General features: G+C 41.1%; 2 protein-coding genes across 4 annotated transcripts; both read left to right on the top strand.

Annotated features, from left to right (window-relative positions):
* The first annotated feature begins 28,885 nt into the window (after positions 1–28,885).
* Positions 28,886–132,532, top strand: LOC130596229 (chromodomain-helicase-DNA-binding protein 9-like). 3 transcript variants are annotated; one of them, XM_057403596.1, is made up of 39 exons: positions 28,886–28,945; positions 29,674–31,180; positions 59,637–59,974; positions 70,946–71,051; positions 75,009–75,152; positions 76,569–76,637; positions 76,726–76,781; positions 84,431–84,548; positions 85,093–85,179; positions 86,377–86,514; positions 88,662–88,783; positions 89,955–90,198; positions 91,286–91,462; positions 92,131–92,274; positions 96,825–97,080; positions 98,038–98,248; positions 100,623–100,818; positions 102,809–102,973; positions 103,494–103,673; positions 105,055–105,165; positions 110,274–110,470; positions 111,580–111,779; positions 112,260–112,419; positions 113,340–113,429; positions 114,221–114,324; positions 114,451–114,568; positions 115,257–115,314; positions 115,637–115,679; positions 115,828–116,047; positions 116,184–116,386; positions 116,639–117,544; positions 119,592–119,755; positions 120,555–120,827; positions 121,713–121,872; positions 122,947–123,086; positions 123,592–123,813; positions 124,641–124,769; positions 128,755–128,859; positions 130,626–132,532. In XM_057403596.1, exons 2-39 carry the CDS (start codon positions 29,771–29,773, stop codon positions 131,469–131,471), a joined length of 8,610 nt encoding a protein of 2,869 aa, XP_057259579.1. In that variant the 5' UTR covers positions 28,886–28,945; positions 29,674–29,770; the 3' UTR covers positions 131,472–132,532. The 3 variants fall into 3 exon arrangements, with proteins under 3 accessions (XP_057259579.1, XP_057259581.1, XP_057259580.1); XM_057403598.1 differs by lacking the exons at positions 28,886–28,945; positions 29,674–31,180 and adding an exon at positions 58,428–58,463 and having other exon boundaries at positions 120,555–120,779; XM_057403597.1 differs by lacking the exons at positions 28,886–28,945; positions 29,674–31,180 and adding an exon at positions 58,428–58,463.
* A 2,866-nt stretch (positions 132,533–135,398) lies between these two features.
* Positions 135,399–135,956, top strand: LOC130596227 (coiled-coil domain-containing protein 96-like; the record flags this gene model as incomplete). Its single annotated transcript, XM_057403594.1, has 1 exon — positions 135,399–135,956. A coding segment is annotated over exon 1 (558 nt), but the record flags the coding sequence as incomplete, so codon positions are not given.
* Positions 135,957–144,179: the final 8,223 nt, after the last annotated feature.

The raw sequence follows: 144,179 nt of genomic DNA, 5'->3' as shown, positions 1-144,179 counted from the left end.
AGGGGCTCGTGATTGAGGGGTGCATTTAACAATGGACACTATTGTCCAGGTTATTCACAACTGTGAAATGCACTGCAATTAAGAAAGCCAAGTGGTTAAAGCTTCTGTGGTATGAAGGATGATGGCTGAAGTACAAATACGGGCAGGCCTGGTAGATTGACTATATCACACTCCCACCAACCTGCCAAGGCAAGTGCCGTGTGCTTACCATGGTGGAAGCAATCACCGGACGGCTGGAAACATAAGCTGTGCCCCATGCCACTTCCCGGAATACTATCCTTGGCCTTAAGAAACAAATCTTGTGATGACATGAAACCCCTAAAAGAACTGAGACAGACAATGGGACTAATTTCAGGAACAACCTTATAGACACTTGGGCCAAAGAGCATGGCAATGAGTGGGTATATCACATCCTCTCCCATGCCCCAACCTCTAGGAAAATAAAATGGTATAAATGATGACCCAGGGAACTACAGACCAGTCAGTCTCAAATCTGTGCCTGGAAAAATCTTGGACCAGATTTTCCTTGAAAAAATGCTAAGACACATGAAAAACAACAAGGTGCTTGGTGAAACCCAGCATGGCTTCACTAAGGGGAAATCCTGCCTGACAAATTTGGTAGCCTTCTATGATGAGGATACGGAACTGATGGACAGGGGCAGAGCAGTTGACGTCATCTACCTAGACTTGTGCAAAGCGTTCAACACTGTCCCACACGACATCCTTGTCTCTAAATTGGAGAAACATCAATTTGACAGATGGAGCACTTGGTGGATAAAGAATTGGCTGGATGGCCACACGCAAGAGTTATGGTCAATGGCTCAATGTCCAGTTGGAAAACAGTAATGAGCGGTGTCCCTCAGGGATCAGTGTTCGGACTGGTCTTGTTCAACATCTTTGTTGGTGACATGGACAGTGGGATTGAGTGCACTCTCAGCAAGTTTGCCGATGACACCAAGCTGTGTGGTTCAGCTGATATGCTGGAGAGAAGGGATGCCATGCAGAGGGACCTTGACATGCTTGAGAGGTGGGCCAATGCCAGCCTCATGAAGTTCAACCAAACCAAGTGAGAGGTTCTAAACCTGGGTCAGAGCAATCTCAGGCACCGGTACAGCTTGGGCAGAGAAGAGATTCAGAGCAGCCTTGTGAAGAAGGAAATGGGGGTGTTGGTCAATGAGAAACTTAACATGAGCCGGCAGTGTGCGCTCGCAGCCCAGATAGCCAACCAAATCCTGGGCTGCATCAAAAGGAGCATGAACAGCAGGTCAAAGAAGGTGATCCTGCCCCTCTAATTTGCTCTCGTGAGACCTGACTTGGAGTACTGTGTACAATTCTGGTGTCCTTAACATAAAAAGGATATGGAACTGTTGGAACAAGACCAAAGGAGGGCCACCAGGATGATCAGGGGGCTGGAGCACCTCCCATATGAAGACAGGCTGAGAATGTTGGGGCTGTTCAGCCTGGGGAAGAGAAGGCTGCATGGAGACCTCATAGCAGCCTTCCAGTACCTGAGGGGGAGCTATAGGGATGCTGGGGAGGGACTCTTCATTAGGGACTGTATTGATAGGACAAGAGGTAACAGGTTAAAACATATATCTAACCTAAAATTACCCTGTTTAAGGAAGTTCTGTACTGCAAGGGTGGTGAGGAACTGGAATGGGTTGCCTAAGGAAGTTGCGAATGCTCCATCCTTGGCAGTGTTCAAGGCCAGGTTGGACAGAGCCTTGGGTTACATGGTTTAATGCGAGGTATCCCTGCCCATGGCAGGGGGTTTGAACTTTATGATCTTAAGGTCCTCTACAACCCTAACTATTCTATGATTCTAATGGGCTGTTAAAAACTACACTGAGAGCAGTGGGTTGTGGGAATTTCAAACATTGGGATACACGTTCACCAAAAGCCACCTGGATGGTCAACACTAGGGGATCTGCCAACAGGGCTGCCTTAGCCCAATGAGAACTTTTATGTACTATAGAGGGTTATAAAGTTAATGTGGTGCACATAGAGAATTTGCTGGGGAAGACAGTCGGGGTTATTTCTGCCTCAGTTAAACAGTTGTGGGATTACTTTTGCTCTGGGTCCCAGATATACTTTTTGAGTAATGTGTGAAGATGGGGAATTCTGATGTGTACCTCAAGGGGGTTTAACTGTGGGGGAAAGCAGCCAGTGAACTCAGTTATATGATGTTGCCTGCTATATAACACTTCTACAACCCGTCAGGTAGATGCCCATCTTCAACACTCTGGGCTTTGAAAAGAAGATATTTGCTATCATGATCATCAGCGGAGAATAAAGTCATGGGAAAATCTGGCAGCAGCAGAACTGTCGTTATGTCACCATCGACTCATTACTTCTCTCCAGTCATCACCCTAACAAAGAATGATTAAACAAGATGAGCTCAGCAGTGACCAGATGAGGTTGGCAGTGTTGTCAGCAGGCAACAATCCAACACTGCACACTGTCTCTCCTGCCCTGAAAGACTGTTGCAAGAGATGGAACCTGACTGGATGAATTCAGCAACTTTATAGGGATCGGTCCATGGACTAAGGAATGATATCTCTCTCTCTTTGGGTGTTTGTGTGCATATATATACATGAGACAAAAAACAATGGTACATTTTAAAAAAAATGGGATCTGAGCATGACATGAATGGTATGGAATAAGGGGTGGATACTGTCCTGGGTTCAGCTGTAGCATTCATTTTTCTCCTTCTTAGTAACTGGTACAGTGCTGTGTTTTTGACTTTTAGCCTTAGAACAGTGCTGAGAACACATTGATGTTTTGAGTTTTTGCTAAATATTGCTTACTCTGATCAAGGACTTTCTCACTCTCATGCTTTGCCTTTGAGGAGGGGCATAAGAAGCTGGGAGGAAGCAGAGACAGGACACCTGACCAAAACTAGCCAAAGGGGTATTCCATACAACAGCATGTCATGCCCAGTATATAAACTGGAGAGAGTTATCCAGAAGACCTAGATCGCTGCTCAGGTTGGGTTGGGTATCAGTCAGCGGGTGGTGAGGAATTGTATTCTGTCCCCTTGTTAGTTTCCTTATCATTATTATTATTGGTGGAAGTAGTAGTGGTTTTGTAGTAGACCTTAGTTACTGGACTGTTCTTATGCTGTGGGAGTTACATTATTTCAATCCTCCTCCCCATCCCTCCAGGAGTGGGGGGAGGAAAAAGGAGGGGCGTGAGCGAGTGGCTGCGTGGTTCTGAAGTACTGGCTGGGCTTAAACCACACAGGCTGAATTATTTTTAGCCCAGTGGGCCCATGACACCTCAGGCCATCAAGGCAGAGACTGAATATATAGATGGCCTTGTGATCGAGGGGTGGACTCAACTATAAGATAATAGTTTTATATTCTCTCCCCTTGTTATTTCCCTTATAATGATTATTATTGGTGGTAGTAGTGGTAGGTTTGTGTGGTGTCTTAGTTACTGGACTGTTCTTATGTCAACCTGTAGGATTTACATTGTTTTGATTCTCCTTCCCATCCCTCTGGGAGCAGGGGGAAGAAGTGGGGGGAGTGAGTGAGTTGCTGTGTGGTTCTGAGTTACCGGCTGGGCTTAAACCACAACAGGAGGTTGGGGAACATATATCAATGTGGTCTCTTTTGAAAACCACTAGGATGGGAGAGAAGAAAAAAAGAACCCAAACAAAACAACCAAACAGGCAAACAGGTATTTTCATTTTCTGATGTTGTTCTGAATTATTAGATAGAGATAGGGAAATTAGAAAAGAAGCAAGGTCCTTAGGGATGGCTAAAAGTAGCAAGTACAGAAACTTTACCATAAGTCTTCACAGTGGACTTTCTAAAGAACCTGAAACACGATTAAACTTCTAGCCATGAAGAAAAAGAGGAAGGTGCTGCAAATCTAAAACATTCAAATAGCTCACTTTAAGGTTTGTCTTCAGAAGTAATATATATTTAGAAATCCTGAAATCAATTAATGTACTACAATATATGACTAAGCCTATAAGATACTGTCCTGGGTTCAGAAGTAGCAGTCATTTTTCTGTCTTAGTAGCTGGTGCAGTGCTGTGTTTTTGACTTTCGGCCTGGGAACAGCACTGATAACACTGATGTTTTTAGTTACTGCTCAAATGTTTAATCTGACCAAGGACTTTGTGAGTCTCATGCTCTGCCAGGGAGGAGGGGAAGCCAGGAGGAAGCAGAGACAGGACACCTGACCCAAACTAGCCAAAGAGGTATTCCATGCCACAGCACATCATGCCCAGGATGTGAACTGAGAGTTACCCAGAAGGGCGAGATCACTGGGGGGTCAGGCTAGGTATCGGTCGGTGGGTGGTATTGTATTCTCTTCCCTTGTTATTTCCTTTATCATTATTATTATTGCTGGTAGCAGTAGTGGTTTGTGTTATACCTTAGTTACTAAACTGTTCTTATTTCAACCTTTGGGAGTTACATTCTTTCGATTCTCCTCCCTATCCCTCGGGGGGGGGGGGGGGAGTGAGCAAGTGAGACTGCATGTCTGACTGAGTTTAAACCACAACATATACCCAGGAAATTTAATACTGGTTAAAATGACAAACTCTTATGTTAATTAGTATCCTAAATATGAAAGCAACAGGTTGGAGGGAACTGAAATATATCCTTAGTTCCCTGTTAGCAAACTACAGTAGGAAGACTTAGGATGGGATTTCTCATTACCTCTGTGCATACAGTCTTCCCAGGCACAGTATCAAAGTGTAGGTAACTTGGACTGGGAGTTCTCTTGTACTCCTGATTTAGTCCTTAAGTCAACTCATCAAGAGTTATGTAACTTCCCACCTAAAGAGTTTTTTCTATTTATATGCCACTACAGATAGAACTGCATGCAAGCCCCTTCAGTAATGCTCATTGCAAACATGCCTCCTCCCGCTTTCTGCTGTGCTCTTCTGCTACAGAGAACTTTGTAGATCAAGAAGTTTAATAAACATTACCTTAGAGCACGATATAAACATGAAGTGTCTTGTAAATTGCTACTTCTAAATTTTGGTCTTGAAATCAATACTTGGCATTTAATGCACTTTGTACGATTTTAGAAGCAAAGGGAAAGACTTATAGCTAACTTCATAGGAATCCATTTCCCCTGTTAACATATTAAAGTGCTCTACTTGAAAATGGCTTCATGTGGTGTGCCTGAGATTGTGCTCGCCCTGTCTGGTGTCCACCTTTATTTACCTTGGAAAGGCAGGCTTTTTGCTCTCCCTGCTAATACTTGGGCTTCAATGTAACATCTGGCAACGCCATCCATAGGTCAACTCAGTAATCGAGATGCTGACCATAGAGGCTCTCTCTGGAGAGAGACTTTGCTCACAAGCTGCATCTTGGAAGCCTTACATGAACCCCAAGTTTTATTGTAATAAAGGTAACGTCCGCAACGGGACCCCTCTTTTTCCTCCTCCCGTGAGGCGAGCTCTACCCCGCTATGCCCCGCAGCGTTGGGTCGAGCACCGCGCTGCTCCTGAAGAGACCGCCGATAGCGACTGCGCCAGCGCAAGGCAAAAACGTGCCGGAGCTCCCACCTTCCTTTCTCCAGGGAGAATCCCGGCTCCCCCTGCTGCTCCAGCCAGTGGCACCGCGGCGGCCTCTCCTCAGCGGCGGCCTGCTCAGCATCCTGGGCCAGAGCCTCCAGAGTAAACGCGACCGGGATTGGTTTCTGTCGGCGTAGGGGACCATATTGGATAGGCTCGGCTGGCCCCGCAGTGTGCACACATTACTTCATCAGCTTCACTTAGGGTTGCCCCCTCCCGTGGGGGATGTGGTGGAAGGTGAAAGTGTCTCGGGAAGTAAATCTGCACACTCCCGTTTCCCCTGCCCGACTACTGTACACATTTTTCGCTGCGCACGCCCCTTTTCCTGCTTGTGTCTTTATTCCGTCCTCCCCTTCCTCCCACCACTTGCGGCCCCATTCAGCCGCTGCTGCTCCTTCCCTGGCCGAGGCGCCGTGTTAGTGTGTGGCGGCGACTAATCACCGTGGGAGGTAAATGCACCCTTGCCTGCGGGTGTTCTGGGGTTGCGGTGTGATGTGAGTGAAACTTCGCCCGGGGCTTGCCCTGTCTCGCTGCGCAGTGGGCGGTGGGGGAGGAGAGCTCGGCACGGCACATCGCACCGCCTACCTCTCCTGGCCTGCGCCAGCCACTCGGTAAGTGCCGTCCTCGGCTAGCGGCTCCCTAGGCGCCGGGGGGGAGGGGGGGGTGTGGGGGTTGGAAAGCCGTCGCCGTCGTTGACCTCAGAGTCGCCACGTCAGGCGGGGGAGCTGTCAGGCGCGGGGTATCTCATCCTCCTCACCGCTCCGTCTCCCCGCCGCGCGCGTGCCTCCTGCTGGGCAGCGGCGGCGGTTCCTGGCGTTGCTGTTGCTGCCGCTGCGTAATGGCGAACACGGCGGTGAGTACGTGCGGAGGGATGGGCTGCTACCCACCACCCCCGGAACAGGCCGCGCTTCAGGTGCCGGAGACGGTAGTTGGCCTTGGCGCCCTGTCAGCCGTCCCCCGCCCCTCCTCCCGCCGGGGCACGGCGCGGCCTGCTCGCCGCACGGGTTCTCTCCCACCTGCTTCCGCCCTTTGCCGACACCGGCGGTGGAGTCGGCGGGTGCGAGGCTGCTCGCCGGCCCCTCGCACCTCTCCAGTGAAGGGGGGAGGAGGAAGAGTGAGGGGGAGGCGGCGGTGAGGCGAATTTTTCTGGCCCGGCGGGGGTGCAGTGGGGCGGGTGGGGGCTCTCTGCGATGCGGTCCCCGGCCCCGCAGTGGGGCTGAGGCGGAAGGGCGAGTGGGGCAAAGTTTGGAGGGGAAGAATTGTGCTTTCCCCAGGTAGTGGGAAGGGGGAGAGGCTGGATATCGTGCCCCGGGACACCTTCAGGTAAGAAGATGGTAAGGAGAAGGGAAGAGGGCTGGTTTCCTTCTCAGGGAAGTCGGAAGACAGAGATCCCTCTGTCTTCCAGCGAGGAGGTGGCAGTGGGAGGAAAGGTTTGGGTGGAGGAGGTAGAGCAAGAATATCCCCAGCTGCCTTGTGCCCTTTAGGAAGGGGGCTGCGTGGCAGGGAGGGGAAGGTGACACCCTCACAGGCAGGAAAGTGGGAATGTTAGACCTGGTTTCTTATTATGCAAGATAGTGGAGGTGGGCAGAGAGAGGAATTTTTTAATTTCCCAGGTCAAGTGAAGCAGAAGGAAGAAGAGGAGCTGAGTTTGACAGCCCACTGGCTTGAATCCATGACAAAAGAAAACGTGGGAGCTGGGTAAAGGAATATAGAAGGGAAGGATTGACATTGCGTGAGGTGTGTCCAGGAGAGATGGATGGGCATGCAGTCTGCTGTCCTTCTGGGCTGGAAGATTTTTGGGTTGAGGAGAACTGATGGCACATGGCTGCAGATTGCTGCTGCATGTGTGGAGGCTTAAAAAGAGACTTGGCTGTGAAAGTGCAAGGTGGGAATTTATAGACTGGCCTTTTCCAGATAAGGGGCAACAAGCTGACTTCCTGTGGGGATGACGAGATGATTTTGAAGCTAGCTTGGTACTGTATGTGTCTACCACTGGGTGGATAGGTGCCATGCATCTTTATTTTAGTGAAGTGGAGAAATTATGCTTTTTCCTGCTGAGGCTTAAAACCTCTTCATTCCCTCTTCACATGCAAATTTTTGTGAACAGGTGTAGAAACCAGGCTAAGAGAGTCCAGAATTCTCTTGTGTGGCTTCATAGCTTTGACATCTGGGTTGATGCATACACTTTCAGTTCATAAGAGATGGTTTGCACTCCTTGCTGTCTTTGTAACATAAGTGCCTTGAATCTTTAGCAACTATAAATTTCCTTCAGTTTATGAAAGTTGTTTAACTTCTTCAATGTGAGAAAATACAGCTCAGTCTCTGTCACTTATGTAGAAGAGATCTGAACCCTTTAGTGTTATTTAGTGTCCTGCTTGTGCAGGACAAAATAAGAGTCCGTGTAAAGGAATAAGGTTCATAGCTCTCCTCTTGTGTGTCTTCTGAGGCTTTGTAAGAAGTACCACTAAAAAGTAATCCGCTTTTCTCAGGAAACCTAGGCCCATCAGTCCTAAGAGCAGTCTGTATCTGTTTTTAAACTTATGTCGTTTGACACCATGGAGTGAGTTCCCAGTTGGCAGGTGTGATGTAAAATAATTATTTCACCTTGTTTTACATGTAACCATTTATATGCAAATGTAAATGATTAGCATTCAAGACAGAATATGAACATTCAGTCATCTTTGAGCAATATCTTGATTTTTAGCCTGGCTCCAAGTTTAAATTTATTGGTGCATAAATCAACTTTTTGCTAGTTTATTTCACAAGGTGAATATTTTAAAATTAATGTATTGTTATTCCCATCTAACACTTTGTTAGCTGTTAAAGAAAAGGTAGCAATTGATTCTTTTGGTTTTACCTATTAAAAAAATTTTCTTATGCACCCCCAACCCCTCACCAACAACTGATAACTGAACTTTTTCATTGTTCCTGAATCTGGTAGATGAGGCTTCCAGAGCGCCATAGGCTTCAATGTCCAGCTTTTGTAAACCAAAGAGCAAAAAATTAATACAGATGTTCTCAAAAGAGGCCCTGTGCCAGGCCCTATGTATAAATCAAGGGCACACAGAGAAGTTAGTGGGATGTGAATCGGTAGGATGCAAACTTTAGGTATCAACAACTCTGTGATTACTGTCCTTTAACTCTTTAACCTTAAAGTAAATATGAAGTAGCTTTCTCTTTTTATTCCTCCATTGGTGAGTAAGCTACTTCAATTTACTTTGCATTTATAAGATGATAAGGGCAGGCACATAAGTAGTTACAAGGCCTCTGCGCTGGTTTACATTGTGGTAACTTACCTGTTTCTGTTTAATCAAGTAGTTTCAATTGTAAGAATTTATGTTGCTCTTCATGATGATGGATGATGTATTAACTTATTTCAATCTGAGTAAAGCTGTCATTTTTACTGTAAAAAGAAGTGGAATTTTAAGTCTTGCAATTTTTCAAGAATTTTGAGGAATCTCGGCACCTATTCATTTCATATGAGCTGCTGGTGCTAAATGCTTCTAAAAATTAGTCCAGTAATTCAGTCATGGAGAAAAGTTGATGAAAGCAGTGTGCTTTTAAAAAGTATTTTCAGTGATTTTATTTAAAAGATATATGACGTGAACCACTAAGAGACTATAGAGGCCCTAAACCAGGCATTCTCTCTCATAAAAGGAAGCAAATGAACAAATTAGTGATGCAGGCAGATTAAAACAAAAAGATTGTCATGCTTCTTGAAAATTGCTTTGCTTGTGCAACCCATAAAGTAAATGGATATGCTTTCATTCTTCCTTGCTTTATAGGGCTAGTTGTTAGAATATATATTTTTTGGTGTATGTTAGAATTTTACAATACAAATTTTCTCTATAATTAGAGTATATGTATCCTTCAGACACTTCAAAAATACAGGTAAGCTGGACAATTATATATTTTATGGGTCAAGATTCCTTAAAGTGCATTTTTATTTTTCTTTTATATCAGCCCTGTAGAAATAGGCTTCCAAACACTGCATTGTTGTCTGTCTTTGATACTTTTCATGCAGTTTGGGATGAGGGTAAGTTGGAGCTGATGGGTTGAGGTAATAACAGTTCAGTAACTAAGGTACAATACAAAACTACTACTGATAATAATGGTAAGGGAAATAACAAGGGGAGATAATATAAAACTAAAAAGGGAAGGAAAAAAAACCAAACAAACCAATAAGCACAAGTGATGCACAATACAATTGCTCAGCACCCACTGACCGATACCCAGCCCGACCCAAGCGGCCATCTGCCCTTCCAGATGATTCCCCCCAGTTTATATACTGGGCATGAGGTGCTGTGGTATGGAATACCCCTTTGGCTAGTTTGGGTCAGGTGTCCTGTCTCTGTTTCCTCCCAGCTTCCTGTGCCCTTCCTCCCTGGCAGAGCACGAGACTGAAAAGTCCTTGATCGGAGTAAACGTTACTTGGCAACAACTAAAACATCGTTGTGTTATCAGCATTATTCTCAGACTAAAGCCGAAACAGCACTGCACCAGCTACTAAGAAGGAGAAAAATAACCATTACAGCTGAACCCAGGACACTGGCCAAAAGTCAGACAGGCTGAACATGTGACCTCTTTTTACTCAGTGCAGGGAGGAGAGATCTTTCTTTAAGCAGTATATTTATTTTTTTTCTCCCCTTAAAGTATTACATGAAAAAAATATGAAGTGGTTTGCAATGACCATGTTTTTGAGCAACTGCAGTGTTGGAAACTTGCAGAAGACCAACTCTAAATCAATCACTTTAACGATGTGGTTAGTGAAGCTATAGATTGACTTCAGAAACAGCATCTTAGTAATACTTCCAAAACATATATCTAGTAGTATTTAGGTGGATATACAGCTACTTCTTAGAATGAACTTTAGTGATCTGCTTTTGGCAGCTCCTTTGAACCACGTTCCTCTTTCAGTGCTGCCTTTACACTTACTAAGCTGTAACAAACAAGTTATAAGGCAGGAATATTATATATATATATATATATATAAAAATATATATATATTTGTTTAACTTGGAATTCAGCAGGAATATATTGGTATGATATGGCATCTGTCAGGGAGCAAATGTGTTAAGATCTTCATACAGCTTACCAAAGAGATACCAAATATCAAAATATCCATGTCTTTAGGCTGCTAGTATACATGCATCTTTCTTTAAGATACATGTTTTTGTTTCAATCTTAAATCAACAGTTCAAATCTGCAGGAAGGTGGAAAAATGTTACAATGTTCCTTTTTTTTTCTTTCTTCCCTAAAGACATAGTAATTTTGATTTTGTTCTTTATCTGAGTCATATTAGAAAATGTAGTAACTCTGGTTACCAAATTATTTCCTTCTGCAGTGCATTCTTGGGTGCTTTTCCTTGTGTTGCATGAGCAGTATTCAAAGGTTGGTTCACTCCTTTATGTTGGTCACTAAAATTATAGAATCATAGAATAGTGATTCGGGAAATTCAGTAATTCCTTCAAAATTTATTGTGCAAAGGGCTTTTGAAAAGTAAATGATTCTACTACATTTGATACTTAACACTCTAATGAAGAAATTTCAGATATGAAGTTTCAGAAAGGTTATATCTGTATAACAGCATGAAAATCTACCCATCTGATAATCCATTTGTTAGAAGAAATCAGAATTAAGTAGGGTATATTTTTGTTTTCAGTTACCCTTTAGTAAAGCCATTGTAGTTAGAGGCTTCCATTGACAGTGAGAACAAGTGTTAGGTAAGACAAGGGCCTGATTGCATATAGTATGACATTGCTCATTTCAGCATGTAGTTTTTGAGTGTGTTTTTTGCTGTTTGCTTGGTTTTGCTCATTTTTCAGAAGCTAAGCTAAAATTTAGCTTCAGAGCCAGTTTTTTAGGTAAGTTTCAAGGTACCTAATTCATAGATACCTTGAGGGACAGATGAGTATTGTCTGTTTGGCTGGGCAAGTTTTTTAAAAACCTACTTGATTAACATCTTGTAGCAGAGTATTGATGTTACAGTAGAAGTCATCTGGAGTCTCTGCCTGTTACAGGTGAATGCTGGAGCAATGCCCTGAGTGTGCTGGAAACCATGAAATGAGACTGGAAATGTCTTTTGCTTGTTTTATCAATTTTAATTAATTTCCTGATTTAAGAAGAGTATATTAAATCAGACTCTGAGCATCTTGCTTAATGTGCTTGGTAGGAGAATTTTGGAGGAACTTTGTCAAATCTCCTTACAGTAGATTTTTCTTTTTTTTTTTTTTAAACCAACCTGTAGCTGTGCCTGGGATTGTCCAGACCCAGGTGTAGGACCTTGCCCTTGGCTTGGTTGAGCTTCATGAGGTTGGCATCAGCCCATCTCTCAAGCATGTCAAGGTCCCTCTGGATGGCATTCCTTCCCTCCAGCATATCAACTGAACCACACAACTTGGTGTTGTTGGCAAACTTACTGAGGGCGCACTCAATCCCACTGTCCATGTAACTGATAAAAATGTTTAACAAGGTCAGTCCCGACATTGATCCCTGAGGGACACCACTTGTGGTCTCCAACGGGGCATTGAGACACTGAACACCACAACTCTGTGTGCAGCCATCCAGCCAGTTCTTTATCCACTGAGTGGTCCATCTATCAAATTGATGTCTCTCCAGTTTAGAGACAAGGGTGTCATGTGGGACAGTGTCGAAGACTTTGCACAAGTCCAGGTAGATGACATGAACTGCTCTACCTCTGTCCATCGGTTCTGTAGCCCCATCATAGAAAGCCACCAAATTGGTCAGGCAGGGTTTCCCCTTAGTGAAGCCATGCTGGCTGTCACCCAGCACCTTGTTGTTTTTCATGTGCCTTAGCATGTTTTCAAGGAGAATCTGCTCCAAGATTTTGCCAGGCACAGAGGTGAGACTGACTGGTCTGTAGTTCCCCGGGTCATCGATTTTTCCCCTTTTTGAAAATAGGGGTTATATTTTCCTTTATCCAGTTGTTGGAAACTGCTATGATTTTTCAAAATATGGCGGACAGTGGCTTAGCAACTTCATTTGCCAGATCCTTCAGGACCCATGGATGGATTTCGTCAGTACCATGGAATTGTGCATGTTCAGGTTCTTAGGATGGTCTCGAACCTGAACCTCTCCTACAGTGGGCCTAGGGTCTTCATTCTCAGTCCCTGCGTCTGTCTTCCAAGACTTGGGTGGTGTGGTCAGAGCATTTGCCAGTGAAGACTGAAGCAAAGAAATCATTCAGAATCTCAGCCTTCTCCAAATCCAGGGTAGCCAATTTTGCTGATGGCTTCTGGAGAGGGCTTATGTTATCCCTAGTCTGTCTTTTATTTGCAGTGTAACTATAGAATCCCTTCCTGTTATCTTTCACATCCCTAGCATAGTTTAATTCTAACAGCCTTAGCTTTCCTAATGTGGTCCCTAGCTTCTTGGGCAACATCCCTGTATTCCTCCCAGACTGCCTGTCATTGCTTCCACCTTTTATAAGCCTCTTTTTTTTCCAATCAAAGTTTCCTCAGCAGGTCCTTATCCAACCATGGAGGTCTCCTGGCCCTCCTGCTGCACTTCCTTCTAGTTGGGACGCAACACTCCTGAGCTTATAGCAAGTGATCCTTGAATATCAACCAACAGTCTTGGGCCCCCCTGTCCTCTAGGGTTTTATCAAATGGAACCTTACTAAGCAGGTTCCTGAAGAGGCCAAAGTCTGCTCTCTTGAAGTCCAGGGCAGTGAGCTTGCTGCATGCTCTTCTCAGTGTCCTTTGGATCTTGAATTCGACCGTCTCATGATCACTACAACCAAGGCTGCCCTGGAGCATCACATTTCCAACCAGCCCCTCCCTGTTGGTGAGCATGAGGTCAAGCATGGCACCTCTCCTTGTCAGCTCCTCTATCACTTGCAGAAGTATCCTGGGTTCAGCAGTAGCAGTCATTTTTCTCCTTAGTAGCTGGTGCAGTGCTGTGTTGTTTACTTTCAGCCTGGAAACAATGCTGATAACACAGAGGTTTTAATTGTTGCTCAGTAATGTTTGGTCTGGCCAAGGACTTTGTGAGCCTCATGCTCTGCCAGGGAGGAGGGGAAGCCAGGAGGAAGCAGAGACAGGACACCTGAACCAAACTAACCAAAGAGGTATCCCATGCCACAGCACGTCGTGCCCTGGATATAAACTGGGGGCAGTTACCCGGAAGGGCTAGATCACTGCTTGGGTCACACTGGGTATTGGTCGGTTGGTTGTGAGCGGTTGTATTCTCTTCCCTTGTTATTTCCCTTATCATTATTATTATTGGCAGCAGTATTGGTTTTGTGTTGTTCCTTAGTTACTGTACTGTTCTTATGTCAACTGGTGGGAGTTACATTCTTTCGATTCTACTCCCCGTCCCTCCGGGAGTGGGGGGAGAAATGGGGGGGAGTGAGAGAGGGCATTGTGAGGTTCTGGGTTGCTGGCTGGGCTTAAACCATGACAAGAAGGAAGTTGTCTTCCACACAGTCAAGGAACCTCCTGGATTGCTTGTGCTGGGCTGTACTGTCCCTCCAACAGATATCAGGGTGGTTGAAGTCTCCCATGAAGACAAGAGCCTGCGAGTGTGAGGCTTTATGCTCTTCTCAGTGTCCTTTGGATCTTGAACTCAACCATCTCATGATCACTACAGCCAAGGCTGCCCTGGAGCATCACATTTCCAACCAGCCCCTCCCTGGTGGTGAGCATGAGGTCAAGCATGGCACCTCTTCTTGTCAGCTCCTCTGATACTCACAGGAGGAAGTTGTCTTTCACACAGTCAAGGAACCTCCTGGATTGCTTGTGCTGGGCTGTACCGTCCCTCCAACAGATATCAGGATGGTTGAAATCTCCCATGAGGACAAAGGCCTGTGAGTGTGAGGCTGTTCATGTCTGCCTAAAGAGCGCTTCATCCACAGAGTCCTCTTGATCAGGCGGTCTGTAACAGATCCCCACAGTGATGTACTCCCTTTAACCCTTACCCACAAACTCTCTCTTGACTGATCACCTGTCCCCAGACAGAGTTCCATACTCTCCATCCTATCCCTAACAAAAATAACATCTCCCCCTCCCCATCTGCTGGGCCTATCTTTTCTAAAGAGCCTGTAAACTTCCATTCCAGCACTGCAGTCATAGGAGCCATCCCACCATGTTTCTGTAATACCAATTATATCATATCCTGGTAGATGTGCACACATCTCTAATTCCTCGTTTGTTCCCTATACTATGGGCATTTGTATTGAGGTATCTGAGCTGAGCTCCAAATAAAGCCAGCTCATTGGCTGGAGCTGCTGGAATATCTCTACATTGCTCCGAGCATTTATTATAGGTGTTGGCAAATGACTGGGTGTGTTGGGATGGAATGATGCCCCCTCCCCCAGTATATCTAATTTAAAGCTTTCTTGACCAGCCTGTCAAGCCTCCTAACAAAACAGCTCTTCCCCTTCTTTGTCAGACCAGCTCCACCAGCCTCCAGTATACCTGGTCTCCCAAATTGAGTCCCATGTTCTAAATACCCAACCCCCTGAATATGGCACCACCATTCTAACCATTTATTAACCTGCCAAATCCCCCTAGCCTTTTTAAGGTCCTTCTCTTTCTCTGGGAGATCTGATGAAAAGACTGTCTGAGCTTCAGAGCCTCTAACCACCTCTCCCAGGGCTCTGTAGTCCTTCTTAATATTCTCTGGGCTACTGCTATCTATATCGCTAGCACCCACATGAGCTAAGTGGGTAATAGTCAGTGGGACTTATTAGTCTCGGCAGCTTCTCTGCAACATAGAATCATAGAATACTTAGGGTTGGAAAGGACCTTAAGACCATCATGTTCCAACTCCCCTGCCATGGGCAGGGACACCTCACACTAAACCATGTCACCCAAGACTCCATACAACCTGGCCTTGAACACTGCCAGGGATGGAGCATTCACAACTTCCCTGGGCAACCCGTTCCAGTGACTCACCACCCTCACAGTAAAAAACTTCCTCCTTATATCCAATGTAAACTTTCCCTGTTTAAATTTGAACTCGTTACCCTTGTCCTGTCACTACAGTCCCTAATGAAGAGTCCCTCCCCAGCATCCTTATAGGCCCACTTCAGATGCTGGAAGGCTGCTATGAGGTCTCCATACAGCCTTCTCTTCTCTAGGCTGAACAGCCCCAATTTTCTCAGCCTATTTTCATATGGGAGGTGCACCAGCCCCCTGATCATTCTTATGGCCCTCCTCTGGACTTGTTCCAACAGTTCCATGTACCTTTTATGTTGAGGGCACCAGAACTGCACACACTACTCCAAGTGAGGTCTCACAAGAGCAGAGTAGAGGGGCAGGATCACCTCCTTCGACCTGCTGGTCACGCTGCTTTTGTTGCACCCCTCTTCTGAGCCCCTGGTAGGTAACACACTGCCCTTGAGACTTTTTGAGACCTATAGATGGATGCCTCTGTTCCTTTCAAAGTTTAATCACCTACCACTGTGATTTGGAGAAAACTCCAGGAACAAACTTGCCAACAAAGTTTTCAAGCTGACAAGCAGGTATTCTTTATTGCGGTGCCGGGAGACACGGGGGATAGCTCCTCCCAATGTGTGTCCCCCAGTTGCCACACAAGCTGTCCTTTTATAGCCACTGGGCATACATACGTATTCAGGAGGCTATGTATGGATTACATCATTTTCCAGAAAGTTCCCCACATACGTACAGAATTGTGGTGGTGGTCTCTGAGGGTCGTTTACTTCTTCCAACAATCTTCATCACTTCTGGCAGCCTTCGAAGCATGCGCAGTAGATGCTCACACCAGTTTAATTGGTTTGTTAGCACCAGAGACATAATAATCCTCCTATCCTCCTACTTATCAGTTAGTTTAACTGTAGCCCATCCTGGACACCTGCCATTCCCTGTGTCCTGTTCTTCTAGACTGCTTTTCCTAAACTATGTCACAACTACAACTATTTATCTTGTGAGATTTCTCAGTATGTTCTCTAGCTGTACTCTATTTTTTTTTCTCTATGTATCATGCACCTCAGTAATTTTCCATTGCTACTGCTACAAAGCCATCAAACTTAACATTACTTAAAACTAATTCTAAAGGTTTCTATATTCCATTTTGTGATTTTGTGCCCACTTGTCTCAAATTCCCCCCTTTTTCTGTCCTTTTGCAAATTCTTTTGCAAGATTTTGTATATTACCATTACCATCACCATCAAAATTCTTTTTGAAATAACTTCCCATTTCTACTTGGTGCTTAATTTCATTACTTTTCCAATCATAGGCCGTTTACAACACCAGAGGGAACATTTTATCATACCATAAGTAATCAATATTAAAATAAGTAACATCAATATTCCTGCAGCCATTTGCCTCAACCAGGAGAGATTGGGTAACCATGAAGTTAACTTTTTCCATATTTCTTCAGAACCCCAGGAAGTATCATCCATGGCCATTTCATGAAATATTTTAGTTTGTTTCCAAATTCCCTCCAGATCTGTTTCAATTCTGCCACTTTGGTATATGTAGGAACAACAGCTTTCATTGATTATGGAGCAAACCCCTCCTTGTGATGCCAGTAACATGTCTAGAGCCATTCGGTTTTGTAATACCGCTTTAGACAGGCTGCTTAAAATTGGGTATTACAGCACCTAAGGTACATGCCCGATTCCAGTTGGGGGGTAGAGTCTTATAAGCATTTTCTCCACATAATCAATATCATCCTTTCCCTTTAGGAACGGGCCATCACTGAACTACAATATCATCTATACTAATAGTATGATTGCAATTTGAATGGTGACCTACATCTGTGGCATTTAAGCAAGATTTCCTACCCTGGTTCCTGGTGTAATACATCTTTGTGCACAGGTGTAATATTTATTACCTGGATTAGGATTAGCTATCCCAAATTTTAACCTTTCCCTCAGATGTAGATTGCTAGTGTTCACCCACAAATATGTCCATGAGACAGTGTTAGGAATTGGAACTTCAATTAATGGGAGATCCAGGCTTTCTCCTGATTTAGGACACTGTGCACACACCCAACAGTCACTACAATTAAAAACATTAGTAACATTCTTCACTAATTTCAGTTATAAGTTATGGTCCCAAGCTTGTGCGCCAGTTATCATATAAGTCCAAATTATGACTGATGCAATTTCATACCTAAGGGTCCTGAAGGTTCGATCCGCCATGTCTTCTCTGGCTCTGGTGCTTTCTTTATTCTTGAATAATGTATCCAAGCAGGTTGTTCCTTTATCTTCACTGCTGTAAAGGTGGTCAGTAATATCTGGTACGGTCTGCTCTACTTCTGTAGAGGATCTCCTGACAAATTCTTAACATAAACCCAGTCTCCAGATCTGAAAGGGTGAATCGAATAATCCAAACTTCTTGCTCTTGTCCCTACTATTCTCTTATTTATCTTTGCCAATTGTTTTCCCAGATTGATCAGAAACTGTCAGAGATAGCCTTCTCCCACTTCCTGAAGACTTTCTCCTTTAAACTGGGACTGATATGGTATTCCATACAAAATCTCAAATGGACTTACCTCTTCTTTCAACCGAGGTTTAGTTCAAATTCTTAATAGAGCCAGTGGTAACGCCTGGTACCAATATAAATTCATTTCCTGACATATTTTACTGATCTGTTGTTCAATCAGATGGTTCATCTTTTCTACTTGCCCACTGGCCTGAGGCCTGTAAGGAACATGTAGTTGCCAATCAATTTCTAATTTTTTGCTAATTTCTTGTAACAATTTTGCACTAAAGTGTGAACCCCGGTCAGAAGAAATTGCCGCTGGTACTCCAAAACAAGGTATTATTTCATTTAATACTGTTTAATCACTTGTCTTGCATTATTTATCGTACAAGGGAATGCTTCTGGCCAGCCTGAAAAAGTATCTATTAACCCCAACAAATATTGATAACCCGCTTTTCTTGGTAATTCAGAAAAATCTGTTTGCCACTGCTGTCCCAGATAACTTCCTCTCCCAATTGTCCCAATTTGATTTCTATTTTCAGTCTTAGGATTATTCTTAAGACATAACTGACATTGTTTTGTCACTAATTGAACTGGGGTGTATAGATTCCTTCCTACAATTTGTTTGTCTAAATATTTATACAAAGAGTTGCTACCCCAATGAGTTTTATTATGTTCTTCCGGAACTAACTTCCAGAGTTGCTTATAGGGGATTACAATTCGCCCCTCAGGTATTTGAGCCCAACCCTCTTTATTTTCCTGTCCCTTTAGATCCTCAATCATTTTTCTATCCTCTTTTGAATACCTAGGTTTAGATTTCTCAGTTGTTAGTTTGCCATCAGGGATTAAGGACATGATTTGAGATTGTTCAGCTACTCATTTGGCTTCAAAATCAGCCAAATTATTTCCAATTTCCTGATCAGAGTCACCTTGTTGATGTCCTTTACAGTACATAATAGCTACTCCTTCAGGTAGCTGAACAGCTTCCAGTAATTGTAGAATTTCTGTAGCATGTTTAATCTGTTTCCCTTGTGTGTTCAGAAGTCCTCGTTCTTTCCAGATAGCACCATGTGCATGGACCACACCAAATGCATATTTAGAATCAGTCCAACTATTTATCCTTTTATCTTTAGCCAATTCTAGGTCTCTTATTAATGCTATTATTTCTGACTTCTGGGCAGAGGTGTTCGCAGGTAAAGGTTTAGCTTCTATTACCTGTGAAGTGATGGTAATGGCATATCCTGCCTTTCATTTACCATTTTTCATGAAGCTAGTACCATCAGTAAACCAAGAATCAGCATCTTCCAGAGGTTTTTCTTTCAAATCTGGTTGGCTCAAATATACAGTCTCTATGGTGGTCAAGCAGTCATGTGTTAGTGGTTCTGTCAATTGTTCCTGCAAAAAAGATGCTGGATTCACAATGTTATTGACCACAATTTCCATATCATCCTGTTCTACAATGGTGGCCTGGTATTTTAAAAAACGTGAAGGAGATAACCAGTGGGCTCCTTTCTGTTCCAGGACTGCTGATACCACATGGGACACTAGCACAGAAATCTTTTGTCCCAAGGTGAATTTGCGAGCCTCTTCAATATTCATGACAGCTGCTGCCACAGCTCTTAGGCATCCAGGCCATCCTTTGCTCTCTTCATCCAGCTGTTTTGAAAAATACCCCACTGCCCTTCTGTATGGTCCTAGTTTCTGATCAGGGACCCCCAAGGCTATTCCTTGTTTTTCATAGGAATATAGCCAAAACGGTTTGGTCGCATCTGGAAGTCCCAGAGCTGGAGTTCTCATTAACTCTATCTTTAAATTTCTAAAAGCCTCCTCTGCTTTATCAGTCCAGTCCAAAGAGGGAGGGTTTCCCTTCAACAGCTCATGTAGAGGTCTTACCAGAACACCATAATCATGGATCCAAACTCTGCACCATCCTGTCATTCCCAGGAATGTCCAGAGCTCCTTGACGGTCGACAGTCGTGGAGTCTCGCAAATGGCTTCTTTTCTGGCAGTTCCAAGTTCTCTCTGTCCTCCTGTTATTTTATATCCTAGGTAGGAAGCTCGGGTTTGGATTAGTTGTGCCTTTTGTCTGGATACCCGATAACCGTTCAGTCCCAGAAAATTTAAGAATTCCACTGTCCACTGGACACATTCTTCCTTTGTTTCTGTGGCAATTAATAGGTCATCCACATATTGTAACAGAGTCCCCATCTGAGTAGGTGGCTTTTATGATTCTAATTCTCATGCTAACTGATTTCCAAAAATTGCTGGACTGTTTTTAAACCCCTATGGTAATACTGTCCAAGTTAATTGAGTTTTTCTTCCTGTGTCAGGATTTTCCCATTCAAAAGCAAATAATTTTGGCTTTCTTTGGCCAATGGTAAGCAAAAGAAAATGTCCTTTAAATCCAGGAAGGCAAACCGTTTCTGATTATTATTCAATTTAGTCAATAAATCATATGAATTAGCTACTACTGGACAAATATCCTCTGCAGTTTTGTTGATTACCCTGAGATCATGAACCAATCTGCAACTTTTTCCATCATATTTCTTTACTGTCCAGATAGGAGTATTATATTCCAATTCACATTCAATTAATAATCTATACTTTAAAATTTATCAATGATTTCTTTTTTCATTCCCTTTGATCTTCTAATTTTAAGGGATATTGTTTTATTGTAATTGGGCAGGCCCCCCTTTTTTATTTCCACTTTAACAGGCAAAGTATTTTTTGCCTTACCTGGAACTTCAGGTTCCCATACTCCCACATATACCTGATTAAGGATTTCTTCTATTTCAGGGAGGTCCTCCTTATTGCTTTTCTGTTGAATTAAAGATAAACTCAAAACTGCAATTAATTGACTTTTTAACTTTTTTTTTTTTTCCCCGCTTTTTCTTGGTGGCCAGTAGCTCCCACATGTGTAACAAATTCTTTTCTCTCTAACACCAAATAAGTTGCTCCTGTATCCAGTAAAATTCCTCTTTATTTCCTCTAGTCCCTAGTTTTAATTTAACCAGTGGATCTGCTAGGGTAGATTCCCCTGGTCCCTGTCAGTCTAGTTCCAATTCAGTCACCGGAGCCACCCCATGGCACTGCCCCCCACCCAGGGCAGTCTCACTTCCAACGTCCAAACTCCCCATAGCACGCACACCAATCCAGTTCCAAGGAAGAGCCCACTCCCCCACCTCTGCACGTCGTCCCTCCTCCCATGCTCAAACACAGGAGCTGCCTGAGCTCCCCTCCTTTCCCCCTTGGTTTTCCCTTTTTTTTTTCCTCACAGTTGTTCACCCTGCTCTGCAGGGGCTGCAGATGCCTGCCGATGCAACAGCACTTCTGGTTTAACCCTTTCTTAACTCTGAATGCGAATGTGCTGCTTGTTGCCAGTGACAGCAATCTCTTCCTCCTTATCAATATCAGATAGAACAGATGCAGAGGATGCTTCTCCGGGAGGTACCTGTGATACATAATTTTCAACCTATCTTCCTGATTAATGTTTTTTTTAACTTTAAACATCTTTCCCCAATATCACAGGCTGAACAACATCTCTTCAGCTTAACTTTCAGTTTTTCCCTGTCCTTTTCCAAAGCCAAAAAAAAAGGAATCTGGCAGAGCTATATTAATTTTGCGTTCAGTCTGTCACTCCACGTGATTTGTTAAAGTGAAAAACATCTGCATACATTACTTCATCCCATTTTCCTTGCCCCCTCAAAACAACATTAATTGTAACAACGTATTATAGTTCAGAGTTCCATTTTTAGGCCGTTTTCCCTGATCTTCCAAAGGCCACCATTGGTTACAATATTTTGCCAATGTTTTCTTATTTACCGAGCCCCCAGGAGACCCTCCAAGTTCTTTCCAGTGTGCCAAAATGCACCCAAAAGACTCTTTTTTAAGATCTCTTCACTCTGCTGATTTTGCATTATCAATCTCACATTCACACACACATATACACAAATGGGATCCCACAGACACACTCCACACAGTTACAACACTTGAGACAGAGACTAAAATTCAACCAAACAAACAACAGTTAATAACACAGTTATAACATCCTGTCAGCAGTACCAAAATCACAAGATCAAAATCATTACTGTAACAAGCCACAAAATAAGACGAATACCAGTAGAATCAAAAGCAATACTTCCCAACCCCTATGGCTCAGACCATATTGTAACATTAATAGGGGGGTTTCCTTGAACCCTTTATAGTTGACCAGCCTGTCAGTGTCCCAAGAAGGACGAGACCCTTGTGCCCAAACAGCCTGCCTGTGTCCCACTGTGGGACGTACTGGACAGCCCACTGTATTGGAGGGTGATTCGACTAATCTATTCTGAGACCCACGCTGACAGCATCACTGAATCAAATCCCTTATGGGCTGTTGATAGCACACTGGACCCAAAACCATTTCCACAAGACACCTCCTGTGTCTTGTAGGACCCAAACCACAAGATGCCCCCTGCTTAGTTATAACAGTCTGTCACTGATACCAAAATCACAAGACCAAAATCCTTAATGTAACAAGCCACAGAATAAATACCAACAAGATCCAAAACCATTTCCACAAGACACCCCCTGCATCTTTCAGGACCCAAACCACAAGATGCCCCCTGCTTCTTGTGGGTGTATACCAAATGGACACTAGCAGCCAGGTATACGCTTTTACCTATGAGATTTCCTATTTTGATTTACGGAAGGCTTCCGATCCATGCATACACTTACCAAACAAACCCAATTACCAATTTAGTTTTTATGCAAGATGACCCCTGCACCTTACAGACTATATAAAAGAAAAGAATACCTTTTATGAGATGGTCCTTGTCTACTCCCGCAGTGATCCGAATGAGTCGAGGGGTCCCTCTGGGAAAAATTTCTGAGGGCCCTAGGGAGCCCTGTCCTCAGGGGGTCCCATCTGGGGTGCCAAATTGATTCGGAGAAAACTCCAGGAACAAACTTGCCAACAAAGTTTTCAAGCTGACAAGCAGGTATTCTTTATTGCGGCGCCAGGAGACACGGGGGATAGCTCCTCCTAACGTGTGTCCCCCAGTTGCCACACAAGCTGTCCTTTTATAGCCACTGGGCATACATACGTGTTCAGGAGGCTACGTATGGATTACATCATTTTCCAGAAAGTTCCCCCCCATGTACAGAATTGTGGTGGTGGTCTCTGAGGATCGTTTGCTTCTTCCAACAATCTTCATCACTTCTGGCAGCCTTTGAAGCATGCGCAGTAGATGCTCATACCAGTTTAAGTGGTTTGTTAGCACCAGAGACATAATAATCCTCCTATCCTCCTACTTTTCAGTTAGTTTAACTGTAGCCCATCCTGGACACCTGCCATTCCCAGATACTCCTTATCCTGTGTCCTGTTCTTCTAGACTGCTTTTCTTAAACTATGTCACAACTACAACTATTTATCTTGTGAGATTTCTCAGTATGTTCTCTAGCTGTACTCTATTTTTTTTCTCTATGTATCATGCACCTTGGTTATTTTCCATTGCTGCTGCTACAAAGCCATCAAACTTAACATTACTTAAAAATTCTAAAGGTTTCTATATTCCATTTTGTGATTTTGTGCCCCCTTGTCTCAACTGTCACCCACCACTTTTTACTGGTGATGCCAGTAGTTATCCTTTTTACTGGTGCATCAGCAGGTTGTTCATGTGGTGGGGTGTGTTTCGTCCTTATTTCCCTGCAGAACTGTGAAGTGGTTCTGGGTGGGGACATCAGATTTAGGAGGAAGCCCCTTGCTTTTTATTGTCCTCTTCCTCTTTTTTTTTTTTTTTGTTTTGTTTTGTTACCAGTTCCCAGTTTTCTGGGTTAATGCCCTCTGTCTTTCCTGTATGAGCTACAATGAATGCTTGAGGCCCCTGCACAGTTTGGGCCTGTGGCAAGCAGTCCAGTTTTCTCTCAGCTTCCCTGACATCTTTTAGCCTATTGACTTTGTCCCGCAGTTCAGCCATCTGCTGCAGGAGGACTTCCACCAGAGGAAATCGAGTGCAGCCCTGCCCATTGTGCACCCTCGCCTCAGGAGACCAATCGAGGCACTTTCTACACTCCGAGGTCTGTGCTGCAACCTTCTCTCTCATCTGCTCTGTCTGGGTGCTGCGCTGGCTACCGCCGGGCAGGCTAAGCAGAGCTCCGAGACCGGGCTCCGGTCATGTGCTCACCATACCACTCGCTACTCGCTACTCGCTACTCGCTACTCGCTACTCGCTACTCGCTACTCGCTACTCGCTACTCGCTACCCGCTACCCGCTCGCCCTGCCTGCGCTAACTGTCGCGTTCCTAGTCGCTCGCGCTCCTTGGGGCGGGTTTTTACCCAGTCAGCACTGCCGCCGTCCTTCCTGGCACCGCCCACTTTCAGTTAGCTGCTTGCGTCTGTTGAGCTGCCGGTTCCTGGGCAAGTCCTCTCGAGGATTTGGGACTCCCTCGGTGGTTCTTGCAGCTCTGAGTTGAGGTTCCTGGGCGCTGAGCTTCCCCCTACTCCGGTGTTGAAGGCGTCCTTTCTGTACCTACTCACCTCAGCAATTCATATAATCTTTTGCATGTTTAGCATGGTGTCTGTGAACTCTGTAGCAGAATTCTAAACAAAAATGGTATGTGGAGGGTATGATTTTACTAAAGGGATGGCTCATTTACTCAAAAATAATCAGAAATGCATACTAATAAAAAGCAACTTTAAAATATCAATGCATATTTGCATATTTTTTATATATGTGGGTTTTTTTATTTGATGAAACAGGTTATCCAAACAAGTTTTCTCCCAATTTTAATGATACCATAAGAGCAAACTCATCTTTTCAATCCATATTTAGTTACAGATACCATGGCGACATGGTCTAGTGTGAGGTGTCCCTGCCCATGTCAAGGGGGTTGGAACTAGATGATCTTAAGGTCCTTTCCAACCCTAATTATTCTGTGATTCTATGGCACTCTTGTACGTAGATTTACTCCTTTCTAATAGGGAATAAAAATTAATCTCTTCTGAATGTTTCAATGGTCTTTTTTTAATCTTCTGCTTTTCTTGGACTTTGAGGAAATTGTGCTGTCCCTCTGTGCCTTTTAAATTTAACATGTGCATTGATCTTTATAATAGCATATCATTTATATTGGCACATCAGTGTGAAGTAACTTCTGAATTATTTAATTTACTGCATTTTTTTGAACTGTGCCAAAGATTTAGTTGTAATTAAATCTGGCAAATAATTTTAGCATAATTGTCTTTCATTTTTAATATCGGGGAAGGAATGTCTCTATTGTTTCTGAATATTATGCAGAAGTGATCAGTTTTTTGAGTATTTTTTTTTAACGTGCTGTATTGAGTGTTACCTCTAGAGTATTCTGTCTGCTAGTAGATGGGAAAATCATACAAAGCCACAAACCTGTCATGCTGTTGTATGCTACATAGAACTTAGCAAGTGTAATGATTCTTTTCAGTCTCTTTGGGAGATCTCTTGTTCAGAAGCATGTCTGTTATGCCTGGGTGCATTGCTTTCCTAACAAAACAAAAAATAAAACGCCAGAAGACCCAAATATTTTTCATTCAATGCAAAACTCTTCCCTAGCTATGAGTATCTGTGTTTACCCCTTCTGTGTCCTTTACCTGTGGTCTCATTTTCTGTTATGTCATGCTTTTATGTCTTCACTTTTAATTCCTTCTGTCTACTGACTTGTCCCTAGCTTCCTTCTAGTTTCTATTATTTGTTTGCCATTGTTTCAACTTCTTTTGTGTAAAATGGCCATCAAAGTCACTGACTTCCTCTTATCTACAGTACTGTCACACATCAGTCATGCGAAGCAGTAATACTCAGTCTATCAAAGTGTGGGTATCGTGGTAGTGTGCTGAATCCTTACCTGTTTTACTTGCTTATAACTAGAGTACCTTGTTTTTTGTTGTCACTTCATCAAAAGTAATAATGCAATTAATGAAATAAAGCACATCAGTAGTTTTCATTATATTCTATTTTACTGCTACTCCCACTTAATTTATTTTTTTTTTAAAGCAAAATTTGATGATTTTGTTCCATTCTATTTTCTTGTGTTCATTCTTTTTTTGGTGTATTCTGTAAAATAAATCTTTCCTTTTCTCTGGTCTTTAAATCTTGTACCATTCTCTTCATTTCTGCTCTTGCTTGTGTCTGTAACTATAGCTTGTCTTTTTTTTACAACTTAGATTTACTGCATGCTAATGTAGGGGATCATCTCTTTGAGATTTTCAGGCTATTTCTTCTAGGTATTTCTTAATAAAGGGTTATTAAGCTCCCATAAACAACAAAAATGCAGAAAGTTTCTTTATTGTGGTGTTTTTTGTTTGGTTTTGTGGTTTTGTTTGTTTTGGATTTTGTTGTTTGTTTTTTTTTTTTTTTCTTTCCTTGAACTGTAACTTGAAAGCTCAGTTTCCTAACCTAGCTCAGGTGTTGATTTATTTTTCTTGCCACGCTTAAGGAAAAGAATCTAACTGGGATGAGTGTAGCCAATTTAATTTCTAAGTTGTTTTGAATATAATAAGTAAAATTTCAAAAATATCTTAATTTGAAAACTTAAAATTACAGCAGTAGTACATACAAGCTGCTTTTGCAGATTAAGAGGAACAAGAATAATGCATTGTTTTATATGCTGTTTGTAATTGAAAATATAGTTTTAGACCATAGAATGTACAACATTGTTTTTAAATTAAAAACATGGGTTGAGCAGAAATTAGTATTTTTTCATTCACTTGGACTTGTAAGGTCTATTTTAATACCATTTCTCTTGTTCTAACACTTTGGTTTAATTTTTTTAGTTTAAAATAGATGTCTTAAGGTTAAAAACTAGTAGATTAAAGAAAGTAGAGGTGTTCAGTTGAACAGATGAAAAAAACCCAAGAGCTGGAAGATGTTTCTGTTCTGATTCAAGTTCTGATTCTGTTCTGATTCTGTTTGCAGAGTAACTTAATACTTGGAGGAAATGCTGTGTTTTGTGCAACCAGGTTCCCCATTCTGATTAAGATGCTGCTCTAGTGGGAGCTTATCTTCCATGAGAAGTATTTTGGAACTGGTACTGAAAAAAACACTGGCTGCCATTGCATTGTTAAACTTGTAGCTGTCAAGTGATATAGATGAAAATCTTCCAAATGTTTACTTCCTTGAATGGTTTTCTGCCATCTGAAGGTAAAAGCATGTCCAAAGTTCAAATTGGTGTGACACATCTGTTTGGAGAACAAGGCTGGATAAAAGCGTGTTAAAATATAATTGTAGCTGCCATAATTTTCTATATAAGTGGGAGTAAAGACATGGAAAAGAGAATCACTTGCAGAAAGCATGTAAAGGTTCCAAGTCAGAACTGTTTCCTTTTGTTTCATTAAGTTTGCTTTGAGATGGTAGGTTTTGTGTTTGTTTTGTTGTTGGTTGGTTGTGTGTGTATTGGTTTTGGTTTTGTTTTGTTGGTTTTTTTTGTTTTTTTAAGGAAGGGACAGGAAAATATTAAGTGTGTGCCAATTAAGTTCAGAAATGCATCACAGTTTGCCTTCATAAACCTTCACAATTTGCAAGCTGAGGATCTAATGTCTTCATATACAAGTATAGAAGCAAAATAAAAAAGCACAATTGCTTAATAAATTTAGAAAATGGCTTTGTGTGAAAGGCTAGTTTCTCCAAATCAAATATCCTGAAAAGATGTGATGGATTTTGTAGATGCTGGAGTAAAAGGCTAGGGGTAAAAGTACTTCTCTGGTCAAAAAAACAAGGTGTCTTTGCAGCAATTGTGTTCAGGCTATCTTTAGCTGTATCCTTTCCAGAAGAAGTTTGGGTTGTTTAAGCTTTCTTCTTAACAAATTTATGTTGGTCTAATTGCAAGGTTTCTCATGTATCTAGCCTTCTTGCTTGGATTCTTGAAGTGAAGCTGAGATCTTCAGGTCATATTTCCTTTTTATACCTACCAAGTTTTGTTTGTTTTCATAGAATCATAGAATAGTTAGGGTTAGGAAGGACCTTAACATCATAGAGTTCCAACCCCCCTGCCATGGGGCAGGGACACCTCACACTAAACCATGTCACCCAAAGCTCTGTCCAACTTTTTTATAAAGCCTTTGCATTTTAAAGCAAGTTTGTATTTCCTTCCTTTTTTTTTTTCTTTTTTCTTCTCCTTATGCTGAAAACAACTACAAAAAAATAAAGATGAAAAGTGTTTCTTGGGTTTTGAGCAAAGCAGCAAATTCCTGTGAGGCAAGTTCAGAGTTACAGTGCCACGACTGCAGTGATGCCAGCTATTTAATGTGCTTTTTCCCGTTTTTTATTTTTTTTCCCTCATTTTTTTACTGTAGAGGTACACAGTCAATCAGATATAAAGTGTGATACAGGATCCATCTGTCCTTTTTCTGTGTAGCCCAGAAGTTTTATATACCCAAACCTCAACAAGGTTTATTAGTTTAGTTTAGGCTTTATTCTGACTATGGTCACAACACCTTCAGTGGACTAGGAGTATGAGCAGAACAGGTTTTCATCGCCTTGTTAAAGACTACTTTGTATTTAATAGGTTCAACATGAAAAGAACCTATCTTTCTGGAAAGATCCCATATTCATTCTTAGGAGAATTCATTAATAAAGAATTGCAATTGAAATGGGGGGGGGGGGGGGGGAGTGCATGAACATGAGATTTAGTAATAGGGTCAGTATTTAAGTACTGTGGCCATTTACTTCTTATAGAAATTGGATATATGTATTGACAGGATAAAGGAATGATTATTCCATGAAGATGCTTATTTAAAGTGATTGCTGCTCTATTTGAGAGGTTTACTAGTTACTTGGAGAGGTAAATTATCATGGAGACACATTTTCATTAATTTCTCATTCTGTTTGATTACACTATGAATGTGCAAGTTCTTAAGCTCAAGTTAAACTAACCATCCTTTTCAGCTCCTCTTGCCTGAAATCCCTGAATGCAAACTAATTCATTGGTGATTGCTCAGTGATGCTGTGATTAAATAAAAAAAGGAAAACAACTTGTTTTTCAAAAATAGGTAAGTGTGTAAACTGTGGTGTTGAAACAAAGGTAGTTCTTTTCTTGTGTTTTTCTTTGACTTTATCACTGTATTCATCCTCTTGTCTTGACTTTAGTTCTGTTTTGCCTCTGAGGTAAAATATAGTTTTTCAGCATCTTACTTAATTGAACTTAAATAGAAGAAATTGAGTATCTCAGCATTTCCTATTGAACTCAAGGCAGTTTTTTTTCTAAATATAGTTTGTAACCTTGTTAAGTTTCTTGTTTAAACATACAGAATTGTGTACATTTTGTGTACACAATGTATGGTATGTATGGTTTCTTCCTACAAACACTTTTTAATTCTGGTTTGCTGAAACCACAATTCTGTTACAATTTGGTAGTTTTAATGAAAATGGCAAAGGAAACTCTAAAACTTGGGTAACAGCAAACTGAATGAAAAACAGGAAACCATTACATTTAGAATATTAACTATCACTTTAGCTATGTAAGGCACAAAAAGGATACATGCTGCACAGGGCATCAAGTATAAGCAAAAATAACTTGATTTGTGGTTTAACTAAACTAATGTTATGAACAAAATATCCAACATCTGGAAAAGTATTGGAAGGAGCAATGAAGCGCAAGCCATGAAAGTAATTTTTCTCTTTTATCTTTCTCTTCCCCCCCCTCCCCCTCCCCCCCAATGCTTTAATACTTCGACATGAACATTTCATCACTAATGGATGTTGGCATTCCTTGGATAAGGTGGTGACCACTGGATATCATTTGTTTCTGTTCACTGCAAAGTACCAAAATTGACTCCATTTGGAGCTGAGAGAAAAAGCAGTACAGATTTATCAAGATGACTGATCCTATGATGGATTTTTTTGATGATGCCAGTCTTTTTAGTGAGACCTTAGAAGGTTTGTCAGATGATGCCTTTGTTCAACCTGGGCCTGTTTCGCTTGTTGATGAACTGAATTTGGGTGCAGAATTTGAACCTTTGCACATAGACTCATTGAACAATGTGCAAGATGCTCAAAATCAACAAAAGATGAGTGAGTTTGATCAGCTGAATCGGTATGATTCACTGAAACTTCACTCAGTAAATCAGTCTTTCAATAGCCCAGCTGATGGTGTCTTATCACCACACTCTCAATTCAATTGTTCACCAGTTCATCACCAAAACCAGTCTAATGGGATGTTTCCAAATGTGGCTGATGGTAGTCCTATGTGGGGTCATCAAACTGCCACAACTCTTTCAAATCAGAATGGGTCCCCTTTTCACCAAAAAAGCTTTGTAGCACACCATGACTTTGCCTTATTTCAGGCTAATGATCCACAGCATCAGCGTGCCTCTCTACGGTTGCAGCAAAGCAGAAACAACACAGGACAAGATACTCTGAGTCGGACAAAAGACTTCATGGAAGTTAATGCATCTACTTCTCTCGGAGTCAGTGTTAACTGCCCATCTCCAGTTTCTAATGCATCAACTTCACAGCAGCCTCTGTCTGTTCAACAGTTTTCTCGAACTGCAAGTAATTCAGTACATTTTTATGGAAATCAAGAAGGAAATTTTGGTGGACAGTCCCCAACTATTTCTCCATGTTCTATTGATAATAGCCAACAATTTTCATCTCCTTTTTCTTACTCTAATAACCACATTTCTCCTACCAGCCTTCTTCAGTCTACAACAGCTCTTTCTACTAGCCAGAAGACGCATTCTATCTCTGACTTCACTGGAAGCAATGCCTTTACATCTCAAACAGAGACCAAGCAAGAAGCAACCGATCACATGCTGAATCCTAATATACCTCTGAACTCAAATGCTTATCAAATGTTGCATTCTGTGCGTCCTCAGGGCAGCTTTAGTAGTTCAAAACTCTCTCCTGTGAATATTAGTTTTTCAGCTTGTACTTATTCTGTGTCTCAGATAAGCCATTTCACTGACCCAATTGAAAGCAACGGTTTTACATCTTTAGATGAGAACTTACTTCATCAAGTCGATACTCATAATGAACCATTTACAGGACTTGACCCAGATGACCTCCTTCAGGAAGACCTTCTGCCACAGTTTGATGAGTCTGCATTTGTTCAGGATAGCACAAGCCATGTTTTGGAGCATGACCTAGAACACCATATAAGACCACAACAAATAACACAGTCATCTGATCATGTTCAGGCACAGTCTCACAGTCAGATCCATCCCTGGCATTCTTCAGTTTCTAATCAGCATCTACAAGACAGAAGTCATGTAACCTCAGAAGGACAGGTATGTAAGGATTTGAAGGTGGGGGTTGAGCTCTTTGTTTTGGTTGATCTGGTGAAATGAATAATAGTGACTGGTGCTTGTGCCAAACCGTGGTAACTGAAGTCTCCGAGATTATGTTTTTTTTGATCCTAAAGAAGTTCAAGTAACAGCTACTTCAGGGGAACAAAACCCAACCTGTTGATGCAGACCTTGTGTTCTCTTGTTCTTTTCTTACCATTGCAGAAAACAAGATTTATATGATGTGAAATATTTGTTTAGAGAAGATGGTGCCAGTCCTTCTGCTGCTTATATTTCCTAAGTACAGTAGAGAAAATTGTTTGTTTTATGATTTTGATGTAAATACAGTGCCTTATTGTCTTTTAAAGTACTTATAGCAGCATATTTTTAAGAGCTTTGATAAGGCTTGTGTAGCTGATTTCCTGCAAGAATGGCACTGGTTCTGTTGTTACTCAGTCCTTTGCTTGGTATCTTTGTGCTTATGCTCATTGGCTAAAAATGCAGACTTATTGTTGTTGGTTTTGATGTGATTAGCAATAATAGAAAACATAAAAGGCTATGCCTATGTTTGATTTTTGTTACTTATGGCTAAACAAAACACCCCTCTGCAGTTGTTTGTGTAATTTGCACATCTACTGCAAGTATTAAGCCTTCCATGTGGAGGACAAGATAGCATAAAAATTATATAGTACTTTTTTAATAGTATGCAAGAGAAACCAACTTTGCAGACAGTGCTTTTCAGATTATCTGGGAGAAATGACAATGGTGTGAACATTGAAGAGTTTGAAAGACAGTCCTTCAGCCTGTTTCTTAGGAGTGTTTTCTCATAACATTTCAACTTCTGCTTATGGTTATGGAGTGTGTAAGTGTTGATTCCTACTAGTGAAACTTTTCCTGTAAAACTGTGGTGTGACATTAATAGAAGATGTATACAGCTGTGTATTTGAAATCAGTGTGATTAACTGAATGATGCAGTAGATGCAATCTGTTGGTTTTGATAAACATTTCTTATTTTTTAGGTTGAGGAGGGAAGAACAGAGCACAGCCCAAGTAGCTACTCGTCAGTTATCTATCTCTGTAACCTAAAGACACATGGTATAGTAGCTACTAGTGAAATGTGATGTTGTTTATTACTGTGTGTACAGTAATGCAGAGGGGGCAGTGCCTGAGTTCCCTGCCAGGAAGTGGAACAGCAGAACTCCAAGCTGTGAACAGTAGTGTTGAGGCTGTTAGTCTCCCATGAGAATACTTGGGGTGAAGGATGAAGAGGAAGTAGATTCCGGGAAAGGTGGGGGATGGGATTGGTTGCGAGGAGCATGTGAGATACAAGACAGATGGTAAAAAGTAGGTCTAATAAAATTCTCCAGTGCTGTGACTTCCCTGTTGTATTCATCAAAACTATTTAAGACTTATTTCCATCTTGCTTACATCAGTTGTAGTGCTTTGTTCTGTAAATAGGAATAGAGGGGAAGTTCTGAGACCTGTGGAGAGTGTTTAAGGTTCTTGGGATTTGGTTTTCATTGTGGTGTGAAAACAAAGCGACTTTGCGGTATTTAAACTTCTTTTTACATTTTTTTTTTTTTCCCCTGGAACTTTGAAATGAAACAGACATTATCGTGGTTCAAGCCCAGCCGGCAGCCCAGAACCACGCAGCCGTTCGCTCACTCCCCCCGCTTCCTCCCCCCACTCCCAGAGGGATGGGGAGGAGAATCGAAAGAACATAACTCCCACCAGCTGAGATAAAAACAGTCCGGTAACTAAGGTATAACACAAACCACTGCTGCTACAACTAATAATAATAATGATAAGGGAAATAACAAGGGAAGAGAATACAACCGCTCACCACCCGCCAACCAATACCCACCCTGACCCGAGCAGTGATCTAGCCCTTCCGGTTAACTGCCCCCAGTTTATATACTGGGCATGATGTGCTGTGGTATGGAATACCTCTTTGGTTAGTTTGGGTCAGGTGTCCTGTCTCTGCTTCCTCCCAGCTTCCCCTCCTCCCTGGCAGAGCATGAGTCTCAGAAAGTCCTTGGTCAGGGTAAACATTACTTAGCAACAATTAAAACCTCCGTGTTATCAGCAATGTTCCCAGGCTGAAAGTCAAAACCACAGCACTGCACCAGCTACTAAGAAGGAGAAAAATGACTGCTACTGTTGAACCCAGGACATTATCCACCCCTTATTCCATGCCATTCACGTCATGCTCAGATCCCACATTTTCAATACACCATCACTCTCCCACGTATATACATCCATATACATACAGACCAAGAGAAAAAGATCAATTCCTTAGTGCATGGACCAATCCCTATAAAGCTGCTGAGTCCATCCGGTCCACGATGTCAGGCTCCATCTCTTGTAACAGTCTTTCAAAGCAGGAGAGGCTGTGTGCAGTATTGGATCATTGAAGGAGGATGATACGGCAGAACTTGTCTGGTTTCCTCAAAGTTCATTCTTTGTTGTGGTGATGGTCAGAGGGAAGTCAGGGCCAGTCGCTGGTGACCTGGAGACATCTAGCAGGTGGGCTATAAAAGTGCTACATAGCAGGCAACAGCCTACAATTGAGTTCATTGACTGTTTTCCCTAAAATCAAATCTCCTTGAGGTACACATTGGACTTCCCCATCTTCCCGCATTACCCACCAAGTATATTCAGGTCCCTGAGCAAAAGCAATCCCACGAGTGGGTTTGCCTTTACCTGAAGCAGAAATAACCCAGACTGTCTACCCCAGCAAATTCTTCATGTGCACCACAGGAACTTTATCCCCTTTTACAGTATGGAAAAGGTCTGACTGGGCTGGGGCAGTCCTTTTGGCAGATCCTCTGGTGTTGGCCAACCAGGTGGCTTTTGGTAAATGTGTATCCCAATGTTTGAAAGTCCCGCCACCCATTGCTTTCAGTGCAGTTTTTAACAGCCCATTGTACTGTTCGATTTTCCTAGAGGCTGGTGCCTGGTAGGGGATGTGATATATCCACACAGTGACATGCTCTTTGTCCCAATTGTCTATAAGATTGTTCCGGAAATGAGTCCCATTGTCTGACTCAATTCACTCTGGGGTGCCGTGTCACCACAAAATCTGTTTCTCAAGGCCCAGGACAAAGAAGCTTTAACCACTTGGCTTGTTTAATTGCAGCACGTTTCTCATTCATGAATAACCTGGGCTATATTGTCCATTGTTAAGTCCACCACTCTATCATGAGCCCTTCTGTTTATTGCATCTCTGCCCTGATGGCCTGAAGTGTCATGGGCCCACTGGGCCAAATATAATTCACCGTTATGTTGCCAGTCTTAAGTCCATCTGAGCCACTTCAATCTTAGCCGCTTTATCCACTTGTTGGTTGTTCTGGTGTTCCTCAGTGGCCCGACTCTTGGGTACATGGGCATCTACATGACGTACCTTCACCACCAGGTTCTGCACCTGGGCAGCGATATCTTTCCACAGTGCAGCAGCCCAGATGGGTTTACCTCTGTGTTGGCAGTTGCTCTTCTTCCATTGCTGCAACCACCCCCACAGGGCATTTGCCACCATCCATGAGTCAGTATAGAGGTAAAGTACTGGCCACTTTTCTTGTTCAGCAATGTCCAGGGCCAGCTGGATGGCTTTCACCTCAGCAAACTGACTTGATTCACCCTCTCCGTCAGCAGTTTCTGCAACTTGTCGTCCAGGACTCCATACAGCTGCCTTCCATCTCCGATGCTTTCCTACAGTACGGCAAGACCCATCAGTAAACAAGGCATACCGCTTTTCACTTCCTGACGGTTTATTATATGGTGGGGCCTCTTCAGTGCGCACCACCTCCTCCTCTGGTGGCATTCCAAAATCCTTGCCCTCTGGCCTGTCCATGATGTCTTCTAGAATGCCTGGACCACTGGGATTTCCTATTCGAGTTCGTTGTGTAATTAGTGCAGCCCATTTACTCCATGTAGCATCAGTTGCATGATGTGTAGAGGAGACCCTGCCTTTGAACATCCAGCCCAGCATAGTCAACCGGGGTGCCAGGAGGAGCTGTGCTTCAGTGCCAATCACTTCCGAAGCAGCTCGAACCCCTTCATAGGCTGCCGGTATCTCTTTCTCAGCTGGGGTATAGTTGGCCTCAGATCCTTTGTATCACCAACTCCAAAAGCCGAGGGGTCGACCTCGAATCTCCCCTGGAGCTTTCTGCCAGAGGCTCCAGGTAGGACCGTTCTCCCCAGCTGCAGTGTACAATACATTTTTTACATCTGGCCTGGTGGGGACAGGTCCAAGGGCTACTGCATGAACTATCTCGCGTTTAATTTGCTCAAAGGCTTGTTGTTGCTCAAGGCCCCATTTAAAATCATTCTTCTTTCAGGTCACATGATAGAGAGGGCTTACAATCGAACTGTAATTTGGGTTGTGCCTTCTCCAGAACCCCACTGCACCCAAGAAAGCTTGCGTTTCTTTCTTATTAGTGGGTGGAGACATTGCTGTTATCTTGTTGATCACATCTGTGGGGATCTGTCTACGTCCATCTTGCCATTTTATTCCCAAAATTGAATCTTCTGTGCAGGTCCCTTGACCTTACTCTGTTTATGGCAAAACCGGCTTTCAGCAAGATTTGGATTATTTTCCTCCCTTTCTCAAAGACTTCTTCCGCTGTATCGCCCCACACAGTAATGTCATCAATGTATTGCAGGTGTTCTGGAGCTTGCCCCTGTTCCAGTGCAGTCTGGATCAGTCCATGGCAAATGGTAGGGCTGTGTTTCCACCCCTGGGGCAGTCGGTTCCAAGTGAACTGGACCCCCCTCCAAGTAAAAGCAAACTGTGGCCTGCACTCTGCTGCCAAAGGAATGGAGAAAAATGCATTGGCAATATCAATCGTGGCATACCACTTGGATGTGCTGTGGTATGGAATACCCCTTTGGTTAGTTTGGGTCAGGTGTCCTTTCTCTGCTTCCTCCCAGCTTCCCCTCCTCCCTAGCAGAGCATGAGACTCAGAAAGTCCTTGGTCAGGGTAAACATTACTTAGCAACAATTAAAACCTCTGTGTTCCCAGGCTGAAAGTCAAAACCACAGCACTGCACCAGCTACTAAGAAGGAGAAAAATGACTGCTTCTTCTGAAACCAGGACAGACATAAAACAGTTAAACTGCTGGGTTTGGATTTTATTTTCTGGGGCATGCAAGAAATTGTATTAATTGGATTCTCACCTTTAGTTTATCTAATCAGACAGATGTTTAATGATTCCTTCAGAAGCTGGTTGCAAAGCAGTAACTGTCAAACTGTTGTGAGGAATGTATTCATGGGGGAGTGCAGAAACAGATGTTATAGAAACTTCTTTAAGTCAGTGGTGTATGTAATGTGAATGCTAACAAATGTATGGCAATTACTGAAGTTAAGTTTTTCAGATCTGTCTGTTGTCTGAGTAAGGTGGGAAGGGATTTTGATAAGTTTCACTTGTAATAGTTAAGGTGAAATGTTTATTGTTTAAGAAGGTAATATTTCATACTGGCTTTTGTACACACTGAGGAATCAGTTATTAGTGGATTTAGTTATTTTCATCAGGTTTAGTTTGATCATGATTGAGATTTTTTTTCAGGGAGGAAATAGTTAATGAACTGTAGCTATTTGAATGGACCCAACATTAGACGACCAAAGATCTTCAACTACAGTTATGCTGAGGTTATTAGAATTAAGGAAGAACATTAAACAATTGTTTCATTATTTGAAAGCAGGCATACTCATCAAATTTTTACTCGTATAGCTATTATTTTGATATAAATGAATTTTAAAATTCATGCATTCTGTTCAGTGTAATACTGCAGAATTAAACAGTCTAGAATGTCTTATGATGCTATCACACTTTCTATACCTGCTGTAATTAGGTTATAGTTGTAAATAAATTGTCTCTTAATTTTACATTATGCATTTTTCATTATAGTTAGAGAACAGAGTAAAGTGGAGAAACGCACTGAAGATTCATGTAGCCTCAGGTTTGACTAATATAACACTTCTGATCTTTAACTCCACTTAAAACTCCTTTAAGTTTGCTAAAGCTAAATAATCTATTCACTTTATAAAAAAAGTTGAAGAAAGGTGGCAATAATACAGGCTTCAACATTCAGTTCTGTATGTTTAGAAGAAAAAGGAAGTTGGAAAGATAATCTGAAATATAAACTAAAGTTTACAACCCTGTCACTGTGTATGTTATTTTGTAATAAGTGTTTTCATCTCTTCTGGCTTCATGCATGAAAGCAGAATTACTGGGATTAAACTGGAAAAATAATATTCCATTAATGATCTTAAATGCAATAGGCCAAGGTGGTAGTCTTAGTTCTTAAATCAGGTGAATCTTATTTTCCCTTTTGTGACTACATGCTGTGCACCTACCTTGATACTTAAGTATATCAATGAATTCCAGTATCTCATATCTGACTTATTTTGTAAAAACTAACTTGAAACCTATGCCCACCACTTGTGTTATAGCAACAGATGTTATTTTATTTTTGGAGAGAATTTAGAATCATAGAATCATAGAATAGTTAGGGTTGGAAAGGGCCTTCAAATGTTCTAGTTCCAACCTCCCTGCCATGAGCAGGGACACCTCCCGCTAAGCCATGCCACCCAAGGCTCTGTCCAACCTGGCCTTGAACACAGCCAGGGATGGAGCATTCACAACTTCCCTGGGCAACCCATTCCAGTGCCTCACCACCCTCACAGTAAAGAACTTCTTCCTTATATCCAATCTAAACTTCCCCTGCTTAAGTTTTAACTCGTTACACCTTGTCCTATCACTACAGTCCTATTGAAGAGTCCCTCTCCAGCATCTTTGTCTTGGTCATGTTGAAAGCTTAGCAAAGAATGTCTGAACATTGTAGATAGTTGCTTGGTCGTGGTGTACCCTGGGACATCTGTATAGGTCAGAATAGCATAGCCTCATATATGAGTGTATCATCAGAGATGGAACTAAGTTTCACCTCATCAAAGTCCAGGCATCTGTGCTGCTGAGATCCTTGTCCTGAATTGTCACGCGTCTTTCACCTCTGAGTGTGTTAGCAGATGCCTCTCTTTATCAACTCTAAATTCATTGTAGACAAGTATCCCTTGGATTAGTTCTCTCATTAAACCTTTACTCTGCACTTGTCGGCTGTTCTACTTGTAGATGAAATCTTGAAATGTAAAAGTAAAGTTTTTATGAGAAATACACACTGAGTAGCGATGTGTTTTCTTGGCTAGTTATGGGAGGTACAACAAGCCTATTACTTGGTCTAAGAAGTTATGGAAGGTGTATAAAAGTCAAGGATATAGTATTTGTTAGAGTGTATTTCTTAACATCTTAACATTTTCTTAACATTCTGTGTAGTTTAATTTTAAGTGAGCCTGAAATGAGAAATATTTTGAAGTACTGAACTGATCACAGTACATACAAATTCTTTGTAGAAAAGACTGGCTTTTACATACTGCCTATTGAGGAGCTAGTCTGTGTTTGAAAGCAATTTCAATGTTAGCATATCGCATCTATGCACATAATGATATTTAATAGCATATTGAATTGCAAACCAGATCTAGTTTCATAGATTGATAGGAAGGCCTCTTTAAAGAGATATTCATGACTCGATTCAATTTGATAGGTAGACCACTCAGTGGATAAAGAACTGGCTGGATGGCCGCACACAAAAAGTTGTGGTCAATGGCTCAATGTCCAGCTGGAGACCAGTAACGAGTGGTGTCCCTCAGGGATCGGTGTTGGGACCGGTCTTGTTCAAAATCTTCACCAGTGACATGGACAGTGGGAGTGAGTGCACCCTCAGCAAGTCTGCCGATGACATCAAGCTGTGTGGTTTGGTTGATACACTGGAGGGAAGGAATGCCATCCAGAGGGACCTCGATATGCTTGTGAGGTGGGCAGATGCCAACCTTATAAAGTTTAACCATGCCAAATGTGAGGTCCTACACCAGGGTCGGAGCAATCCCAGGCACAGCTACAGGCTGGGCAGAGAAGAGATTCAGAGCGGCCCTGCGGAGAAGGACTTGGGGGTGTTGGTTGATGAGAAAATGAACATGATCCAGCAGTGTGTGCTTGCAGCCCAGGAAGCCAACCGAATCCTGGGCTGCATCAAAAGGAGGGTGACCAGCAGGTCGAAGGAGGTGATCCTGCCCCTCTACTCTGCTCTTGTGAGACCTCACTTGGAGTATTGTGTGCAGTTCTGGTGTCCTCAACATAAAAAGGACATGAAACTGTTGGAACAAGTCCAGAGAAGGGCCATGAGGATGATCAGGGGACTGGAGCACCTCCTGTATGAAGATAGGCTGAGAATGTTGGGGCTGTTCAGCCTGGAGAAGAGAAGGCTGCGTGGAGACCCCATAGCAGCCTTCCAGTACCTGAAGGGGAGCTATAGGGATGCTGGGGAGGGACTCTTCATTAGGGACTGTAGTGATAGAACAAGGGGTAATGGGTTAAAAGTTAAACAGGGGAAGTTTAGATTGGATATAAGGAAGAAGTTCTTTACTGTAAGGGTTGTGAGGCCCTGGAATGGGTTGCGCAAGGAAGCGGTGAGTGCTCCATCCCTGTCAGTGTTCAAGGCCAGGTTGGACAGAGCCTTGTGTGACATGGTTTAGTGTGAGGTGTCCCTGCCCATGGCAGGGGGGTTGGAACCTGATGATCTTAAGGTCCTTTCCAACCCTAACTATTCTATGATTCTATGACTTCACAACTTAGTTTTATTTTACATTTTGGCCTTAGTGTTAAAGACATTGCAAATAGTTTGGTTCTCAGCATTTTGGTTTTCATACAGTCTGAAACATTGCTTCAGAAAGAGTTCTGATAGGTTTTTAATCTTAAGAGTAATCCTAAAACCAATGCTTTGACTACCTTTTTTACTGAGTGCCACACACATAGGAGATTTCTTCAATAGTATTTTAAGCAAACTTGCTAGAAAAACATAGCTATTGTGCTTTTTGTGACTTGTAGTATGCTATGGCTTGCAAGTACCTATTTTTATACTTGATGCCTGTTTTCATACCTCAGGAGTATAAGAAATAGTGCTAAAAGGTACAGTACATTTGTGGTGGTTTTCTTTGCTAAATCTTTGTAGCAACTGCCCATGTGGCCCAGGTATGGCTTAGCTTGATGTGTAAATTTTGTTGTACCAGGAACTTTGGTTCTTGCAAGTCTTGAAATCAGTGACCAGCTGTTTACAGGGCACAAGTTGTCATGGGGAAGGCAGGTAAAGTAATGAACATATGAGTGACTAAATCAGATGTGTCTTATTGTCTTTGAGTTTAGGAAGAACAATTTTTTAAAAGATCAGGAAAATTTATTTTGATGTGTCTGTGTTGTAGCTCCTATTTTTATCATCCTCTGGAAGATTATTTGACCTGCAGTCACGTGGTATTATGAAATCTCATCAACTCCAGATACCACACACAAGGCATGTCTTACAGTGCCAGTTCAGTGTGCTTTCTGGCTTAATACAGTTCAATTGCAAATGTGTAATCAGGCTTTGGCTGATTCCATGTGATGTTCAGAAATGGTGACCTGGCCTTGCATGGTGGGGACAGAGGTATGAAGGTGCCCTGCTGCTGGCTGTGCCTGAGGATGTCTTTGGCAGCACGCTGCAGTCTCTAACCCAGCTGTCATTGTGCTGCATGTTGATAGCAGTTTCTGTTGACTAACTCCAATAAAGGTTGTAATAATTTCTCATCTTGAGCTTTATACTGGGTCTAGTCCTGACTTTGCTGCTAGTATCCAGACTTAGTTGAGGTTAAAAATTACTGCTGTGCTTATGTTTCTAGAGACCTGTCTTGCAACTTTTTCTGTTTGATCCCTACCAAAAGGTCATGCTCCCTACTGTTTTGTTTTAGGGTTTCTTTTAAGGTTATCCCAGTGAAGTGATGTTCTGTCTCTAAAAATTTTTTAGGAGACTTCTGGGGAAAAAGCAGTTTGGGGTATCTTTTGGTTTTTGTTTGGTTTCTCCCCCTCCCCTCCTTTGCCTGAAATTGAATCCTCTTGGTCCCCAGTAGCAGCTATCCTCCAGCTTGTGACCTCTATTTTCAGACCATCACCTTTTCGTTGATAAATTCTTTTACTGCAGGCATCTAGTTTTCCTCAATTGTGGGGGAGGATTTTGTTCAGGAATATTTAATTGAGAAAACTAGATTCAGCAGGAGTGGTTTCATTAGGCTTGCATGTATGCTAAAGTACTCTTTTGTATTGGAGGTTCTGGCATGGAATGACAATGATTGGTTGTAGCATGTTGTTCCAGGAGCCTTCATACTCTGAATAAGCTGGTTCAGTTAAGTGAGTTTTATGTTATGATGGCACTCAATGTACTACAAACTTTGAGTAGAATTTGTTAAATTGTACTGTTAAAACATGTTGTGGAAGAGAATCTGCGTTTTGTTTAATCTGTGGTTTTCTCTGACCTAGCCCTGCTCTCCTTTCTGAAGGCAATTACAAAAGCAAGGTGTTGAGACAAAAGGTGGGCAGGTTCCTGCTAGTTCTGCATAGTTCTTGCCTACTTGCCCTTCATTTTCATCACTTCAGTAGGTTAAGTGACTGCTTTAAGCAGCAGAAGAGTACAAAAAAAAAAGACCATGGATAGTTCTGCAGTTTGCAACCTTTCACAACTGTAATGTTGTTTGAATGTGGGGCAAAAACCAGAGGTTTCCAGGGGGAGGGAGTGAGGAAGTAGTGACAGTAGTAAACTTCATAAGGATGAAAGGGGGATTGTTTTTAATTATACAAATGTTTCCATACAATGCCACTCCCATGAGAGTTGTAGAAGGAACACTTGAACTAAAATTAAGTTTTGCCAAGAACCAGCTACCACTAAGGTCACATTGCTTTTTCTTGCTCAGTAAGAGATATGTGCTGTGCTGGTTTTAGTGTGCTTGGGATAGCCATGCTGAAGCTGATCTTGGGTGTTTGGATTAAGGTGAATAAAAAGCTCCTTGTGTGGTGTTCTTTTTGGTGGTGGTTTGAGTAGGGTTTTGTCTCCTGGTCTTCCTCTCTAGTTGGTCATAAAAACCATGAGAAAATCACTCTCTCAATGGCACATGAAAGTGGTGGCCATTTAGAACACGAGCAGGCAGCAAACTGGGAAAATGGAAGGAGGAAAGCTCTTTTTCAGTTTAATGAAGAGTGTTTTTTAATTTTAGGGTTTTTTTTGGTTTTGCACACTTTTGCAGACAATTTGTTGTTGTTTTACATTAAAATCAGCATTTTTAAGGATTTTGTCATCTTGTATAAATCATAATTTCTGTCTAAAGATAAACGAAGTCACTTGATTTAAGACTACCTGAAAGCAGTAGATAAAACCTGAAGGCTTTTTTAAAAATATGGAAATTTACTGAAGACTGTATGTCTGAATAGTACATATGTTATTTAAATTGTTGAGTGTGTAGTGAAGAGGTTGGATAAAAGCTTGTCGTGCTTTAAGCCCAGCCGGTAACTCAGAACCACACAGCTGCTCACTCACTCCCCCCCCATCCCCCTTCTCCCATTCCCAGAGGGATGGGGAGGAGAATAAAAAAAAATTAATTCCCATGGGCTGGGATAAGAACAGTCCAGTAACTAAGGTATAACACAAAACCACTACTGCTACCATCCAGGCACAGCTCCAGGTTGGGAAAAGAAGAGATTCAGAGCAGCCCTGTGGAGAAGGACTTGGGGGTGTTGGTTGATGAGAAAATGAACATGAGCCGGCTTCAGTGTGCGCTTGCAGCCCAGAAAGCCAACCGTATCCTGGGCTGCATTCCACAGTCCAGGAGGTTCCTCCAGTGTATGGATGATAACTTCCTCATGCAAATGGTGGAGGAGCCAACCAGGAGAGGAGTGCTGCTGGATCTCATCCTCACTAACAAGGAGGGTCTGGTCGAAGCAGTAAAGGTTGAGGGCTGCCCTGGTTGCAGCGACCACGAGATGGTGGAGTTCAGGATCTTGTGTGGTAGGACCAGTAGAATAGCAAGTAGAATTGTAACTCTGGACTTTAGCAGGGCAAACTTTGGCCTTTTCAAGCAATTGCTAGGGGAAATCCCATGGGCAAGGCTGCTTGAAGGTAAAGGGGCCCAAGATAGTTGGTTGGCATTCAAGGATTGCTTTTTCCGAGCTCAAGATCAGAGCATCCCGACACATAGGAAGTCAAGGAAGAGGGCCAGGAGACCTGCGTGGCTAAATAGGGATTTGCTGGGTATGCTCAAGTGGAAGAGGAGAGCTTACAGGTCTTGGAAGGAGGGGCTGGCCACTTGGGAGGAATATAAGGCTGCTGCTAGAGGATGTAGGAAGGCAGCTAGGATGACTAAGGCCTCCTTAGAATTAAACCTGGTGAGAAGGGTCAAGGACAGCAAAAAGAGCTTTTTCAAATACATGGCAGATAAAACTAACACCAGAGGCAATGTAGGCCCACTGATGAACGGGATGGGTGCCCTGGTGACAGAAGATACAGAGATGGCAGAGTTACTGAATGCCTTCTTTGCCTCTGTCTACTCTGCCTCAGGCAGTCCTGAAGAGCCCTGTACCCCTGAGACCTCAGATGAAGTCAGGTCAACGGAGCGGTCTGCCTTAGTCGATGAGGAATGGGTTAGAGACCAGTTGAGCAATCTGGACATCCATAAATCCATGGGTCCAGATGGGATGCACCCGCGGGTGCTGAGGGACCTGGCGGAAGTCATTGGTAGACCACTCTCCATCATCTTTACCAAGTCTTGGGAAACGGGAGAGGTGCCTGAGGACTGGAGGAAAGCAAATGTCATTCCAGTCTTCAAAAAGGGCAAGAAGGAGGACCCGGGTAGCTATAGACTGGTCAGCCTCACCTCCATCCCTGGGAAAGTGATGGAACACCTTATCCTTGGTGCTATCTTAAGGCATATCAAGGATAAGAGGGTTATGAGGGGCAGTCAACATGGCTTCACCAAGGGGAAATCATGCTTGACCAATCTCTTAGCCTTTTATGAGGAAATAACACGGTGGATGGATGATGGCAGAGCGGTGAATGTGGTCTACCTTGACTTCAGCAAAGCATTTGACACAGTCTCCCACAGCATCCTCACAGCTAAATTGAGGCAGTGTGGTCTGGATGATCAGGTAGTGAGGTGGACTGTGAACTGGCTGAAGGAGAGAAGCCAGAGAGTTGTAGTCTATGGGGCGGAGTCTAGTTGGAGGCCTGTAACTAGTGGAGCGCCTCAAGGGTCAGTACTGGGACCAGTATTATTTAATATATTCATCAACGATTTAGATGAGGGAATTGAGTGTACTATCAGCAAGTTTGCTGATGACACTAAGCTGGGAGGAGTGGCTGACACGCCAGAAGGCTGTGCTGCCATCCAGCGAGACCTGGACAGGCTGGAGAGTTGGGCAGGGTATAACTTGATGAAATATAACAAGGGAAAGTGTAGAGTCCTGCATCTGGGCAGGAACAACCCCAGGTTCCAGTATAGGTTGGGGAACGACCTGTTAGAGAGCAGTGTAGGGGAGAGGGACCTGGGGGTCCTAGTGGAGGACAGGATGACCATGAGCCAACACTGTGCCCTTGTGGCCAAGAAGGCCAATGGCATCCTGGGGTGTATTAGAAGGGGGGTGGTTAGTAGGTCGAGAGAGGTCCTCCTTCCCTTCTACTCTGCCCTGGTGAGACCGCATCTGGAATATTGTGTCCAGTTCTGGGCCCCTCAGTTCAAGAAGGACAGGGACCTGCTGGAGAGAGTCCAGCGTGGGCAACTAAGATGATCAAGGGAGTGGAGCATCTCCCTTATGAGGAAAGACTTAGGGAGCTGAGTCTCTATAGAAGAGGAGACTGAGGGGTGACCTTATTAGCGTATATAAATATATAAAGGGGGAGTGTCACGAGGATGGAGCCAGGCTCTACTCAGTGGCAAACAATGATAGGACAAGGGGGAATGGGTACAAACTGGAACACAAGAGGTTCCACTTAAACTTGAGAAGAAACTTCTTCTCAGTGAGGGTGACAGAACACTGGAACAGGCTGCCCAGGGAGGTTGTGGAGTCTCCTTCTCTGGAGGCATTCAAAACCCGCCTGAACACATTCCTGTGTAACCTTATCTAGGTGTTCCTGCTCCGGCAGGGGGATTGGACTAGATGATCTTTTGAGGTCCCTTCCAATCTCTAGCATACTGTGATACTGTGAAAAGGAGCATGACCAGCAGGTCGAAGGAGATGATCCTGCCCCTCTACTCTGCTCTCGTGAGACCTCACTTGGAGTGTTGTGTGCAGTTCTGGTGTCCTCAACATAAAAAGGACATGGAACTGTTGGAACAAGTCCAGAGGAGGGCCATGAGGATGATCAGGGGAATGGAGCACCTCCTGTATGAAGATAGGCTGAGAATGTTGGGGCTGTTCAGCCTGGAGAAGAGAAGGCTGCGTGGAGACCCCATAGCAGCCTTCCAGTACCTGAAGGGGAGCTATAGGGATGCTGGGGAGGGACTCTTCATTAGGGACTGTAGTGATAGGACACGGGGTAATGGGTTAAAACTTAAACAGGGGAAGTTTAAATTGGATATAAGTAAGAAATTCTTTCCTGTTAGGGTGGTGAGGCACTGGAATGGGTTGCCCAGGGAGGTTGTGAATGCTCCATCCCTGTCAGTGTTCAAGGCCAGGTTGTATGGAGTCTTGGGTGGCATGGTTTAGTGTGAGGTGTCCCTGCCCGTAGCAGGGGGGTTGGAACTTTATGATCTTAAGGTCCTTTCCAACCCTAACTATTCTATGATTCTATAATAATAATGATAAGAGAAGTTACAAGGGGAGAGAATAGAAAACAAAAAAAAACAAAAAAGCACTCCAAACAAAAAGTCAATAAATACAATTGATGCACAATACAGTTGCTCACCACCTGCTGACCAATACCCAGCCCCACCTGAGCAGTGATCTGGGCCTTCTGGGTAATTGCCCCCAGTTTATATACTGGGCATGATGTGCTGTTGTATGGAATACTCCTTTGGCTAGTTTGGGTCGGGTGTCCTGACTCTGCTTCCTCCCAGCTTCCCATGCTCCTCCTCACTGGCCGAGCACGAGACTGAAAAATCCTTGATTGGAGTAAACATTACTTAGCAGCAACTAAATCTTCGGTGGGTTATCAGCACTGTTCTCAATCTAAAGTCAAAAACACAGCACTGCACCAGCTACTAAGAAGGAGAAAAATGACTGCTACAGCTGAACACCGGACAGTATCTGCCCCTTATTCCATACCATTCATGTCATGCTCAGATCCCACATTTTTCAATACGCTATTGCTTTTTGTCTCATAAAAAATGGAATCCATGTCTCTCCACGTTGCCCAGGCTGTGCTGTAGTGGCTATTCACAGGCGCGATCCTGCTACTGAGTGGCACAGGGGCTTTGACCTGCTCTGTCTCTGACCTTGGCCAGTTCACCCCTCATTAGTAAACGTTCTGTGCCCTGGGGAGCTGGGGCACCCCTGGTTGACTAAGAAGGAGAAAAGTAACTGTTGCAGTGATGCGCGGATTGACTCCACAACTCGTTGAAGTTGTAAAGTAGGTATGCTTTTTATTTAGCGCTGAGGCGCATGGGGGATAACTCCTCCAAAAGCATGCGCACCTCAGCGTTGTTTCCCCTTTACATTTATCTTCTAAAGTTATACATATGCATGAGGTTGCACAGCGCGCCTATACATATTCATGTCCTATTCCCGCCTTGTATTATAATGAGCTAAGAAGTCCTTTGCGCATGTGCGGTGCCTCCTAGTGGTCGTGAGCGAGGGTCTCGTGATGAAGTAAATGAGTCTTCCTCGAGCCTGAACTTTTCACCTCTGGTCCTTACGCATGCTCCCTGGAGGCTTGGTCTTTGTCCAAAGCACAGAGCCAATTTCAGCCAGCTTAGGCGTCCAAAGGACGGGAATCAAGTCACGGTCTCTACCTCTTAACAATAGCTATGTCCTTATATCTAGTTCTAGCATACATGGAGGCGTCCAAAGGATGGGAATCAAGACACAGTCCCTACTTCTTGACAATAACTATGTCCTTATATCTTGTCCTAGTATAATCATGAGTGAGCAATGACATTGTTAAGCAAGCATCCTGATCTATCCCCTTGTACATTGCAAGTACGATAAGCATGAGCAAGCAGTAACATTATTAAGTGGTTTGACCTATCCCCTTGTCTATTGCAAATACCATGTACGATAAGCATAAGCAAGCAGTAACATTGTTAAGCAAGTGGCTCAACCTTAACCCCCCTGTACATTTGTTAACCCTTTTCATCAGTCCCCCTGTTCTATAAAGTCAGTAAATTCTTTTTCTAGTGAGCTTCTACAAAAGGTATTTTTTAAGTTAGAGCTGCTATTCGTTGCAACATTCTTCAATTCCAAACAAATAGTACAATAGAGAATATAAAATTTATTCTTACTAATATTAAAAGAACAACTATAGGGTGAAGAAACGTATTTAGAACACCAGTTGTAGTAGGTGACCACCCAAAAAGTACATCCCACCTGTGATGACTTGTATCTTGTCTTACTTTTTGTAAGACCCTGTTTATTTCTTAGTGATGGGATACAACTGGTGTTAAGTATGTAAAGTCACACCCGATAATTTTATAAATAATTTCATCTGAAACAAATATAGTCTTGGTCAATATATATGAGTATTGTCTGGATGGACTTCAAAATGACAGGCGCTTTGTTCTGTATTGAGGCATATGTCTTTAGCATCTATTGTGGTTTTGTGTTGTTTTTTTTTTTTTCTTGAGCTTTTACAGTTTTAGTTGTAAAGGGTTTTGGCCAACCTGAAAAGGTATCCATTAATATCAACAAATATCTATACCCCCCTTTTCTTGGCAGTTTCGTGAAGTCAATTTGTCATTGTTGTCCTGGCCTGTTGGCCCTCTCAACTTGGCCTATCTTTGACCTAGGTTTGTTTTTGGAATTTGTTTGGAGGCAGAGATTGTATTATTGAGTTATACAGGTTTCTAGTCATAATTTTGCTTATTAAATGTCTATGCAAGGCATTCACTCTCCAGTGTGTTTTTGATGTTCACTCCTTATTAGGGATCATAACAGGGAAGAGGGGACTATTATTTTTCCCTGTGCTGTGCTAGCCCACCCTTCCTCATTGAAGGTTCCTCCTTGGTCTGTAATTAATTTCTGATCTTCCTTATCATAATTTGGTTTATCTTTTAGGGAAATCTTCCTTTCAGGAATTAGGGTCCCTTCAGTTGTTATCTCACCTTTTGCCACTTCTTTTGCCTTTCTGTCCGCCAGCTCATTTTCCTCCTCCAATTCTGAGCTCACCTTCTAGTGTGCCTTGATGTGCATAATTGCTACCTTCTCAGGTAGTTGGACTGCTTCCAACAGTCGCATTATTTCTTGTTCATGTTTGATGGTTTTTCCTTGTGAGTTTAACAGTCCTCTTTCTTTTCAAATGGCTCCATGTGCATGTACAATCCTGAATGCATATCTTGAGTCTGTATAGATGTTTATATTTTTTTTCCTCTTGCTGTTTCTAAGGCTCTAGTTAGAGCAATTAGTTCTGCTTTTTGTGCAGAGGTGTTTATTGGTGAAGGTCCAGATTCTATTACCTCTCTGCAGGTGGTAACTGCATATCCAGCATGTCATTTTCCACTGATGACGTAGCTGCTCCCATCAGTGAACCAGGTTTCTGCGTAGTCCAAAGGGGTGTCCTTCAGGTCTGCACAGCTGGAGTATGTGGCTTCAATGGTTTCTAGGCAATCGTGGTGTACCGGTTCTCCTTTGTTTCCACTGAGGAAAGAAGCTGGGTTGACAATGTTAGTTATCACAATCTCTGCATCATCTTGTTCCACTACAACAGCTTGATATTTCAGGAACCTCTGAGGGGAAAGTCAATGTCTGCCTTTCATTTCCAGCACTGCAGACACTGTATGGGACACTAGCACAGTTATTTTCTGGCCTAAGGTGAATTTGCATGCTTCTTGGATATTTAGCATGACTGCTGCGACGGCTCTAAGGCATGCGGGCCACCGTTTGGCTGCTGCATCTAACTGCTTGGACAGATAAGCAACTGCTCATCGGTATGGACCCAAGTTATGTGCCAGTATTCTCAAAGCAATCCCTTGTTTCTCATGGGAGAATAGAAAGAATGGTTTACTCTCATCTGGAAGTCCTATAACTGGAGCTGACATGAGAGCATTCTTCAGCTGGTCAAAGGCCCGTGTGGCCTCTTTTGTCCACTGAAGATTCTTACTGGTTTTTTTATGATTAGTGCATATAGAGGCTTAACAATTAGTTTAGAATTGTAGATTCACAATCTACATTATCCATAATTCTTTCACCGTCTGGGGTTTTGGCGTTTGATCTATTGTCTCTTTTTGGTCTTGTCCCAGTGTTCACTGTTCAGCATTAATTTTATATTCTAGGTAAATTATTTTTCTTTTACTATTTGGGCTTTTTCTTGGATACCCTATATCCCTGGAGTTCCAGAGAATTTAAGAGGCTTACCATCCAGGCAACACAGGCCTCTTCTGTCTGGATGGCTATTAAGATGTCGTCTACGTACTGCAATAACTTCCCTTCTTCCAGTGGGGCTTCTCAGGACTCTAAGTCTTTTGAAAGTTGTTCTTAAATCCCTGAGGCAGCACTGTCCATGTGAGCTGGGTTTTGCGCCCACTCTTAGGGCTTTCCCATTAAAATGCAAAGATTTATTTTTTTTTGTTGGCTTCGTGGAGAGGGAGGCAAAAGAAGGCATCTTTCATATCTAAAACAGTAAACCAAGTTAGCTCTGGTGTCAAGCATGTTAATAGGGTATATGGATTTGCTACCACAGGGTAAAGATCCTCAGTTATTTTGTTAACAGATCGCAAGTCCTGTACCACTCGGTATGGCCTGTCAGGTTTACGAACAGGTAAAATAAGGGTGTTAAAATCAGACTGGCACTCCTTTAGCAGTCTTAATTGTAGGCAATTGCTGTGTGACTTCTTTCCCTATTTTCCTTGTTCAGGGGGTATTGTTTAATTCTGACTGTTTGTTTTCCCTCCTTGAGCTTAATCTATATCAGGGGTGCATTTTTGGCCCTTCCAGGTATGTTCGTATCCCATACCCCTGGGAATATCTGATCCAGTATATTTTCCCTGACTTCTTCCTTGACACAGTTAGTAACCAAAACTAAATTTAACATTTTTATATATTGTTGGTCATTTACTTTTAAAGTGATCTTGCCTCCTTTGAAAGTAATGGTCACTTCCAAGTGTTCCAATAAATCTCTCCCTAGAAGAGCTTTTGGGAGTTTGGCATATATAAGTTATGAATGGCCCATTGTTTTTCCAATTGATATTTCAATGGTTTATAAAAATAAGCCTTTTCACTTTGGCCAGTCATCCCTTTTATCCCAGGAAAAGTGTATATGGATAACTGTAACCTGAGAGCTGAAAAACAAGCTAGCTGAATATTTTAAAGCTAAATCTTTCTCCTAAGACTTTAGTCAAAGAATTTATGATTATCTGTTTTGTTTTAGATCAGGCAACTTGGTAAAGAGGCCAGTCAGGTGAAGGTATTAATAATATGTTTCCTTAGCACAGCCAGTGAGGTTTAATGAAGTTGTAGTGAACAAACTTAGCTACATGTCATGTTATACTTAGGTTAATATCAAATACAGTAACTGCATGATGTCTGCGTGTCCAGTGAAGAAGCATCCTATTGGGAGGGGAAATAGGCTATGGCTTTGCATTACTCTCTTAAATTTAAAAATGTGTGGCATTTTGTAGACTGGCATGGATTTTAGTTGACATAGGCATGGCTTAGATTGAGGAGCATTAGGAAGAAGTCCACTGGTGCCTTTGGAGCTTTTTGCTACTTTACTATTTGGAGCTTTTTGCTACTTTACTATTTGGAGCTCTGTAGATAGCTGAAAAGCAATAACATGGTGCACAATACTGATAGACATTTGTCTGCCCTTTTTATTCATATCACTGCTACATCTGTGTGAAATACGAACTCACTCCTCTAAACAAGATAACAAGGTTTTATTGAGGGACAAAGTCAATAAAGCAAAAGCAACAGTGCTGGGCGCATGACCATAGCCAGAGGCGCAAGTGATTAGCATTTGTTACAGGTTTATATACTTTCACTATTACATTAGTTACATGCATATTCATAATTCCCCCATATAGGCAGGGAATATTATAACTAACTCCTGGAACTTATTATCATAAGTCCCCTCCTCTTGGCATCTGCGCACTGCTCTCCGGTGTTTGTGGGCAGGGGTCTTGAGGATGAAGTAAGCAGTCTTCCTCTTGTGAGTAGGGGTCTTCAAGATGAAGTATGCAGTCTTCCTCACAGTGTACTTTTCACCTTTGGCACAGTTGGACCCCCCAGTAATCACAAAACTAGCTGAAACCAGCCATATCTGTAATTCTTCTGATAACTAGCAAAGATTTAAAACAGTGTGACCTTCCTGCAAAATTTATTGCAGGATGGGCAGACAAGGAGTATCCCAAGCTAGCAGATGTTTGGGAGGCTCTGTCTCTAAACTAACTGATAAGTAGGAGGATGGTGTGAAATAACTCATTCATGTTTAGTGGGGCCACTAAATCCTGTTATCTCACCACAGACTTACAACACAAACATTGTTCTTCAAAACCAAAGATACTTTCGAAGACTAGTGTGAAACAATTAACTCATGTTTAGTGCGGCCACTACATTCCACAGTCTTACAACATAAGCATTGTTCTCTTTCTACAACCTAAGTTAAGCTAAAAAGTACTTTAACTCTATGTTTTCCAGGCACTAGCTTTTCTTATATCAAGCCCCCCCCCCTTTCTTTTACCTTTACAAATGGTAGTACTTAGATGAGAAACAAAACCCCACATATAGTGTGTTGATGTGCAAAGCAGGTACTGGTTTCATCTTAGAAATGTGACTAGTTTAATGTTGCTGACCTTTACATTAATGTTTCCATTTCCATGTAAATTTGAAATTTAGTCACAAACTTGGTGTTAAATGCCTTGTGAGTACAAATCACAGTAACCAAATTTACATTCTGAACTGACTATTAAACATATAAAAACTGTTGCCTGGACATGCTGCTGTAGTTGTTAGCCATTCATTTATCAACATTGCAGATAAAAAATTGTCCTGGGTTCAGCAGTAGCAGTCATTTTTCTCCTTCTTGGTAGCTGGTGCAGTGCAGTGTTTTGACTTTCAGCTCGGGAACAGAGCTGATAACAATGATGTTTTGGTTTGGTCAAGGACTTTGTGAGCCTCATGCTCTGCCAGGGAGGAGGGGAAGCTGGGAGGAAGCAGAGACAGGACGCCTGACCCAAGCTAGCCAAAGAGGTATTCCATACCACAGCACGTCATGCCCAGGATGTAACTGGGAGTTACCTGGAAGGGCTGGGGGACTGTGGGGTTGGAGGAGGCATCGGTCAGAGCTTGGTCGGGCTGGGGGGGTGAGTTATCGGTTGGCTGGTAGTGAGATGTTGTATTCTCTTCCCTTGTTATTTCCTTTATCATTGTTATTATTGGTGGTAGCAGTAGCGGTTTGTGTTATACCTTAGTTACTAAACCGTTCTTATCTCAACCCATGGGAGTTGAATTCTTTTCGATTCTCCTCTCCGTCCCTCCGGGAGTAGGGGGAGGGAAAGAAGGAGGGGAGCGAGTGAACGAGTTACCTGACTGGGTTTAAACCACGACAGAAGATGGAAAAGATATTCCCCCTCTCCCTGTATCTTTTTTGTTTTTAATTTGTCTGTAACACATCTTTTTTAATTTGGGTTAAGTCTCACATATGTATGTCTTGAGATTCTCTATCCTTTAAACACTGAAACATTCATTAGTAATGATGATAAGCAATAAAAAGAAGGAAAAGTATTAGTAGCATATTGAAAGAACCACAGTTTGGAATGCTTCATTGGCTTTCCTAATAGTTCCATATATGCAACAAAGAGAACAGAGAAATGATGTAACCTGCTGGATCTTCATTTGCTAGTGCTAGTGGCTTTGTAGAGCAATCAACACAGATGGTGTGGGGCAACTGTTGAACAAGGAAGTAAAAAGCAATTCAGAAGGCACTCCGGGGGGGGGGAAATAGGCACTTTTCTGGAGAATAGAAACCCTTTTGCATGTTTAAGTGATCTTCCCATCAGTTGTGCAGAAACAGCTTGATTAACCATGGAGATCTTATTTCAGTATATAGTCCAAAGAAAGCCACTTCTTTTGCTGGGGTTGCCCTTCAGCAAAGGACACCCCTTTCTGCATGCATGGGGGGGTGTGTATGACACATTCATACTGTAAGGGGTTTTCTACAGGTTGTCTCTTGTCAAGGGTGTGAGCTTGCCTTTTTATTTTTAATAGGTACAGTTTTTGATTATTAAACTGCCATTAAAAAAAAAATCACTGGAAGAGTTATTTATGCAGACTATTCTAGAGGAAAAAAGTTCAGAGTACTAGAATGGAATTCAGAAGTCACAAAGTTCATAAATTTTTTTGTTGCATTCCTAAATACAATTTTATAACTCAGATGATGAATGGTTATTCCTTTAACATTTCTCACTGCAGCAGCTTCAAAGCAACTGCAGTTTTCAAATTCTGATGTGATTATAATGTGAAAAAATGAGAAGCTAATTTGGACAAAACCCCAAAGTATCAATTATCATTAGTTATGTGATTAATTTATTTTTATTATGGTTGTAATATTGATAATGTTTTGGTGACTTGACTTGCACAAAGGGATTTCTTGTTTTAGTAATTAACATGGACAAAGATGATGTGGTATTGCATGAAGATCAGGTTTCCAGGTGCTAATTTTAGCTGCTTTCAATGGAGTTGATGTCAAGGTCATCTTGATTTTTCCTAAGGACCTGGTAGACTTCTTATACTCTCAAGGCATATGGTGCTTAGTATGTTCATCTTCCTGCAGGGGTGTGCTACTACCAGTAGAAGTAACGAATCATTCAAGGCATTGCAAATGTGAACCTTAGCTTTCTATTGTTGTACTACTTAGGGTCAGAATATAGTTCTTAGTGATAGCTAGTGTTTGGATGAGAAGATTCACAAGTGAAAAATCATTATTTAAAAAAAATGCTTTATATAATTAAATCACAAATGTGTGACTCATTAAAATTATAGGGAAAGGCATTGCCAGTCCTTAGAGTATATTAAGAATGGATGCAACTTGGGATAGATAGTCTTAAAGATTCCATGCATACACAGAATTGAAAGTAAAATTTCTCTAAGAAAGGTGTTCTTAAAGTAGAAGCAATATTTTACTTATGGAACAGGTAAGGCAAGATTTGGGAAGATTTTCAAGGATGTAGAAGCTTTTTCTATGTGAAACTTTACTTCTTGGGACTTCCTTTGTAGGGAAATGCAGAGGACATGAAGAAACTACTAGTTGTTGTGGAGCAAATTAAAATGGGTTTGGGCCTTCAAGGGGAAAAATCCCAGCTGCTGTAAATGCTGAGGACAGTGATTTGTCCTTGCTGTGGGAAATACTGTGAAGGTCTTCAAATGCATGTCCTACACAACCCACAACAAAATGTTGAAGAAATGCCTTTCTATGAAAAGCCTACTCAGGAGAGTACTGGAGCTATTGGGAAGACTGCTATCATGATTTTGTCTCTTGGCATTATCTGGTAACTTTATTGCTTTTTAATTAAGATGTCATGCAGACGTGTAGTGCACCTTTGCCCCCTGTAAGACAGCATGTCAAATTTTTGAAAACTGCTGAGAAGATGCTTCCCTGGCTGCAGTGAATCAGGGCATATGTGAGGAAACCTACAGCTGTTGACTTATCTGTTCCACCCTTAGTAATTTTTAGAGCTAGCTCTTCCATGTGAACAGCAGTATGGTCTATACCTGCTGCTGTTAATGGCTTTTGCAGGCAGCAACAGCAGTGTGAATTGGATGTGATTCCTGACAATTTCCTTGCTACTAGCAGAATTACAGAGAGCAGTGGGGAACTGATGGGAGGCTTGTTCAGTGCACTCGGCTGCTGCTTGGCAAAGCTATTAGCAGCAGCAGATACCCTGGAGAGCTCTCTGTGCAGATTCAAGACAACATTGCATTGGTTTATGTTCAGCTATATTTGGATGGTTATCCCTGCAACCATGAAAAGTGTGTCATGGTTTAAGCCCAGCCAGCCACCCAGAACCACACAGCTGCTCGCTCACTCCCCCCCTTCCTCCCTCCAATCCCAGAGGGATGGGGAGGAGAATCAAAAGAATGCAACTCCCATGGGTTGAGATAAGAACAGTCCAGTAACTAAGGTATAACACAAAACCACTCCTACCACCACCAATAATAATAACGATAAGGGAAATAACAAGGGATGAGAATGCGACTGCTCAACACCTGCCAAACCGATACCCAGCCCGACCCGAGCAGCGAACTAGCCCTTCCGGGTAACTGCCTCCAGTTTATATACTGGGCATGATGTGCTGTGGTATGGAATACCCCTTTGGCTAGTTTGAGTCAGGTGTCCTGTCTCTGCTTCCTCCTGGCTTCCCCTCCTCCCTGGCAGAGCATGAGACTCAGAAAGTCCTTGTTCAGACTAAACATTACTTAGCAACAACTAAAAAACTCTGTTATCAGCGTTGTTTCCAGGCTGAAAGTCAAGAACACAGCACTGCACCAGCTACTAAGAAGGAGAAGTGAAAATATATTTTTCCAAATCTTTAGTTTTTAAATACGTGGCTGCCTCACTCTTTTCTTCGTACCTTCTCCTATGTATTTGGCAGTTAAGTATTACTTTCCTACTTCTGGTAGTGGAATAAGTTTGTAAGCAGTTGATGAAAGGATATGCTCCTTCAAAATGTTTGATCTTTGTTCCCTCTCAGTAAGGGGGAGGGGTATTTTTGGCTTGGCAAAAAATTTTGTCATTTTTGTTATAGATGCTATTTAGCCTCTCATGTTGGTTTTGGTGTGCATAACTAACTTTTTTTTATAGCCACACATTTTTTGGAAGCATAAAATGATTATCAGAATGAAAGATCTTTGCTGAATTATGTGATTTTTGTTGCTTTGGTTGCTAAATACATGCAGATATTGTCTTCTGTAGTGTTTCTTCTGATCTCAGACATTTGTGTTGTTTTCCAGTTTTGTTTTTTGTTGCAATGGTGACTTCCTTGAAGGTTTCATTACAGCTTTATTTAGCTTAGAATGGCTGGCTGGTGGCTTCCTGCACCATTTCCATATTCTTAGAAATGTGAGAGCAAAATTAAGAAAAAAAAATTCTTGTTTTTCTAACATAGCTTATTGTTTGTACAGTGGAGGAGACAACTTAAAAATTGAACCATTAGTGCCGAGTAAGAAGCAGAGGGTCAGCCTCAGAAATATACTTGCAGTTCCACATTAAGGAAGTAATAATTGTCGAGGAATAACTTGAGAGGCAGCTTTGAGCTCTGTAGTGTAAGAAACTTTGCTTTAAAGAAATAAAATACCTAGGTAGATTATTCCAAAAGACTTATGAAAAAGCCATGATTACTGTATTGCCCACTTAATTATTAGGTGGAGGCTTTTTTTTTGTTTCTGGATCAGGAATGTTCAAGGACATACTAATTTCTTTTAAAAATCCCCAAGCCATGCTGGCATTTGTAGTGTTTGCCTTAGAGCTGACATTATACCAAGAGTACATTAGGAATATTTTTTTGGTTAGCTGATCTCAAAATGCAAATTAGTATGTGATTTAGCACTTTTACTAAATTATGAAATAATAACCTTAAAAGATAAATCACTGCAATGATTTATAGATGCTATGATGTAGCAGTATCTTGGCTAGAGTTCTCTAAAGTAAAATTAAAATTTAATAATTGTCCTTATGATTAAGATGCATGTTTACAGAAAGATCTTTGAGTTTAAATGGTATTGATAAGAAAATCCATTTAATGTATTGGTACCACTAGTGTTTTCAATGGACAATGAACTTCATTTTGAAATTAATCTTAAATAGAAGTTCTGATTAAGCCTAATCTTAATCTTAAAATCCTTGCTGTAATTTAAAATTTCTATGGAAAAACATATATTTATCACAAAAGTATAAGTATGTATTAAGCAAAACAAATCAAATCCTGATCTTCATATCTTCATTCTTCTTTAATGGGTTTCAGAGACTAAAGGGTGTTGCTAGGATGGAGTGATGTTGTCAAAACCTTCTTGTTTATTAATAAACTTTCAAGAAACCTGGTCATATCTTTTTTGTTTTATTTAATATGTTGACAATACATATTTAAAGACTTGTCTGATCTTTGAAAATAACAGTTGAAACCAGCCTTGGGATGGAGAGGAGTTTATTATTGAGACATGTCCGAGGTCTTCACCACAAAGCTTCCATGGGCCTTAGGCAGAGGGGTAAAGCCAAGCTAGATTATAGTAATGAGATTCTTCTTAGTAGCTGGTGCAGTGCTGTGTTTTGGCTTTAGTCTGAGAACAATGTTGATAACACACCGAATTTTTAGTTGTTGCTAAGTAATGCTTACTCCCATCAAGGACTTTTCAGTCTCATGCTCTGCCAGTGAGAAGGGGCACAGGAAGCTGGGAGGAAGCAGAGACAGGACACTTGACCCAAACTAGCTAAAGGGGTATTCCATACAACAGCACATCATGCCCAGTATAGAAACTGGGGGGAGTCACCCAGAAGGGCAGATAGGTGTTTGGGTCGGACTGGGTATTGGTCGGCAGGTGGTGAGCATCACTTGAGTTATTGTGCATCACTTGTGGGTTTTTTTTGCTTTTTTTTTTCCCCTTCCCTTTTCTGTTTTATATTCTCTCCCCTTGTTATTTCCCTTATTATTAGTAGTTGTAGTAGTGGTTTTGTATTATTCCTTAGTTACTGGAGTATTCTTATCTCAATCTGTGGGAGTGCTCCCCATCCCACCGGGGGGGTGGGGGAGTGAGTGAGTGGCTGAGTGGTTCTGAGTTACCGGCTGGGCTTAAACCCACGACAGGGTTAAACTGCAGAGCCTAATGGAATAATAACGGGTAGCACCATCTGCTGGCCTTCTTCTGCAGGAGTCAGTATTTTTAACGACATCTCTAATATTCGTGCTGATGCATTTTGATGCATTCATTTCTTCCCTTGCTTTGTTGGAACCTGGCTCCGTGGTTACCGTGGGTGCCGAGCCCAGCTGTGGCAGCAGGTAGCCCTCCCCTCCTGAGGCAGGCGGCTCTGGCACCCGTGGACCTGTGTTCACCCAGGGAGGAATATGTTGGTAAATCACAATATGTATTTGTGGAGGGTTGTGCATTTCATGGCTGCAGCTCGCTAAATAGGCCGTTTAGCAATCTTCTCTCAATACTTTTCTCTTGAGCACTGCCTGGGGTGCTGAAAAGCAGAGGGCAAGCCCTTGATGCCAAACATGTCTTCAATGAAGAGGCCAAGAGGAAGGGTAAGTGGAAGCCAATATGTGTGGGAGGAGGAGGGGTTCTTTGGGCTAAAAGGCTAATGGGATTGAATAACCTTCCTTATTACTGGCTGCTGCTGTGGGAGCTATGCCGCATCGCCATTTTGAGCTGGCTGCTGTGCTGCGGGTCCAGTGGTGGCAGCACCCGCAGACCGTGCGCTGCTGTCAACCCGGGGGGATTCGCTGCCGCCACCAGGCCCCATTGCGGGGGAAACGCACCCGCCGAGGGTCTCTGAACTTGGCCACAAAATGGCTTTGGAAATCTCCGGTAGCTTTTCTTCATGCTGTAGGCAGAGGCGTGTGTACGGGTGAGAACATAACGTGTTACTTGCTGGATTTTGTCTGTGTAAGAAATTGTTCCCATTCCTCTAAGAGGGAGGGTAGGGAAGCAAAAACATCTCTCCTAGCAGGGTTAGAGAGAGGCTGATAATCCGAATGTTGCATTTGTGGTGTTTAACAATGCTACATTGATGAAATGCATGGTGATTAAAAACCAGCTAGTAAAGACAAGTTATATCTTCTAACTAAGTCACTGACCATATGTTGATCTAAATGAAAGAAATATTGCTTTCTGATCTTCTTATGAGTATGGAGGCATGTAATTTTAGTTTTGATTTTGTCTTGTTTGCTTTTTAATTTTGATTCTGTTCAAGCATCTGTTCAATGCTAAGTCTTGTAGCTGTTCCATCTGCTTTAAGGTAACTGTGGTCCTGATATCTTGCCACCAAAGGCAAAATACTGATGCTGTTACCTTTGGGAGTTCTTTGCTTTGTCAGATTTTCGAGAAGAACATTTACTGGAGCTGTGTGTCAAATATATGGAAATGCTGGGAAGGTTAAGGATGGGTTTCTCTAACTACAGAAATAAAGCTGAGAGAATTTTAGAATGATATTTTGTATTGATTTTCAGTATGTGGCTTGGTTGTTGAATACCCACAGTTGATTTAGTTATTCTGAAACCTATGCCATTCAACAGAATTCCTTCTTTTTTGTGTCTGTGAGCCCCTGCCAGTTTAATGTGGTTGGGTTTGGGGTTGGTTTGTTTGTTTGTATTTTTTTTAATGCATATCTAGACTGAAAACATTTGCGCTTTTTATTTCAGGAAATGTTTATATTCTTATAATAAGGTGATTTTATTTCCTTTTGTCTCCTGCTACAGCCTCCTTTGTCCAAGAAGACTGATGGTTTGGGAGCATATACTAAGTTGCAGAATACCCAGGTGAAGGCAATGTCAGAAAAGCAGCAGAAGAAAAAAATAGATTTGGAAAGTAAACAAGAGAAGGCAAATCGCATAATATCTGAAGCGATTGCAAAAGCAAAAGAGAGAGGAGAGAGAAATATTCCACGAGTAATGAGTCCTGAAAACTTCCCCAGTGTTTCAGCTGAAGGAAAAGAGGAAAAGAAGGGTAGAAAAGTAAAATCCAAACCAAAGGACAAGGAGAGCAAAGAAACAAAATCTGGTTCCTTATCCAGAATTAAAGAGAAAGCAAAAATTGGGTAAGTAGTTTAAAATGTCATCTTGCTTCCTTTCAGATTGTAAATCCTTGATTAAAATGAAAACTATTTACTGATAAAATGTTCTTTCTCCTCCACTGTCTACACAAAATTCTTCCTGATTAAGTCCATGTGTGGACTCTCTCATTCAGGAACATTAAGAATGCTCTGTTTTCTCTTTAGATAAAATTATTTTAGGATGGTCCTTCTGAAAGGAATTATTTTAAATTAATATCCTAAAATATTCTGTACTTTCTTTGAAGCATAGACAAGACCAAAGTATCTTTCATCTAGTGTTGTTATTGGTTCTGACTCCAAATTAACTTATCTATACAATATGTGCTGTCTTTATCAATTTTGCCGTGTATCTTCAGTACGGTGTGCATGATAAACTGCATACGGAGGAACTGGAAGCTAAATGAGCTTGTTAGCAAGTGAATATTCTTACAGGTATCGCATGTATCAAAAGTAAAGTGCATATTGGAAAATAAGCACTTTGTCTTTGCTCATATCAATTTAATCTGCCCTCTTAAAAATTTTGCAGACTCATCTGGGTCAAGCTGGGTGGATACTGTGGGGTAAGAAGCTTTGGAAAGGCATTTGGCACTAGAATGCTCCAAGGGATTGAGTAGGTGGCACGTATTCAGTTTCTAGAGCTAACCTAATTTTCTTGTGTCCTTTTAAAGGAGTGTCTAATTTCCATTGTTAAGTATCTCAGAACTTGAAATGGAAATCTTAGCTACAGTCTGATTTTTTTACTTTTTACAATCCTTTTGTGGTAACAGGAATATTAACTGGCATAGCTCTCCAAATTTAAATCTCATATACATATGCATATTCTCAACAGAAATGAATGATCTTTTAATCAGCCCATTTCTGTGTGAGGTGTTTTTTAATTATTTTTTTCTCCCCCCCCCCCCGCTTTTCTTACATGTTTGAAGTAAACAACTTCCTTGAAGTTATCCTATAGAATTAAGGTTACTGCTTGTCACAATGCTGATTTATTGGCTCTCAAAGTTGTTGCTCTTGATCTCACAGTTTCAGCATGTCGTACCTTCCTTACAGCTGGTATTTGCTGTTTTAGTGTTTATTGGCTGGGGTTCTGGGCCTAAGGTTCTTGTTTTGCTGTACTTTATGGTGTCAGAGTGTTTGGACAGCATCGCAGCGTGGAGCGGTGAAACACTGCCAGCAGAATGCCTGGAACAAAACGGAGGAGATTGTACATGAAATGCAGGTGGCTTCTGTGATATCTGCAAGATGGTGGTAGCTTATGCAGACAAAGAACTAGAGAGGATCTGCCAACGGGGCTGGCCCAGCCCAGTCAGAACTTTTCCATAATATAAAAGGGGATAAGGTTCCTGTGGTGCACATAAAGAATTTCCTGGGGAAGACAGTCTGGGTGTCGTGGTTTAAACCCAGTCAGGTAATTTGTTCGCTCACTTCCCCCCCCTTTCTTGCCCTCCCCCTGCTCTCGGAGGGATGGAGAGGAGAATCGAAAAGAATGCAACTCCCACGGGTTGAGATAAGAACAGTTTAGTAACTTAGATCACTACTGCTACCACCAATGATAATAATGATAAAGGAAATAACAAGGGAAGAGAATACAACACCTCGGCACCAGCCGACCGATCACTCACCCCCCAAGCCCCACCAAGCTCCAACCGATACCTCCTCCAACCCTGCAGTCTCCCCGCCCTTCCGGCTAACTCCCAGTTACATCCTGGGCATGACGTGCTGTGGTATGGAATACCTCTTTGGTCAGTTTGGGTCAGGTGTCCTGTCTCTGCTTCCTCCTGGCTTCCCCTCCCCCCTGGCAGAGCATGAGGCTCACAAAGTCCTTGGCCAAACCAAAACATCGCTATCAGCTCTGTTCCCGAGCTGAAAGTCAAAACACTGCACTACACCAGCTACCAAGGAGAAAAATGACTGCTACTGCTGAACCCAGGACACTGGGTTATTCCTGCTTCAGGTAAAGGCAAACCCACTTGTGGGCTTTCTTTTGCTCAGGGACCTGGACATACTCCAGGAACAAACTTGCCAACAAAGTTTTCAAGCTGACAAGCAGGTGTTCTTTATTGCAGCACCGGGAGACATGGGGGGATAGCTCCTCCTGACATATGTCTCTGTCTTGCTACACAAGCTGTCCTCATATAGTCCCTGGGCATGCATACATATTCATGAGGCTACATATGGATTACATCATTTTCCAGAAAGTTCCCCACATGCATACAGAATTGTGGTGGTGGTCTCTGAGGGTCGTTTACTTCTTCCAACAGTCTTCATCACTTCTGACAGGCTTTGAAGCATGCGCAGTAGATGCTTATACCAGTTTAATTGGTTCGTTAGCACCAGAGACATAATAATCCTCCTGTCCTCCTACTTATCAGTTTAACTGTAGCCCATCCTGGACACCTGCCATTCCCAGATACTCCTTATCCTTGCATCCTGTTCTTCTAGACTGTTTTTCTTAAAACTATGTCAACTATAATGATTTATCTTGTACAAGAATTCTCAGTATGTTCTCTAGCTGTACTCTATTTTTTTTCTCTATGTATCATGCACCTCAGTAATTTTCCATTGCTACTGTTACCAAGCCATCAAACTTAACATTACTTAAAACTAATTCTAAAGGTTTCTATATTCCATTTTGTAATTTTGTGCTCCCCCTTGTTTCATTGTGCACTTCCAAAGTTGATTTCACTTTCATGTTTCTGAGTTTGTTTACATTCTGTAACTGAGTGGGTCTGTCTAATCAGAAAACTTACCCACAGTTGCTTAGCTAGGGTCAGTTTCTTGAAGCTGCATGTGAATTGCCCTCAATGTGCTTCCTATGCCTTCTTTTGGATAATGGACAAAACCTGCCAAAACACCATCCTTACAATATAAGACATGGTTCCCATAATATTTTTACGTGTTTTAATCAGAAAAAAATACATAAACTGTGACCTTTGCTTTATACTTAAGCATTTTTTTTCTCTCTCATAAAATGCTTAGCTGTGCACATGGGTTAGGATCAGTTTCCAAGCTTTCATGACACAGCATCAAGAGATATTTCTCAAACTATGATTTAAACTATTATATTTGTGCTTGATCCAAAGTACAATGAAGCTGGTATGGAGACTCCCATTTAATTATGGCTAACATGTCATAATCTTGCGTTTAGCTGTGAAGGTTTGCCTCCCCTTTATTTATTGGTTTAATCAGTTAATGGCCCAGTAGCACTTTTCATAGAATCATAGAATCAACTAGGTTGGAAAAGACCTTTAAAATCATCAAGTCCAACCACTACCCTAGCCCTGCTAAAACCACCACTAAACTATCTCACTGAGGACTTCATCTCCACAGTTTTTGAATGCTTCCAGAGATGGTGATTCTACCACTTTCTTGGGAAGCCTGTTCCAATACCTGATCACCCTCTCTGTGAAGGAATTTTTCCTAATATCCAAGCTTTTTTTTCGTTAATTATGCTGCCAGGTATTGCTTTAACTATATGGGACACATACCTAAAGATTTGGCAGTCAGATCTTGTTAAAAGAGCTGTGGAGGGAGTATTCTAGAGCCACATATTACAGATTTTACAGAATTTCTGTGTTTTGATGGGCAAAAGTAAATCAAATACTTTGAGGTATCCACATACTTCATTTTTGTATCCAAACAGCTTCATGGTGTTATGTTGTTAGGACTACTTTATTTTATTTCACAAATACATAAAATATTACCTGCCTAGCAAAAAAAATACGCTAGTGGTTTTGAAGAGCAATAATCGCAAGAAGGCCTTGATGTTTTAAAAAAGAATAATCTTACCAGGCTGTTTTCTATGCAAATGTAACTATTGATCTTCTACAAGACGAATATTTACTAGAAAATGGCTATACTTGTATTCTTAAAGGTGGTTTAAAAAAATTGTGTGATTAATAAAATCTATATTATTTAGAGAAGAACAAAATAAAATCCAGTAACTAATAAGGAGGTTGAAGGCTAAACAAATCTTCTAAAGGTTTTTTCCCTATTTAAATGCCTAAGAAAATATTTCTGAACGAATCTTAGCATATCCTGGAAATTATGATGTTAAAATAGGACTGGGGCTTTAAATGTGTGGATTGCTAGATTGGTTTTCTATTTATATTAAAACAAGTCCTGACTCAATCTTGGGGAAAAAAATGCTACCATGCTAAAATAATACATTTAAGGGCTTTTATTGGGCAAGAAGTGGAAGAGAGGACCTCAATTCTATAAAAAGTCTTCATTTATCTTGGAAATAAATTTCCCCTGTTTAAGTTTTAACCCATTACCCCTTGTCCTATCACTGCAGTCCCTAATGAAGAGTTCCCCCCCCATCATCCTTATAGGCCCCCTTCAGACGCAGGAAGGCTGCTATGAGGTCTCCACGCAGCCTTCTCTTCTCCAGGCTGAACAGCCCCAACTTTCTCAGCCTGTCTTCATACAGGAGGTGCTCCAGTCCCCTGATCATCCTCATGGCCCTCCTCTGGACTTGTTCCAACAGTTCCATGTCCTTTTAATGTTGAGGACACCAGAACTGCCCACAATACTCCAAGTCAGGTCTCACAAGAGCAGAGTAGAGGGGCAGGATCATCTCCTTCGACCTGCTGGTCACACTCCTTTTGATGCAGCCCTGGATATGGTTAGCTTTCTGTGTTGTGAGCACACGCTGCTGGCTCATGTTCAGTTTCTCACTGACCAACACCCCCAAGTCCTTCTCTGCAGGGCTGCTCTGAATCTCTTCTCTGCCCAACCTGTAGCTGTGCCTGGGATTGCTCTGACCCAGGTGTAGGACCTTGCACTTGGCATGGTTAAACTTCATGAGGTTGGCATCAGCCCACCTCACGAGTGTGTTAAGGTTCCTCTGGATGGCATCCCTTCCTTCCATTGTACCAACTGAACCACACAGCTTGGTGTCTGAGGGTGCACTCACTCCCACTGTCCATGTCACCGGTGAAGATTTTGAACAAGATTGGTCCCAACACCAGTCCCTGAGGGACACCACTCATTACTAGTCTCCAACTAGATGTTGAGCCATTGACCACAACTCTTTGCGTGCGGCCGTCCAGCCAGTTCTTTATCCACTGTGTGGTCCATCCATCAAGTTGATGTCTCTCCAGTTTAGAGATAAGGATGTCATGCGGGACAATGTCAAACGCTTTACACAAGTCCAGGTAGATGACATCAACTGCTGTGCCCCTGTCCATCAGTTCTGTAGCCCCATCATAGAAGGCCACCAAATTGGTCAGGCAGGATTTCCCCTTAGTGAAGCCGTGCTGGGTGTCACCAAGCACCTTGTTGTTTTTCATGCGCCTTAGCCTGCCTTCCAGGAGAATCTGTTCCAAGTTTTTTCCAGGCACATTGGTGAGACTGACTAAACTAAACTAAAAAGTCTACTTCTTTATGCTTGATGTGAAGGAGAGAAGAATTATGAATTTGTGAACGTTCTGTTTATCAAAAAAGTAGATTGGCATTTAGGTTTTATAGCTCTCAATGTTTTCCCACCTACTCAAACATAAGGTTAAATACCGTGGTCCTGATGAAAAGCAGTAGCTCTGCACTGGTGATGTTAAGGACAATATTATTTGCCTACATTTAGGTTTTGGTTGGGTTTTGTTGTTTGTTTTTTTTAATCACCATGTAGTTTAAATAAATAAATCCCACACATCCTAAGAATTTGATATTCAGGAGTTCAGGGTAGTCCTTAAGTTCCAAATTTTTTCCTGTTATCAGAAATGGCTGTATTGTTTCATGTGCCAGAATAACAATGGTGGATTTTTTAATTTTTATTTTTTAATTTTTTTAACAGCCCTTAAATTATGTAGTAATAAATACAGCAAGTCGTGTGTGATCCTGTTTACTACTCGAATGTGTAAATGTTCTTGTTGCCTTGGAGTAGGTCTCATATTTACTGTTTACAAGAGCATTTTCAGGACCCAAGACCCTGACAGAAAGGTCAGGGGGAAGGAAGTGATTAGCCTGTTCTACTGATCCTGTATCATTTAAGTTTAAATGCCTAGAACTTGAAGTGAATTTCGTGTAAGGCAAGACAATGTGTATTGTCTTTTGTGTTTCATGTAAGTTGAGCAAATGATGGCTATGCTGAAAGGGAAGAGATGCTCATTGAATCTTTTTGATCTGTTATATCGTAAATTTCTTCTGTCATGATTGGAAATGGCACACAAATTCCAAATTTTATCATCCTTCTGGGAAAGAAGTTGTTCCCTGTGAGGGTGGTGAGGCCCTGGCACAGGGTGCCCAGAGAAGCTGTGTCTACCCCATCCCTGGCAGTGTTCAAGGCCAGGATGGATGGGGCTTGGAGTAACCTGGTCTAGTGGAAGGTGTCCCTGCTCATGGCAAGGGGTTGGAATTGGATGAGCTTTAAGGTCCTTTCTTGGTGATGTTTCCTCTGCTCCCAGATTCTAGTTTTGATGCATAAGTTAGGTCTTAAGTGACATAATTTTAAGCTACTACTGCAAAATATATGTATGCAAAATAATGCGGTCTAATCAAATAAATAATTGTTTGTTCTCTTGCATTATTATTCCGGTGTTATATGAGCTTGAAATGGCTCTTGGTTCCATTAAGACTCAAAGAGTGTTTTAAAAATCTGTGCACAATCCCAACAGTTACCAATTCTAAGTATAACTGGAGGAGACAGTGGCTAATATTAGCGTTAGTATTATTTATTAAACATACGCTAAAAGGGTAAGAGCAACTGTTTTTATACCACTAGTTTAACTCATTCCAAGAGGATACACTGTCTTGTCAAGGAAATATCTGCTTTGTATAGTGCTAGTAGATAAGATTTTTAGCTAAGTTTTTAGTGATAAAGAAATACTAATACTGTTGATAACAGGAGTTTTATTGCTGGTAATATAACAAAGTGCTTTGACTACAAAATAAAATATCTGGGAGATGGCTTTGGTCGCAAATAGTTACTTGGTGATCCCCTGTTTTGGAAAAATTAAAGTAAAATGTTGTATTAAAGGCATGTATTGAAGGCCAGCAATACTTATTATTTCTTACACACCTGATACATATTTGCTGGTTTTCTCTTCCCCCCCTCCCCCATGTTGACTAACTGGAAGGCTTTGGAAAAAAATCTGGTTTTCATAATTTTCAAGGTGTTTAAAGTGCTGACAGTTCTTCTGTTGCATTCTCTATCTGCTGTTACTGATTCTTAATTTATAAGAGAGAAGTTGTGTTCCTCACATAGAGATTCCTAGTGTCATTGCTCATACTTTTAAGTCTTTCAGTTTTGTGATCTAAACCATGTTAGGAGCCTTGTGCTAAGGATCAAAAGCACTAATGGCTCATAAGATGACCCATTGATAGGAGTCTCTCAGCGTCTTTAGTTTGTGGTTACAGAAGAAGGAAATACATGTTGAAGAAATCTACACTAATTAATTGTTAAAGTACTTCTAGGTAATATGGGGTATAATACATTTTAGATTTAAAAAGGCAAGAGAGTGAAATTGGAATGGAGTCTGATTATTTATTCTGTGTCTACAGTATGGTGTTTCCTTTTCATAGAAGCAGAATAGATAATTTCTGTTCAGAACAGTTTGTTTTGGAGAGTAAGAAGGGATTTTAGCCAAGGATCTTTATGCTTTCATGTAGAAATTATAAATTGGCAAGAGAACTTGCTGTCTTGGTGAAAAATTTTCACAGGATTGGTACAGTTTACAAGCTTTTTCTGAAAAACATTTTCACGTAGCAGATTTTTAGAGGTTTTTTTTTCCAAAATATGGGCAGATTGTGTTTTTAATAATTGAAATGCATGACTTTAGCACCATACTGCTATTCAGCAACTTTTGATAGCAAGGAGCATTGTGGTTCTGAGCACTGGATCAGAAAGAACTGAAACTGTGTTTATTCCTCTCAATGGCACCATATATGTATAGAGGAGGAAGTATTCTTATCTGCATCATCTAGACAAGATGTTTAAGAAATTTCAGGGAGATGCTTGTGAAGAGAAGTATGGGGGATAGGGAATACAAGATGAAGATAAGGCACAAAAGCCAACAGAAGTGGAATATTATGTGTAAGACTTCTGGGGCAGATCGAGAGGTGAACAGAAGGGGGAATTACAACTATGGGGGGGGGGGAATGTGCAAAGCAAAATGTCTAATCACAAAATAAGACCATGTTCTAAAACAGAGAGTCCTTAAAATGCTCTGCTATTCAATGAATGCCACCGCAACTCATAGTAAAATAGTTATGGCCTTCCATAATACTGTGCTTCTTGAATCCAAAAGGAACCTGAGCCTAAAATATTAGGCAGTAGCACATGAAATGAGGATGAACTATGGTTGCACAGATACAAATGCTTAACATAGCACCATGCATTTATGAAGCATTTTAATCTACCATTACACAAAAGCGGATCAAAATTTGGAATAGGTTGCATTAGGGAGGTGTAAGCCTTGGTGATAAGCAGAGCTTGTCTGAACTGAGCACCATAAAAGAACTCTGAAGTTGGCATTGAGTAGGAACCAGATGTCCTCCAGCGATCCCTTCCAGCTTGGCTTATATCTCAACACCTATTTAATGAAAGAATACTTTTTCTTTGTTGTTAGTGGTCTTGTTCATTTAAAAATCAAAATGTGTATCCCGTTCACAGTCATCTCTACATGCCGTATATTTATCAGGCCTTTAACGCCTTTGCTCCAAATCAAAGAGAAGACTTGGATTCTCATTTATTGGTCAAAAAATAATAATTTAAAAATTAAATCATGCGAGTTCACTGGACTGAATATGCTTCTATGTCCAGTTATTTAAATTTAAAGATTAACAAGGAACAAGTACAGATCAGCCCAGCTTGTTGCCCTTAACATACGGACAAAGTTTAGAGTGCCTACTCAGTTGAGACCAGAGTTTTATCTGGCCTAGTGTCTTCTCTCCAGCATGGTCAGAAGCAATGGGAAGAATTTAAGAACAGGGAAATCATACATGATACCTCTTAATATTTTCCCAAAGATACAAACCAGGAACTTTGTGGGATAGGTACCATCTCATGAACAGTCTTACAAGAAATTCTCACTTGTAAGTTTATCAGGTTTACCTTTAAATCCATGTTAAATTTTAGCATCCACAGTTCCATTTAACAGCAAGCTCAGAAGTTCAATCATAGTTTGCGTTGTCTGCATCGCTTGGGAATATGTTAGCTGACAAATGCTAATGTAACACTTTAATTCCTTGAAACAAAGTGAGATAAAAATTGGAAAAGTGATTTATCCAAGTTTGTCACCAGAAAGAGTCATATTGGGAAAATACCTGAGAATCCAATAGTCTAAAAAATAAAACCCCAAAACAAAACAACTAATCAGAGATTGAAAAGTGAGGGGGGAGAAAAAACCCAAACTACTCTTGAAGACAATAAGAAAACTAGTGTGTTAATTGTTGAAATTATTTCCTGCAGTTATGAAACATGTTTTCTAAGGAATAATTAAGCTGAGAACACTTAATGAAAAGCAAAGACTTGAGGATCAGAATTTACTTCTGAACAAGCAGCTCTGTGATTAAGCAGATCTGTGATTATGCTTACTGCAGCTTCATTTCAGTGTGCAGTTGCTAGTGTCATTCAGTTTGTACTAGAAGTAAAAAATATGGCAGTGGAAACTTTTTTGTTTTGGTTGTGGTTTTTTTTGTGTGTGTGTGGTTTTGGTGGTTTGTTTTTGTTTTTGTTTTTTTTTAAACCTTTCCCCTGAACATACCTAGTGGTTAAATATTAAAAACCAATGAAAGTGTTAATTGCTTCTGAAAATATGCATGTAATCTTCTGTAAGCCATGTTACTTAAAGTATCCATAGTTTTTTTGTAATTTAAGATTTTCCTTTTCTGTTTGAGCTGTTAGTTTGGGCCTAGTAAATATGTGATAGTTCTTTTATTTGGACACTTGCAAAGAGAAGCAAATGAAATAAAAGTGTTTTAACCACTACCTTCTCATCAGTGACTTTTTAGGTGACCAATATATTTGATGCTAATTTGGTGTAAAATAACTTGTATTGTCTGTATAAAGACTAAAGACTTGTCTTTAATTTGTTCCATAAAATGGCAGAAGAGGCTTGATTGCTGCACAGATATGATGATTAGATACTGTATAAAATATATATTTATGGACAACACTAGCTGTGATTTTATTGGGCAGTTTGTAATCATTCTGCAATTAGGCCACTGAAAACATATTTCAAGAGGAGCATTTGGCACATCTCAAATATGAAAAAAAATATACCCTTTAGTTAAAAACAAATCATTGGTATCATGATTTACAGCATAGCCTTTAAATCTTAACAAAGTGATAATTGGTGCTTTTTCATTAGAATTTAACTATTCAGCACAATGTTGCTGCTTAATGTTTTCTGAGAGGTTCTAAGGTTTCTTAGGGATAAAACTATGGCGTTTTGTATACAGCCTCTTTTATTTTTTAATATCTTAAAGGATTTGTGCGGTTCCCTCATTTTTACTATTGAATGAATGACTTAAATATGCAAGTTTTGCATGTCAGACAGCTTTGAATAATGTTTGCTTGTTGTCCATAGCTAATTGTTTTGAATAAAAATAAGGTATATTTTGCAATGGCAAATTATTTATGATAAATCATTTACTGTCCTCATCTGCAGATGATGTTCATGTTAACTTTGTAAAGCTTACCATTGTCAGTTAAATACTGGATTTGGCATCTCTTTTATGCATTTATAGATTCTGAATGTGTATGATACAGAAGAGTTTGCAAGGGTAAGGTAACTGCTTGCCTGTAGAGAAATTCAGTAAGAATAGTAGAAAATACTGTCTACTGTAAACTTGTGTCTTTTTCTTTTGAAATACATTTTTCAGCCAGTGGTGCTTCCTGAATTTTATATTAAGAATAACAGAATTGCTAGTGGTTGCGGTGTTACTTTTTAATCTTGAAGTTAAGTAGACTAGTATATGGCATTCACTTAGATTTTTTATTTTTTTTTTTCCTAACAGAAAGCTAATCATCACACTGGGTAAGAAAAGAAAAAATGAATCTTCAGATGAATTGTCTGATGCTAAGCAGACTCCACAGCGGCCATTAAAAGATGAAGATTCACAGGTAAGTACTCAGAATTTTTCACTTTTAAATTTGTATGTGGTGTTATTTCTACAGGTCTTTCCCCCCCAAAAGAAAAAGTTATGTTCTTTTTGACACAGTGGCAGTTCCTCTCTTACTGCTCTCTCTCTCATAGGTAGAACCTTATGTTATAAGCAATAAGGTGAAAGTCAGAAAATCTTACAGGTTAGAGTCCCCTGTCTGTAATGGGACATTGGGGCTCTGCTTGTATCTGTTTCATTTCAGTACAGAAGTCCATAGATTTGAGACTGTAAATACTCATCTGTTAAGCTAGCAGTTAGACCTGACCTTTGCTTTGGCTGACTTTCTGGGGAGAATGCATAGATTGCCTAATAGAAGGAACATTTTTCAGTGAAACTGGCTCTTGAGAACATTTAAAAGTCTGGTTTCAAACTTTACTATTTTTTATGAGCTCTGCTTCTGTCAAAACATAAAGAATTGGTTTCTTGCAGTGTTGTATCACTTCAGTATCTTCAGTATCTGAAGGGAACAAAGATCAATATGCTGATAAGCTCTAGTTGCTTGTGGAATACTTCTAAAGCAAGTGTTAGATCAAGAATCAAAGTGGTGGAGTCATTCCCTTGAGGAGTATCTCCCTTGTAACTTTCTTTCTGCATTTATTTCATACATTGCCCTGATATAATAGTAGCATAACTGTGCACAATATGAGCTGTTTGTAAGAGATTATATCCTGTTCATGTGTATGTAACAGAACTATAATTTTCTTCCTTTAGGGCAAACTCCATTAAAAGTAAGGTTATATGCTGGAAATGCATAGGTTTTTATCCTGTGCCAATTTCATCCACAGAGATTAAATCAATATTCAAAACAAGGCAGTGTTGAGTAAAAACTGATCGCATTATTTGATGATAATGAGATACCGAGTTACCTTTAGTATTTCATAGATGACAATGTGTGGAGGAAAAGGATCAGAAGCCGTTTCCCAGATAGCTTGTCTTAGGTAAAGGTTAACTGGGAGGGTATGTGAATTTATTTATTTCTCAGGGAATTTGTCTTGGTATAGAAAGTCTGTTTAGTACACTGAAATTGGTGAAAGCAGGTTGTTTTTTTTTCTCAAGTGCTGTAACTTATCAGTAGTGCTCTGCAATCAGGTATAAATTTGTAAACCAACAAATACAATACAAAAGACTGAAGTATTTTTTTGTTCCTGCCCCCCCCCCCCCCCATCACTTGTGGTGCTTGGGATATTTGATTTTTAGCATGACAAGGGTCGTCTCTAATTCTACTGTGGATAGACAGGGAGTATGATCAAATTGCATAATTCTGGTGTGAAGGGAACAGAAGGTAGAGATAATAAGGGGTGGCATGGGATAGAAAAAGAATTATACTGCAGAATGTCACACCACTGCCCCATCTATCTTTGAAGGAGCTTGAGAGAAGCATAACAGGAAAATTTTAAGTTGTTGTGTTTTATTAATTCATTCCCTCTAGTTTTCTAACATTTTCATTATTTTCTTTTCCTATGGGAAATAGCTGTCGATTTCTATGCTCTGGGGAGCAATTTTAGGTCTCTTTCTCCCCAATTCATTTTGTATGCTTAGTTTTGCATTAAGCATCTTCTTTAAATACATTGATTTATTTCTTGTGTGCTTTAGAGCATTTGTTTATGACCATGCTTCTCAGCTCAGGGAAATACAAAGGGCTGTTTTTTCAAACTCAGGTTATACAATCATAGAATCATAAAATAGTTAGGGTTGGAAAGGACCTTAAGATCATCTAATTCCACCCCCTCTGCCATGGGCAGGGACACCTCACACTAAACCATGTCACCCAAGGCTCTGTCCAACCTGACCTTGAACACCGCCAAGGATGGAGCATTCACAACTTCCCTAGGAAGCCCATTCCAGTGCCTCACCGCCCTCACACTAAAGAATTTCTTCCTTATATTCAATCTAAACTTCCCCTGTTTAAGTTTGAACCCGTTACCCCTTGTCCTGTCACTGCAGTTCCTAATGAAGAGTCCATCTCCAGCATCTTTATAGCCTGTGTATCAAAGACAGACTCCAGCTCTGGTGAAATCTGAAGACCTTTATTACGGATCTCGCATCCCTTTTATAGTCCACTAAGAGCTAAGCAGTAACTTTCCACTCTTTTACTCCTTTATCATCCCGAATTAGCAAAACTGCTAAGGGTTACAAATATTCACACTGTTTGGTCTGTCTTTGAGATGCACATCCTGCTTTATCTTGCAAACCGCCTGCTTTGTTTTGCTAACCGATCTTTACCTTTCATTGTTCTCTTTACAGTTCCCAAGGGTTAGGCTCGACCAGGGAAATAGCACCTGGTGTTTTCTTTACCATTCCCAAGGCTTAAACCGGACCAGGGTGATAACGCCTGAATCCATTTTGTTAACTATTTCTATCACCCACAATAGCCCCCCTTCAGATACTAGAAGGCTGTATGTATTAATATGTTGAAGAACATACATCTGTTGATGACTCGTTAATCACTTCATACTTGAAGAAAAGTCATAGTGAGAAGGATTGAAAATGCCAGTTTCTAAACCTCATTAGGTTTACAAAAATTCAATAAATAATGAATGAAACTTGAACCTGGTTCTTAATCCTTCTTTTGTAATTCATACATACATTGCTCCTCTTAGCTGTCATTTTAAAAAAATCTATTGTCAGCAAGCTGTTGTTGATTTAACTATAATATGACACACAATCGCTTTTTATTGAAGAACAGCTAATCTGGAAAGCTGGTTGAGTAGTTTCACATATTTGGATTCTCCAGAAGAATGGTGATACTAGTGTTTTTAGTGTGTATGTAGTGTTACTACTCTACAACATGTAGTTGTTAAAGTATAGCCAGATCAAGGGCTGAATTTAACAGTCAAAAAGAAAATTCCTCTGCTGCAATCTTACTGTTACTTAGCATCTGCTCTGTAGAAAGTAGTATGACCACAGGATTTTGGTTTTTTGTACTATTCACAACTTGTTTTTGTCCCGATTACTATAGTGTATTGCAACCAGCAATGGCTTTTTTTTTTTTCCAAACAAAAATACACTTTTCTGTGTAACACAATAGAATTATTTTACTGACTGGTTTACTTTGCTGATTTTATTTTTGCAATGATAATTCTCTAAAGCAGATTGCAGTGTTTTTAAATGTTAGCTGACTAGTTTGATTCTGCTATTGTTATTTACCCAATAGACTTACAAATTAATCTTATGGTTAAATATATTGATACTGAGGAGTGGAAGTGTATTATCTGAATAATCTACGTTTTTGAAACTTAAACAGTGAGTCAGGAGGAATTACTTTCTTAGACTGAACATTATTTCTCCATCTGGAACTTGTCCTCAGATTCTTGCAGAAATAAGAGTGGAAGATTAGAGAGAGAAATGGCAAAGCAAGCCAAATACTGCTGTTAAACAATCTTGATTAAGGTGGAAAAAGCAAATACATTAAGCAACAAACTTTATTAGCCATAAAATCAGCAATCTGATCAATATGATCTAATGAAAATCTTCATGATTTTAATAGCACTGGTGTTTAGTAGAGACACTTCAGTATGTGTTGTCGTTCACACAGATAATTGGATTGTATGGTAACACACTGCTGTTATACTGCATTATGAAATTGCTGTTGCAATACTGATGCTATGGGAGATCTGCTGTATATCAGCTTTGTTTCCATACTCTGAAAATATTGTTCCATGTTTGCTTTTGAACTCTAAATATATAAGTATCAAATGTTTATCTGGAATGGGGGGGAGGGGGAATTGATCACAAATAGCATATGGCTACTTCTATCCCTCTGTGATTCACATGCTTCATATTTTCTACCAAATGTTGGCCTTTGACTTTAGATAAATCTAAAGTATTGCTTAGAGTGTCCCCAAACTTGCAATTCATGCTAGAGGAAGCTTTTGGTAAGACCTATATTTTTTATTTTTTTTTCTCCTGCATGCAGAAGAGAAGATCAAATCGTCAAGTTAAAAGGAAAAAGTATGCTGAAGAAGGAGGAAAACAATCGGAAGCAGCAGCTAAAGTTTCTGTGAAAATCAAAAAGAATTCTGCCCCTTTACCTGCTGAACAGCCTTTACAATTATTTGTTGTAAGTAAAAACTGGCTTGGTCTGTAGTGGGAGCTTTCCATTTGTCTCCAGTGGTTCAGTGAATAAAGGTCATAACTTTGAAGGAAAACATTATTACTAAGACATGGGGGTTTTTTTTAATATGGCATCTTGCTAAGATCTTGAAAACTGGAAGAAATTGCTTATATACTATTTTTTCTTTTCTGTTAGAAATATTTGTTAACATAACTGAAGTTAAGGATAAGACTAGGTATATCTCAAATAGTGTGAAAAAGCTGTATGCCAATATTATCATGACTTTCAGAAGTATAAAATTAATTGAGCCTATGGGGTCTCTGCTTACTGAAATATTTAAAAAGGAAACTTCTCCCTTTTTTTGCCCCCTTTGGGTTTATACTTCACTGTTCAGCTTGTTCCAGCTCTGGTAATCAAACTTAAAATCGAGCCATACTAGGTAAATAAAGTTGCAGGAAAGAAGGGGGGGGAAGTGTTCATGAGAATTTAGGAGGAGTGCCAAAGTTGTAAGGGAAGAAGAAAGCTAGCATAGTTGGGAGCAAATTGGAAAAGAGGGAAGGTGACTCTTTACTGGAAGCAGCCTTTGAAGACTGGCTCTTTATCTCTGGAACCACATGTTCAGCCTTGGTAACCCCTATCTGTGTCATACCTAAGCCATGCTGAAATTCCCAAGCATGACCTTCTCTGCCTGATTCTGCAGCATGTTTGTTATCTATGGTCAGAGTAAACCTATTAAATTGACACATGCTGGTTTTGTTTTAATTTACTTTTTTAACATGCCTCCTAGAGTTCTTATTCATAGAATCGTAGAATAGTTAGGGTTGGAAAGGACCTTAAGATCATCCAGTTCCAACCCCCTTCCATGGGCAGGGACACCTCACACTAAACCATGTCATCCAAGACTCCATCCAACCTGGCCTTGAACACTGCCAGGGATGGAGCATTCACAACTTCCTTGGGCAACCCATTCTAGTGTCTCACCACCCTCACAGTCCTTTTCTTGTCACTACAGTCCCTAATGAGGAGTCCCTCCACAGCATCCTTGTAGGCCCCAAATGTGTATGTATGCTGAAATTCTGGTTATGTACACTGCATCAGATCAGCTCACAGCAGGGCATTCAGAGTGAGTCTGTGTCTGGAAAGCATCAATCACCATTGCTTGTACATTGTGTTTGGTAGGTGACCATCACATCTGATGCTCTTTGGAAGTGCCAGTCTTATTGTGCTTTAGCATGCCTTTATCTTTGGATATAGACCTGGCTTTTAAATTTTATTCCCAGAATGTTAAAGAGGATGTTCCTGGTAGAGGTCAAATTTGCCTTTATTGTTGATCTTCTACTTGTGCTTGAAGGTTTTAAGCCTGATCAGTTTGAATAGAGGGCATTTACTGCAATTTCTGTTATTGTTTTCCTGCATTTATAGGAAAATCCAAGTGAAGAAGATGCAGCAATTGTAGACAAAATCTTATCCTCCAGGGTAATAAAGAAAGAAGTAAGTGATTGTTATGGGATAAAATTGCTTATTTGAAAAAGGGGTTTGTATTTGTCATTTAACATTTCCCCTGAATTACTTTTCCTAGATAGCTGCTGGGATGACAGTAGAAACAGAAGAGTTCTTTGTAAAATACAAAAACTAGTAAGTACTAAAAAGTTTCATTGAGGTGTGGACTGAAATGATAAGTACTGTATACATGTTCTAAAGTTTTGTATTGTTGACAATTAATTTGTAACTAGATTTTGTCATCTTTTGATAGTTTTATTTACAAATTTAATCTTAAAAATGCTAAGAATCTGCATTGTATTCTTAATGATTCAGTCAGCTGATCGGAGCTAGCCTAGCTAGAGCCGCAGCCGGCACGCTTCAGTGACCGCGAGGGTCAACGGAGATTAGGAAAATCAGAGGGGAGAGCGCAGAGACATCGCGATTCCCAACATCTCCCGATCCCCGAAGCCCCAGGAGCCCTTGCGAGAGCGGCTGACGTGGCGGGGGGCGTTCCCACGGTGACGGTGACCACTCCCCTGCCGCTTGCCTTGAAAGAGACTCCGAGAGGGCAGCGGCATGTCACTGCCCACCGGGCGCAGGGAGGAACAAGCAGGTCGTGTTGCTGACCCTGTTGCTGGTGTCCCAGACTGCGGACCAATATGGTCGCCTCCAGAAAGAGAGCTTGCAGTAAGAAGACTGCAGCAACTCAGACAGAGACCCCGTCCCAAACCGTGGCTGTTCAGGTCTCTGGATGCAGGGAGTGCCAGAGCCTGCTGCTGCCGGGGGAGGGAGGACAGCATTCCACCTGCGTGAGGTGTGAGCAGGTAGAAGATCTGCTTAGCCTGGTGGCAAGACTTAAGGAGGAGGTTGAGATGCTGAGGACCATCAGGGAGTGTGAAAGGGAGATCGACTGGTGGAGTAACTCCCTGGCGTGCCAGTCGGAACGGTTCCAGGGAGATACCCCCCAAAAGGGGAAGGACCCCCTGCCTTCTCACACAGAGGGGGATGGCCCGAGGCAGCCCCTGCCCTGTAGCTGTTGCGCAGAGGTAGGGGACCAAAAAGGCGACGAGGGTTGGAAGCGAGTTCCAGTTTGGCGTCATGGGAAACCCTCCCCCCTTCCTGCCCTGCTTCCCCAGGTGTCCCTCCGTAATAGGTTCCAGGCCCTGGATCTTGAAGGAGAGGTAGGTGAGGATGTGGTGCAAGGCCAGCCTACAAGGCCACATAGGAAAAGGCGGTCGACTTTGCACCTCAAGACTGCCTCTGATAAGAAAGAAAGAAGGGTAATTGTAGTAGGCGATTCACTTCTGAGAGGAACAGAGGGCCCGATATGCAGAGTTGACCCTCATCATAGGGAAGTGTGTAGTCTGCCTGGAGCCCGGATCAGGGATATCACCAGGGCGCTCCCCAACCTGGTGCACCCGACAGACTACTACCCACTGCTGATCTTCCAGACAGGTGAGGGGGAAGCTGCTTCCCGCAGTCTGAGGGAGATGAAGAAAGACTACAGGGCCTTGGGGCGGATGGTGAAAGTCTGGGGCTCAAGTGTTCTTCTCCTCACTCCTTCCATCTTCCACTGATGATGTGGGAAGGAATGGGAAGATTCAGTCCATAAACGATTGGCTTCGAGACTGGTGCTACAGGCAGGGCTTTGGATTCTTTGATAACAGCTGGTTTTATAGGGCACCAGTCTGGACAATGACAAGTGGGAAAGGTTTATCTCACAGAGGCAAAAGGATGCTGGGGCACGAATTAGCAGGGCTCATTTGGAGAGCTTTAAACTAGATTCGAAGGGGGATGGGGTTGTAGCTGGGCTTGCCCCAGTGGGGCAGCGCTCCAGAATTAATGAAGACTGGGAGGCCTCCTATAATCCTAGGGTGAAATTGGTGTGCTCAGCTCGCTCCCTGGAATGTCTGTACACCAATGCGCGCAGCATGGGAAATAAGCAGGAGGAGTTGGAAACCTGTGTTAAGTCAGGAGACTATGATCTGGTGGCAATTACAGAGACGTGGTGGGACAGCTCACATGACTGGTATATAGTCATGGAGGGCTATGTCCTTTTCAGGAAAGACAGGCCAGCCAGGAGGGGTGGTGGGGTTGCCCTTTATGTACGGGAGCAACTACAATGCACCGAGTTCTGTCCAGGGACAGATGACGAGTGAGTTGAGAGTCTGTGGGTGAGAATTAAGGGGCAGGCTGGCAGGGGGGATACTGTTGTAGGTGTCTGTTACAGACCACCAGATCAGGGTGAGGAAGTTGACGAGGCCATCTACAGGCAGCTGAGAGTGGCCTCACAGTCACAGGCTGTGGTTGTCATGGGGGATTTTACCTTCCCTGATGTTTGCTGGAAGGACCACTCAGCAACCCAGCCACAGTCCAGGAGGTTCCTCCAGTGTATGGATGATAACTTCCTCATGCAAATGGTGGAGGAGCCAACCAGGAGAGGAGTGCTGCTGGATCTCATCCTCACTAACAAGGAGGGTCTGGTCGAAGCAGTAAGGGTTGAGGGCTGCCTTGGTTGCAGCGACCACGAGATGGTGGAATTCAGGATCTTGTGTGGTAGGACCAGTAGAATAGCAAGTAGAACTGTAACTCTGGACTTTAGCAGGGCAAACTTTGGCCTTTTCAAGCAATTGCTAGGGGAAATCCCATGGGCAAGGCTGCTTGAAGGTAAAGGGGCCCAAGATAGTTGGTTGGCATTCAAGGATTGCTTTTTCCGAGCTCAAGATCCGAGCATCCCGACACGTAGGAAGTCAAGGAAGAGGGCCAGGAGACCTGCGTGGCTAAATAGGGAATTGCTGGGTATGCTCAAGTGGAAGAGGAGAGTTTACAGGTCATGGAAGGAGGGGCTGGCCGCTTGGGAGGAATATAAGGCTGCTGCTAGAGGATGTAGGAAGGCAGCTAGGATGACTAAGGCCTCCTTAGAATTAAACCTGGTGAGAAGGGTCAAGGACAGCAAAAAGCTTTTTCAAATACATGGCAGATAAAACTAACACCAGAGGCAATGTAGGCCCACTGATGAACGGGATGGGTGCCCTGGTGACAGAAGATACAGAGATGGCAGAGTTACTGAATGCCTTCTTTGTCTCTGTCTACTCTGCCTCAGGCAGTCCTGAAGAGCCCTGTACCCCTGAGACCTTAGATGAAGTCAGGTCAACGGAGCCGTCTGCCTTAGTCGATGAGGAATGGGTTAGAGACCAGTTGAGCAATCTGGACATCCATAAATCCATGGGTCCAGATGGGATGCACCCGCGGGTGCTGAGGGACCTGGCGGAAGTCATTGGTAGACCACTCTCCATCATCTTTACCAAGTCTTGGGAAACGGGAGAGGTGCCTGAGGACTGGAGGAAAGCAAATGTCATTCCAGTCTTCAAAAAGGGCAAGAAGGAGGACCTGGGTAGCTATAGACTGGTCAGCCTCACCTCCATCCCTGGGAAAGTGATGGAACACCTTATCCTTGGTGCCATCTTAAGGCATATCAAGGATAAGAGGGTTATGAGGGGCAGTCAACTTGGCTTCACCAGGGGGAAATCATGTTTGACCAATCTCTTAGCCTTTTATGAGGAAATAACACGGTGGATGGATGATGGCAGAGCGGTGGATGTGGTCTACCTTGACTTCAGCAAAGCATTTGACACAGTCTCCCACAGCATCCTCACAGCTAAATTGAGGCAGTGTGGTCTGGATGATCAGGTAGTGAGGTGGACTGTGAACTGGCTGAAGGAGAGAAGCCAGAGAGTTGTAGTCTATGGGGCTGAGTCTAGTTGGAGGCCTGTAACTAGTGGAGCGCCTCAAGGGTCGGTACTGGGACCAGTATTATTTAATATATTCATCAACGATTTAGATGAGGGAATTGAGTGTACTATCAGCAAGTTTGCTGATGACACTAAGCTGGGAGGAGTGGCTGACACGCCAGAAGGCTGTGCTGCCATCCAGCGAGACCTGGACAGGCTGGAGAGTTGGGCAGGGAATAACTTGATGAAATATAACAAGGGAAAGTGTAGAGTCCTGCATCTGGGCAGGAACAACCCCAGGTTCCAGTATAGGTTGGGGAATGACCTGTTAGAGATCAGCGTAGGGGAGAGGGACCTGGGGGTCCTAGTGGAGGACAGGATGACCATGAGCCAACACTGTGCCCTTGTGGCCAAGAAGGCCAATGGCATCCTGGGGTGTATTAGAAGGGGGGTGGTTAGTAGGTCGAGAGAGGTCCTCCTTCCCCTCTACTCTGCCCTGGTGAGACACTCCTCAGTTCTTGATGTTGGAAATATAAGCACATTTTTAATTCTATACATGTGAGTAATTTCATTAGATTCTTGCTAATAAATGTGATTTTTGTGAGACTCTGGATTCACATGTTTCTGGAAACCATTTAACTCTTGTTTTCTGAAAGGGTAAAGCCTGTCTTTTCATCTGTGAATGAGTAATACCCAACAGTAGCTCTTCTTTATTTCTGTCCTATCTTTAGAAAGCTTAAAAAGGATGAAAACATTAAAAAAGGGGTGTGAAGGAAGGATTATCTGTACTTCTGTCAAACCAATCTGACTTCAGAAAGGCTCGCTTGGGATGCAGTTAAATGTGTTGGTAGAGGTGCTTGGGATGCAGTTAAATGTGTTGGTAGAGGTGCTCATGCTTCCTTTGACTATATTACTTTGTGCTTCTCTCCCAACCGAATCTGATGATCTGTTCCTTTTTGCCATAGGCTCTTGATGCTCCTCACTGATCTTTTAATGGGCACAGCTATATAGTGCAGCAATACTTGTGAAGAGATGATCACATGTAGTACACAACAAAGATCCAATATATTAAGTATATCTCTGGGCAGTTTCTGATAGAGGTGTCAGATATTCAAATTGATTTATTTAAGCTCACTTTAAATATACTTGTTTCTCTTCTTAGGACGCATGCAAGAAATTTGTGAATCCATAGAGTTCTATGGATCCCAGCGCAAAAACACTGCTTTAATTAGATGCTCCAAAATGATTATTTGGAGGAATAAATAATAGAATCATAAAATAGTTAGGGTTGGAAAGGACCTTAAGATCATCTAGTTCCAACCCTCCTGCCATGGGCAGGGACACCTAACACTAAACCATGTCACCCAAGGCTCTGTCCTTGAACACCGCCAGGGATGGAGCATTCACAACTTCCTTGGGCAGCCAATTCCAGTGCCTCACCACCCTCATCGTAAAGAACTTCCTCCTTATATCTAACCTAAACTTCCCATGTTGAAGTTTTAACCTGTTACCCCTTCTCCTACCACTACAGTCCCTAATGAAGAGTCCCTCCCCAGCATCCTTGTAGGCCCCCTTCAGATACTGGAAGGCCGCTACGAGGTCTCCACACAGCCTTCTCTTCTCCAGGCTGAGCAGCCCCAACTTTCTCAGCCTGTCTTCATATGGTAGGTACTCCAGTCCCCTGATCATCCTCATGGCCCTCCTCTGGACTTGTTCCAACAGCTCCATGTCCTTTTTATGTTGAGGACACCAGAACTGCCCACAGTACTCCAAGTGAGGTCTCACGAGAGCAGAGGGGCAGGATCATCTCCTTCGACCTGCTGGCCAGGCTTCTTTTGATGCAGCTGAGGATACGGTTGGCTTTCTGGGCTGCAGGCGCACACTGCTGGATCATATTCATTTTCTCATCCACCAACACCCCCAAGTCCTTCTCCATGGGGCTGCTCTGAATCTGTTCTCTGCCCAAGCTGTGGGTGTGCCTGGGATAGTCCCGACCCACGTGTAGGGCTTTGCAGTTGGCTTGGTTGAACTTCATGAGGTTGGCATCGGCCCACCTCACAAGCGTGTCAGGGTCCCTCTGGATAGCATTCCTTCTCTCCAGCTGTCCTGGGTTCATCAGTAGCAGTCATTTTCCTCAGTCTTAGTACCTGGTGCAGTGCTGTGTTTTTGACTTTCAGCCTGGGAACAATGCTGATAACACCAATGTTTTTAGTTGTTGCTAAGTAATGTTTACTCTGACCAAGGACTTTTTGAGACTCATGCTCTGCCAGGGAGGAGGGGAAGTCGAGAGGAAGCAGAGACAGGACACCTGACCCAAACTAGCCAAAGAGGTATTCCATGCCACAGCACCTCATGCCCAGTATATAAACTGGGGGCAGTTACCCGGAAGGGCTAGATGATAATCAGGTCGGGCTGGGTATCGGTCAGTGGGTGGTGAGCAGCTGTATTCTCTTCCCTTGTTATTCCCCTTATCATTATTATTATTATTGGTGGTAGTGGTAGTGTTTTTGTGTTATACCTTAGTTACTGGACTGTTCTTATCTCAACCTGTGGGAGTTACATTATTTTGATTCTTCTTCCCATCCCTCTGGGAGTGAGGAGTGGGGGGTGGGAGGTGGGAGGGGGGGGGAGTGAGTGAGTGGCTGTGTGGTTCTGGGTTGCCGGCTGGGCTTAAACCACAACAGTTCTTTGTGGCACCCAGTGTGGGGCACAAATTGTTGACATAACGACAGATCTGACCAGAGTGTGTCTAGTCCTATTTGTGATAAACATTCACTGTTTTGGATTAATAGTCACATGTCACAATGCTGATTTATTGGCTCTCAAAGTTGTTGGTCTTGATCTCACAGTTTCAGCATGTTTTTCCTTACTTACAGCTGGTATTTGCTGGTTTAGTGTTTATCGGCTGGGGGGCCTGGGCTAAGGTTCTTGTTTCGCTGTGCTTTATGGTAATGACTTGTAATACGATCGACTCATTGATCATGAAACTGATCTGGTTTGCATTCTCAGTGTGGTCATCACCTCTGTACTTTGGGAGGTATATAATAGTAGTGATTAGCAATTACACATCTTTTTTTTCCTCCTCGTGTGGTCAGCCTATGAAGGAGACATTTCCTTACCTTCCCAGCCCCCACACCAGCCTATTTACAGCATCAATTGAGAGTTCTGAAGGTTTTGAATGTCTTTTGGGTACCCTTGAGACTTTCCTGCTGATTGTGATGGGGATCGGCATGTTGGCACACATACAGACTGTGTTTTACCCATGACCATTTCGTCTGATCTCAAAAGTTAAGCAGAGTCAGGTTTGGGTCTTGTCTAGGGGTAGATGACGTTATAGGAGGACCAAGAGATTTTTCCCGAGGCTGGACAGTCATGAGTTGCAGGGTGTGTGCGATAGTATGGGCAAATATCTAGGCCAGTGGGCCCCTCCAGTGCTTTGGAGCCTCACCACTGAACAAGTGCAAATTTAAGAAAAATTAGTAAAACACTTAAAGGAGGTGTGTTGTCATACCAGAGTGGGACAAATCATGGCAATGTGCTGGGCCTTGGCCTATGCTTACAGAGCCCTGTTCAACACTATCCAGAGCCTTCAAAGGGAAAAAAATGTCTCTGGATCCAATGGCAAGGTAACAGACAACGCAGCTACTCCAACTCCAAATACAGCAGCTACACCAACCCTAGTGACAAGTACAGCAGGATCATTATCAACTGAACCACACAGCTCGGTGTAATGGGCAAACTTGCTGAGGGCGCATTCAGTCCTGCTGTCCATGTCACCAGCAAAGATGTTGAACAAGACCGGTCCCAACACTGATCCCTGAGGAACACCACTCTTTACTGGTCTCCAATAGTACATTGCTCCGTTGACCACAACTCTTTGCATGCGTCCATCCCAGCCAATTCTTTAGCCACCGTTCTTTGATATTTTTTTTTCAGTGAATTCTGTCTTACATGATAAAATATTCTATTTTTAGTGAAATTCTGCTTTATAACATAGTTTTTTTTACCTGTGTATTAAAAATTGATAATAAGCTTTTGTTTTTGCTAATACATTAATCTCTATTATTTTAGCTCTTATCTTCACTGTGAGTGGGCCACAGAGCAACAGCTTTTAAAGGATAAAAGAATCCAGCAGAAAATAAAACGATTCAAACAGAGGCAAGCACAAAGAGCTCACTTTTTTGCAGATGTGAGTATGAAATAGACAACTAAATAAGCTTTATTCTTTGTAAAATTGTAATTAAGAGCTTGCTTTCAAGTAGACCAGCTGCATGTTGAGCAGTAAAAATTAGCCATTGGGGTTGTGGTTTTGGTTGCAGCATATTGGTGGAGTTTTTTATTTTTTGGTGTTTTTTTTTTTGTTTAACATAATTGTAAGAGCAAGTGTTCTGGAGGCACTGGACTATTCTGACATGCATGGTTTAAAATTGGGACTGTTTGGGTAACTGCTTAAAAGTGTTAAGGAGGGGAAGATTATGTTAGTAAGACTTTCCCAATACAGCACTTAATCCCTAAATGACTGTGTTTTCTATTCTAATGTCAGATCTCTCTTCAGTGTCTGTTGCCAAAAAAAAAATGGGGGGAGGGGATGGGGGGAATATGTTTTAAGGTGTGTGCAAAAGCCTCAGTAGTTTCCGACTGCCAGACTCATTTTTTGCATGATGAGACTCTGCCATATACCAGCTTTTTTTTTTTTTTTTGTCTCTACTGATTTTATTAATCTTGCATTGCAGATGGAAGAAGACCCTTTTAATCCTGACTATGTTGAAGTAGATCGGGTATTAGAAGTATCTGTTTGTGAAGATAAGGATACTGGTGAGGTAAATACATCTTGAATCAAGTCAAGAAGATACATCTCCAAGTAGTGACTGATAATAGTGATTTTTAGCAGATTTCAGAGTAACACCTTAATGATTTTGAGCTTCCATAATATTTTCTAATGAGACAATCTTGTCTTTTCTTATGCTAGCCATGTATTTTGAAATAGAAATCAGAGTTCATTGGCTTATATTTTTATTGGTATTAGTAGGTCATAGTAGACAAAGCTTGGGTAGTTACTGACATAAAAGTGATGTCTGAGAATTGCCTTGTGAGTTCTGATGAAAGGCAATCCCATGCGCTGTCCAGTCTGATAGTGACAGGGGTCACTGAAAAAAGCACCAGGGAAGGGGTGGTTCCCTGATCACTATTACGAAACAGAAAACAGAAAGGCAAATCAATTGCCAAAATTCAGAAAGTCTGAAGCAGAGAAGGAATACTGACAGTTGTTGATTAAGTCTATTGGAATAGCTATGATGCTTATTTTGTTCTTCCAGGCAGCAAACCAAGCAGATTTTTATCCAGCGATTTCTGCATTAATCTTCCTAAAGCAGGGTAGAGGGTTGAAATTATTTTTCATTGTATGCGGCAGATTTGCTATTATTACACTTTTTAGGAAATAATGTATTGTTGTCATAAGACTTTCCCCAAGATCTTGAAAGTTCACATTTTATTTCATTTTAATTTTTTTTTTTTACTGATTCTAAATAAGGTAATCTGCTTAGGTTCCATCTTTTGAGGCTTTTCCTAAATTCCAGCTGACTTGTAAAGCTTTTTCTTTTGTTGAGAAGACTTCTGTGTTAGGAACTTTCTCAAGTTCTTTGTTTTGGTCTTAGGTAGCCTGATTTGGAGAGTAGAGGAAATGTTCTGGGTGGCACCTCTCTAGTCCAGTAAATTCTAGTTTGTAAAAATGGGGCAAACATCACAAATGTAGTAATTTATCTTTTCCTAAGAATTAGATTTACTTGTGGGTATGTGGGATTTTCAAGTATTCCAGGGGTCTACAACAAGTGGCAAGAGTATGAGAAGCCAAGGTTAAGTAAGTAGATAACAAGAATATATACCCAGTATTTTAAATAGTATCAGAAATGTGCTTCTGTTCCCAGCTCTCATGCAAGGTAGCTACTCAAATACTAAGGCATACTAACAGTCTGTATACTAAATTAAAAGCTGATAACATTCAGAATTTTCTTCTGCAGCCTGTTATTTACTACTTAGTAAAATGGTGTTCATTGCCATATGAAGACAGTACATGGGAGCTGAAAGAAGATGTAGATCAAGCAAAAATAGAAGAATTTGAACAATTGCAAGCTTCCAGGCCTGACTCCAGGAGACTGGTAAAATTATATCTAATTTACTTGTCTGTCTTGGCAAATTGGATATGGTTTTCCCAACTTTAGGCTTTTGTGTTAAAACATAAGGCTTATTGGCATTCTGTGTAAAGGATTTCTGTGCCTTGTTACCTAGGAATAACGATATTTTCAGGTAGGCATAGATAAAATTCTCATTTAATTTGTTACTCTGTTAAAAAACAAATGTTTACGAAAAAATATTAAATGCTAAACTTTGAGTGATGAGCAGTATATTGAAACTGACTATCATAGAATCTAAACGGTTTTAAGACAAGGAGAAAACAGAATAAAGTATAAACATCCTTTAGAGAACACAGTTAAGTCTTGTGCTTTGACACTGAAGGAAATTGGCAAACGAGATCTGTCAAGCAGATTCTGTAATTACTTCTTGCTTTTATTTTTCCTCTTGTCATAAAGGGCTAGCTGAAAGGAAGAAAAATGCACCTAATAAGGAAATGTGTTTTATCTTTAAATTATCAGTTTTCTGTCTCATAGAGCAGGAGAAAACAAAATAGTTCTATTTGAAGCCCTGTATGTCATTGTCAGAGTGAGACGTGTGTCCTGCGTGGTGTAGTACCACACTTGGTCTGACTTACTTATTTTACATAACTGAATATGCACAGTGTTCTGATTTGTAGGCTTGTATTTTAATATTTTTTTCCGTCTATGGGCAATGACAGTCACAATTAATGTATTCTTATTATACTTAATTCATTTTTCTAGTGTTTATTTTAAATTCTGCCATTTTGGCATGTGGAAAGAAGGGCTTTTATACTTCTCTGTTGCCATATTTGGCTTTGAGAAAAAAAGTGCACCTGTACAACTGACAGTCATTTTAGCATCAGCAACAAATATTTTCTGTTCCAGGCTCCAGCAACTACAAGGAAGTGTTTGCTGACAGCAGCCCTGCAAGCAGGAGCCTGGCTGCTCCTGGTGTGGGGGAGTGGACAGATGGGTGCTTTGGGAGAGGGGAGGAAGCCACAGCTGCTGGGGAGGGACAGATACTGCTGCTCAGAGATGGGTCTCAGGTGATGTTGACATTGGCAAGAAAGAGGTACAAAATTCAGAGCTGGGCAGATAAGGCCACATGAGTCTAGAGTGAATGCAAGCTTTTATAAAAACTGAGAAATGGGGGGGAGTGCAGCTGATCATGACAGCTTGTAACTAAAAATATTTTTGCTCGAATGTGTGGGTTTGCTCAAGGTACAAAGCAGAAGCTATCTGAAGAGAGTGTTTTCTGCTGGAATCCTACCTAGTATAAATCAAGACCTTCATAATTTCTCTAAGTTCCCTGCTAAGCTTATGGCCAGCCAGTTTAGTCTCCAGGCTTGGGAACTAGTGTGTGTTTGTGTATATTTATATGTAGCTTCTCAGCTTTCCTTTAGCTTGCTAGGGACATTATGATGATGTGCCTTGATACTGTTATGGTCTATTTTGTCATGTTCTTTGCATCATGATATTGTGTATGCTTATACTGTCTTTCATCTGATCCCTTGGTGAAATCGATTCAGGGAACTAAACTGCTCACAAGTCTACTTGTTTATGTTCCAGTTGTTGGCTTCCTGAATTGGCTGTGAGATTGAGTGATCAGCAGTGACCAGGTCAAGTGCTGAAAGGAAAGGGCAAGATCATAGTAACTGTGTAGATTGCCCAAATGGCTTCAGAAGGATAGTGTCAGCATCAAGAGTTACTCAGACTTTGGGGATTTTGGTAGTCCCAGTTACTCAGACTTTGGGGATTTTGGTAGTCCCAAATACTTGGTTAGCTCTGGCTGTAGGACAGCTGTTCTTAGAGCTTACAAAGTGAAACTTCATAAATTCTTGAAGCTTCTTGTGTAAGTGAATTAGTGTTTCAAATTACCAGTGCCAAGCTATTTGCATTCTTAGTTTTAGAAATTAGTTGCTTGATATTATTATAATAGGGTATTAAATTAATTTTCAAAGTGTTACTTTAGAGAAATACAAATTTCAGGTTTCCACAAACTAGCAATTAGTAAGCAATGTTAACACCTTCCCAGTTTTAAGGTTGAATTGTAAGTCTAAGTTGTTAACACTTTGGAAATAGTGGGTTTAAAAGTTCTTGAAAAATAAAGCATTTACCAACTTGCACATGTATTAATCTTTCCCTTAAAGGACCGACCACCTCCAAACTCCTGGAAGAAGATAGAACAGTCCAGGGAATATAAAAATGGCAATCAGCTCAGGGAATATCAACTGGAAGGACTTAACTGGCTCCTATTCAACTGGTACAATAGGTATATCTATGGAATGGTTTTTAATGTAAACTTTAAACCATATGGGGTGAATCATTATTACTGGGGATGAATCAGTTTTAGTTAAATTTATCTTAATCTCTCTGCTCATAGCTAAAAGGGTGTAACTGGAAAAAAATCTATTCCTTTGGGTGTACAAATATGTTTTTAAGATTTGCTTTGTTATTCTCGTTGATAAAAGACTAAAACTAACCTAACTGAAAATAAATTTTCAAGACCTATGAGGAAATTAAAATAAAAGGCAACTTCCACCAAAGTACAAGCTTTCAGAATTTTTGGAACAACTAGGAAATATTTGCATATTTCAAAATGATTTCTAGAATTAGTTTGTATTCCAAATAAAGTTACTTTCTTCAAAATTAAGTCTAGTAAATAATTGTATTTTCTGTGTTGTCAGCTAAAGTTAATTTTTGTTAAACAATGCTATGATACATTAACAGGAATATAAAAGCTTTCAAGATTGTTTTTTTCCCAGAACAGTGTATTTTCTCTGTATGTAAATTGGATTTCTATTCATGAACATAGGTTATGTCAGTGAGCATACAATTTCACCATACAATTTGTTTTAATTCTTAGTCAAGCACTACATAGCTGTGTGAGCATGTGTGCAAACAGCTTGAAGGGCTGGAATGTATGGCTGAGGGTGAGCACCTAGTGGTACTTCATGTAGTAATTTGATTATATGCATCTGTCTCAGTCCTGAAAACAGGAAGGGAAATTTGGCAGTGATGCTATAATGCACTCCTTTTATGTGAGTGTAGCTGGGATACTTTCCATCTGTGACTTTTGGGGAATCTTCATTAATTTCTAGCAGTTTTGTCAAGGTGAGTGTACATGTACGAAATCTGATTGATTTGAAATCCTTTAATTAGGGCAGATGTAGCTTCAAAACAATACTTTTCAAATCTTTTTCTAGGAAAACCTCATAGAACACTCTATTCTCAGTTTTTTGACAGCAGTAAACATGATTGAAAGCTTGTGGTTTTGTATACTGAGTTCATTCTTTCACCATAACCAGGGAACCTTTGCAAGCATCTTTTACAGTGCTCCAATTTTGACTGTTTGACTTTGATTTTATAAATTGTCCATTTGAATAACAGCTTTAGTGTCTTTACTTTCTCTGATGCTAATCACAAATATATTTTGTTTTCAGGCAAAACTGTATTTTAGCAGATGAAATGGGTCTTGGCAAAACCATTCAGTCAATTACATTCCTCTATGAAATCCTCCTGGCTGGTATAAGAGGGCCTTTTCTAATCATAGCTCCGCTTTCCACCATAACAAACTGGGAAAGAGAATTTCGCACGTGGACTGACCTTAATGTTGTAGTGTATCATGGAAGCATGATCAGCAGGCAGATGATTCAGCAGTATGAAATGTACTTCAGGGACTCACAGGTAATGTAATGACACTTGTATGCTGTAACTTACCCAAAACCTGTTTCAGGTAGTAGTAATGAAAGCAAACTTTACATTATCCATACATATGTCTTAGTGAAGGTCATTTTACATCCCGTGATGTGTTTTTCAAGCTTTTTACATATCAAAATCTTGAACATATCCTTACTGAGCTAATTTTGTGGAAGTGGTTGCAGCAAGGTATATATTATTTTGGGATGGTGAGTAATTTTGCAATTGAATAGCAGTGATGCTGTTACTCATTGTGGAGATGGAAGTGTACACAGATGGTTGCAGTTGAGTCCTGAATATGAAGAGCAGCGAGAACAAAAATACAGCCAATTAAGCTCTACGTTACTTTTATGTAGCTGTTGATTTCCTTTTTCCTAGCTTTGTCTGTGTACAGTTTGCTTTTCTACCTGAAAAACTTCACATTAAATGGCATGAAATCTGTGTTTTTCCCCCATTCTATATATTATGTATAAACTTTTTTTAACCATCACTATATTTCTACAAAATTGATAATGCTGCAAACTTTTTTTTAAGTAGTGCTAAATATTAAAATGGCATTTGTTTCTCCAGTGACTTATTGTATACTGCCTTTTGAAGGCCTTTACATATTCTCTTTGTCAGATGACCCGAGTTGAGTAAGTTGGAGGAAAAGTGTTCATTTAGTCCTCAGGTGATACTTTCATTATTTACTGTATAAGTGATAAATGTATTACTGTCATATATTTTGATTGACAGGGTTTTTCCTGTCAGTCTTTCAGATTTTCCCAGGGTTAAAAATGTGATACTATCTATATACACCTTTTTGAAACAGTTTTATTAGATGGTTGTATCTGTAATTTAAAAGTGCTTAACATTTTATTGTTGGTTACATAATATTGGATTTATGGCTATGGATAATTACTCATTAGTATTAATTACAGAGTTATGGAGATGAAATAAATGTATATGGGATGACAAAACAATTTATAATGTAAAATCTGATGTCTGGCTCTTGATAAAATTTCAGCAACAAAAATCTTTAAATTGAATAGATTCAAGGTAATGTAACAACTTCTATGTGTTGATGAATCTCTAGGGATGTATCATTCGTGGTACCTACAGATTCCAAGCCATTATCACAACTTTTGAAATGATTCTTGGTGGGTGTCCAGAGTTAAATGCCATTGAATGGCGATGTGTTATTATTGATGAAGCTCACAGACTGAAGAACAAAAACTGCAAACTCTTGGAAGGACTAAAATTAATGAACCTTGTGAGTAACCATATTTCACTTTTGGGGTTTGATTCCAGTTAAGTACAGTACAATAATAAATCATAAGTTTAATGTAATTTTTTGTGCAGTAATTAATGTTTAAAAACATGGAAAGTATTTTAAACAAGTTTTCTAACAATAAAAGCAAGTAGTAAAATGTCAAACAGAATTATTATCTAGTCCTGTAGTTAAGGTTTCATTTGATGTAGCGAAAGCTTTTTTAAAAGCGGATACAACCATGAATCTTCAGGCTTTTGGTGCATTACTAGAAGATCCACCATGACGAGTTTTGCATTGCGCATTTGATTTCATTCTTACTTTGATACGCTTGTTGCTACATGTTCTCAGTAGTCATCTTACTTGCTTTTTGATAAATGCTTAGTGTGTATATTTTAACCACAATAGAGAGGATTATACATGTGTGACTGTTACAGGAAAATTTGTAGTGTTCAGTCATTTCTTCATTACCGATGTAGGAAGACAGGATTTAATAAAAAGCTAGTAGAAAATACTTAACTGTTGTTCCTGATAAATCTGTTCAACTGTATTATCTGTGTACTTACTGACATGTAGAACTGGTATTTTCATGTTCTGAAACTGAGACTTAACACAAAAGTTTTTGCAAATGTGTGCACATACGGTCATAGGAGTTTTGTTTCCTTTTGTAGGAGCATAAAGTGCTGTTAACAGGTACCCCTCTGCAGAACACAGTAGAGGAATTATTCAGCCTCCTTCATTTTCTTGAACCTTTGCGTTTTCCTGCTGAATCTACATTCATGCAAGAATTCAGAGACCTTAAAACAGAGGAACAGGTATAGCATGTTGCATAAGTTCATTTTGAGCTTCAGTGTGCAAGAGTGACTTCCTCAAAGGGAAAACTTCTGTTTTGGATATTAAATGTTATTGCTCCCCACATACTCCCTATGAGATCTTTTGTCATGTGATTTCTCTGAACTTTGCAGGCAGTAGAAATCAGTTAAATATGATATTTTATATAAAAGAATTAATTTGGGGGGCCAGTATTTTAGATTTGGCAACTAGTGAGAATAATAAAAAATTGAAGCTTTCTGGCTTAAGAATCATAGATTAGTTAGGGTTGGAAAGGACCTTAACACCATCAAGTTCCAACCCCCCTGCCATGGGCAGGGACACATCACACTAAACCATGTCACCCAAGACTCCATACAACCTGGCCTTGAACACTGCCAGGGATGGAGCATTCACAACTTCTCTGGGCAACCCGTTCCAGTGACTCACCACCCTCACAGTAAAGACCTTCCTCCTTATATCCAATGTAAACTTTCCCTGTTTAAATTTGAACTCGTTACCCTTGTCCTGTCACTACAGTCCCTAATGAACAGTCCCTCCCCAGCATCCTTATAGGCCCACTTCAGATGCTGGAAGGCTGCTATGAGGTCTCCACACAGCCTTCTCTTCTCCAGGCTGAACAGCTCCAATTTTCTTGGACCGTCTTCACACAGGAGGTGCCCCAGTCCCCTGATCATCCTTGTGGCCCTCCTCTGGACTTGTTCCAACAGTTCCATGTCCTTTTTATACTGGTCACGCTCCTTTTAATGCAGCCCAGGATATGGTTGGCTTTCTAGGCTGCAAGCACACACTGCTGGCTCATGTTCAGTTTCTCATTGACCAACACCCCCAAGTCCTTCTCTGCAGGGCTGCTCTGAACCTCTTCTCTGCCCAACCTGTAGCTGTGCCTGGGATTGCTCCGACCCAGGTGTAGGACCTTGCACTTGGCATGGTTAAACTTCATAAGGTTGGCATCAGCCCACCTCACGAGTGTGTTAAGGTCCCTCTGGATGGCATTCCTTCCCTCCAGTGTATCAACTGAACCACACAGCTTGGTGTCATTGGCAAACTTGCTGAGGGTGCACTAAATCCCACTGTCCATGTCACCAACAAAGATTTTGAACAAGACCAGTCCCAACACCAATCCCTGAGGGACACCACTTGTTACTGGTCTCCAGCTGGACATTGAGCCATTGACCACAACTCTTTGAGTGCGGCCATCCAACCAGTTCTTTATCCACCAAGTCGTCCATCCAATAAATTGATGCCTCTCCAATTTAGAGATAAGGATGTCGTGTGGGACAGTGTCGAATGCTTTGTACAAGTCCAGTTAGATGACATCAACTGCTGTGCCCCTGTCCATCAGTTCTGTAGCCCCATCATAGAAGGCCACCAAATTGGTCAGGCAGGATTTGCCCTTAGTGAAGCCATGCTGGCTGTCACCCAGCACCTTGTTGTTTTTTATGTACCTTAGCATGCTTTCCAGGAGCAACTGCTCCAAGATTTTGCCAGGCACAGAGGTGAGACTGACTGGTCTTTAATTCCCTGGGTCATCCATTTTCCCCTTCTTGAAAATGGGGGTTATATTTCCCTTTTCCCAGTTGTTGGGAACTTCACCTGACTGCCATGATTTTTCAAATATGATGAACAGTGGCTTAGCAACTTCATTTGCCAGCTCCTTCAGGAGCTGAGGATGGATTTCATCAGGTCCCATGGGCTTGTGCACGTTCAGGTTCTTAAGATGGTCTCAAACCACATCCTCTCCTACAGTGGGCCTAGGGTCTTCATTCTCACAGTCCCTGTATCTGCCTTCCAGGACTTGGGTGGTGTGGTCAGAGCATTTGCCAGTGAAGACTAAAGCAATAAGAGCCTCAGCCTTCTCCAAATCCAGGGTAGCCAGTTCTGATAGCTTCCGGACAGGCCCCACGTTGCCCCCAGTCTTTCTTTTACTTGCAGTGTAACTATGGAATCCCTTCCTGTTATCTTTCACATCCCTAGCCAAGTTTAATTCTAACTGGGCCTTAGCTTTCTTAACCTGGTCCCTAGCTTCCTGGAGAACATCCCTGTATTCTTCCCAGGCTGTCTGTCCTTGCTTCCACCTTTTATAAGCCTCTTTTTCCCCTCAAAGTTTCCTCAGCAGCTCCTTATCCATCCATGGAGGTCTCCTGGCCCTCCTGCTGCACTTCCTTCTAGTTGGGACACAACACTCCTGAGCTTGTAGCAGGTGTTACTTGAATATCAACCAACAGTCTTGGGGCCCCCTGCCCTCTAGGGCTATATCCCATGGAACCTTACTAAGCAGGTTCCTGAAGAGGCCAAAGTCTGCTCTCTTGAAGTCCAGGGCAGGGAGCTTGCTGAACACTTCTCACTGTCCTGAGGATCTTGAACTCGACCATCTCATGATCACTACAACCAAGGCTGCCCTGGAGCATCACATTTCTAACCAGCCCTTCCCTGTTGGTGAGCATAAGGTCAAGCATGGCACCTCTCCTTGTCGGCTCCTCTGATACTTACAGGAGGAAGTTGTCTTCCACGCAATCGAGGAGCTTCCTGGATTGCTTGTGCCAGGCCGTACTGTCCCTCCAACAGATGTCAGGGTGGCTGAAGTCCCCCATGAGGACAAGGGCCTGCAAGCATGAGGCTTTTCCTATCTGTCTATAGAGTGCTTCATCCACAGAGTCCTCTTGATCAGGCAGTCTGTTAACAGATCCCCACACTAATGCCCCCCATAGCTGTTCTTCCTTTAACCCTGACCCACAAACTCTCTGTGGACTGCTCACCTGTCCCCAGACAGAGTTCCATATTCTCCAGCCTATCCCTAACATAAATAACATCTCCCCCTTGCCTTCTGATGGGCCTGTCCTCTGTAAAGAGCCTGTAACCTTCCATTCCAGCACTCCAGTCATAGGAGCCATCCCATGTTTCTGTGATGCCTATTATATCATATCCTTGCAGACATGCACACATCTCTAATTCCTCTTGATTGTTCCCCATACTACGGGTATTTGTATAGAGGCATCTGAGCCGAGCTCCAAATGAAGCCAGCTCATTGACTGGAGCGGCTGGAATATCTCTACATTGCTCTGAGCCTTTATTATAGGTGCTGGCAACTGACTGGGAGTGCTGGGATGGAATGATGCCCCCCTCCCCCAACACATCTAGTTTAAAGCTTTCTTGATCAGCCTGGTAAGCCTCCTACCAAAACCTCTTCCCCTTCTTTGTCAGACCAGCTCCACCAGCCTCCAGTATACCTGGTCTCCCAAATTGAGTCCCATGTTCTAGATACCCAAACCCTTGACTGTGGCTCTGCTGTTCTAACCATTTATTAACCTGCCAAATCCCCCTAGCCTCTTTAAGGTCCTCCCCTTTATCCTGGAGAATTGATGAAAAAGATGTCTGAGCTTTAGAGCCCCTAACCACCTCTCCCAGGGGTCTGTAGTCTTTCTTCATGTTCTGTGGGCTACTGCTGTCTATATCACTAGCACCCACATGAATGACTGGAAGTGGGTAATAGACAGTGGGACTTATTAGACCAGACAGCCTCTGTACAAAATCCCTTATCTGAGCCCCTGGTAGGCAACACACCTCCCTTGAGACTGGGTCAGGCCAATAGATGGTTTCCTCTATGCCTTTCAAAGTAGAGTCCCCTGCCTGCTGCTTTTTTCCTGGCAGCACCAGTAGTCATCTTCTTTACCCAAGCATTAGCCGGTTGTTCATTTTTCAAGTATGTTTCCTCATTAGTCCCCTGCAGAACTGCAAAGCATTTCTGGGTGGGGACAACAGATTTAGGAAGAATCCCCTTGCTTTTAATTGTCCTCTTTCTCCTTTTTTATTTTTGTTAGGTTTGTTTTTTTTTTGTTACTCTTTCCCAGCTTCCTGATTTGATGCCCTCCTCTTTTCTGCATGATTTACAATGGATGCTGTGCGCTGCAGCCTCCCCTCTCATAGGCTCTGTCTGGGTGCCTATGCTGGCCACAGCCAGAGCAGAGCTCCCAGACCGGGCCCTGGTCATAAGGCGAGTGCTCACCATCCCGCTCGCCTGCCAGCTTGACCTGTTGCACCAAACTCCTGGTCGCTCGTGCTCCCTTGTGCAGGTTTCTAACCAGTCAGGGCTGGTGCCGCTGCTCCTGGCTCCGCCCCCTGTGAGTCAGCTGCTCGCGTCAGCTGAGCTGCCGGCTCCTGGGCAGGTCCTGTTGAGGGTTTGAGGCTTCCTCGGTAACTTCTGCTGGTCTGAATTGAAGTTCCTGGATGCTGAGCTTCCCTCCACTGAGGTGTTGAAGGCGTTCTCTCTCGAGCTACTCACCTCAGCAATTTACCGCAGCAGTTCTGTTTTGTAGGCAGAGTCTTTGCAGGCAAGTATTAAAAAGATACTCTTTTTATTGGTTTTGGAGTACGTCAAAAAAATCTTAAGTACTTTGGGATTAAAAATAAGGCTATATACCATCTGGCAAATATATGTAAGTCTAGGGAAAAAAAATGATGTAGAGTACAAAAGTTTTTCATTAAACTATATTATTATTTTTCATGTTTGAACCAACTGTTGTGTTTCATTTAGGTTCAGAAACTACAAGCTATTCTGAAACCCATGATGCTCAGACGTTTAAAGGAAGACGTAGAAAAAAAGTTGGCTCCAAAGGAGGAAACTATAATTGAAGTAGAACTAACTAATATTCAGAAGAAATATTATCGAGCGATTCTGGAGAAAAATTTTGCTTTCTTATCCAAAGGAGCAGGGCAAGCAAATGTACCCAATCTGGTTAACACCATGATGGAACTCAGAAAATGTTGTAATCACCCTTACCTCATCAAAGGTAAATACATGATAAAGACTGACGATTTTAATTTTTTATTGATTTTTTTCTATTAATTTTAGTACTTTTGTAGTTCTTAAATATTTAAAATATATAAGAGCTTTTGTATTTCTTAAATGTTTTCATCAGACTTTCCAAGGGACTGGATTAGGTGGAAGCATGTTTTTGATAGATGTAAGGCAAAGTTGTGATGCATTTGCATATTTAAGGCCTGAAATGTGAACTTGCTTTGTAGGATTTTACAGAATATTTAGAAGCTATTATCTCATGGGAATGTTACATATCTTTAAAGGCAGTGTGAAGAACAACTAGACCTAACTTTTAATGCTTCTCATAAGTGATATGGTCTGTGTCAGTCTTCATTGTTTTTCTCAGTTACTTATAACTGATTTGGATAGTTTTTTAAGCTCCTGAAGTTTTTGCTATGATTTTAATCATAGTGGGACTTAAGAAAAAGTCTTTAGAATGCTGTTTCTTAAGATTCCTGTCCCATTTAAAATATCACAGAGACTCAAGGACTTGTGGTTTTTCAGTTGTTGGGGTTTTTTGTTTGTTTTTTTTTGGGGGGTGTGTTTTGTTGGTTTTGGTTGGGTGGTGTTTGGTTTTTTTTGTTGTTGGTTTTTGGTTTTTTTTATGTGACACATGAGAACAAGTGGTTTTGGTTTTGCAGTTGGGGGATTTACCTTGTTCTAGGTGTTCTTTCTGTGGTACTCTGATTAAAAACTTCAGGCTGCTTTTCAAAGAGCACAGAAATAGATGTTCTTGATAGACTTTAGATCCATCTAGAACTTTGTTCTTTCTTCAGCAGCGACTAATGGAGGCATGTTTAGAGTACAAGCACCGATTTTTTTTTTTATTTTTTTTTTTTTTATTATTTTTTTTGGAACTTGGCCTTGTATGTACATGGAGATATTTGTGTAGATACACCTGTAGATACAGAAATAAAATCTTTGATAGGTGCTGAAGAGAAAATCCTTGGAGAGTTTAAAGAAACATATAACCTAAGTGCTCCAGACTTCCATCTGCAAGCAATGATCCAGTCTGCTGGTAAATTGGTTCTTATTGATAAACTTCTTCCAAAAATGAAAGCAGGAGGCCACAAAGTCCTTATCTTCTCTCAAATGGTGCGCTGCCTTGATATTTTGGAGGATTACCTTATACATAAAAGGTAAGATACTCCCTATTCTGTCTCCTGTAGTATGTTGTTCTCTGTGGGCATATCTTTGAATATTAGTGTAGGATTAGTGATTACAGCACACCAGAGATAGGAATTCTTTCTTTCTGGCTAATCACTATGTAACTTGCTGTGGCGGCTTACCATTTATTCACCAACAAATGAAACCTTCAGAGAGGTTGTTACAGTCAATTGTTGCTATATCAACCTGAAAAAAAAATATAAAAAGACATAGTTCTGGTTGTTTTAATAGTCTATTTGTTGGAATGTACATTTTGCTTTGAAGTGTATATTTGTCAGTATACTACATAGAATCATAGAATCGTTAGGGTTGGAAAGGACCTTAAGATCATCTAGTTCCAACCTCCCTGCCATGGGCAGGGACACCTTACGCTAAATCATATCACCCAAGGCCTCGTCCAACCTGGCCTTGAACACTGCCAGGGATGGAGCATTCGCAACCTCCCTGGGCAACCTATTCCAGTGCCTCACCCCACCCTAACAGGAAAGAATTTCCTTCTTATATCCAACCTAAACTTCCCCTGTTTAAGTTTTAACCCGTTACCCCTTTTCTTGTCACTACAGTCTCTAATGAAGAGTCCCTCTCCAGCATCCCTATAGGCCCCCTTCAGATACTGGAAGGCTGCTATGAGGTCTCCATGCAGCCTTCAGCAAGTTTGCCCATTACACCGAGCTGTGTGGTTCAGTTGATAATGATCCTGCTGTACTTGTCACTAGGGTTGGTGTAGCTGCTGTATTTGGAGTTGGAGTAGCTGCGTTGTCTGTTACCTTGCCATTGGATCCAGAGACATTTTTTTCCCTTTGAAGGCTCTGGATAGTGTTGAACAGGGCTCTGTAAGCATAGGCCAAGGCCCAGCACGTTGCCATGATTTGTCCTACTCTGGTATGACAAGGATGACAACACACCTCCTTTAAGTGTTTTACTAATTTTTCTTAAATTTGCACTTGTTCAGTGGTGAGGCTCCAAAGCACTGGAGGGGCCCACTGGCCTAGATATTTGCCCATACTATCGCACACACCCTGCAACTCATGACTGTCCAGCCTCAGGGAAAAATCTCTTGGTCCTTCTATAACGTCTATATTACATAGTAATATAGAGTTTGCATGTTAAAAATTAGTGAGAATGTCAAGCCTTCCTGCAGCGGATACTGGAAGGTATATTGAAAGCCATTACTAGAATATATTAAAATCTCCTTTTGTGATAATTTTATATAACTTCTATTCTTCTATGGTTTTGGTTTCATAAAACAGTCTATTTGAGCTGCAAGCTCAACAGTTTGTATGTTTTATTTTAATAAACTAATTTTAATTTCATAGTAGTATCCAATATGGAAAATACTCCTTTTTCTGTAATGTTGTAACATCTAAACTAGTGCATCACATTTACAGGTAGAATTTTCTGAAATCCATAGGAGGTGAAACTTGCTCATGCTGCTCTTTGATTAGAAATTTTAGAGTGCACTCATGATTAGACTTCATATTTAACAGAATTCATGACTGTAGGAGATGGCTGCCTGCCAAAATGGCTGTGGTCCTGTGGATTATCTGCTGTGCCATTTTATAGCTGATTAGTAGAAAAATGGTTTTGAGGCTCTTTGACTAACAGATACACATTCAACACCTTCATCTACAATGTACAGAAGCATTTGCTCTCTTTTTAAGCATTTCACTTGATTTCAGAAGTTTCATTGGAGTTTTTGTAACTATCAAAAGTAACAAAAATGACAGCTCTACTTCAGGCTTTTAAATTTGCTGGTTTTACTTTAGGAAGCCCTGGATTCATTGATGCCTTGATAAAGACTGTTAGAGGTGCTGTCCATATCATTTTTGTTCTGTTCCTATGACTCTTGACAGAATTGATATGTAGTTTGTCCAATGATAGCTTACCAGGGACTGCTTTCTGCTGGTTACTTGGTTACCCCTAACATGTGCAGACAATTTGGTATATAATACGAAAGATCATTGTCCTGCTACTGTGACCCCAGGCAGGGATCTAAGCATAATAGCATGTGAAAAACTTGTAAGTGTCCACTTGGGACTTCAGGTTATGGTGTGTTTTAGTGCAGCAAAGTGCCATGGTAATACATGTTTCCTGGTATATCTAACCAGGTACTTGCTTTAATGAAGCAATTTCAGATGAACTTCTCTTAAAATGCTCAGTGTTTGTATTTGCTGATGTGTATTGGTACTACAGATATGCAAGTTCTGTCATGATTCCTTGTTATGTTATTCTCTGATAATCAAAGTTAGTTGGCATCACTTCTATTCACCATAAAGAATGAATATGCAAGCAGGAGATCTGTTCTAATCCCTCTTTGTGTGTGTGTGTATCCATGGCAATTTCCAGATACTTGTATGAACGAATTGATGGGCGAGTACGAGGCAATCTCAGACAAGCTGCCATTGACCGGTTCAGCAAGCCAGATTCCGACCGTTTTGTCTTCCTTCTGTGCACCAGAGCTGGTGGTTTGGGCATTAATTTGACTGCAGCAGATACATGTATAATTTTTGATTCTGATTGGAATCCTCAAAATGATCTTCAGGTAAATTCTTTTGAGCATAATAGTGAAATCTAAGCAGTCAAACCTGGCTGATAAAAATTTGATCAGTTATAATGTTGTCTTCATTTTGAATATGCATAATTTTAAAATTTTCATATTTTTGTAAGGCAAATATTTCATGGTTTTTGATGAATACTTTCTACTTGGATAGGAGAGGTCATCTGGGTTTGGATGGGTTCTACCTTTTCCTTTCAAATTGATTACACTTCGAAAGCACAACACAAGTAAACTAAGCCAATAAGTAGATAAAATGCTTAAGACTTTGATGACACTTTGAAACCAGGGATTGGATTTTGCATTTGCTGACTAACACAATTTTTGGAAATAGAGTTGTTCAGCTAAAACATAATATATAGAAAATGAGTAATGTGTTGTCGTGGTTTATACCCTAGACAGACAGCTTGTTCACTCACTCCCAGTGAGTGGTGCAGGGCTGAGAGCAATTGAGCCCCCCCCCCGGGGCTCTCCCCTTCCCTGCTCCCGTGAGGGATGGGGAGGAGGATCGAACAAGTGCAATGCCAGGGGTTGAGACAAGAACAGTCCAGCAACCAATGTACAACACAAATCACCACCGCTACCACCAACGACAACAATGATAAGAGAAAATAACAAGGGACGAGGATACAATACCACTCGCCAAGAAACGAGTCCCACCTGGAAGCCCGTGTCCTTCTGGGTAACTCCCAGTTACCCCCCACCCTGGGCATGACGTGCTGTGGTATGGAATACCTCTTTGGCTAGCCTGGGTCTGGCGCCCCATCTCTGCTTCCTCCCGGCTTCCCCTCCCTGGCAGAGCATGAGCCTCACAAAGTCCTTGGTCAGGGTAAACATCACTTAGCAACAACCAAAAACATCGGTTTCACCAATACTGTTCCCAGGCTGGAAGTCAAAACACAGCACTGCACCAGCTACCACGAAGGAGAAAAATGGCTGTTACTGCTGAACCCAGGACATGTGTATTAAGATACAAAGAATGAATCAAATCTAGGAATTGGTTCCTGAAATTGAATTCAGTCTTAAGTCGCAACTCCTTTACCCTTTTGTCATGGTTTAAACCGAGCTAGTAACTCAGAACCACGTAGCTGCTCGTTCCTTCCCCGCCCCCCTTCTTCTTCCTCCTGCTACTGGAGGGATGGGGAAGAGAATCAAAAGAGTGTAAATCCCATGGGTTGAGATAAGAACAGTCCAGTAACTAAGGTACATTACAAAACTACTGCTACTACCACCAATAATAATGATAAGGGAAATAACAAGAGGAGAGAATATAAAACTAAAAGGGGAAAAGGAAAAGAAAACAAAGTGATGCACAATACAGTTGCTCACCACCCGCCAACCAATACCCAGCCTGACCTGAGCAGTGATATGGGCCTTCCGGGTAACTTCCTCCAGTTTATATACTGGGCATGACATGCTGTGGTATGGAATATCCCTTTGGCTAGTTTGGGTCAGGTGTCCTGTCTCTGCTTCCTTCTGGCTTCCCATGCCCCTCCTCACTGGCAGAGCATGAGAATGAAAAGTCCTTGATCAGTGTTAGCAGTACTTGGCAATGACTGAAAACATCAGTGTGTTATCAGCACTGGTCTCAGGCAAAAGTTGAAAACACAGCACTGCACCAGCTACTAAGGAGAAAAATGACTGCTACAGCTGAACCCAGGGCAAATGTGTATTTGGAGATCATATAACTTAGGTGCTAGCTTGTCTTGTTACGTAGTTACTGCAAGAGAAACACTATTCTGTAGCATTCAGCACAGATCCTTCCTCTTCATTTTACTTACTATACTGTTTTTAGAAAACTTCACAATGCAGAAAATGTCTGGTAGTTTCTATTTAGTTATATGTGAATTGACTTCCTTTTGAGTTCATGCTGTTGTTTTTCAGACTGTGCTACCGCAGAAATAATTTCTTGAAAGAAGAGGATCTTATTCCTAGATATGTCTAAATTCTTTCTGCTATTCTTTTCTCCCTTCAAAAGGCTCAAGCCCGTTGTCACAGGATTGGTCAGAACAAAGCAGTGAAGGTCTACAGACTGATAACGCGGAACTCCTATGAGAGAGAGATGTTTGATAGAGCAAGTCTGAAACTGGGACTAGATAAGGCTGTCCTCCAGAGTATGAGTGGAAGAGAAAGCACTGGTGGTGTATGTAGACATTTCTTGAAATAACTCCTTTTGCTTTGTTAATCACATGGGAACTATTTTAAATTACAGAACCTACCATTTCTCTGTTGTTTGCATCTGGGTTATGTTTTCTGATGTGGACTAACAGTGTAATTGACTTAATTTTAAATGTAGTCAATTACTCTGATAAATCTCATTATTTCTTGCTTATTAAGGTCCAAAGTAGATAATGCAAACAAGGAGGTAAGTTCCCTTTGTTTCCTTGTATCTTTTCATATTTATATATAATGTGTTACTTTAATACTAGATGTAAATCTCATCTTAATAGGTAATTCTTCTAAGCTTGTATTCATCATGGTGTTGGAACAACCAAAACAAAACATGTACCCGTAAAAATGTGTACTGTAACCACATAATAAATTGTTTCAATTGATGACCAGACTTTTATCTTAGCTTTTAATAATCTTGAATTTAAAATTTATAAGTTGTAAGACACAATTCAGTTGCACAAACATTTTTTTCTTCCCCCCCCCCCCCCCAGATCCAACAACTCTCCAAAAAAGAAATAGAAGACTTGCTTCGAAGGGGTGCATATGGTGCCATTATGGATGAAGAAGATGAAGGCTCTAAATTCTGTGAGGAAGACATTGACCAAATTTTACAGCGTCGTACTAAAACTATCATGATTGAATCAGAAGGAAGGGGCTCCACATTTGCCAAGGTGTGGAAGCAGCAAGTTCTTCTTTGAAAGTATAGAGCTGTAAATGTAACCAGTGCTGTAAAGCTTATGCTTTAAAAAAAAAAAAAAAAAAAAAAAGTTGTTTACTTTTATTTAATGTTTGTGTGTTAGGTACAGCTTTTGGGTTCCTACATCTATGTGTTTATACTAACATGTGCATCTAGCAAAGTCAGTTTTGCACATACAGATTGTGTAATAGGCATGTGCTGCTTTTGAAAAGGCTAAGATTTGTGTGAGATATAATGGACTGCATTAACCAGGAATAGTAAACCAGCTTATTCTAAAAATGCCTGCATATAGGATACAGGTTGAACCTTGAGCTTTGTTAAGCAAAATATGACGGCTTCTGAAATAGCAAGGGGTGGAGAGTATATTTATGTGCCGGGGAAGGGGGGGGTGGGGGGGGGTGGGGGTGAGGCTGAGAGTGTAAGGTCTTAGAAGGAATAGTCTAGAATAAAATTGGACTGACACTTTTTATAATTTTTGGTACGTAGGAGAAAAACAGCAATATAGCATCCATGGAAAATTGGATGAACAGAATAAAAAGTAAATTTGGACTCCTTAATTTCCAAAGTATGTGCAAATATGAATCTGAACAAATACAAATTCAGGTAAATTAAAAAATACATAAATAAATCAAGCAGTATAACTGAGATTGGAATGTGGGTACTTGATGAATGCAGTTGTGACAGTTTCCCCCCCAAGGCAAAGCAAAAGGAAAACTTACAAGAATATAAATATATATTTTTATATATATATATTTAAGATAAATTATATTTCTATATTTTATCTTATATTTTGCTTATTGTGTCTTATATAACAAACAGACTTCTAAAAACAATCACTATCAAAAAAAGTAAAAATTTTTGGTTTTACTTTTTTCCCCAAAAGCAGTATACTAGGGTTTTTAAAATGCCTTCTTGAAATTAAGCTTGTTCCACGCTCTCAAGCTTTGATTGTTAGTAGTTTAAACACTCCATTGAAATTTCCCTCACGCGAGTACTTTTGCATGAGATGAAATCCCCAAATGCTGATAAGTATCTTCAGAAGATCCTATTTTCTTCCATTCAAGTCATTTAGATTCAGAATTAGAAGAATCTTGCTGCTTAATGTTGTTCTCTCCTGATGGAGCATAAGAGTTCATTAGATTTTTCTTATATATTATGGATCTGATTTAAAAAATTAAGGGGGAAGAGAACTTTTGAGACTTTTGGCACTGTAAGTAGCTTCTGAAGTCTTAACAGCTGCTTGGGAGGAGACTTTTGATGAAATAACCTTATGCAGTCTTCGCAGCACTGAGGCATTCAAACTCGACTGACTTTTGATGTATGATGTTGGTAAGATTAAGTTTTATTTATTACAGGCTAGTTTTGTTGCATCTGGAAACAGGACTGATATTTCACTAGATGATCCCAACTTCTGGCAGAAATGGGCCAAAAAAGCAGAAATAGATATAGATGCTATCAGTGGTAGAGTAAGTACTTCTCTTTCTAATGCATATTTTCTCAAGTATTTGTTTGCTGTTGAATTCTGAAATAGCAGGTGTAGAATTTCTGGTGCTTTTTTGTATTACTATTTCAACAAGTCAGACTTCTTGTGCTGGTTAATTTGTGCATGGGTAATTGTTGACGCGGGAGTCACGGACAACACAGACACGATCAATGTGATCAAGCGATTGCCAAATTTATTACAAAGCCTTAACTCCTTATATACTATTTCTTACATGCACTTACAGTGATTTGGCATATTATGATTGGATACATGTCTTGAAGACCCTTAGTGACTAACATATAATTGGTTAAGCACAGGTGTGACAACTTGACCTCGAAAGCTTGCCAACAGTCCACAGTTCTCATTATGTCAGTGAATTCCAGCTTCTTCTTATCTTGCTTGCTTAAGCTTCTTCAGGCCTCTCATGGCCTTGCTGTATCTTTCAGGATTATTCAGAGTTTATGTACCAATTATGCATTCTCCTGTGAGAGCACTGTCTCCACATCTCCCCCTTTTTGTTTTATATATGTTTTGGGTGACCCTACTTGAGCAGGGGATTTGTGCTAGATCATATCTCCAACATATGCCAACTACAGGCTGCTGGGCCTGCCCCTTTTTTCTCCTGTATGGCTCTCTGGTAACAGGGGAGGCAATCCTTCACATCAAGGTCTGGCATGGCATGTGTCCCCACAGCTCCACGCCTGCTGGGTTGCAGCCAACAGCAGAGCTAAAGGTTCTTCTTGGTGGCAAACACAGAGGCCAACCCAGTCTTGCCCTTGATTGTGGTAGCAGGCATTTTGTCATCCTCAGTCCTTGCACCATGTTGTCAATGCAGAGTTTCACCTGCTTCATCCAGTAACAAGTCACTACTACAGCAAGGCACACACAAATTTACATTAGCAGAGTAACTATTACAGGGTGCAGCAGCATGTTGAAGATGGTGATGGCAGTGAGGGACTAGCCAAAGAAATTTCTTACCAGTGGAATTCTCCCACCCTCTTAATTTGTTCCATCACCTGCTTTATAACACTACCATTGTATTAGAATCTTTCCAGTTTTTGCCTTGGCATTTTCTAGCAGCTACTGCAAATTTCCATACCCTAACATCTCTTTTACAAATGACAAATCTATACAATACAAGGTGTAGTTCATTAGCAACTGGCTAGTAAATACAGGTGGTTTTATACACAAAATCTCAGCCTCTAATAATAGCTACTTTACAAGCACACATATATTCAAGCTGTTACTTTTCCCCCAAGTGATGTTTTGCAATCATTCATTTTTCTCTTCCCCTATCTCATTCTGCTTGGGGTATTCACGGTCAGCTCCTGTAGCTGAGGCATCAGGTTTTTCCAGTCGTCTGTCCAGCTCATGGCAAGGCTTGACAACATTTGCAGGCAGTCACCATGGACCTGTAGTCAGGAGGACACAAATATACCCCCTCCTCCAGTTTATCAGTTCTTGAGAAGCAGACAGGTTAAACTGCACATTGTTAACAGTCAAGGAGTTTGCTGCATCATTGCCTCTTTTTTTTTTTTTTTTTTCTGCCACCCTGATGCTGCTTAGGTGACGGCTCATAAAGCTTGTGGTTGCACTACCCCTCTCGCTTTTTTAGTTAGCAGTTCTTATTTCAACCAATCTGTCTATTTCTCTATTCCTCCAAGTCTTGGATTCACCCCAGGTTTCTTTAAACATACTAAGCAGGGCTCCTACCATGCACCCACTGTGTTGCAGGTGCTCTTTAGGCTTTGTCTGTGGTGTCTCTACAAACTGCCTCAATAGATTGAGAGGTTGGGTTTTGGTTTGGTTTTCTTTTTTTTTTTTTTTTCCTCTTCACTCCTCTGGCGTCCATCCTGGCCGTTCCGCCAGTGGAGCACCGGGAGCTGAATCAGAGGTCAGCTTTTTTTTTTTTTTCCAAAAGTCGCTCACCCTGCTTTGCACAGCTACAAACGCCAGCCTGCTTGGCAGCAGGTATAAAAGCCTGTCTGCTCGGCAGCAGCTACAGCTGCCTGCCTGCTTCAGCAGCAACCATAAATACCTGCCGGTAACCTCACTTTTGCATTAACCCTTTCTTGCCCGAAATGTTAAACTGCTACCCGTTAAAAACTTTTACATGAACCCAACAACAAAAAATACACAGAACACCGTCTGCCCTCAAAACACACACACACACACGTATGGGATCCCAGAAGCACACGCCACAGAACTACAATATTTGAAGCACAAAATCCAGGCAATCATTACTCCCACTACAGTCCCACGTACAGAACGTGGCACAAGGACCCTGTGGAGACTAACAGCAAACCAGCTCCGAGAAGCATCATTGCAGTGCGAGGTGGCAGGCTCAACCTTAGCGGGCATCCCTGCAGAGGCTCTGCCTCCCCCACATCGCATGAGGCTTGGGCTTTTATACTGACCAAAATGCACACTCATTCCGACACAGGTGGCCAGCCTATGTTGGAAGAAGTGGCCAGCAATATTTTTAAAGGTCTCCAAAGGTCGATAGAAACGTGGACATACTTATATTTACCAACTTCTAGTACATGAGTATCACAGAGAGACTGTATCAAATGAGTTGTATAAGGGATCCCAAGTCCACGGTCCGTCACAATCCCAATACCCCTGATAACAGCATAAAAGAGACCTTCCCACCACCAGAAAATCACACAATACTTCTGTATCCCGCGCTGGTCTCGCTTCCCTGGAGGTTCAGGGGGGGTGTGGTGGTTTTTCTTGTTTTTTTTTTTTTGGAGGGGGGTTTGGTGTTTGTTTGTTTTGGGGTTTTTTTGTTTTGGGGTTTTTTAATGTAAAAAAGGTTGCTCCCTTCACTTTAAGAAGGACTGAAAACATCCATAAAATGGATGTCCTGAGCTCAAATTTCAGTTAATTCAATCACTGATAAGGGGGGTGTCCTGGGGTGATGCTGACTCTTTCCAGGGTTTCACCCATCGAGGTGGCACCCACCACAAACCGGAATCTGTAATTTACACACATATAACCTTGACCAGTTAGTTTTACTTCCACAGGACCTTTCCAAATGCCGGTTTCCAAATTCTTGTGCTGGACCAGAATACCTGGAGTTTTAGTCATATAATCTGAACCTAATGCCTGACCATGTATTATAGCAGGGGAGTCAAAGTCTCCTGTCAATCGCAAAAAAAAAATCATAACATATACAGCTTGAGTATAAGAGGATTTTAACCCGTATGTGGTCACTGCTTGTCAGGCCTCCTTAACTATTCTGAGATCAAAAGCTTCCAACTCTTTACCTCCCTGCTGTGTAGTAAACACAGGATATGCAGAGAGGCCCATTGCAAAAATTTCACCTGTAATAATTGCATCTTTGATTAACCCGTGCAAACAGTGCACAGGATTTGTGCCTCCCCGATACCTCTCCCACCCCCTCCCCTGGTTGCCTTCTTTAAGGAAGGGGTTTTGCAGAGGATAAGGTGGAGGTGCCGATGGAGATGTCTCAATCCCAGTCTCCAGGGCTTCAAGCTTTTTCATCAGTTGTTGCAGCTGAGCATCTCCAAGGCCAGTGAGTAGTTGCTGATGAGCTGAGCAGACTGACCCGGGAGACAAAGAGTCAGAGTCTGGAAGCAGAGGATATAAATCTGGCTCGGATTCAGGGGACTCAGAGTCTGATCCTGGGTTGAACTCAAGGTCTCTGTTGTTCGCAGCTATGTCTTTCTTGTCAGGTGTCTCTCGTTCGGTATGTGGCCATCTGCGGACCTGGCTCTTGCTTTCATTGGCTCGGGGCGTTGATTTTTTCGGCGCCGTTCCAGGTACCACAGGAGGTGCAAAAGTCATAGCCGCAGCTCTGTGATGGGGGTTAGGAGAGACATCCCCTTCTGGAGCTGTGGCGGCAAATACAGACGCTACCACCACACTTTACAATTTCATCTCTTTCAAAGTCTCAAACACCAATTTCCAAAGTGTAGAGTGTTTCTGTGTATCTTTGGTCCCTTTACTAACCTCGCGATCACGGGACCACTTTAACAGCCTCTGTAAGGCGGCACTATCGTATTGCAGTCCTCTCTTAGAGAGAATGTGTTGGAGGAGCTTCACCACCGCCTGTTCCTCTTTGGATAGCAAGTGCCACATCTCCTCCCCAGCCACTCACCTGATCAGGGCGAGATTGCCGAAGTTTTGCAGACGTCTGACTTCCCAGCGCCGGGGCAGCGCTGACTTTCGGCCAACTCTCCGCTCCCTCCTTTTCGTCAGACCTTCAAACTCGTCTTTGTCGAGTTACCGATCGGAGGGTCCCTGTTCGGGTGCCACTTGTTGATGCAGGAGTCACGGACAACGCGAAGACAATCAGTGTGATCAAGCGATTGCCAAATTTATTACAAAGCCTTAACTCCTTATATGCTGTTTCTTACATGCACTTACAGTGATTTGGCATATTATGATTGGATACATGTCTTGAAGACCCTTAGTGACTAACATATAATTGGTTAAGCACAGGTGTGACAACTTGACCTCGAAAGCTTGCCAATAGTCCACAGTTCTCATTAACTCAGTGAATTCCTGCTTCTTCTTATCTTGCTTGCTTAAGCTTCCTTGGGCCTCTCATGGCCTTGCTGTATCTTTCAGGATTATTCAGAGTTTATGTACCAATTATGCATTCTCCTGTGAGAACACTCTCTCCACAGGTAATCAGCCTGCTGATAGCTTTAGTATTTCCTAGCTACCTGCTGTCCCAAAAGAGCATGGGGGTCTTTGGTTTTTGTTGAAGGCCTGGAAATGGTTTAAAATATGTAAATGTTCCAATTCCTCTGTTTTTGTCTGTAGATCCTGGGCTGGAATCTGCAGAATAGCTGACTAATAATTCTATCAATTTTATAATACTGAAAGTTGTGTCCTATACTTGAAGATGTTTCCATGCTCTAAAAAGGTTTCAGTGCCCCTTTTTACACAGACTGCAGCATGGTCTGTGTAAATATTCAGCTCAGGTGAGGTGTTTACTGTGATTTCTTTACAGAATACCTATTATTGACATTAGATAGAAATTGTTTCTGAATTGAAGCCATCTATTTCAAAACAGTTGGTAAGCTTTTCTTCTGTCAAAGTTTGTTTGAAATTTTGCAGAACAGCCTGGTTATTGATACCCCAAGAATTAGGAAACAAACACGGCCCTTCAGTGCTACAAAGGATGAGCTGGCTGAGTTGTCGGAGGTGGAGAGCGACGGTGATGAAAAACCGAAACTCCGTAGGCCTTGTGACCGTTCCAATGGTTACGGTAGAACAGAGTGCTTTCGAGTGGAAAAAAACTTGCTGGTCTACGGGTATTGTATACATCCTTCTTCATTCTAGGAAGTTTTTAAAAAATACTGTTTTAAATGTACTAAATTGTATTTATGGACTAACTTTTAGCTATAGTGGCAATAACCTGGTGTGTGTATATATAGCATTTATTTAGAATATGAATTTATGTGAATTTATCATGCATCCTGTATAAATCTTTATGACAGTTTGCAATAAAAGAAACATGAAAGAAGGGAGGTGAAAACTTCTTCAAAGGAGATTGACATTTAAAATGTCACTAGAGTAGTCTCTCTAAAAATCATTACAGTAAGTTATGCAGGCAGGGTCAGAACTGTGAACAAATATCTGAAATAAAGGCTTGGTAGGTGACTTGATATTCATAATTGCAGAACATCTTCCATGAGGTGCAATTAGGAACTGAAAATCTAACCAGCTAGTATGCTTAAATTGAACATGTTGATTTGGAAGTGAAATCTTAGGTTTTCTCTCACCTACCTTGCGTTTGCTTATCAGTGTGAGTTCCCATCAGTTTGCAGTCTTAGAAGCCTAAAACAATCATCCATGTTTTTGTAAGCCAACAAGTTTTGTTTAAACTAGTGGGTTTTTTTTAAACTGGTTAAAACCCAGTATCTGAAGGGGGACTACAAGGATGCTGGAGATGTACTCTTTATTTAGGAACTGTACTGATAGGACAAGGGGTAATGGGTTCAAACTTCAACAGAGGAAGTTTAGGTTAGATATAAGGAATAAGTTCTTTACTTTGAGTGCGGTGAGACACTGGAATGGGTTGCCCAAGGAAGTTGTGAATGCTCCATCCCTGGCAGTGTTCAAGGCCAGGTTGGGCAGAGCCTTGGGTGTCATGGTTTAGTGTTAGGTGTCCCTGCCCATGGAAGGGGGTTGGAATTAGATGATCTTAAGGTCCTTTCCAACTCTAACTCTTCTATGATTCTATGAAATAGATGGAGTTATGTTGCAAATGTTAACTTCATATTTCCACTCAGTAGCTTAAGGTGAACGAAAAATGTGGAAAGCTAAATGTTTTACAGAGAAATTCCCTTTTGTAATGGAAATTACAGGATACCCAAGCATTCTAGTTCAAAGTGCTGATCCGTGTTTCACTTTGGACTAGGTGGGGTCGATGGAGAGAAATTTTGTCACATGGCCGCTTCAAGAGACAGCTGAATGAACAGGATGTGGAGATAATCTGCCGAGCTCTATTAGCCTATTGTCTCATTCACTACAGAGGGGATGAGAAAATAAAAAGTTTTATATGGGATCTCATTACCCCAACAGAGGATGGGCAAACAAGAGAGTTACAGAATCACCTTGGTAAGGCCTTCTGTGTTTCTGCAGTTAAATACCTTCATATAGTATGCCTGTGGTACTGGGATGAAAACAGCTAAAAATTATCCCTGCATCCTACTTGAATTAAATGAAATTTATTCCAGGTATGCAATTCAACTGATGGGAAAATTTTCATTTCTGTTTTGCTTTCTATTTGATGGCTTGCCCAAATGGATTGGTGTGCTCTGTGTAAGCTTTATTTCCATTTCAGTTCATAAGGACCTATTGTGTTTCAGAGTAGGTGAGAGCATGCTCATTTTCCCCTCTCCTGCTTTGTCCTTAGCTGGTGAAATGTACTTCAGAAATGCTCTAAGAGATGAAAGAAAAAAAGCCCCTCATATCTAGAGGCTGTGATGCTAGTATTTTTTCTGCACTGCAGGTCCCAATATTGATACAGGAACTATAAGTATCATGGGATCTATGCCTACGTGTTGCTGTTACTGTATAGTATTTTAAATTATATAGGCTTATCAGCCCCTGTGCCTAGAGGAAGAAAAGGAAAAAAAGTGAAGGCCCAGGCTACCACTTTTGATATACACAAAGCAGAATGGCTTCGAAAATACAATCCAGAACATCTATTGCAAGATGAAGGATACAAAAAGCACATAAAACACCATTGCAACAAGTAAGCAGTAGCTGAAGTGTGAATGTCTTTCAATGTCTGTGTAAAGATTCTTTTTTTTATTCTAATTGCTTATTGTCTTGAAAATACTTGTAGCACTATGAAGAAACAAGTTTAATGGTGTTATCCTGATTAGAATAGTTAGGTTTGCAGTATATTAGGAGGCGAATCAAGTATTTCACATTTAAAATAGTTATCTTATTTTTAAAGAAACTGTCTGTACAGAGAGAGATCTTGCTAGGATGTTTGGGGAGTCTTGTAGCAGCCAAAGGACTAAAAAGTTTGGGACCGCTTAGCAAAGAAACATAAAGTGCTATCGGTAAAAAAAAGTCATTACCCCTCAATCTTACATGCTGCTTACCTGGCCTGTTTCCTAGGCTTTTGGGAATCTGACCTACTAGCTTGTTTGGAAGCTCATTCATACCTATGAGCTTGTTTTAGATAAATCATTTTGTGTAGCAAAACTTCCCCCATTCTGCTTGAAAACTTCATACTGCTGTAGTAAAGATTTGAGAGAGAGCATGTGGAAGCCATTGGGGTCATGCATCAAATTCTCAGAAGGAATGAAAAGGTGATGTGAAAGATGTCAGCCCATTCACTTCTTTCGAAGGGAATCTTTTAAGTAGGAAAAGGGAAATAGTTTGTTCTTAGCAGCATTTTTATGAAGCAAGTGAGGAGTGTTCTGCTGGCCCAGGTCTTTGTCTAGGACTTGAAAGAATTTTTGCAATGAAACTGTTTGTAAAAGTGATCACAATAAAAGGTGTTAGAGGACCTGGTTATCTCCTCTTACAACTGGAGAAAGTATATTTTAGGAAGGTGACTTTGAAAGCTTTGTGATTTTACAAAACACAAAACAAAACCACCCACAACTATTGAAAGCTTTTAGAGTGCTAATATTTGTATTTCTTTTTTTCTTTGTTTAGGGTTTTACTTCGAGTAAGAATGCTGTATTACTTAAAACAAGAAGTCATTGGTAATGAATTCCAAAAGGTGTTTAATGGAATTGATGCCAGGTGAACTATACAGAGGTTTTTTGCTTATTTATTTAAATGTAAACTATCAAAGGAAAACTCAGGAATCTTCCTGGACCTAAATAGGAAGTGTTAAACCCAAATATTTGTAGCCTTAGGCAGTGAGAAAAATGCTTTTGTTTACTTTGTATTGACATGAGGAAGTCCTGATTCCTATTTATGAGAGTCTAGTTATATAAACTAAAATTATTTAAGTCAAATAGACTGAAAAACTGAAAGAGAGAATTTTGTACTTTACATTCTAATTAGCAGGGGTTTCCTGCCTGCGTGCACACTTTTGGTTATATGCTGCATATTCTGTTAATTTTTTTTTTATTATTTTTTTTATAATGGAAGTATCGCCATTTGGAAATTCTTGACCTCACTGCTACAGGAGCTTGTGGAGGATAGAAGGTTTTAATTTGATTCAGAAAGGTGTTACAAACATTCATGGAAAAATGGTCCATCTTGTGCTGTTAAACACAAAAGCAGATAATCTTTGGTTTGCAAAGTTTTGCAAGCACAAACTACAGGAGTTGCTGGAGTTTACTGAGAGGGGAAGAATATTGTATACTGGTTCTGCTTTCATATTCTTTCTGTTACTGGTCTCTGTCAAATACAAAATATCAAGCTGTCTGGATGCTTTGTGGTGCTATTTTTAGGGTCTTACTGTGTATGTGTGCTTAGAGAAGTTTAAAAATCCCACATGAAATAGAAATGTACAAAGAGGAAAATAAAGTTTTATTTCTTCCTCTTAATATTATTGGTGATATGCTGTTGGTGATTCTCCTTAGTGAAATTGATGTTTGGGTCCCTGAGCCAGATCAGTCTGAAGTTCCTACTGAGTGGTGGGATGCAGATGCAGATAAATCCCTTCTAATTGGAGTTTTTAAACATGGTGAGTAATGTGGATGATTACATATGTACTTGCCCACCCCTCAATCTAAACACTCTACACTCATTTTTTTTTTATAGCTTACTCTGAAAGTTGAATTTTTGCCACTTTTTCTTTTTTCTTTTATAGGTTATGAAAAATACAACACTATCAGAGCAGACCCAGCGCTGTGCTTCTTGGAAAGGGTTGGCAAGCCAGATGAAAAAGCAGTTGCTGCTGAACAGAGAGCAAATGATTATATTGATGGGTATGAGCACTTCAATTGGGCATGAATATTTCAGGGCCTTAAAGTTAACAAGACTGAATTTGTGTGTTGAACATTATTCTCTTCTTAACTACTTTTATACAAGTTTGATGCTATTGTTATGAGGAATTCTAGTTTGATTTTTGCTCCCACAGAAGAGAGTTAGGAACAGTGTAACAGAACCATTGAAGTCTGGGATTTCATACTTAAATACAGCAACTAGTTGTTAACAAGGACTCTACCTTGTGTTGCTGTATCAGAAGTATTACTTAGACACTGAAATACAAAAGCCTTCAAAGGCACAGAGTACTACAAACCTATTTAACTTGATTTTTAGGTCAGTCAGCTTGGTGTATTAGTCTTGTGTAGCTAGCCAGTGACCCCAGTAGATCAATCTGAGTATTGCTGATAATTGCTGAAGGGGAGAACTGCTTTTCTTCATTGCTTCATCAGTGAGGTTAGTAGTTGTGGTCATAAAGAACATCTTTGAATGAAATTGTGAAGGGGGGGGGGGGGCAGCCTCCAGGCAAGATTCAAGCCACAGCTGCCATGAAATACTTTCCTTGTTTCAAATAGAAAATGAAATACAGTCCATCTAACTAAATTTAAATAAGTCTTGTTTAATTGAAGAGAGTTTGAGGACTTATAAAATATTACTAAGATGGGTTCCTTTGTGTTAAAATTCTAACAGGGATGTAGAAGATCCAGAATATAAACCAGCACCAGCAATGTTTAAAGATGACATAGAGGTATAGTAGGCACCTATTAATAGCTCCTTTTAACACTCTTTGAATATAATACTTCTACCTTTTAATTGAGAAAATTATTAGCTTTTCTATATTTATCTAAATTTGTAAAACTTATTCCATGTGTTTCCACAGTTTTGTGGGCAGGTTACATGGGAGGGAATTGCTGTATAATTATTTTATTTGCATTGTTAGCCATTTGTCCAAAATATCTCTTACTGTTGTTCTTTGACATATTCATAAATTGACTATAAGATGTAAGTTTAACCTATATCTCTGCAGAGGGCTACGTTTTAAGTTTTGCTTCACTTCTGTTTTCCTACAGGATGATGTTTCATCCCCAGGTGATTTAGTAATAGCAGATGGAGGTAAATACATAAAACTTCAAATCTGAGCTAATTCAATCTATTTTGAATTGTTTAATTCTCCTGACTTTAAGCTAAACTGTGTTTAGATAGCATAGGACCATAGGCACTAGCAACAATTATTTTTTCCTGTGTCTTTGTTTTAATATAGATGGACAAATGATGGAAGGAGACAAAATCTGTTGGCCCACTCAGTCTGCCTTAACAACACGTCTTCGCCGCCTGATAACAGCTTATCAGCGAACAAGTAAAAATAGGCAGGCCCAGCAGATCCAGCCAGCATTCCCAGTACAACATAGTATGATGCAGCCTCCATATGATGAAGTTGGTCTAAACCCAAAGATGGCTGCTAAGATTGAAAAGCAGCAAAGGTATGTGCAGCATGCAAATACACATTTTTAATACATCCTTTTATTAAAAATAGCAAATTACTATTTCACACAGCTAGCAACTGTTAAGAAAATGACAGAACTTTCAAATTTTACTTTTTTTTTCTTGATGATCAAGATGGACTAGAAGAGAAGAAGCTGACTTCTACAGAGTTGTCTCCACATTTGGTGTCGTATTTGATCCAGAAAGGGGGCAATTTGATTGGACCAAATTTAGAGCAATGGCTAGACTACATAAGAAAACGGATGTGAGCTTAGAGAAATACTTGTCTGCATTTATGTCAATGTGCCGGAGAGTCTGTCGTCTCCCCTCAAAAGAAGGTAGATGTATATATTTTTACTTTTAGTTTTATCTTTAGTTTCTGTTGCTAGGGCTTATCTTCAGAAGGTTTTTCTTTCACGTGTTCCAATATTAAAAAGGGGGAGGAGGAAATAAGGAAGTGTGTTAAGTGTAAAATGGAAATCTTATAATGGGGAGATGTGTATTAACCAATTAAAGCCAACTCCTTGTAGAACTCATTTGTGGTGCAGTTATTTCTGCCAGATTCTCATATTTGTTTTATTTTAATACAGAACTCGTAGACCCAAAAATCTTTATCCAACCAATCACAGAAGAGCGTGCTTCTCGGACTTTGTATCGCATTGAACTCCTAAGGAAAGTGCGGGAACAGGCCCTTAGACACCCACAGTTGTTTGAACGACTAAAACTGTGCCAGCCAAACCCAGACTTACCTGTCTGGTGGGAATGTGGAACTCATGACAGGGATTTACTTATTGGAGCTGCTAAGCATGGAGTTAGCAGGACAGATTATCATATTCTCTGTGATCCTGAACTTTCATTTATGTCTGCCCAGAGGAACTATAATCAAAATAAAGTGGCACTCTCAAAGACTTCTACTCCACTCTTGCATCAGTACCAGATGGCATTATCTGCTTCTCCTCTTACACCTCAGTCAAGATTGTCAGATGCTAAAGCGAATGCTTTTGAGGACACAAAAGCTAAACATGAAAATCTGAAAGAAGACCCTCAGTCTTCTGAAGACGAATCTATGTCTACAGAGGAGACACAGACAATAATGAAATCTGAACCTTTGAGTCCAGAAAACGGCATGCCAATACAAAATACAGATCACAAACCTAGTGTGAAGACTGAAACAGACAGGCGCATGGTGGCAGCAAGAACAGAGCCTCTAACTCCAAACCCAGCTTCCAAAACACAGAGAGTCAGCAAAAGGGGATCTGACTCTAGCTCTGATTCAGACTCTGACTCAGATAAATCATCCCGTTCTTCTAGGTCATCATCTTCATCCTCTTCATCTTCCTCATCTTGTTCACACTCTCAATCAGGCTCTAGCTCTTCATCATCATCATCTTGTTCCTCATCATCTTGTTCCTCATCATCTTGTTCCTCATCATCATCATCTTCATCATCGTCATCTGAAGAGAGTGATAGTGATGAAGAGGAGACACAGAAACGTGGTATGTGTGTAGTCTGCAGTATAACTCTTAAACTGAACAAGTTTATTCTTACTAGAAAAATGTCTAAAAAAGGATATTAAATCCCACAAAAATAAACTTAAATAAACATTTTTGCTTGATTTTTCAAGTGAATTGGAAGAATTTAAGGGATACAGCTTTTTTTTTTGCTTCGTATCAGTGCCTTGGATGAAGTATTTAGGATTTGTTGGTTGATGCCCTAAGCAAGCTTACCATGCATGTGGCTCACATGTGGGAGGAGAGTTGAGCAGCTTATGTTTTCTGGAAATGTATATTCTGTGTGTATTCCCTACTACCATTTCTTTTTCTTCTTCAATATAGAGATTCTTTTGGTTTTCCCTCTTTGTTTTTTCTACTCTTGCTCACTTGTTTTTGTAGCTTGCTCATTGTGCTTTCATGTAATCTGTAAAATTCCTTCTGGCCAAGCTATGGAGTAATGTGAGCTGCTTTCTCTTCTAAACTGGAAGTGGCAAGCAGTGTACTTCCACTGAATGTTTTCAAACGCTTAAAAATACGTACCTGGTTAGAAAAGACTGAGGTGACCATAGAGCATAGGACCAGATAATAGTGTGAAAGTTTTAAAGTAGAAGCAGAAACCTCTGTTCAGTGAAGTGATTTAAAATTTTTAATAAAGCAACCAATCATTTAATACATTCCTTATTTTAATACTATGAAGTGTTTTCTTGCCCCCTTGAAACTCAGAATGTGGAAAGATCTCTCTACTGTGATAACAAATAGTAATGCAAAAAGGAAGAGGATAAAGTTAAGCAGTTAAGTTACAACATAAATGAATAACTTCCCCCCCTCCCCCAGTATCTTAGGGAAAAGGCACTGTGTTAATCAGATGCATTCTCTTGTCTGTGGAAATGACAAATGGAAACTATAGGGTTAGTTTACTGAGAAAATGATTACTGGGCAAGTAAAATGCCACTGAAACAAAATGATTAAGATGCCGCTGCCTGTAGCAGTGGAACAATGTTTTCAGAAGAAACAGTTGTATGCAAACATTAAAACAGTGAGAGAAAAGGGATGCTTATACAACATAAATGTTTAGATCTCGGTGGTGGATACTCTAACATATGCTATAAGTCCAAATATTAGGTTTGTTTTCTGCCAGGTCAGTCTGTTCAGGCAAGTAATTGCGTCATCCTCAGATTGCAGAGTCTCATAAATCAGTTAGCCTTTCTTGTGGCTATTTTCCTGTAAATTGGTGTTGAAGTTTGATAAATGCTGAAAAATTCTCTTAACTTCATCTGCATTTTAATTTTAAGCCCAGGTTTTATTTCAGATCTGGTACAGTGACCATGGATACTTGGCATACTTCTCACACTTGAAATATCTTTTAAGGGATGAGTCTTTCAGGTGACTCAATGCATAGCTACTGTCCTCAATAGTCATACTCGTGACAATGTAGTATTTACCTTTTCAGGCAGCACCTGATTGTTTTCCTATGTCATAGTGAAACTTGCATTGTTATCTGGGTAGAGGCAAAAGTAAAATAATGATAAGTATAACCAAGTCAGAGGACACACTGGAAAGATACTAAGAAGAAATCCTCTGTCATTAAAACTTAAAAAATTCCATGATACAGGCACATGTGTCTAAGATGTGGAACATCCAGCATTCCGTCTAGAAAATGAAAAGGGCTGTTTTTTTTAAAGTGGTATCCCAGTTGATTTGCCATTTTCTGGTGATAGATATCTTTCCTTTCAGTTTAGTTCTGCATTTTAGTGTATGTTAGCTTACAAAGGAAGTATGTTAAAATAAGTAAGGACTGTCTATCAAGTTACTCTGTTTTCAAATAGCTATATGTTCAACATGTTTAGCTCTTGAAATATTGCCAGGAGTATGTGTGGAATTTCCATGCCTAGGAAAGGCTCAGCAATTATCCTGAAAAACCTAACAGATCAGTTATTCAGTTTAACTTGTGTTTGGACTTTCTCTGAACATTGTGTTTTGTTCACCTGAACCTCTTACAGTGAGTGTTAACTTCCTTACGACATCAAATGATGATAATGTTTTTATTTAGCAGAAGGAGCCGGTCATATAAAAGCATATGATGAAGAGAGTGTAGCCTCTCTGAGTACAACACAAGATGAGACGCAAGACAGTTTCCAGATGAACAATGGGACACCAAATTCCAGTTATCTCCTACAAGGTGGATACATGATGGCTGCATCCTACTGGCCAAAGGCAAGTTTATTATACTACTTTGAAAACCAAAGTTGGAGGGGCAGGTGGGCTGTGACGTTAGTATTCCATTAAATATGTTAAAACCATACCACTGAGGTGTAGGGAGATCTTGGAAAAAAACCCAGAATTTTCCTCATGGTAAATTAAAGTAAAATTATGACAAAGCATTTTGTACATTGGTTGTACAGCTGCATGTGTAAAAGGGAGAACGTGCACATAGGAAACAAAAATGTAAAGGAAGGATGTTTAAGGTGAGGTAATTTAAGATCAGATATTTGGATGATCTTAAGTCTGTGAGAGGAATTGTTTAGAGTAATCAAGAAAAAAGTAAGAAAATAAACAGCAAGAAATCAGTTAAGCTAAATATTTAAAAAACTTTTTGAATAGTAGTAGGACTCCTTCAGCTACATGGCAAGATCCTAAGTCACATTAAAGAATAGGCTGGCTGAAGCACTGGTGTAATACTGCTTCTATGTTAAAATTTAACTATATGATTCCATATGGGAATTCATGAAATCAGTGAAATTTTAAAGTATACTTTGAAAAGGTGATAACAGTAAGTGATGAGAACGATGGCATACTTGTTTACAGGTGGTGAAATTTAACTACAGAGGTGACTTTCACAAACTTTTACAGGCAATTGGTACAAATCCAGGAATTTAGAAAATAAAATCTTTTAAGTCAGTCCAGTGATTAAAAATGTTGTTGTTTCCCTTCCTTTTAGAATTAGAAGATAATAAATGTAATGTGTACAGTGTTGTTAAGCATTATTTATGAAAATATTTTCTCTGGTTTTTAGGATCGAGTTATGATTAATCGGCTTGACAGTATTTGTCAAACACTTTTGAAAGGTAAATGGCCTTCATCAAGAAGAAGCTATGACAGCAATACAGTGGCCTCTTTCTACACAACCAAGCTTCTGAATAGCCCAGGTGCATCTGCATGTTACAGTGATCCCAGTGTACCACCACCCCCTTTTGCAGGTGTTAAAGAAGAATACGATCAGTCACCACAGATGTCAAAGGTGAAGAAGCATGTACGAGAAAAGGAGTTTACAGTGAAAATCAATGACGTATGTTTATTTTTATTGCTCTAGGACCTGATTGCGATTGTGGTGTGCGGCATGCTTTACTTGCAAGTGGCTGCCTGCTCTCACTCTCACTTCTTTCACACACTTGTTTGTGGGTATTTGGGTCTGCTGCTTCTGGGCATTGAGGATTTGGGTTTTGGGTTTGCTTTGGGGTTTTTTGGCAGGTAGTGGTGGTTTTTTGGTTTGGGGGTTTTGGTGAGATTTTTATTGGGGTTTTTTGTTTGTTTGTTGGGATTTTTTTTTCCTTTTTTATTTACATAAGCCACTGGAAGGAATTGTTGCTATTTCTCTCTCTCTGAATTGAGGTTTTGCCATTCTGATTCTTCTCCAGACAGCCTATTTTATGCTGTTTCTAAGAAGTCTGGTTAGTAATAAAAGTTATTTCTTCCGTTTGGCTTTTTTAAAGACATTTCAGCATGTCCTATCCAGCAAGCCTGGCCTTTTAGAAGGTTATATGTAAATTTCCCACTTTACATGCAGTCTAGAAGCTTCAAACATTTTCCTTACCTGTAGTTTGAGACCTGTTCATAGGACATAAAAAAAATGTATGAAAATTTCCTCTTGTAATTGAGTTTGGCATTTCTTTAAGACTGGATTATTGAGGTAGACAGCTGTTCAGTGTCTAGATTTTTCAGTTACAATAGTAGGTAATTTAAAATTTATATTCATAGAAGCAATTCCATGGAATTTCTGTTCAGATTTGTTTTTTACATTGAGGAGAAGCCAGGCTTGTTTTAAGATCTAATACAATGTTTTCATTCTTCCTCAATTCTTCTGGAGTAACTGTTGTTATGTGAGAATACTGATTATGAAGTAGCCATTTCTGCTTCAGAATAGACTCTTCTAACCCTGGCATTTATTTAACAGGAAGGTGGTTTGAAATTGACCTTTCAGAAGCAGGGACTGTCTCAGAAAAGGCCATTTGAAAGCGAGGAAGGTGCACTGGGACAACAGCACTACCTGGCTGAACTCCAGAATGCCTCAGAAACCAGCCTTGTTAACTTCCCCAAATCACTTCCCAAATCAGGTTTGTAAAATGTCAGAGGGCATAAAAGTTAGTTTTTGAATCTTATCTTCTGGGTTCTTCAAGTGATCTCCATGTACAGGCAGTGGATGAGAGGTGTGTGCAGTGTTATTTGCTCTAAACTGTAGTCTGAAGGAATCCTCTCCAGTGTGTTAGGAAAACTGGGCACCTGAGTTGAGGCACAAGGTTGGACAACATGAGTACTCTCTCACAGTGTCAGTTACAGCAATGTTCTTTTATTAGAATGATGCCTTTTCTGTATTATAATCGCCCCCACAAGAAGATTTGAATAATGAAGTTGTGCATCACTGTACCCTGACAGTAATTGATTTAACTCTGAACTCACTGCGGCTTATTTGTAAATAAAGATGAAGAGTTAGAGATTTATGCCCATGTCAGTTTGCACTCTTCATATTCTTTCCTGTGTCTCACACAAAAAAACAGTGGAGGATGATAGTCTAGAACCAGTTTTTAGCTTATAGCCAACACTTATATCTCATTTTCATTAGAAATATTAGTAGGTATACACTGATAAATGAAAATGAACCTAAAGTAAGAAGCTAAAATTTGGATTAAAATACTCAAAATTGCTAGAGTTGGGTACTTGATTTAGGCTGGCTTCTAATTAAAAGACTTCAGTTCATTGAGGTTGCATACATGCAAGGATGAGAACATTTCCTTTAAACAAAAATACTACCCTTCACTTGAATTTTTTACTTTCTTGTTCTTTCGCAATATACCATTAAGGTCTTGTTATAAACATGTATCTAGTTATGTCTGCCTCTGTGCATGTGTGATGTCAGCAGGTTTTAACAGCTCTCCTCCCTATACAGATTTGTTTGGAAGGGGTAGGGGAACAGTAATAGGAAACTAATGTGGTAGAGTGGCTTTTCAGAGCCTGATACTAACAGTGTTTTAAACAGCCATAAACAATAGGCAATTTCTGTTAGATGTTACAAGTAGAAATTATATACACTTGAACTATTTCAAATAATTTTATTTCCTTTTTTTATTCAGCCATTTTTTTTTATAAATAGCTCAAGCATCTAACACTGACTTTATTGCATCATTAATTAGGTACTTGCAGTCACTTAACAGCCAGTGCCAATGGAGTCATAGCTGACAGTCAGCCTGCAGTCAAAAAGAGAAGAGGAAGAAGGAAGAATGTGGAGGGAGTTGATGTTGCTTTTATAAACAGAAATAAACAGCCTAATCATGTAAGTAAACTTGATTTGGTATTCAAGAATAAGGTCCAAATTACTGTTAATCCCTTAACTGAATATAACCAGCTGTCAACATACAACAAAAATGTTATTATTCAAAAACTGCAGGCTTCGTTTTTTTTTCTGAAATTCTTCACTGATGGCTCATGACTACACAAATGAGAACTTGTAGTTTTAGTAAATGTTACATATATGCAGTACTGGTAACTTTTTAAAAAGTAAGTTTAATTCCAGTTTTGATGAACTGTAATTAACGTGTTATTAAGAACTTGATATTTGACCTAGCAACACCTTCTAACATCCTTTCTTGTAAAATCTGTCACAGGACCTGGTTGTATAGACTTAAAGGGCGCTATCTATGGTATGAGTAGTCTCACTTAGTCCTTGAGTGTGTGCATAATGATCTGCAGGACTGTGGCCTTCATTGTATCATACATGATATAGTTGTGATGGTTTGTTTTCTATGGAGAACTTAATCAAATATCTTGAATTTCTCCAGGTTAATCCAGGTATTAACTCCAGTCAAGTTGCTGCAGGAATAAACCCAGCACTCACTCACACACAGTTCCAAGGCATGCTTGATGCAGAGAGTCCAGTTCCTGTTATTAACCTAAAAGATGGAACAAGGCTTGCAGGTGATGATGCCCCCAAAAGGAAAGATTTGGAAAGGTGGCTTAAAGAAAATCCTGGCTATGTTGAAGATTCAGGAGCTTGTATTTCTGTGAGTATTCCTTTCAGCTCTGCTTCAGCTAAATAGTAAAACATTTCTTGCAAACTGTATTTGGATTTGTATTCTATGTTACACGGAATTATTCCTTCTTTGTTATTCTATTTTGTTTAAGAAAAGGAAAATGTCCGGGGTTTGGGTTTTTTTTTTTTACATAGTTTAACCTCTGCAAGCCTTCCTTCTCTTTCACAAATTCAACTGCCAAGGAAAGCAATACTAAACAAAGACATTTGATCTTGGTCTAATTGCACCTAAGATTAAAAAAATAACGTAGATAAGAAAACTCATGTTACCATGATACTGATGATGGGAGCTGAAAATGTGTAACCACATATTAGTGATGTGCAAGAGGACTCAAGAATTTACCGTGGGATGTAACCCATACCTGTATTACAGTGCTATGGTAGTGATGTTTGTGTGGGTATCATCATGTTCACATCATGTTACTTCTGAATTTGAGATTTGGTAATGTTGAACAGAATGTAGGAAAACAATATATACAACATCTGGAATAATAACCTCATTTCTCCATAAAGATGTTACAATACAAAACAGTAGCAACATTCCTGACAAAGCACTGTTGAAAACTAAAATTTATTAAAACAGAGCAACGGATAGAGGCATCAGAGAGAGGGTTTAGTGCTGTTTACTGGGCTGCATATTCCATGACTGTGATTAGTAAATTACTATGGCTATTAAAAAAGTTTTGAAATCGATGGTGACTTCAAATGAATGCCTGACTCAAGAATGCATGGGTATCTTAGCATTTTTAAAACAGTTATACCAGAAAGATATTGGGCTTTTTGATTACTTTATAACAGAGGATGCAGCTGCATGATGGGAGGCCCAAACAAAAAAGACACCGTTGTCGCAACCCTAATAAGCTGGATATTAACAGTTTGACTGGTGAAGAACGTGTTCAGCTCATAAATAGAAGAAACGCAAGAAAGGTATTTATCATACTGTTCCCATTCTAATGTTCCCAAAGGAAAAGTTATCTGAAATGAAGAACTCTGTATACTACCCTTGCTAAACAATTGTGTACAGATTAAAGGGTTTTGTTGAAAAGCTTTCTCACAGAGCAAGAAAGTCAATGACAATCTTCTAGTAAATGTTTTGCAACTATGAAAATATGTTAAGATCCAGTTAGAAATTTACTTTGTTGTTTATGTTCAGATTGAACTGAACACTTGATCTATTGCAAAATTGTCATTGACTAATGCAGAGGCATGACCACTAAATTGCACATTATTCTGATCAAAGCAGCAACGTTCTCGTAAGTTCTAAATTTTTTGTACATCTTTCATTACTACTTCTGCACGTGATTACAATTACATTGGTAGTGCATCCTACATAGAAAATTATCCATTGGAATTGCTTAAATCCTGGCATCGAAGAGGTTCCTCGATTGTGTGGAAGACAACTTTTTCTTGCAAGTAATAGAGGAGATGACAAGGAGAGGTGCCATGCTTAGAATCATACAATAGTTAGGGTTGGAAAGGACCTTATGATCATCTAGCTCCAACCCCCCTGCCATGGGCAGGGACATCTCACACTAAACCATGTCACACAAGGCTCTGTCCAACCTGGCTTTGAGCACCACCAGGGATGGAGCATTCACTTCCCTGGGCAATCCATTCCAGTGCCTCACCACCCTCACAGTAAAGAACTTCTTCATTTTATCTAATCTAAACTTCCTATCTTTAAGTTTTAACCCATTACACCTTGTCCTATCACTACAGTTTCTAATGAAGAGTCCCTCCCCAGCATCCCTGTAGGCCCCCTTCAGATACTGGAAGGCTGTTATGAGGTCTCCACACAGCCTTCTCTTCTCCAGGCTGAACAGCCCCAACTTTCTCAGCCTGTCTTCATATGGGAGGTGCTCCAGTCCCCTGATCATCCTCGTGGCCATCCTCTGGACTTGTTCCAATAGTTCCATGTCCTTTTTATGTTGAGGACACCAGAACTGCCCACAATACTCCAAGTGAGGTCTCACGAGAGCAGAGAGGAGCTGACAAGGAGAGGTGCCATGCTTGACCTCGTGCTCACCAGCAGGGAGGGACTGGTTGGAGATGTGGTACTCCAGGGAAGCCTTGGCTGTAGTGATCATGAGATGGTTGAGTTTGAGATCCTCAGGACAGTGAGAAGAGCATGCAGCAAGCTCACTGTCCTGGACTTCAAGAGAGCAGACTTTGGCCTCTTCAGGAGCCTGCTTAGTAAGGTTCCATGGGATAAAGCCCTAGAGGGCAGGGGGGCCCAAGACTGTTGGTTGATATTCAAGGATCACCTGCTACAAGCTCAGGAGTGTTGTGTCCCAACTAGAAGGAAGTGCAGCAGAAGGGCCAGGAGACCTCCATACATGGATAAGGACCTGCTGAGGAAACTTTGAGGGGAAAAAAGAGGCTTATAAAAGGTGGAAGCAAGGACAGGAAGCCTGGGAGGAATACAGGGATGTTGTCTGGGAAGCTAGGGGCCAAGTTGGGAAAGCTAAGGCCCAGTTAGAATTCAACTTGGCTAGGGATGTGAAAGATAACAGGAAAGGTTTCTATAGGTATGTAGGAAATAATGACAGACTATTGACAACATGGGCTCTCTCTAGAAGCTATCAGGAGAACTGGCTACCCTGGATTTGGAGAAGGCTGAGGTTCTTAATGACTTCTTTGACTCAGTCTTCACTGGCAAATGCTCTGACCACAACACACAAGTTGTGGAGGGCAGATGCAGGGATTGTGAGAATGAAGATCATAGGCCCACTGTATGAAGGGATCAGGGTCAAGATCATTTTAACCTGAATGTGCATGAGTCCATGGGACCAGATGAAATCAATCCTTGGCTCCTGAAGGAGTTGGCGAATGAAGTCGCTAAGCCATTGTCCATCATATTTGAAAAATCATGGCAGTCAGGTGAAGTTCCCGATGACTGGGAAAAGGGAAATATAACCCCCATTTTCAAGAAGTGGAAAATGGATGACCCAGGGAATTACAGACCAGTCAGTCTCACCTCTGTGCCTGGCAAAATCTTGGAGCAGATTCTCCTGGAAGCCATGCTAAGGCACATGAAAAACAATGAGGTGGTTGGTGCTATTAGCCTTTCAGTATCTGAAGGGAGCCTGCAAGGATGCTGCGGAGGGACTTCTTCATTAGGGACTGTAGTTATAGGACAAGGGGCAATTGGTTCAAACTTCAACATGGGAAATTTAGGTTAGATATAAGGAATAAGTTTTTTACTGTGAGCTTGGTGAGGCGCTGGAATGGGTTGCCCAGGGAAGTTGTGAATGCTCCATCCCTGGCAGTGTTCAAAGCCAGGTTGGTTGGAGTCTTGGGTGACATGGTTTAGTGTGAGGTGTCCTTGCCTATGGCAGGGGGGTTTTAACTAAATGATCTTAAGGTCCTTTCCATCCCTAACCTGATTCATTTAACTTTATGGTTCCCCCGTACATACCTGTTTTCAGTCACATTGTTTAGGTAGTGTAACGGGAACAAACGTAGAAGGGGAATTTTTGTGTAAAAGCACAAAAGCAGAAGATTAGAGACCAGGTGTTGAATTCAAATTTTTGAACAGGTAATCAAATCTTGGGAAAGGTGTAATGCGTTATTGGGGAAGCCTAAAAGTCAATATTCAAAAAAAGCATGCAGAGTATGACTGTTTATTGAACATGTTTGGACAGAGGTATGGGATGGTGCCTTTGAATGTAGCTTTAGTACCAGAGCAGTAGTCCAGTGGGAGTCTTGGAGGTATTATGTCACTGAATGGAACATTTTCTCTTGTGATACTGTGTACTTTTCTTTGTGTTAGAGAGCAGGTGTAGGGAAAGCAGGAAATGTTTTTATGTTGCTATATTAGGGTCAAAAGCTTTGTGCGTCCATAGAGGAGGGTCAGGCAGAATTTTGAGTCTCTTATCTCTTCAGTGCATTGAGACAGCAGCTCTAGAGAGGAACCTGTGTGGTACTAGTCTCTTGAAAAACAGCTCTGGGCTGTTCTACAGTGTGCCATGCCCCAAGGAATCTTTTCAAAGTTGATGATCAAGGAGTAAGAGATTTGATCCCTGTTTGCTGTAAAAGTCTGTTTTCATGATGGCTTTTTTTCTCTAATAGATTTCCATACCATAGTTGAGACTCTTCTAGTTTATTAATCTGTTTTCCCATTTATAACCTGTCCCATGCTTCTCTGCATCACCGAACACAGTTTGACTCATTTTCTCTTTTAGTTCAGTTCTGCATTTAGTAGTAGGTGGTGAGGGGACTTAAAGTAACCTAGAGAATGTGAATTTAAGTTGCAGTTTATAGAGAAAGCTCTGTAGAAACTGGAATTTTTTCCTTTCTTTCTACCATTTCTCCTTTCTTTCTGGGTATGAACAATATCTCTGATTAATTTGAAAGCTGACTTTCCTGCTTATGATATCATTAGGACATGCTGTCTTGCAATCTTAGACTTTTTTTCATGGAAAAAAAATGCAAGAAATAATTTCACAAGAGAAGCAGAGCCTCTTAATAGAAGTATTTTTACAAGTTGACTGAGATTATGGGACTCGTTTAGTGGATAAAGGAAAGGTTTAACAGGTTTGTAGTTACAACCTTCTTGCTAAGACTCAGGCACTATTGTTCTCTATTCATGTGGTTGCTCTTCCATTTGTTGCTTGTTTTCATAATCTCTGTTATTAAATGTTATTCAGAATGTGAAGTATTAAAGTTGCAAAGTATAAGTTTAATAGATGAGTTTGAGTTTAGTAGGTTTAGAACAAATCAAGAGTATCGCACCTATACCATGAAGAATCACTGGAAAGCTATATCATATGCATTGATAATTTCAAGTGAGACTTTATTTGTATTGTTCTGTAATAAAACACCAAAAAAATTAAACAGTGTCAGGTATGAATACTCCCTTTCTTCTTATTGAATGAGAAGTATTTCCTGACTTCTGTCTTCTGCTTCCCAGGTTGGGGGTGCATTTGCTCCTCCCCTGAAGGATTTGTGCAGGTTCTTGAAAGAAAATCCAGAGTATGGAGTGGCTCCTGACTGGGGAGAAGTTGTAAAACAGTCTGTGAGTATTTGCAGAACAAGATAACCATGGCATGAAATGTATCTTAAAAATCAACAAGGCAAACAGGAAAAAAGGCATGCCAAAAGGCATACTTTTAATTTCTGATATTATATTAAATGTGGAATGTGAGTCAATGTTAGCTTTTTTATGCCAGCTCAGTTCCCTAAACTGGTTTATTTGGCACATCTGTGAGTAGGAGGAAGGGAAGGACAGTGGCTGGTAACCCCGAATTAGAGATTTGGGTGAAGGCTCTTTATAGAGCCTGTGACTTTCTCATCTCTTAAATGTAGCCTTTGAAGGTTTTTAAGAAAAGTATTAGGCCACAGAATACTTTCTTATTCTTAAAGCTACAGTTGGGAAGATTAAGATAATTTTAAATATTTTATTTTTAATTAATTAAATTTCATTGTGCACTTTTAAGAAATTACTATCCTCAATCAAAATTTTAATCAAGTATTAATACATTTATTTTCTACTACTATTATATAGCTGGTATCTCTTTCATTTTAAGTGTCATTGGCTCAAATGTGGTGTATGGTTCTGAGTTCATTCCCTGTTTGCCTTGAAGATAAGGGCATATTTTGAATTTTAAAAAGTTGTGTTGTAAACTGAAAAGGGTTTCTGGGTAACCCAGTTACTCTTCCATTCCATGTGTCTAACAGGAGTGAAGATGGTTTTGTCAACATTCTTGCGAAGTCTGTTTCCTCGCCTACTATAACTCATCAGAAGTATATTTATGCTACACTTTCAGCCTCTGGCAAAGAAATGACCAAGTTAAATCTTTTTTCTAGTTCACTGTCAACAGAACCTGTAATCTTTCTATGAAGTTCTAAATGCCAGTCTCTCCAGTACCCTTGTGGGACATTCTGGTAGAAAAATAGGTAACTAGGAACAGGATTGGACTGCAGTGAATAGAGGTATAAATAACAGCACAATTACTTTTAGAATTTAGTGGTTATGCACAGGGCAGAAAAACAGCATGAGCTCTGAATTCCTCTAGTTTCATTAGGTTAGTTTAAATTAGAGATATTTGCTGAGGGGAAAAAAGAAGGCTCTACTGTAGTATCGAGGTAATAGTTGATCTTGTAATTGCCATTTATAAGAGGAATTTTTAAGACAGTGCATTTCGAAGAGAATGTTAGTATCCACTACAATTCTTTCTTCATTGTTAGGTAGGAGGTCTTACAGAGGTGAAGTAATACTGTGCAAGCACTAAAAAGAAGTGCTCTAAATCTCATTTTAATTGAACTTGAGTCTTCAGTGTTTATTCTTAAGTTTATGGATGAGGTGAAATAAGAGGACGTTAAACAGACACTAGCAGTAATAAAAAGGGCTCAGAGATTGTTGGTGTGTGTACAGTCACACATTTAAATTTGAGTAATTTTTTAGTTAAACTGACAAATGATTTAAATGTTGTAATAATGTAAAGCAGTGCTGGGTTAGATCTTGAATTGAGATTGCTCCTATAATTAGCTATATTTGGCTTGATCTGCAAACAAGCCTCTAGGGATGAGTTATCAGAGGGGCAGAGGGTCTGAGAAGACACCTGTGTGGACCTCACTGTGGAAATGGGTGTTCAGTTGTTTAAGATGTGATAGCACAAAGTCACCACAAATTCCAGTGAGTTGTCTGGAGATCAAGCTGCTGTGCTAACATACCAGCATAATCTTTGATATTGCTACTGTATGCTTGGGTCTTTTGTTTGCTTTTCCTTTTCCATCTTTAAGCTTTCAAAATACTAACAATACCCAATGTGTCTCTTGGAGGGGTTTCTTCCAGAAGGTATGTTTGACCGTATTCTCACTGGACCTGTTGTGCGGGAAGAAGTGAGTCGGCGAGGAAGGCGCCCCAAAAGTGAGATTGCTAAGGCTACAGCAGTTTCCCCTGCCACAGGCATATCAGTTAACCCTCTGCTAGCTAACGGACTTCTTCCCACAGTGGATCTGCCCAGTCTTCAGGCTTTACAGCAAAACCTGCAGTCACTGCAAGTGACAGCAGGATTAATGGGAATGCCGGCTGGTTTAACTGCTGGAGGAGAAGCTAAGAACATGGCTGCCATGTTCCCCATGCTGTTGTCGGGGATGGTTGGATTACAAAACTTGCTGGGCATGGGAGGGCTTCTGACAAAGTCTACAGAATCTATTTCAGAGGAAAAAAAGGGAAGTGATTCAAAGGAGGCAGATACAAAGAAAGAAAGGACAGAAGACCAAAATACAGATGCTGGTGGTGAAAATTCTGTTTCAAGTTCTCCTTCAACATCCTCTGCTGCTGCAGCTGCCAGTCCCCTCTCTCTTAACCCTTTACTTTTGTCCAACATAATTTACCCAGGGATGCTTCTCACTCCAGGCCTTAATCTTCATATCCCAGCTTTGTCTCAGTCTAATATTTTTGATGTACAGAACAGTGAAAGCAATGATACAAGCTCAGCAAAGCTTACAGAAGAAAAGGAGGAAAATTCAAGGGTCAGAGATGAGGAAGACAAAGAGGGAACAGAACCAAGCTCTCACAATGAAAACAGCACAGATGAGGGTTCAGAGAAAGCAGATGCTTCATCTGGATCTGATAGTACATCGTCTTCATCTGAGGATTCAGATTCTAGTGATGAAGACTGACCCCAGACTCTGCACTTAAATTATAAACTGATTTTGAATTTATTCTTTAATTATTTTGTTGTAAATAACCTAGTGTTGAGTGCATCAGTGATTTACTAACCGAACATTTCAATATTTGTTTAGAAGTGCAAACTGCTTTCAGAGACATTTTGCATGTAATATTTCTTGAAGTTCATAAGTTTCCAAACTTGTATGTACTATCAAATACACAATGGTGTAAAATTACAACAAAATGCATTATAATTTTGTTGGGGGGTTAATTTTATGAAAATGCTCAATTAAGAGCTGTATATTTAATATATTTGCAGTGAACACAGAATACTTTATGCATATTTGATTTAATTTGAATATAATTTTACAGCCTCCTTGACACCTATAATTTACAGATCAAAACTCAGCAATAATTTGGGCAGCTAATGAATGTCATGAAAGCTGTAGAATCTACATCACCATCCATTGCTTTAATTACATGAAAATGCTCTAGTGTTGTGATGCACTACTGTTTCCAATTCAGGTACAAGCGTGTTTAAAAGAAGAAAAATTTTTCCAAATTAGCCAATTAAACTGGCTACCTGTTACCTCAGCTGAGTTAGTTTAGGAAGTTTACATTGGTTTCTATTACTTGTTTTCAGGTTTTGTTTTCTAAACACATCCTGTATATCATGTTAAAATCTGAGTTAAGACTGTTGGGTTTGTTTGTTTTGTTTTTTTTTCCCTTTATTACAACTGTTCTGTTTTGACAGCGCTAAGGGGAACTTAAAGCAAAACCTGTTTTATCTCATACTACTTGACACCATGTAGGTCTATTTAGTTTACACCTTGCAAAGTTTTGGGCTCCCTCTGCAGAATTGCAAGTCCCAAAATGAGGAGTAGTTTCCCCAAGTCTCAGAAGAGGCAGACTGTCATAAAGTGCCACTGAAAAGACCTTTCAGCACCGAATACTTCATGTAAAAATTGTTTGTTTGCTTTGTGTAGATTTCTATTTGTGTCTTACGTCATAAAACCTCCTGGAGTTGCCAGTTTTGATAATGATAAATAAAGTATAGATAGTTTTGAACTCCTTTTGAGTTTAAACTTCTCTGAAGATTTAAATCTGACTAAATATTACTCAAAATCATTATTGGTATATCACTTCATATATTATGCTGAGTTACCTACTGAAGAAAAAGCACTTTGAATAGTAAGGAAGACAAATTATTCCTAGAAACCACAGTAACAGGGCAGAAGGCATCTGTCTAATTCCAAATCCTTAGAACAATTACTATATAAAAATCTGTCTAAGATTTGATATGTGACGATTCCTCCCCCTTCTTAAGCTGCTATTACTCTGTCGCAGTCGAGGCCCAGATTCACATTTACCGAAGTTCAGAGCTGACCGAAACTTCAGTTGACCTTGTCTAAGAATAGGCAAGTATTAAGAGGAAATAGATACAGGTAATAGTAGAAGTCATTGATAAATCTTTACAAAGGGATAAATAAATAAAAAAACACCACAAAAAAAAAAAAAAAACTAAAAAATCCCACAACTGTATATTTTGATATAGTTCCGTTGCTTGCTTGCACAGTAAAACTGTGGGTTTTATTAAGAACTTTACCAATGAAATATAACTTTATGTGCAAAATAACTAGTCCCATGATTAGAAGCAGTATTACATGTAATTACACAATTATACAAGTACCATTTGGATTGTGCTAGTTACATATTTTCCCAAATAATATTCTGATTTTTGGCCCTTTATGCAGTGTCTTAGCAATAGTGAAAATTAAAAACTGCCAAGAGAAGGGAGTAGCAATTCTTCATCATGGGGAAAAAAAATAAAAAATGTAGTACTTCATATTTTGCTGTTTGTAATATAGCACTTTTAATTAACTAGGATGCATCTATGAAATAGCCAAAGTTTTACAAACAGTTATTAGTTTGCTGCTGGAGTATGTCAACAATACCATCACTTCACACCCTTCCCCCTCAAAACAAATCCTAAATCTTGTGACTAAAACCTAATTTATATAATATTTCTGAAAGAAAATATTTTCCTAATTATAGTCAAGTGAGTTTGGTTACCATTCTAGTGATTCTTTCTATGTAATAAGGCAATTGCAGTTTCAATTAACAAAGGCTGGTGTAGATTGAGCGTAATATATTGGATTTATTTTTAATCTGTTTGAACTCGAAGGGAAAAAAATGTCCCACTATCAGCTAAACTATATGCAAATACAGTTGTATAAAGTTAAGGGTTATAAGGAAACCTCAGTAGAATTACATTGATACTGAAGTTAAAATTAAAAGGATATCCAAGGTGATGATAAAGCGTGTGTTGGTAGTTACTAAAAGATCCTTTAGCTGTTATCGCCTTGTATTTCTATCCCTTGTTTCAGGCTTCATGATTCAAGTCTTAGTCCAGGGTTGGTTTTTTTGGACATTTGCAATATTTGCCAGTTGTGTTCTGTGTAGTCTGAATTTGCTTTCTGTAGTTGATCAAGTGTCTTAAAAAGTCATTTGTAATTTATTGAATTACTTTCTATGATGTTCTATAGAGCAAATGGAAGTTTAATTATTTTTTATTAAACATATTCTTTGACTACCCATGATGTCAGCCTCAATATGTGAAAATAATGCTGTTTGTGTAAGGATTAAATCTGTGGATTTCAGCAGCAAAAGTTAAATTTTAGTGTTAAGCTCTAAAATGGAATATTAAGACTTTAAAAAAAAAAAAAAATCAAACCGAGGATTTGTCCTGGGTTCAGCAGTAGCATTCATTTTTCTCCTTAGTAGCTGGTGCAGTGCTGTGTTTTCAACTTTTGCCTGAGAACAATGCTGATAACGCACCAATGTTTTGAGTTGTTGCTATGTATTGCTTACTGTGATCGAGGACTTTTCAGTCTCATGCTCTACGAGCGTGGACAGGCATGGCAATCTGGGAGGAAGCAGAGACAAGACACCTGACCCAAAGTAGCCAAAGCCATACCATGGCACATCATGCCAAGTATTATATAAACTGTGGGGAGTCACTTGGAAGGCCCAGATCACTGCTTGATTCTCCTTCCCATCCCTCTGTGTGGTTCTGAGTTACCGGCTGGGTTTAAACCACGACAGGATGCTTCTCTGGGAATCAATTTCCTATTAGTCTTTTGTCATACAAACAGTGTAAGAAGTTGGTTCCAGCCTTTCAGTAGTTAGGGTTAGAAAGGAGTATATGGTCTAGGTTCTGGTCTAAAAGTTGACTTGACATAATGATGCACCTGATATTCCAGGATGAAGATGGTGGCAGTGGAGTACCTTTTGAATATTTCTTTTAAAAGTCTGCATTACTAAATCTTTTAATTATGTGCACAGCACTTACTATTGCTATTTTTCATTTATTTTGTGCAAGGTATGGGCATTTCTCCTGACACCGAGTTGTCTCCTGGTTGTCAGATGCTTCCTTGTTCCAACCTATCATTGCACTTGAATGATTCAATGGTCTCATTCTTACTGCAGTCTGAATTTTGTTTTCAGATCATGATCTTTCTGTCTGAGCTGCTGCTTTCTCAAATCTGTACACAGGTGATATAAATACACATACATGCACATACACATATGAGCACTGTTCTCATGTTCTCCTGTGTCCTGGGTTCAGCAGTAGCAGTCAATTTTCTCCTTAGCAGCTGGTGCAGTGCTGTGTTTTTGACTTTCAGCCTGGGAACAATGCTGATAACACTGAAAGAGAACACAGTTTTTGGCACCTAATGTGGGGCTCGAGGGGTTGAGATAACGACAGATCTGACTGGATTAATAGTCACTTGTCACAATGCTGATTTATTGGCTCTCAAATTTGTTTCTCTTGATCTGTTTCAGAATGTTGTAACTTAGAGCAGGTATTTGCTGTGTTAGTGTTTATCAAGTGTGGGGCTTGGGCTAAGGTTCTTGTCTCACTGTACTTCATGGCAATGACTTGTAATACGGGCGGGCTCCAGAAGCAGGGTGGGACGGACGTGGCCGTGGACTTGTACCTGGCCATCCTGCTGCTCTTCACTGTCCTGGCCCTCATCCTCGCCTCCGTCTTCATGAGGCTGCGGGGAGCCGAGGGGGAGCGGCCCCGGGAGCTAGCGGCGGCCGAAGCGGCCCGGGAGAGCGGCCCCGGGGACCAAGCGGCGGCGGGAGCGGGGCCGGAGGCCAGCAGGGAGTGGCATCCGGTGGAGGAGGTCGGGGCGGTCGAAGAGCAGAAGGAGGCGGCTGCTGAGCAGTGGGAAGAGGCGGCTGCTGAGCAGTGGGAGGAGGCGACGGAGGAGCCGAGCCCCCCGGAGGAGCCGAGCCCCGCGACGGCCGAGAGCATTCCCCGGAAGCTGCCCGCCAAGCACCAGGAGGATGCGGAGAGCAAGATATCCCCTTTGGGAGCCTCAGCTAGGTCCAGCCTCGGGCACCCGGGACAAGTGGAGGGCGCAGGAGACCACACAGCATTTCCCAGCAAGGCAGAGGAGGAAGATCTGGACTCAGAAAAAGAGAAGCTGGTGGTGGAATAGCTGGCAAGCACAGCAGCTACACCAGCCCCAGTGACAAGTACAGCAGCATCGTTTTGAATGGCCTTTGGGTACCCTTGGGACTTTCCTGCTGATTGTGATGGGGATTAGCATGTTGGCACACATAAAGAGTGTGTTCTACCCACGACCATTTTGTCTGATCTCAAAAGTTAAGCAGAGTCAGGTTTGGGTCTTGTCTAGGGTTAGACGATGATATAGGAGGACCAGGAGATTTTCCCCAAGGCTGGACAGTCATGAATGGCCAGATGTGTGAGACAGTATGGGCAAGTATCTAGTCCACTGGGCCCCTCCACTGCTCTGGAAGCGTCGGAGATGGAAGGCAGCTGTATGGAGTCCCCAGCGACAAGTTGCAGAAACTGCTGAAGGGGAGGGTGAATTATTTCGGGCCTGGTGGGCCCATGGCACTTCAGGCCATCAGGGCAGAGATGCAACATATAGATGGAATCATGATCGAGGGGCGGACTTAGCAGTGGACACTATTGCCCAGGTTATTCAAGAGTGTGAACACTGCAAACAGCTTCTCCTGCTCTGAAAGACTGTTACAAGAGATGGAGCCCATCATCATGGACCAGATGGACTCAGCAGCTTTATAGGGACTGGTCCATGCACTAAGATAAGAGTGCACTGAGATAAGAGTGATGGTATATTGCAAATGTGGGATCTGAGCATGACATGAATGGTATGGAATAAGGGGTGGATAATGTCCTGGGTTCAGCAGTAGCAGTCATTTTTTCTCCTTAGTAGCTGGTGCAGCACTGTGTTTTTGACTTTTGGCCTGGGAACAGCTCTGATAACACTGATGTTTTTAGTTACTGCTCAAGTGTTTAGTCTGACCAAGGACTTTGTGAGCTTCATGCTCTGCCAGGGAGGAGAGGAAGCTGGGAGGGAGCAGAGAAAGGACACCTGACCCAAACTGACCAAAGAAGTATTCCATACCACAGCACGTCATGCCCAGGATGTAATGGAGGGTTACACATAAGGGCTAGTGCTTTGAGTGGTTGGACTAGGTACTGGTCGGTGCTCGGTCCAGGAGGGGCAAGTTATCAGTCGGCAGGTGGTGAGGTGTTGTATTCTCTTCCCTTGTTATTTCCTTTATCATTATTAGTGGCAGCAGTAGTGATTTGTGTTATACCTTAGTTACTAAACTGTTCTTATCTCAACCCGTGGGAGTTGCATTCTTCTGTTTTTCTTCCCCATCCCTTCGGGAGCATGGGGAGGGCAAGAAGTGGGAGGAGTGGGAGAGCGACTGCATGATTTATGGCTGACTGGGTTTAAACCATGACATCCTGGTTGGGTTTTTTTTCCTTGGAAGTCCTGCAGGTTCTGTAATAGTATTTTTAAATGTATTTTTAGCAGGTCTATTAGAAAATTCATGAAAACTCATAGGTTAAGGAGGGGAAAAAAAAAAGCAAAATAGCGTCTTCTAATTTTGCAGTCCAATCCTCTTAGTCTGTAAATGAAAATATAAGCAGATCAGTTAAACTCTTTCAAAGGAAAAGATGATTAGATGATACAGTCCAGTAACACAGTATTGATGTTCAATTTCTTGCACTCCTTTTAAATTTTTCTTTCAGAAACAGAATCTGAATGATTAGATGAGGTTATTAACAAAGTGTCCCAGGCAAATTCCTGTTCTGTTTGTTGTATCTTGTCTATGAGAAAATTGTTTCTGCCATGCTTAGTAATTTCAATTATTTTAAACATGAGAAGGCTGTATCAATGTAATGGGGGATTTACACTGCTGTTAGTTGACCAACACTTCACAATTTACATCTACATTGCTGGAATATCGGGGTTATGCTGGTGTCTGTGGAGGAGACTTTTTTGTACCAGTGTAGCTATAGGAGTTTACAAAATGACTCTCCTGCCTCATCTACATGTCCCTTATGTTCTATGCATGGGTGATACCATTCCTTTGTCAACATTCAGAGGAAAAGGAAATAATATCTTTCCAGAATTAAACAGTGAGAAAATCTCAAACACTTTGTTTTGTTTATATTTCTAATCACATTTGTAAAATTACTTTTTTTCTATTTTAAAAAATTACAGCAATGACTTCTGATGGTCAAGAGTCTCTGATGACTCATGTTAACTATCAGTTAACAATTCCCTAAGGAAAACTATTCTTTTAGGAGAAAACTTTTCCTAACTTACTATAATTAAGTACATGTGAGAGAGGTCTTTGAAAATATTGATGATATAGAATCATCATCATAGAATCATTCCATATTAGCATAGAATATATCATAGAATCATAGAATAGTTAGGGTTGGAAAGGACTTTAAGATCATCTAGTTCCAACCCCCCTGCCACGGGCAGGCACACCTCACACTAAACCATCTCACCCAAGGCTCTGTCCAAACTGGCCTTGAACACCACCAGGGATGGAGCATTCACAGCTTCCCTGGGCAACCCATTCCAGTGCCTCACCACCCTAACAGGAAAGAATTTCCTCCTTACCTCCAATCTAAACTTCCCCTGTTTAAGTTTTAACCCATTGCACCTTGTCCTATCACTGCAGTTTCTAATGAAGAGTCCCTCTCCAGCATCCCTATAGGCCCCCTTCAGATACTGGAAGGCTGCTATGAGGTCTCCATGCAGCTTCTCTTCTCCAGGTTGAACAGCCCCAGCTTTCTCAGCCTATCTTTATATGGGAGGTGCTCTAGTCCCCTGATCATCCTCGTGACCCTCCTCTGGACTTGTTCCAACAGTTCCATGTCCTTTTTATGTTGAGGACACCAGAACTGCACACAATACTCCAGGTGAGGTCTCACAAGAGCAGAGCAAAGGGGCAGGATCACCTCCTTTGACTTGCTGGTCATGCTCCTTTTGATGCAGCCCAGGATACAGTTGGTTTTCTGGGCTACAAGCGCACACTGCCGGCTCCTGTTAAGTTTCTCATCGACCCCCAAGTCCTTCTCTGCAGGGCTGCTCCAAATCTCTTCTCCACCCAACCTGTAGCTGTGCCTGGGATTGCTCCAACCCAGGTGTAGGACCTTGCCGTAGGCATTGGGTTTTTTGGCATATACACATAGGAAGGATGTTGAAATGCATTATAACTCTAGTGGTGTCCGTAAATTATACTGCCTAAAGTTCCAGCCTGGAAGAAATTATAAAAATATTTTGATTGTTGGATTTAATTTTTTAGCCCATGATTTTAGGAACTCTGGAAATAAATACAAATAATTGAGTGAGAAATTTCCACAAAATAGGGTGGGCTGAAGTCTTGAAATGAAGTACATGCAGGTAAGTATTTCTGTTCAGAATAGTTGCAATCCCAAAACACTTTGTCTTAGATAATTTAAATTTTAGCTTCAATTTAGAATATTTCATGCTTTAGCTAACTAACATTCATATTTCTTAAAAAAGGCAACCCCTCCCCCCCAAAAAAAAACCAACCAAAAACCCAAAAAACTACTTGGCATTAATCAGATCAAGCATGTCTCTACTTAAAAGGAGCTCAGTGATGACAAGTTAAGGCTATGATTTTTTAATTTTTTTTTTAAACTCTGCCTGCTTTTATGCTCTCACACACAAAGAAGGAAGATGCCATTCACAAGATCCTGATGTAAAGTTATTCTGCAAAATGAGGACTTCATTTTCCCTGTGTCCTGGCTTCAGCAGTAGCAGTCATTTTTCTCCTTCTTAGTAGCCTGCGCAGTGCTGTGTTTTTGACTCTCAGCCTGAGAACAATACTGATAACACTGATGTTTTCAGTTGTTGCTCAGTAATGTTTACTCTGACCAAGGACTTTCTGAGTCTCATGCTCTGCCAGGGAGGAGGGGATGTCGGGAGGAAGCAGAGACAGGACACCTGACCCAAACTAACCAAAGGGGTATTCCATCCCACAGCACATCATGCCCAGGATGTAAACTGAGGGCGTTTACCCAGAAGGGCTAGATTGCTGCTCAGGTTGGGCTGGGTATCAGTTGGTGGGTGGTGAGCAGTTGTATCCTCTTCCCTTGTTATTTACCTTATTATTATTAAGGGTGGTAGCAGTAGTGGTTTGTGTTATACCTTAGTTACTGGACTCTTCTTATCTCAACCTGTGGGAGTTACATTCTTTCGATTCTCCTTCCCATCCCTCCAGGAGTGGGGGGAGGAAGGGTGTGAGGGAGTGAGCGAGCGGCTGCGTGGTTAGGCGTTGCCGGCTGGTCTTAAACCACACCACCCTGCCTCTTGTCTGCTTCAACTGTGAACAAGACCCAAGACTCCAAAATTCTTATTAGTGTTACAGGTAAGGTCTGTGTATAAAGGAGCCTGGTTTAGGAAATTCTTGGGATCTTAATGTTGGAGAGACAGTATTACCATCTTCCTTTTTCACCAGTGCTCACTAAAACTGATAGCATGTCCTCCAGCTGTTTATTGTTCTGAGAATAGCTTTTGATTTGGGAACTACTGTGTCAACTCCTCTGATTCATGCTGCTTGAGCTATGTTCGGTTTCTCAAAGCAGGTGGTAGGAACTCAGCTTTTTGCTCATGTTAAGGCAGTTTCTAAGTCCTAGACCCTAAATCAGGTAAGTGTACATGCAGCACAATTCTAACCTAAATCACTGGTCTTCATCAACTGAGGCTTAAGGTAAAATACCAAATGTTGGAAGAGTCCTGTTAGTGGTGCACATAGACAAAATAGCATCAGGAGTATAAGAAGATTGGCTGTGTTGGGAAGGTCCCAGGAAGAATACTGGAAAAGTTTCTGTGGTGTGTTCTTCTCTTTACACAAATACTTGCAGGAGTTGTTTATCTTGGACTTGCCTTATTAGGGAATCAGACTTGTCCTGGTGTGTATCTAGCCTTACCTGGGAGGACACTTCATCTCCCTGCAAGTAGACAATATTGGCCACCATTTCAAAAATTCCTTGTCACAATCTTCACTGAAGACAGCAAAGTCAGGGCCTGTGCTATGCACAGCATTTGTTTGACCTCAAGATTTGCTACCTGTTTCTTGTATTTTGCAAGGAAATGAGAGTTTATTATCAAGGTGTTGTGGTTTAAAACCAGGCAGAGGGCTCGTTCACTCACTCCCCCCCTTCTTGCCCTCCCCCTACTCCCAGAGGGACAGAGAGGAGAATCAAAAAGAATGCAACACCCACGGGTTGAGATAAGAACAGTTTAGTAACTAATGTACAACGCAAATCACCACCACTACCACCAACAACAACAATAAGAGAAAATAACAAGGGAAGAGAATACAACACCTCACCACCAGCCGACCAATAACTCACCCCCCCCAGCCCGACCAAGCATTAACCAATACCTCCTTCAACCCCGCAGTCCCAGTCCTTCTTGGCATGCGCAGTTACCTCCTGGGCATGACGTGCTGTGGTATGGAATACCTCTTTGGTCAGTTTGGATCAGGTGTCCTGTCTCTGCTTCCTCCTGGCTTCCCCCCCTCCCTGGCAGAGCATGAGGCTCACAAAGTCCTTGGCCAGACCAAAACATCAGGCCAAAATTCAAAACACAGCACTGCACCAGCTACCAAGAAGGAGAAAAATGACTGCTACTGCTGAACCCAGGACACATGGTCACAAGGATAGAATTTGAGGCCATTTGCCTTATTTTTCTGCAACCCTGTTTTTAAAAGGTTCACTGGTAGTTCCGAGTTGCAAACAGTACCTGTGTCTCTGGAGTGCTGCCTGTCTGAAGAGCTCAGCTTTCCATGGCTGTTTTCCCCAGTGCGACATTAGGTGGAGGTGGCACAAAACAAAGAAATAAGTAGCCCTGAAGACCTTTGGTGCTTCAGTTCATACAGAAGTCCATAGCATGTTCATAAGCTAAGTTTCTGAAACTTCAAAATGGTAAAAAATGTATTTCATTGCAGGATAGGCTACCAGCTGTCAAGGACCAGGTTGAGGATGTCTGTGGTATTCCTGTTCAGAGTTCTGTATCGGTGGTAGCTTTAATGGCTGTTAACTTCAAGTGTTGGCAGATATAATGCAGAATCCAGTAGTGGAAATGATTCAAGTACTCAACATGCTAAATGAGGATGTCTCTTTATTTCAATACTGATGTTGACCATTGCTATGGTCTTGAATAAAATTCTAGCTTCTTTGTAAGGGGGAAAAAAGGGGGGGAAATGTCAAGGGGAGGAACAAGAGAAGTCCTCAGGGATGAAAAAGAGTTCATTATGTCTGTCTAAAATGTACCTTGTTAAAGTCTTCAGCAGCATGTTTTTTAATGGAGAAATACCCTTTTTAGTTTCTCTTATGCATAAGAGCTGTCAAACCATTTATTTACAAAGTCTGCATGCATAAAAACAGGGAAGAATGCAGGTGTAATCAAGCATAATAACTTCACCTTTAACCTATGATTTGTTTATCTTCTAGTACTGTGAGGGTCTGTTACTTTTTTTTTTTTTCTTATATCCAAATGTCCTGGGTTCAGCAGTAGCAGTCATTTTTCTCCTTCTTAGTAGCTGTTGCAGAGATGTTTTTGACTTTAGTCTCGGAACAGTGCTGATAACAAACCAATGTTTTAGTTGTTGCTAAGTAATGTTGTCCCGGGGGCAGGGGGGGTGTGAGGGGTGTGGAGGTATGACACGGGCCTATATTGTAGGGGGGGACAAAGTTCCTGTGGTGCAGATGAAGAATTTGCTGGAGAAGACAGTCTGGGTTATTCCTGCTTCAGGTAAAGGCAAACTCACTCGTGGGATTGCTTTTGCTCAGGGGACTGGATATACTTGGTGGGTAATGCGGGAAGATGGGCAAGTCCGATGTATACCTCAAGGGGATTTGATTTTAGGGGAAAACAGCCAGTGAACTCAATCGTATGCTGTTGCCTGCTCTGTAATACTTTTATAGCCCATCAACTAGATGTCTTCAGGTCACCAGCGACTAGCCCTGACTTCCCTCCAACCATCATCCCAACAGAGAATGAACTTCAATAGAACCAGACGAGTTCTGCAGTAAAGGAACGATCAGCATCAGCAGGCAACGATCCAACACTGCACACAGCCTTTCCTGCCCTGAAAGATTGTTACAAGAGATGGAACATGACATTATGGACCGAATGGACTCAGCAGCATTATAGGCATTGGTCCATGCACTAAGAAAATGATCTCTTTCTCTCGGTCTGTGTGTGTATGATAATACCGATGTTTTCAGTTGTTGCTAAGTAATGTTTACCCTGATCAAGGACTTGTGAGGCTCATGCTCTGCCAGGGAGGAGGGGAAGCTAGGAGGAAGCAGAGACAGGACGCCTGACCCAAGCTAGCCAAAGAGGTATTCCATACCACAGCACATCATGCCCAGTTTATAAACTGGGAGCAGTTACCCGGAAGGGGTAGATCACTGCTCAGGTCAGGGTGGGTATCAGTAGGCGGGTGGTGAGTGGTTGTATTCTCTTCCCTTGTTATTCCCCTTATCATTATTATTATTGGTGGTAGCAGTAGTGATTTGTGTTATACCTTAGTTACTGGACTGTTCTTATCTAAACCCATGGGAGTTACATTCTTTTGATTCTCCTCCCCATCCCTCGGGGATGGGGGGGGGGGGGGGGAGCAGGGACTGCGCAAGCGGCTGCATGGTTCTGATTTACCAGCTGAGCTTAACCATGACAGTTCTTTTTGGTGCCTAATGTGGGGCAGGAAGGGTTGAGATAACAAAAGATCTGACCAGAGCGTGTCTAATGATATTTGTGATAAGCATTCATTGCTTCGGATTAATCATCTCTCCTCACAATGTTGATTTATTTGCTCTCAGAGTTGTTGCGCTTCGTCTCAGTGTTTCATCATGTCATGCCTTACTTACTGCCAGTATTTGCTGTTTTAGTGTTTATCAGCTGGGAGGCCTGGGGTAAGGTTCTTGTTTCGCTGTACTTCATGGTAATGACTTGTAATACAATAAACTCATTGATCATGAAACTGGTCTAGCATGCGTTCCCAGCGTGGTCATCACCTCTTTACTTTGGGAGGCATATAATGGAATTTTTGAGCAATTAAACATCTTTTTTTTTCCTCCTCGGGTGGTCCACCTATGAAGGAGACATTCCTTCACAACCCCCGCTCCCCCACCAGGCTATTTAAAACAGCATTTGAGAGTTCTAAAGGTTTTTGATGGCCTTTGCATACCCTTGAAACCTGTCTGCTGCTTGTGCTGGGGTTCAGTATGTTGGCACACATATAGCATGTGATTTACCCATGACCATACCACCTTGAGAACGCCCTATTTCATCTGATCTCAAAAAAACAGG

Source organism: Pezoporus wallicus, unplaced genomic scaffold (genome assembly GCF_028554395.1).
Source record: "Pezoporus wallicus isolate ANWC-B61680 ecotype Strahan unplaced genomic scaffold, APGP_CSIRO_Pwel_v1 contig_7903, whole genome shotgun sequence".
Lineage (NCBI taxonomy): Eukaryota > Metazoa > Chordata > Aves > Psittaciformes > Psittacidae > Pezoporus > Pezoporus wallicus.
This window is presented reverse-complemented; position numbering and strand designations above follow the sequence as displayed.

Bases quoted from the DNA above. Each gene is read 5' to 3' on its own strand.
- LOC130596229 (XM_057403596.1), top strand. From the start codon at position 29,771: ATGACTGATCCTATGATGGATTTTTTTGATGATGCCAGTCTTTTTAGT. The intron at 102,974-103,493 runs GTATGTAGACAT...CCCCCCCCCCAG, and splicing joins GAAGAGAAAGCACTGGTGGT to ATCCAACAACTCTCCAAAAA. The intron at 112,420-113,339 runs GTAAGCAGTAGC...TTCTTTGTTTAG, and splicing joins ATAAAACACCATTGCAACAA to GGTTTTACTTCGAGTAAGAA.